This window comes from Panthera tigris, chromosome B3, assembly GCF_018350195.1.
Source record: "Panthera tigris isolate Pti1 chromosome B3, P.tigris_Pti1_mat1.1, whole genome shotgun sequence".
Classification (NCBI taxonomy): domain Eukaryota; kingdom Metazoa; phylum Chordata; class Mammalia; order Carnivora; family Felidae; genus Panthera; species Panthera tigris.
The window spans coordinates 62,446,450-62,587,611 of NC_056665.1; the positions used below are offsets into that span (position 1 = coordinate 62,446,450).

At 47.4% G+C, this 141,162-nt stretch overlaps 4 protein-coding genes and 1 long non-coding RNA gene across 16 annotated transcripts in view; 2 read left to right on the plus strand and 3 right to left on the minus strand.

Moving 5' to 3' along the window:
• Positions 1–10,744: 10,744 nt before the first annotated feature.
• Positions 10,745–35,576, plus strand: PLCB2 (phospholipase C beta 2). Of its 10 annotated transcripts, XM_042989159.1 has the most exons (33): positions 11,291–12,483; positions 15,558–15,635; positions 16,292–16,360; positions 16,996–17,136; positions 17,274–17,353; positions 17,439–17,492; positions 17,599–17,674; positions 20,167–20,267; positions 20,412–20,578; positions 20,668–20,814; positions 20,994–21,151; positions 21,415–21,497; positions 21,762–21,846; positions 22,428–22,590; positions 22,713–22,819; positions 22,949–23,045; positions 24,109–24,193; positions 24,322–24,446; positions 24,992–25,146; positions 25,674–25,838; positions 26,389–26,488; positions 27,014–27,118; positions 27,286–27,380; positions 27,504–27,579; positions 27,803–27,868; positions 27,983–28,205; positions 28,278–28,452; positions 28,588–28,664; positions 28,755–28,850; positions 29,391–29,448; positions 30,114–30,200; positions 30,546–30,774; positions 34,703–35,576. In XM_042989159.1, the coding sequence occupies exons 1-32, from the start codon at positions 12,400–12,402 to the stop codon at positions 30,747–30,749; spliced, it is 3,582 nt and encodes a 1,193-aa protein (XP_042845093.1). In that variant the 5' UTR covers positions 11,291–12,399; the 3' UTR covers positions 30,750–30,774; positions 34,703–35,576. The 10 variants fall into 10 exon arrangements, with proteins under 10 accessions (XP_042845098.1, XP_042845097.1, XP_042845099.1 ...); XM_042989158.1 differs by lacking the exon at positions 34,703–35,576 and having other exon boundaries at positions 11,293–12,483; positions 30,546–32,257; XM_042989160.1 differs by lacking the exon at positions 34,703–35,576 and having other exon boundaries at positions 11,295–12,483; positions 27,824–27,868; positions 30,546–32,257.
• Positions 17,681–22,781, minus strand: LOC122239484. The gene is made up of 4 exons (XR_006218673.1): positions 22,696–22,781; positions 22,066–22,376; positions 20,808–20,902; positions 17,681–19,819 (listed from the first exon to the last, which is right to left on the minus strand). It is a non-coding gene; the product is annotated as an uncharacterized LOC122239484 (long non-coding RNA).
• Positions 35,577–36,416: 840 nt separating the features above from the next.
• ANKRD63 (ankyrin repeat domain 63) lies at positions 36,417–38,358 on the plus strand. The gene has a single exon (XM_042987720.1). The coding sequence runs from the start codon at positions 36,738–36,740 to the stop codon at positions 37,884–37,886; it is 1,149 nt and encodes a 382-aa protein (XP_042843654.1). The 5' UTR covers positions 36,417–36,737; the 3' UTR covers positions 37,887–38,358.
• Positions 38,359–42,031: 3,673 nt separating this feature from the next.
• PAK6 (p21 (RAC1) activated kinase 6) lies at positions 42,032–77,618 on the minus strand. Of its 3 annotated transcripts, none has more exons than XM_042989169.1 (10): positions 77,534–77,618; positions 66,331–66,448; positions 54,047–54,255; positions 52,503–53,156; positions 46,494–46,991; positions 46,252–46,385; positions 45,767–45,893; positions 45,529–45,654; positions 44,926–45,060; positions 42,032–43,551 (listed from the first exon to the last, which is right to left on the minus strand). In XM_042989169.1, the coding sequence occupies exons 3-10, from the start codon at positions 54,248–54,250 to the stop codon at positions 43,384–43,386; spliced, it is 2,046 nt and encodes a 681-aa protein (XP_042845103.1). In that variant the 5' UTR covers positions 54,251–54,255; positions 66,331–66,448; positions 77,534–77,618; the 3' UTR covers positions 42,032–43,383. The 3 variants fall into 3 exon arrangements, with proteins under 3 accessions (XP_042845103.1, XP_042845102.1, XP_007081716.1); XM_042989168.1 differs by lacking the exon at positions 77,534–77,618 and adding an exon at positions 67,019–67,054; XM_007081654.2 differs by lacking the exons at positions 66,331–66,448; positions 77,534–77,618 and having other exon boundaries at positions 54,047–54,271.
• Positions 77,619–93,269: 15,651 nt separating this feature from the next.
• Positions 93,270–141,162, minus strand: part of BUB1B (BUB1 mitotic checkpoint serine/threonine kinase B) — a 50,422-nt gene continuing 2,529 nt past the window's right edge. The window contains exons 2-23 of the mRNA XM_007081652.3: positions 140,740–140,886; positions 133,465–133,524; positions 132,894–133,038; positions 127,831–128,027; positions 119,571–119,740; positions 118,248–118,462; positions 117,984–118,075; positions 114,290–114,519; positions 112,627–112,739; positions 111,985–112,100; positions 111,385–111,434; positions 109,476–109,536; positions 109,243–109,348; positions 104,340–104,614; positions 103,011–103,144; positions 102,560–102,700; positions 101,974–102,074; positions 99,712–99,861; positions 98,010–98,152; positions 96,113–96,284; positions 95,215–95,321; positions 93,270–93,826 (exon numbers count right to left, since the gene is read on the minus strand). Of these exons, the coding sequence (XP_007081714.2) occupies positions 93,595–93,826; positions 95,215–95,321; positions 96,113–96,284; positions 98,010–98,152; positions 99,712–99,861; positions 101,974–102,074; positions 102,560–102,700; positions 103,011–103,144; positions 104,340–104,614; positions 109,243–109,348; positions 109,476–109,536; positions 111,385–111,434; positions 111,985–112,100; positions 112,627–112,739; positions 114,290–114,519; positions 117,984–118,075; positions 118,248–118,462; positions 119,571–119,740; positions 127,831–128,027; positions 132,894–133,038; positions 133,465–133,524; positions 140,740–140,886 (3,157 nt within the window). The 3' untranslated portion in view covers positions 93,270–93,594. The remainder of the gene's footprint in view (positions 93,827–95,214; positions 95,322–96,112; positions 96,285–98,009; positions 98,153–99,711; positions 99,862–101,973; positions 102,075–102,559; positions 102,701–103,010; positions 103,145–104,339; positions 104,615–109,242; positions 109,349–109,475; positions 109,537–111,384; positions 111,435–111,984; positions 112,101–112,626; positions 112,740–114,289; positions 114,520–117,983; positions 118,076–118,247; positions 118,463–119,570; positions 119,741–127,830; positions 128,028–132,893; positions 133,039–133,464; positions 133,525–140,739; positions 140,887–141,162) is intronic.

Genomic DNA, 141,162 nt, shown 5'->3' on the forward strand with positions numbered 1-141,162 from the left:
GCTTCGACTCTCAGTAGCCCCTTTCCCCTGTGCCTTCCCCGTCCTTCTGTCTTCCTCTCTTGCCTTCTGTTTCCCCCACTCTGGGTAAGGATTTCCAGAATTTCTGTTTCCCTCCTCCTTGAATTCTACTTCCTGTGTTCCCAGAGCTGGGTGAGCGGACTGCTTGGGTGTCTTAATGGGTATGTGAGACTGTGCCTGTGTGCTGGTGAGTGGGCAGAGGACTGTGGTGGTGGCGGAGGTCCTGTGGGTGACCTCCCCCTCCCCAGCATGTGTAAACCTGACTCCTGGCTTCTGACTCTGTGGGGCAGGACCCCCTTTGCCCTACCCATTTTCCCTCCTCCCCAACAGGACCTACCTTTGCCTTCCCAACACCTGCCTCTTTATAAGGAAGCTCCTCCCTAGCACCGGTGCCCTGCTACCTCAGCTGTACAGAAGTCAAGTGGCTACCAGAACTAAGTGTGTTGATCAGCTGCTTAAACCACAGGCCTATAACCCAGCCTCTCTCTCTCTTATTCCTGAGATCCAGGTGTGAGTCTGTCACTAGCAGTGGTCAACTGGATGCTATCTCCAGGAATAGCCTGCCTTTGTACTTTCTGAGAAATTTTAAGGATGTCAACTATTTGGAATGTTTATTGCCTTTTGTGGGCTGATGGGGAAAAGACAACTGCTCCTTCCCTATACTGCTTCCAGGTTGGCCAGAGGCACCCCCCCCCACCCCTGCAGGGTAACCTGTTAAGTTAAAAATCTCTGAATTGTCTCTGGATGTTGTCCTCTCTTCTCTTCCCTGCTTTCTGGTCTTTGTGGCAGAACTGATCAGATGAACTGTACTAAGGTGAATTATTTGGAAAGATTCAGGTAAGGCCAACCCAAAGCCTCCTTCCATCCTCTTTCTTGGATGCACTCTGCATTTCTTGTGTTGCAGAGTAAACTTTCTTCTTGCTTCTTTCCCAGTGGGCTAGGAAAATAACCTGTCACTCTTTTCTATGCTAAGGAATACATATACTCAAAGCCCTCATTCAGTTCCTCTCACCCTATTCTTCTCCAAACGAAACAGTGCCAGATTCTTTAACCTGTCATCAATAAGTCCTATTTATTATCTGGATTTACATAGTGTCTTTTACCCTAGGAACTCAAAATGCTTTCAGATATAATTGAGCCTGATCTCCCTGGTGCCTGAGTCATTAAGAAACCATTAGTGTATTCCTGTTGCAGGCAACCAAATGGCCCCCTAGTGGCCTGAAAGTGAATATGCTTCTCTAAGTGCCTCTCCCCGACCAAGGGTAAGCAGTCAGAGAAATCAGAGAATCAAGGCAGCTTGGAGACAGAATGGGCCCCAAGGTCATCTTTTGTGAATACTCCCATGGACCCTAGAGAATCCTCCACACCATCTCTATGGAGTCCTCTCCAGCGACAGCTAAAAGACTCTCCATGATGGTGTACCTATTGTCTGTTCCATAAGGCAGCCTTTTCAGCTTTGGAAAGGTCTGATCGGTTATAACAGTAGCAACATCCATGGCTTTAGTATGTGCTGGCACCATATTAAGCACTTAGGTTCCTCATCTCATTTGTCTCATACCAACCTATCAGGTAGTTACTATTTATCTCTGCGTTGGAGATGAAGAAACAGCCTCAAAAAAGTTAAGTAACTTGCCCAAGGTCACATAGCTAGATGGAATTCAAACCTGAGCCTTTCTGACTCTAAGGTCTTAGGTTCTCATCCCTGCACTACTCTGCCTCATAGGCAGAGCTTAAATTTGTCTCTGTAGTGAGGGTAACCTCAGATGGGGGCCGAGGCACTCATTCTTCCAGCTGCCAGGAGTGTTGGCTACCGATGGCTCACAGCTTCCACTGTCTCTGGGAATTGCTCTCAGGTGTCAAAGGAAACTGCCTCTCTCTCTTGGCCTCCAAGACCAACACATAAGGGCAAAGCTGCAACAAAACCCAGCCAGGGATGTTCAGGAGCCTGATAGGAAAGGAAGAGGGCTACACCTGCAAAGGAGCTACAAAAGTAGCCAACTTGTACTGGCATGAACCAGGAGAGGATGTACAGGCTGGATCCGTGGGGAGCCAAGTCTGAATGCTAAGTTTAAAAAAAAAAAAGGGGGCGCCTGGGTGGCTCAGTCGGTTAAGCGTCTGACTTCGGCTCAGGTCATGATCTTGTGGTTCGTGAGTTCGAGCCCCATGTCGGGCTCTGTGCTGACAGCTCAGAGCCTGGAGCCTGTTTCAGATTCTGTGTCTCCCTCTCTCTCTCTGACCCTCCCCCGTTCATGTTCTGTCTCTCTCTGTCTCAAAAATAAATGTTAAAAAAAATTAAAAAAAAAAACAAAACAATATTAAAAAAAAAAAAGAGTTTATTGATATGGGAGGACTCTCAGATAAAATAGGATTTAAGACCCTGACGTGGATCCTGGGAGATAGGAAAAAGACAATGGCTGGCTAAGGGAAAAGAAAATGCCAGAACTGCCATAGCAGAAGATGGAGGAGGCGTTCAAAAAGCTCAAAGAAGTGAGCCCGATGTAGTCGGTATTCTACGGAAGGCCAGAAACCTGCTTCAGTTCCACAGGAAGGCCCAGGGGATACTCTGGCTATCAAAGCAAAGAGGAATGCACTGGGAGAAGCTGTGTGGCTGTCCTCTGTAGGCCAGGGCTGACAGCAAGAGGCCATTACAGAATTGGCTCTTTGATAGCAATGGGAATGATAGGACCACGCAATAGAAGCCAGAGGTTGGCACAACTACTGTGGTGAGCAGCAAGGAGGAGTGGCAGTGGAGGGTCCCAACAGTAGAGCTAGGCAGCTGATGAATAGAACATAGCACCCCTGGGCCAAGCTAGGTGGGCAGCCTGTAATGGTACCTGTACCAGTGGTTCTCAAATGTTTTGGACAAAATATCACTTTACAGTCTTGAAAACTGGCATCTCCAAAGAGCTTTTGTTTATGTGGGCTGCTTCTATTGACATTTGCCATATTAGAAATAAGACTGAGAAATTCGTCAAGTATTTATCAACTCATTAAAAAAAGAATTAGCCCAGGGGTGCCTGGGTGGCTCAGTGGGTTAAGCTAAGCATCCGACTTCAGCTCAGGTCATGATCTCACAGGTGAGTTCCAGCCCTGAATCGGGCTCTCTGCTGTCAGCACAGAGCCCGCTTTAGATCCTCTGTCGCTCTTTCTCTTTGCCCCTCCCTACTCTCTGTTTCTCAAAAATAAACATTAAAAAAATAATTAGCCCATTATATGTTAACATCAACAGTATATTTATATGAAAAATAACTACATTGTATGAGAGAAAAAGTTAGTGAAAGAGTGGCTTTTTAAATATATTTTTGTAAATCTCTTAAGTGTGGCTTTATAGAGGACAGCTGGATTCTCATATCTGCTTCTACTGGCAATATGTTGTTTTGGTTAAAATATATGAAGAAAATCTGGCCTGACCCAGATATGTAGTTAGGAAAGAGAGAAGCATTTTAATAGCCTTTTCACATAATTTGAGACTACACCAAAACTCAACAAGTAGTATTTTCTTAAATGGTAGTTGTAATTTAGAATATGAAACTATATCAATGAATTTTTTGTACTCGATCATATTAAAGTCTATTAATCTACCCTGCAGTATGAATGGCTCTGTTTCCCATGCATGGTTTTATAACATCCCGCTTCAGTCATTTGGAAAATATTGCTTCATTGGATTGTATAGACCTTTCAAACATTGATACAATTCATTATACAATAGTAAAAATTATATTTGTTAATATCAGAAAAAGTTTAAGCGTTGGACTCTATCAACTCATGATAGTGTGTACAAATTTTCTAAAATTCTAATTTTTGCTGAAAACCTCAAATTTTATCATTAGTAAGTACTGTTGGTTGTTTTCCTCAAAGTGACAGGCTTACTTGGTTTGGGTTTGAGAAAACATCTGCCAAATAACAAAGTCTAAATAATCAGAGTTTATCTGTCAGTCATTCTTTCAAGTGAAAATGGTGTTCCATGAAGAAAATGGGTTAGTTCAGCTGGTGACTCAGTTGCACTGTGGTTCATAAGAGAGACACATTACTTCTTTTCTTTTTTCTCTTTTTTTAATGTTTATTTATTTTGAAAGAGGGAGAGAGTGCAAGAGGGGAAGGAGCAGACAGAGAAGGGGAGGAGCAGAGAGAGAAGGAGAGAAAGAATCCCAAGCAGGCTGTGTGCTGTCAGCTCAGAGTCTGACACAGGGGCTTGATCTCACAAAGCAGATCACAACCTGAGTCGGACTTTAACAGACTGAACCACTCAGGTGCCCAAGAGACCCGTTACTTCTGTGTGCAGTACAGTACTTTACATTTAATCACAGACAATATTTATTTTTATTTTTAAATTATTAAAAAAATTTTTTTAATGTTTACTTTTGAGAGAGAGAGAAAGAGAAAGACAGAGTGTGAGCTGGGGAGGGGCAGAGAGAGAGGGAGACACAGAATCTGAAGCAGGCTCCAGGCTCTGAGCTGTCAGCACAGAGCCCAATGCAAGGCTCAAACTCACAAACTGTGAGACTATGACCTGAGCTGAAGTTAGATCCTTAACTACTGAGCCACTCAGGCATCCCTATTTTTAAAGTGATCTCTATACCCAATGCAGGGCTTGAACCCACAACCTAAAGATCTAGAGTTGCACGCTCCACTGACTGAGCCAGACGGTGCCCCAATGACAGAGAATATTTAAAAGACATGTATTTAAGGGTCATGATTTAATAAATTTCAGCAATTTTTATTGCTTCATTAAGGACATTCTTTTCTCTCTCTCTCTCTTCTATAGGATAGTATTTTTTTTTTCATTAAGGACATTCTTAAGTGAAACTGATTCTTTTTTCCTTCCTTTTTCCCCTCCTTCCATCCTCTTTGTCTCCTTTGTTTCTTCTTTCTCTCTTTCTGTCTTTCATAATAAAAAAGAACAAACTGTCTCAAGAATAGTTTGCTTCCATTGCCTTGGTTTATTAAGGTGCCAGAAGATTTATTTACCATTGCTTTTACACCATCAGTGCAAGTGTCTAGACAGTTAAAAAGGCAAATAACATCTTAGTATTATAATGCAAATATTTTGACCTTGTGAAGTCTCTGAAATGGTTTCAAGGACCTCCAAGGATCTGTAGACCACATACAAAATTGCTGAGCTGTACAATGAAAAGAAATCAAGAGTTAAAGGCCAGGAGATTGATGGCAGTTGCTCTAATAAAAAGTCACAATACCTCGTCCAGTTTCCAGACCTGATTCAATTTTCAGATCTAGAACCTGTTGACTGAAGGAGAGGTTAAGTCTCTAGGGGGAAGGCCTTTGTAATACTATGGCAGTAGAGAAATGATTTCACTAGTCCTTCCCCAAAGGGACCCATGGACATTTACTAGGGTAACTGTACAATGGGGAAAGTGAAATGGCCAAACATTTTAAGGTCATGCGGTGTCCGAATTATATTGATATCTGGGGACCTGGATCCTCACGGCTCCCCAGAAGAGTGGCCCTACGTAAAATTTTGCATAGGATCATGGGCTGTAGCAAATGGGCTCAGTTAGTTGGTTAGAGGCCTAGAAAGAGCAACACTGGGAGATTGGAAACAATGTCTTGGGGAGAGGCATGTTGGTGTATCTATGAAAGTGAGCACAAAGTGTGAAGATCTATATATTGCATGTTAATGCCCATCTGAGAGCATCTGCCACAGAGGAGACGCTGAATAACCAAATGGATAGAATGACTTGGCTAGTTAACGTTTGCTAGCCTCTGTCATCAACCACTCAGGTTGGCGCAATGAGCACATGGATAAAGTGGCCATGTTGGCATAGATGGCATATTGTCTATGGTTGTAGTGGTGGACCCAACAAAATTGGCTCCCACTCACCAAGGCTGATCTAGTAATTGTTGCTGCCAAATGTTCAACCTGCCAGCAACTGATGGCCAACCAACAGCTCGGTAACAAGTTGACTATCCTTCTCTGGAAAGGTTGGTGATTAACCTTTACTTGAATCAGCATATTCTGAACATGGATTTCTCTTTCCTGTTAGAGGCCTCAACCAGCACCACTCCCTGAGGACTTAAGGAGTATTTGATTTACTGACGTGGAATCTCACATAACATTGTATCAGACCAAGAGTCCCACTTTGTGGCAAAAGAGTGGACATAGGATCATGGAATCTTCTGAACCTACCACATACTTTGCCACCCAGTGGCGAGTAGAGCTGATAGAGTAAAAGAGCAGCCTTTCGAAGGTGTAGCTGAAGGCCCATTTTAAAGATGGTGGGACACCATCCTCCAGAAGGAAGCATGCACCCTATTCAGTAACTATAATATGGTGCTATTTCCCAATGGCTATGATACAGAGGTCTAGAAAACAAGGGGTGAAAGTAGGAATAACCCACTTATCATCACTCCCAGTGACCCTTTTGGGGGAAATTTGTGGTTCCTATTCCTACAGTTCCAGGCTCTCCAGGTTTAGAGAATCTGGTTCCCAGAGGTAGAACACTTCTACCAAGGGACAAATCAAGAATCCCATAAGCTTTAAGTGTGACTGCTTTCTGTCCTTCAAACAACTTGTGCCAAGAGACCAGTAGGTAAAAAAAGGAGCCACATCCTCACAGAGGGACCTGACCCTGGTCCTTTGGAGGAGATAGATTTGCTGCTACAGCGGGTCAGGGAAGAATATGTTTGGCACCGAGGTCATCCACTACAGTATCTCTTGGTACACACTTGTCCAATTTTGATAATAAGTGGACAAATTTAGCAGCATGGTTTGAGAAGGACATGGTGACTAGGGGCTCATATTGCTTAGGAATGAGGATCTGAGTCATTTCACCAGGTAAGCCAACTGGACACATACAGGTACAAGCTGAAGGTAAAGAGAATCTAGAACGGGTAATGGGTAATGGTTGGGGAGTGGGGGACACTGAATATCACTTATGTCACCTAGACAAGCTGCAGTAGTAGGGGCTATAGGTCATTCCACTTACCTTCTTGTAAGTTTCCCAGGGAAAGCAATCACCAGAATCCCGGAGGAGTTATTCCAGGTAGAGTGAGCTTAGCATGTGGAGCAAATAGGTCTGAGCTGTGCAAAGTAGGTATTGCCATGGTTGCTATGATGCACTACCCAGATCCCACCTTTGGGACAGAGAAGCTTATCCCCAAGTTGCCAGAAGGGTTGGCTGGTAATGGCTGACAAATGAGTCTCTTCCTGGGCATTTCCTTAAGCCACCAAAAGAAGCCGCCTTGCCTGACTTCATGAGCCCTTCCTAGGGAAAATGTAGATGGCCAATGTAGGGGTTCAAAGGACGAGCTCTCTTGCCTCAGTTGGGGCCATCTCAACTTGCCTCTGAAGGGTTATCTCAACCCTAAAGCTCCCTGTTGGAGTGTCCCTTGTTGTGATTGCATCATTGATCAATTTCTCTCTCCCCGCCCCCATCAATCCCTAGTCCTTCATTTCTGCAGGTGTGCGGTGTTGCTTCTCGGAGCACCTCCCAATAAACTTCCTACAAGCAAATCTCTGTCTCATGATGTTTCATAAGAAACCTGACCTAAGACTATCACCTAAGATCTAACCTTTAGGACCTCAGAGAACAAGTCTAACCATTTGAAGGTGGACCTCATGGACCGCCTGTGTCTTCTGTGCTGTGTTTTTCTCTAACAGTCCTCACTGTGTGTTGTGTGCTTCCTACATCCTGGTTGCCCCTCACCAGTGTTCTCCAGCTTGTGTGTTTCCCCCATGATAAAGCAGCCAAAACTGGGTCCCTGAGTACATCAGCTGTGGTCTGACATGCATGCCAAGAATGAGAATGGACTGAGTCTCTTTTGGTCCTCAAGCCCTGGCTGGACACTGGAACCAAGGGCAAAACTCTTCAGAAATCCAAACTCCTCACCTTCCTTCCCTCCCTCATCTACCCACACCAGGTCCTGAATCAGAGGGTCTGGATGCAGCAAGTTTCACAGTGTTCCTAGAGCTTCCCAGGCAATTCTGATTAATATCAAGATGGAGAATCACTGCGCTCAATACTTGACTTCAATTTAGCAGCCCAAGCGTCTGTCCGCTTAGTTAGCAGCTTTTCATTTGACTCCTATGGACTTGGCTGTGAGCGAAAACCCTCAGTTTTATTCACACATGCTTCCGCTAAGCCGCCACTTCCCCACCCTGTCCTTGTACAGTTGGTGCTTTGGAGCCAAGCCCGGATCTCTCAGTTAAGCCCTGTTCTTTTTACCTTGTGAGGCTGAGGCTGTTGCTTGAGCAGGCTAGGATGTTTTGGGATCCTGAGTGTAGCTCCCAACAGATTCCCTGTTTTCACTGGCTTTCTGCTATTCACAAAGGCCACGGTCTTGTTCACTGTGGCTTTACCCAGGCCCAGATAAAAAGGTGGACCAGCACAGGGACAAGGATGAGCCACCCATCAGCTCTGAGGGCATTCCTTGTGTGCAGCGAACCATATGCCCACCCAGAGAAGGACATCATCTAGCTTACTTCCATCACACTTATAAAAACTGGTCCACTTCACAGATAGATAAACAGAGGCAGAGAATATAAATACTGTGTCCAAGAACATCCTGCTGGGGTAGGAGCCAATCTTTTCCTGCCGTCTACAGTGCTAGCCTCTAGGTTTGTCACCTCTCAGAGGAAAGGCAGGAGATAAAAGTGACGAGGTTGCCCTTTCTGGTTGTAAAGAGAAGATTTTTCAGAGTTGGAAGGAATCTTAGAAATAATCAAAAGTTTAACGGATCAGGGAGCTCCGGTAACTTGCCAAGATCTCACAGCAAACCTTTGCTCTGGTTGAGACTAAAATCTGGGTTTTTGAGGCTGGGCCCAGTGTTCACTCAGCTATACCTTCAGGTAACTTTGATCCAAAATGGTACTTCAAAGGGAAACGCCCATGAGACTTATTATAAGTCCCAGATGGTTCTTTCTATGCTTCCAGAAGGGCTTGGCCTGGGAAGACAGGCAATGTCTTCCTCTTGGGCTTCTGCGGAGAACTCTTAACAAACTCTCCTCTCCTCCCCAAGGGATCAGAACCTCAGCACCTGCCTCCCAGCCTTATCTGGGCCTCCATCCACATCTAGCTCTCAGCGTGCAGAGGGTGGCTGGATCTGGAGCCACAGCCGGACATTCAGCTGGACTGACAGACAGCTCCTCACTCTCACACCTGCCTCATCGGCTGTGGAGGCTGTGGTGGTTAAAGGTGGCAGGAGGTTGGCATTTGCCCACGATTTGAGTCCTCATGCCAATGACTTCATGAGTTCAGGCTGCCTGCTTGAATAGCAGACAGCCCGCTTCAAGTCTATAACCAGGCGCACCCTTAACTCTGCCTGCCCTTTGAAGATGGGTCAGCCCCTGACCCACACAAACTGCTGAGAAAAAGAAAAAAGAGCAATCCAAAAAGCAAGTCAGTGAAGATACTTGTTTTGGAAAGAACAGCATATATACTGTAGAGGAAGTGATGAGAAATTGTATTTCCCCTGCCAGTGTCTGCCAATAAATAATAATGATAAATAATGATAACAATACTATCGAGCTCATGTGCAGGCACTATATTAAGTATTGGATATACATATTATTGAATCCTTACAACCACCTTTGGAGGCATTATGATCCTTGTTTTATAGGTGAGGAAATGGAGGCACAGGAAGGTTAAGTATCACAAGATAAACCAGCTGGTAAGTGGCTGGATTCATGGAGACTGAGTGTGGCTCCCTATAACAGACTGGGAAATAGCCCCAGAGAATGCAACGACCAAGGCATCTTCATTCCCAAAGTAGCTAACCACTGGCCTAAAATGCACCATAGATCTCCAGGCTCTTGAACTTTGTTGCTTTATCCGGTAAGTCATGGCATCAGGTAAGAAACCAATCTCATCTGACTCTCTTGTTTGGCTATAACCTGAAGATCGGAGTTTAACTTCCACTACTAATCTTTGCTGATGAACAGGTTGGAGAACCACAGCACAAGGTCCCCACCCAAAAGTGCCAAGTGAGCGAGAGAATTCGACACCTGCCTGCCTCCTGGGTTCTAGGTACCAGCATCTCCTTGGGAGGCATTCTGTTGAGTGTAGTTTCTCACCACCAAAGCTCACACATGCCAAACTCCCCAGCGAACGTGTCTCTGTGAGTCACCATGACACAGACCCTCCAGTGACTTCCCTGAGTCGGCTTTCCCGGGATCCCCAGCCTTTCCCTAGGAGGCACATGCTTTCCAGTGCGCCCAGCAGGGGGCATCCTTGCCCTTCTACCTTCTGCCCTGGGGGTGAGATTGGCAGGCAGCGTGGGGTGCCTACTACTCAGCTCAGCCCAGGAGCCACATTTCCCAAACTGGTTATTCGTGTGACCTCCCTGATTTTCTCCATATCCCCTCTACCGTTACTTACACGGTATTTTTCTTTGTCAATTCACATTGCAGGAAACCTAAATGTATTTTTAAAGGAAAAAAAAGTCCTCTTTGATGAAGGTTTTCCTGGCTCTCCTTGCTGCCTGGTCTTCTTGCATTCTGAGGGCCGCTAGGTAGGATGAGGGCAGGAGAGTACAGGCCCCGCTGAAGCTACAATTGGGGGTCTCAAGAACTGGGTCCAGGCACTGCCATCACCGGGAGAAGATGGGTGAGGCTTTCTTCTGTGGATTAGAGCCTCTGTGGATTCAGAGCCCAAGATTGAAAGTATCAGAGTAAGGAGTACTGAAATCCCCGCCTTCCTGTGGCACCTCCAATCTCATGAAATGAGAGGAGCCTGTCTCTTGTCTCTCCCCAGGCTGAGGGAGAAGGTGGGGATTGTCTTTCCAGGCAGACAAGAGGGAGGGACTTGGGTGCAGGATGAGAGGTGGCTGCAGGTGACAGGTGTAGGGTCTTTGGGAAAGGGCAAGGATTTCCCTTGCAAAATGCATTCAAACAGACCAAGAGAGAACCTGATCCCAGGGAGGGAATGGGAACTGCAGGGGCCCTACAGGGGGCCCACTGCTGGCTGGAGGGAGGGGTGATGACAGACAGAAGGCTTGGAGGGAGGGGACAGAGGATGAATCCTGAAGGCAGTGGGGCATGGAAGCACAGGGCAGTTCCAGAACGGCTTCCACAGGCTGTCGGGCCTTGTTACAGGATCCACTCCAGTAGCCTTAGAATCACTTTTCCGGGGATTATTTTTGTGCTGGGAATCCCCTTAGCTCCAGCCCTCAGTGGCCCCCATCCTCCTGCCCTGGCCTAGACTGGCCAGCAGAGGCAGTTCTAGGGCCTGGGTGAGGGCCCCACAGTTGTTAAGGGGCGGAACAAAGGCTCACATGGGACCTGGGGCAGAAAGCCAGGCCCTCAGAGGGGAAGGAAGTCCTGGGCAGAGCTCCCTGCTCCCCCAGCTAAGCTAAGAAGGGTGATAAGGAGGAGTAGGTTAGGCAAGAGGAAGTGGGCTGGCTGAGGGAGGTTGGGACTGAGCTCCCTGGGCCCAGTCAGTGTTAGGTCCATGCACCCTCAGCAGGCAGCCAGAACTGAGGCTTCACCAAGCGGCCTCCTGCCCCCTGGTGTTCTCACCCCAGGCCCTGGGCACAGAGCAGAGGAGAGAGCTGGGCAAGAGAGCGCAGTGGAGGCGGTGACAAGGGTTGCTGTGTGTGTGTAGGGTAGTGTTTGGTTTGTGGGGGTTCTAGACCTCTGCCAGGCCCAGAGGGCCAAGAGGAGGTATGTGCGGCGGGCGAGGGGCCTGATTGCCTCACTTGTACCTCATTTTCATGGGAGGAAGCATTGAGAAAGAAGAGCTGGGTGTGCAGCAAACTTTGCTTATTCAAACCACCAAATCCCAGCTGTGCCCAGCCCCACCCTCAACACCCACCTCCAGGGTGGTCCCAGCCTCCTCAGCTGTGGGAAGAGCCTCCTATGCTTTAGAGCCCACCTCTGTGGAGGTCCCTTCCCCTGGGGAGCTACTTACACCCTCCCCTCAGGCCCAGCTTGGGCAACAGCATCCCCGGGGGGTCCCCATATTGTTCCTTCTCCAGCTCCTCACCTGCATCTGACCAGAGATTACTCCTGGGACTGAGGCCCCCAGCTCCAAAATGACAAGTTCTCAAGACCCGCCCCTCCGTCCTGAACAGCACATAGAAGGAAGCCCTGAGCAGGAAGTGCTGAGGCACAGGGTGAGGGCGGGGGTTTTGTGGAGGGGAGCCTAACCTCCCTGGGCAGGAGCAGTGACCACAGCCCCCCATTGAAAGCAGCGGGGAGGAGACTGATTTAAAAGACAGATGGGCCTCTGGCCAAAGCATTCAGCTCTGCCCCCAGCCACTGCCACCCGTGGGCTAAAAGAGTATCCAGACTTCCGGACCCGCTCGATCAGGGCGGGTGCCATGTGAGCCCAGCCCGGCTGACTCTCCTCCTTCGGGCCTTTCTTCCTTCCCTCCTCCTACCCACGGGTGCCTGTCCAGCCTCTCCAAAGAGGGACGCTTAGCAGCATGTCTCTGCTCAACCCTGTCCTGCTGCCCCCCAAGGTGAAGGCTTATCTGAGCCAAGGGGAGCGCTTCATCAAATGGGACGATGTGAGTGGGGCAGGGGCCGTGGGCTGCTGGGGCACTGGGGGTGGTGGGAGCCCTGTTGTCAGGGGCCTTGTTGGGGTGGGTGGGTTGGTTTATGTCTTCTGGGACCAGGCGCCTGTGTGGCTTGGCCAGGCAGCTGACACAATGGCCTGGATAAACAAACCTGGGGGTGAGGGTGTGTGGCCCTGAGTGTGTGTCCCTGGACTGCAGGGGCTAGGGCTCTGTGTCTGGATGTAAGAAGAGGATGGGCTGCCTGGGTGGTCACAGGAGGGAGTTTCTTTGGGTTTGCGTCTGTCCTTCCCCAAAGCCCCCAAGACAAGCAGGATTTGTTGTTCCTGGTCTCAGTACTAGTGGGAAGAAAGTGCCCAAAAGCTGAGGCAGGGGCAGAAGCAGAGGTGAGCCAGGCCCCTATTCTTGGCACAGAGGGTGCACTCTTGCTCCTCCCCATCTGGCCCTGCCCTGGCCCAGGGGAGCCCCACTCTTCCCATAGCTGCCGTGGGGCAGCTACACAAGGCCGGGGGACCCTAAAGGAGAACTGGAGGCTTCTGCTGGGAAGGAACTGATTGACTTCTGCTTCTGCTGGCTGTTTTCAGCCAGGCTCCCTGCCACCCGCCTGTCTGCAAGGAAAGGGGGAAACCACTGCTTTGCCTTGTATCTTTGTTTCCGCTGTCTGTTCCTTCCCAGACTGGGACCTGCTTCCCAGACTCTGGTCCTCCTGGCCCCTGAAAATGTGTGGTGACAGGCCAGGGACTCTCTTGGGCAGTGAGACTAATTTGGGGTCCTTTGTGAGGCTGCTGGGTGGGTCCAGTATTGGAGCCACTGTGGGCTGATCCCAGGAAGGGAACTGGAAGGCTCAGGGGTGTGTGTGGGCGGGGGGCCTTAGGGCTGGTTCATTCTTACAGGTGGGATGAAGGGGTTCTGGGTCTGTGAGTTAAGGCAGCCTGGGGCTCTACATTAGGCTGAATAATCTGGTTGCCATGACTATGGGTAGGAGGCCCTGGCTAGATGCTTTCTGCTTCTCTAGAAGTGGTGTGGGGGATGTGGCATGGTGGTGACATGTCCCAGGAGACTGTGGAATGGGGGAAGTGGCTCAGAATGAAAAGTGAAGTGGCCTCTCTCGGTTCCTCTGGGAAGTGTGTGTAACTTGACTGGGCAGAGGGCCATGGGGGGGGGACATGCTAGCTGGCCTTCTCCGCAAGCCAGTACCTATGTAGCAGGTTGCCCCCCTCCCTTCCCTGGGGCAGGGCACAGCATGACCCCAGGAGCCTGACCTCCATGAGCAGGAATCTCCCAAGCCTAGTCACGGGGCACATGCACCTGTGGGACAGGGCTCTGCTCAGACTGCCTTTGGCCCAGCTGGCCTATGACTTGAGTATGTCGTGTCATGTTGAATAAGCACAATGCAAAAGATGTAATCAACTCCCAACTTAATTTTGTCTCCCACGGTCCCTTTACAGTGTATTTGGTGGGAAAGGCTCTTCTCCTCCCCATGGAAGGAAACTCAGCCAGTCACAAGAGATTCCATTTACTCTTGGGGAACAGACAATCCTATGGTCACTTCTCATAACACCCAATCTTATTTCAGAAACTAGTTATAACTCAAAACTCAAATCTTACTTTGGATGACATCTTCTGCCCTCCTCCTTCTAGGAATGGTTTTAGGTGGACTGCATGTGCTCTGCGAAGGCAGGATTCCCTGATCTTCCACCAAGCCCTCTGGACCATGGGTGCAGGGAGAGATGAGGGAGAGGGGACCAAAGTCCTTCATGAACAGATGCCATCATCAGTTGGCTCATGCTTTCTGAGCCTGGCAGAATGTTAGGCTTATTCTTTCTCTAGTAGACACTTTTGAAGATTCTCCTCAAAGTGAGGAGACCCTCCTTCCCTGAGCTGGTGGTCCCTTATGTAAGGGTCCCTCTGCCATCTCTATTTCAGAAGGTCGCTCAAAATTACTTCTTCAGCCCCTTGGAATCCAGTTACCACTTTCAGTTTCCTATGGTTTTGGACTCTGTCCCTCTTTCCCACAGGCCTCCTCTAAACCTCAGCACATACTCTTGTGTTCACTGCCCCAACAGACTCTGAAGTTTGGGTTTATCTAGCACAACCAGCGTCCCAATGCCTCTGACACTCGGTTTCCTGGGCAGGAGTCAGACCCCAGTCTGCTTTGCCCCACAACTGCAGGGGTGACCAAAGCTTTCTAAGTAGAGTTAAAACCCCTCACTAGGTTTAAAGCGAGGGGTCAGCCCCCCCACCCCAACCCTCCCTTTGGGAGGGAAGGGAATGGAGTTCACAACACAGCTTTCTCTAAAATTATCCCCCTCCCAAATTGTTTTTTTTCCCCATACTCTAACCACCCCTGACCTGAGAACTTTGTTTTGACCATTGCCTTTGAAAATTCTGCATTTGGTGTGATTTGGTGTGCAGCAACTACCATGCCTTATTGGAAACTTCAATTTTATCATCTTGTTTTATATGCATACGAAGACCATTAAAATGAAAGATAGCCTGTGTGCTCTGTGAGTGGAACAAGAATTTAGAGCCATTCACTGGCTCTTCAGCAAACACGATGCACTAAGCTCATGGTCTAGCGCATAAACTTATGGTCTAGCTTATGCTACAGCACAGGCTTGTTTCCCTGGAATCCATAAGCCCTTGGGGATTTTCTGGATGGGCTTCTAGGTGTGTGAACACACACACTATTATAGCATGTTTCTGGGAAGGCTTTTCAGAACAGGAGAGACTTGGGGTGCTCTTTGAAGGTATTTCAGGCAGGGTTGGGTTCTTAGGCTTGAAGGTGGGAATGCACTTGGTGTCTATGGGACAGTTGGATGGATTGGTGGGGAGTGGTTTGTGGAGGGGAGATGGTGAGCTCTGAAACCCCTGGCCTGGGCCAGGGAAGCTTGGCCTGAGGTCTCAGAGCAGACAGCTAACCCCTTTTGTCTTTTGTTTTTCTTTCCTTCCTTCCTTCCTTCCTTCCTTCCTTCCTTCCTTCCTTCCTTCCTTCCTTCCTCCCTCCCTCCCTCCCTCCCTCCCTCCCTCCCTCCCTCCCTTCCTTCCCTCCCCACTTCTGTCTATAGGAAACCACAATAGCCTCCCCGGTTATCCTCCGCGTGGATCCCAAGGGCTACTACTTATATTGGACATATCAGAGTAAGGTGAAGCAGCCCCTACCTACCATGGCCCTGAGCTCCTGCTGATCTGTTGAGTCAAAGCAACCTTTTGATAATGTAGGGGTGGAGGTGTGAATGCTCAGGGAATACAAAAAGATCTGGAAGGGTGGCTCTGGGGGATCTCCTGTGGGCAGAGGCTATTTGCTTTGGGAGGGAGGATGCAGTCACTCCAACCACGGCTGCCTTGGGCCAAGATGTTCCAGACTTAGCATCCCTTGGAGAGAAAGAGAGAGAAAGGAAAAAGAACTGCCACTGAAGGCGGGTTCTCTACCTGTTATTCTGGGTAAACTGGGGGCTCAGAAAGATTAAATAGGGTCTCAGTACCTGGATGGAGGGAAGGGAGTGGAACCTGGGGAGAATCCAGGATAGCATGGGCAAGACCACAGGCTATATGTCCTGAGTAACTTGAATGGCCAGGGAAGGAATGAACAGAGGAAGGGAGGAGGCTCCTATGAGTGGGAGAACCTGATTGGTGAGAAGGGAAGGGTAGGGTCCAGGCCACCCCAGATAGTCTTGGCTTCTACAGAAGGCAATTGGTCAAGATGTGAAGGGGTGTTGGAAGTTCCCTCCTCTCTGTTCTTCATTCTTGACTGACCTTTTTGTTCTCATCCCTTCTTTGCTCCTACCGGGACACCCTCCAGGAGATAGAGTTTCTGGATATCACCAGCATCAGGGATACTCGCTTTGGGAAGTTTGCCAAGATACCCAAGGTAGGTGGGCCCAGTGGCATCCCAGTCTCAACATGGCCACAAGCTCTGTGGGGTCAACGCAGGAGTCCCTGTGGGTGTGGGAAGCCTAATCTCTGGAGCAAGGGGAAGAGTTCCCAGACTGGGTAGCAGGGCCTCATCCCAGAGTGGAGGAAGGGACATGGCTGCTCCTGAGCTTTCCAGAGCTTTGGTACCATAAACAGACATGTCGTGTGGTCAGTTCCTGCCCCTAGAGCACCCTGGACTGTTTGGGTGGTACTGCTTGTGCCCACCCCCTCCCCATCTGGTTTGCCTATATATGCCTAACGCCAGTAGGAAAAATGGAGGAAGGGATTGGTGGGAAGCTGGGTTCCATGAGACTGGGACCTGAGAATTCATCTTCGAATGAAAAGTGGCAAACAAAATACACAGGACTCCCAGGCCCTGTGGCTAGGTTAATCTCCTCCTGTGGGCTCTCCATCTCCACTCCGGCCCCTGGAGTCGGGGATGGGAAGGTGCGGAGGCCCATGACTCCTCAGATGGGGATGGGACTCCGCCCTGGGTGGTCATAGTTCAAACGCTGAGGGGGAGGGACAAGGAGAGCCACAGTGGGCAGGGATGGGGGCATACTTCTGATCCCGTGTCGCTGCTTGCTGCAGAGCCAGAAGCTCCGGGATGTCTTCAACATGGACTTTCCTGACAACAACTTCCTGCTAAAGACGCTCACTGTGGTGTCTGGCCCTGACATGGTGGACCTCACCTTCCACAACTTTGTCTCCTACAAGGAGAACGTGGGCCAGGTGCATGGTGGGGGCACACCTGGCCTGGGGTGGGCACCTGGGGTAGCCTGGGCTTCCCGCGAGACAGGCCAGGGTTGCAGGGGGTGAGGGCACCTGTGTGGTCAGGGGTCTGACTGCGGTGCCCTGGGGTCCTGCAGAACTGGGCTGAAGATGTACTGGCTCTGGTCAAGCATCCGCTGACAGCCAATGCCTCTCGCAGCACCTTCCTGGACAAAATGTAAGTGCCTGTCTGCCCGGCCTTGGTGTGTGGGGTTAAGTGTGCCAGCCCCAGGGCCTAAGTGAGATGCTTTCTGCCCCACCAGCCTGGTAAAGCTCAAGATGCAGCTCAATCCCGAAGGGAAGATTCCTGTGAAGAAGTGAGTTTCCCCAAATCTCTTCCCACACTTCGGCTCAGCTCCTCAAAGCCTTTCCTCTCCAGGTCTGACCCCTGTCTTTGCCTGGTGCCTTTCTCTGCTCCTTCAGTTTTTTCCAGATGTTTCCTGCTGACCGCAAGCGGGTGGAAGCTGCCCTCAGCTCCTGCCACCTCCCCAAAGGCAAGGTGAGTGGTTCTTCTGCCCCAGCCCACCCCCTCTCACCTGAGCTGGCTGTGACAAGAGGCCCAGTGTGGCCAGGTCTGGTCGGAGGTGGTGAAGGCAGGGATGATGGCACAGCCCGGCCAACAGCCCCAAAAGCCAGTTAACCCTAGAGCACCGGCTTCTGATACTAGGCACAGAGACAGAACCAGGGCAGTGGGGGTGAGGTGCCTGGATCCAGAACAGGTTGGTCTACACTGCCTACTCCTGGGTGGCTGTGCGGGCAGTAGGTGGTGGACTGTGTTCAGGGCAAACAGGTGGGTGCATCCCCATTCTAGCCTTGGAATGAAAGGTGAGAGTGAAAGTTCTCACCTAGAGGAGGGAGATAAGGTCAGCAAGGATGGGGACAATCTGCAGGGGTCTGAAATATGGAGAAGGGGTTAGTTGTGCAGTGTGGGGAGAGGAACAGACCAAGCATTGAAGCTGCCAGGACACAGCCTTTAGCTTAACACAGGAAAACATTTTTCCCCTTCTGGCTAAATAATTTAAAATTACAAGCTGTATGCAGGGTCACCCCATGAGGGGCCTTACATGGATTACAAAAAAAGGAGCCCTCTGGGCAGATGCAGCCAGAGCCCTCTGGGCAGATGCAGCCCAAGCCCAGTGTTCCTGCCTGGGTAGGGGAGTGGATCTCAGTCCCCTGTGCCCATGGGGGGCACTGCTTGCACCCCATGGAGTTTTGTCTCCTGATAAGAAATTGTTATGTTATAAATAAATAAAACAAAGACCTCATCGATCACCTGTCCACATGGGTCCTTGGAAGACTACTCCGCCTCCAGGCACAGCTAGTGACTCCTTGATGTAGTCAGTCACAGGAACGCAAGCATAGGGTTAAAGACAGGGTGGAAATGGGCTCCTGCAGAGGGCCCTGCAGCCTGTACTGCTTGCTGCACATCCCCTCTCCTGTTCTCCTGCCTCCTGAGCTCCCACCTTGGCTAAGTCCCCCTTATTTGTCAGCTCTCCTTGTGTCCTGCTAGGACCCACTGACCTACCTTTGCTTGGAGCTGATGGGTCCAAGACCCAGGCTTAGGGAGATACGGGCTGGCTCTCTTGTTCAGACCCTCTGCTCCAAACTATGACTGATGTTGGCCTTCCTGTATGATCCTGGAAGACATGGGTTGGGTTTTTCTGGGATGAAATGCAAAGGCACAGTATCCCTGGAGACCACTAGTCTACTTTCAGTTTCTGCTTCTATAAAGATCCCTAAGCTGGACATTCACGTAAATGGAAGATACAATATGTCAGGCTTCAATCATTTAGCGTGAGGATTTCGAGGTTCTTCCATGTTGTAGCACGCATGAGTACTTCATTCCTTTTTACTGCTGAGTAATATCCCGTAGTTTGGACAGACCACATGTGGCTTATGTATGTTCGTTAGTTGATGACATTTGGGCTGTTTCTACTTTTCGGCTATTTTGAATAATGCTGTTGTGAACATTTGTGTGCGTGATTTTGCCTGGACGTATGTCTTCAATTCTCTATACCTAGAGGTAGAATAGTTGGGTCGTGTGGCAACTGTCTATTTAACATTTTGAGGAACTGCCAGATTGTTTTCCAAAGCAACTGACCATTTTACGATCCTACCGGCAATGTACGAGGGTTATAGTTTCCTCACCAACACTTGTTGTTGTCTGTCTTTTTAAAATTGTTGTCATCCTGTGGGAGTGAAGTGGAATCCCATTGTGGTTTTGATTTGCGTTTCCCAAATGACTAATGAGACTGAGCATCTTTTCATGTGTTTACTGGTCATTTGCATATCTCCTTTGAAGAAATGTCTATTCAAATCTGCCTGTCTTTCCACTGGGTTGTTTGTCTCTTTGCTGGTTGAGTTGTCCCTTTACCAGACATTCGGTGTGCAAGTATTTTCTCCCATTCTGTGGACTTTCTCACTTTCTCGATGGTATGCTTTGAAGCACAAAAGTTTTTAATTAGGGTGAAGTCCAGTTTGTCTTTTTTGTTATTGTTCCTTGGGCTCTTTGGTGTCTCTACTATCGTTGAACTGTCTATTTCTCACTTCAGTTTGGTTGGTTTTTGCTTCGTGCATCTGGGGGCCCTGCTGTTCCGCGCACTGTTTATATTCAAGTTGCGTCTTTTGGAAAAGTTGTCCTCCACTTAAAAAAGAAAAAAAAAAAAAAACGAAGACAGCTCACTGCTCTGGCAGCAGCATCACTTGCTGCTAACCTTGTTTCCTCCCTGCTCTGGTCATCCCTAGTTCTGATCCTGCCCCAGCCAAGGGTCTAGCCTGTGTCCAAGTTCAGAGGCAAGGCAAACCAGCTAAGCATGCTTTCTGCTCAGCAACCAGCACCTTGAGAAGCCAGTGCTTGGGGGTGTACCTGATGCTGCTCGGCCCACCCTGAGCCCTCCCTCTGACAGGCCCCCTTGCGCAGGGCTGGGCCTCATTTGTGGGTCTTAGCACTGAGAAGGTGGGACAGGAATGATCAGGTAACTATCCCCCCAGAATGATGCCATCAATCCTGAGGACTTCCCAGAATCCGTCTACAAGAGTTTCCTCATGAGCCTCTGTCCTCGGCCAGAAATAGATGAGATCTTCACTTCCTAGTGAGCTTCCTTAGCTGGGCTGGGCATGGGGAAGGGGTGGTGGCTAAAATCCCACTTGCCATGCTGGGAATTAGGTGGCTTCTCTGGAGGAGGCGGTGGTCCGTGCTCCCCGGCCCAGGGGCTATAGACCTCTCTGGCCTGCAGCCATGCCAAGGCCAAGCCCTACATGACCAAGGAGCACCTGACCAAATTCATCAACCAGAAACAGAGGGACTCCCGCCTCAACTCTTTGCTGTTTCCGCCCGCCCGGCCTGACCAAGTGCAGGGCCTCATCGACAAGTACGAGCCCAGTGCAATCAACGTGCAGAGGGGTGAGGACTAAGGGAGCCCCTCATCCCTGTGGGCCTGACCTGCTCTGGCTGCTGGGCTGTAGCCCTGATAGCTTTCCCTTGCCCCCCAGGCCAGCTGTCACCTGAGGGCATGGTGTGGTTTCTCTGTGGGCCGGAGAACAGTGTGCTGGCCCAGGACAAGCTGATACTCTACCAAGACATGACACAGCCACTCAACCATTACTTCATCAACTCCTCACACAACACCTACCTGACAGGTGACCAGGGTGACCTCACTGTGACTTCTCCTTTTACGGGGGCTGCTCCTGTTCCCTGAATCCATCCCTCGCAGGGATCGCCCACAGGCTGCAAAAGGACAGACTGTGTTGGAGAGGGCTCGGACGAGCTGGACCGGCCTCTGGTGAAGCCCCTGCCTCTCCCTTTTGCTCTGGTGCAGCTGGCCAGTTCTCTGGCCTTTCCTCGGCAGAGATGTACCGCCAGGTGCTGCTGGCTGGCTGTCGCTGCGTGGAGCTGGACTGCTGGAAGGGCAGGCCCCCTGACGAGGAGCCCATCATCACCCACGGCTTTACCATGACCACAGACATCTATTTCAAGGTCAGACTCAGTGTGTGGAAGCTGGAGGCAGTGGCACTAGGGAAGGGCCCTGGGCCATAAGTTCTCTGGGGGTGCAGTTGAAAGGAGGGGGGGGTGGGAGGCCTTGACCAGTGAAGGGACTAGAGGGGACCAGAGGAGACAGGGCCAGCAGTGGCCCTCCAGTTCTGTGTGTGTCCTGAAACTGGGGAGTAGGGATGGGTTCCACTGGGGGTGGGAGGCCTGGAGCACCGACCTCCTCTCGGCTAGGCCCCCTTCTCCTCCAGGAAGCAATTGAAGCCATTGCAGAAAGTGCTTTTAAGACCTCCCCCTATCCTGTCATCCTGTCATTTGAAAACCATGTGGACTCGTACGTATCAGACCTGTTCGGCCTCATTCTCTCTCTTGTCCCCATCTCCTGCCTGTAGCTGCCCTCTCCCAACTGTCCCCCACCTCTAGCCATGCCCTCCAGCTCTCTCCCGGGTTTTATAAGTTCCTTGGGACCCCAGGCTCTCCTGCCTGTGTCCCTGCCTCCCTGACCTCCTGTGCCCCTGATGACCCAGGTCAGGGGCCCAAAAAGATGGACAAGAAGGGGGTAGAGCTGCTGAAACCTACCCACTTCTGCTCCTTGCAGACCCCGCCAACAGGCCAAGATGGCTGAGTATTGCCGGACGATGTTTGGGGACATGCTACTCACAGAGCCCCTGGAAAAGTTCCCAGTGAGTGGAATTTGCTGTGGGGCATCTGGGCCTGGGGGCTGGGGGCCCAGGGCAAGGTCAAGGCCAGGTTAAGGAGGCAGATGTTCCCAGAAGATGTTGGGGTTTATTTGGGAAGATTGTGGGACCAGAATCTTATCATCTACCATGTGTCAGGCACCGTGTTGGGCTTTGGGGCTATGTTAGTGACAAAGACACAGTTCCAGCCCTCAGGTTGCTTACCTTTTGGTGGGGAGACAGACAAGTAGCCAGGTCGTCACAACCAGGGGCTGCTATGGAAGTACTTGGGGATCAGGGAAGTCTTCCTGGAGGAAGGGATGGCTAAGCTGAAATCTGAGGGGGAAACTGGATTATTTTGGTGAGGGTGGGGAAAGAGTATTCTAGCAGCTGGGCAAGAAGAGTGTTGTCTGAGGAACTGCGTACGTTGGGTCAGGCAGGAGCACAGCACACAACAGGATACGATGGGATGAGAGGCTGGAGAAGCAGGCGGGCCAGATGGAGCACAGGTCGGGTAGAGTTGCTGAGACTGCACCCTGAAGGGGAGGAGTTGGTACTGACCCTCTCCCCTCTCCCTTCTCCCTCAGCTGAAACCAGGCATCCCCCTGCCCAGCCCCGAGGATCTCCGAGGCAAGATCCTCATCAAGAACAAAAAGAACCAGTTTTCTGGCCCAGCATCCCCCAGCAAGGAGCCGGGTGGGGAGGCTGAGGGCGACTGCCCACCCAGTGCCTCTGTGGGTGAGGGCACAGGTGAGGCGGCCTGGGAGAGGGGGTGTGGGAGGGGGAGCATCTGGAGGGGGAGAGAGGGGCTGGGCCTGGAGGGGATGTATGGGGTCCCCAAGCCCCAGTGCTCACGGAGCTGCGTGTGGCAGCGTGGGCTGGTGAAGAAGGAACAGAGCCGGAGGAGGAAGAGGTGGAAGAGGAGGAGGAGTCGGGAAGCCTGAATGAGGAAGAGATCAAGAAGATGCAGTCGGACGAGGTGTGTAGAGGGCAGCCCAGAGCCCCTTCTGCTGTGTCCTCTGCGGAGCCCTCCAGGTGTGGGCAGGGGGCCACCTCCCTGGGTTCTGTACCTGCCCTCCCCTTCTCCACCCTCCCCTCTCTTCCTTAGGGCACAGCGGGCCTGGAGGTGACAGCTTATGAGGAGATGTCCAGCCTAGTGAATTACATTCAACCCACCAAGTTCATCTCCTTTGAGTTCTCTGCCCGTAAGTAAGCATGAAGCGGGAAGAAGGTGGTAAGCTGGAGACGAGGCCAGGTTCAGGAGAAGGCCCTTAAGAAGTGCATCCTGACAGCAGAGCAGCTTGATGGGTAGGGAGAAGAGGAAGAAGGACCCCCCCCCCACTTCCTTGGACTTGGGGACCCTGTCTATAAATAGCCAGCAGAGGAGTCAGGCAAAGGGCTTGTTTACGTGGCAGCGGCTCCCAGTTTGCCGGCACTGTAGTGAGAAACTTGGCACCTACCAGAATGCTCTGGAGTGTGTCCGTGACAGGCAGGCCACTTATGACAGGCCATCTTAGCCCTGTTGGCCTGAGGCTCCTGCAGCCTTCTGCAGGTGCTGTGGCTCTCAGGGATGAACGGAGCCTCGGGCTGGCCCAAGCCCAGGAGCCCTGTCCCCTCCCCCACCTCCTATCTCCCCACCCCAGGCAGGAGAACTCCCAGGAAGGGCCAAAGGCAGAGGCAAGGGACAGTGCACATCTGCCCCTTGCACCCTTCCCTTCCTGTGCACACCTATGCTGTTCAACTTCTCCTGACACAGGCATAATGCATTCCCCTCATCCTCTGGGCGTGCCCCCCATGTAAACACCTCTTTCTGCACACACTTGTGCAGTGTGTACCTCTGCAACATTGACTCCTCATTCCTGGACCCGCACCCTGCAAACTCACCTGTGCTCAGCCATGGCGTGTCCGATCCTTGATGTATATCCTCCCTCCCCTGCCCCCAGCCCTCATGTTCAGATATAACTTGCATGCTCACTGTCTGCATATCACAGCATGTTCCTGTACCATCCAGGGCACACACCCCTCACTCTGCAGGACTGTGGCACACACCCCATCCCTGTGCACGTCTCCCACATATACCCTTTGCCCCCAGCACACCGTTACCCACATGGATCTGCACATCAGCTTGGCCCCCTAAGCCCTTGGGCCTCAGTAGAAATGCTGCGTTGAAGGGATCTCTGTGCTGGAGGGAGCTAGCCTAAAGGGAGGGGAGGAAGGAGGGAGGAGGACAGCCTGACATGGGCCCCCTGCCCTTTCTCTCCGACACAGAGAAGAACCGAAGTTATGTCATCTCCTCCTTCACAGAGCTCAAGGCTTATGACCTGCTCTCCAAGGCCTCGGTGCAGTTTGTGGAGTATCCTTGAGGCCTCAATAGCCAGGGTCCCTGGTGGGGGTGCAGGGTTGGGGACAGGGCTTCAGAAGGAGCTGTTGGGTCCTCCTGGTGTGGGCAGCCTTCGGCCGGGCTCCTAAACTCTGAGGCAGCTACAACAAGCGCCAGATGAGCCGCATTTACCCTAAGGGCACCCGCATGGACTCCTCCAACTACATGCCCCAGATGTTCTGGAATGCTGGTTGCCAGATGGTTGCCCTCAACTTCCAGACGATGGGTGAGGGTACTCCTAGGCCCCTGAGAACCTTCCCCTGCCCCCTGCCTCTCCCACCTTCACCCCATCCCTGTGGGGAGGGGGCGGTCTTTAGAACAGCTCGGTGTCTTTAGAACATCAGTGTCCTGATGTTTGTTCAGGCTGTGGGAGCACGTGCAGGTGTGTGAGCGGTCAGGGATCTAAATGCATTAGCTCATGCCTATATGATTGCACGTGTACGGGTATGTATGTGAAGGTGCCAGGGTGCTGGCGTGGGTTCTGGCTGCTCTGCCTGAATGGGCCCATCGAAACACCTGCTTCGCTGGCCTCAACTTCCACAGCGAGCTGTGGTCTGGTCGTGGCTTTGTTCCTGCTGACTCCAGGTTGTGGAGCTTTCCTGAGAGATGAGACACCCCAAGGGAACAGGCTAGGTCATGAGAGACCCTCATTCTCACAGTCAGCCCAAGTGCCCCATTCACAAGATAGGAGAGGCTGAGAAATGTAGGACACAGAGACTGGGTGCAGACCGAGGGCCGGGCCTTCCTCACTGAGTGCCCCTGTCCCCCCAGACCTGCCCATGCAGCAGAACATGGCGCTGTTTGAGTTCAATGGGCAGAGTGGCTACCTCCTCAAGCATGAGTTCATGCGCCGGCCAGACAAGCAGTTCAACCCCTTCTCAGTGGACCGCATCGATGTGGTGGTAGCCACCACCCTCTCCATTACGGCAAGGCCCTGAGGTGGACAAGTGGCCGGGAGGGCTGGGGACTTGAGGAGAAAGACACAGAGAGCTCTACTCCTCCCCTCCCAACCCCCCTCCCCTGATATCCTGAAAACTTCAGCCCAAGCCAGTTCGTGCAGTAGCAAGTTGCCTTGGAAACTGCCTCCTCCTCAGCACTGGAAGCTGCCTCTTGGTCCCCATGGAAACCAAGGGGAAGGGCTGAGGCTGGGATGGGGGAGGGGAGAAGAGTAGGCAGAGTGGGTCCACAGGAGCCCCAGGCCCTGGGGGAGGGCGCTGTTCCTTCCTTGCCCAGGAGGGAGGTGGGGAGGCCCACACTTCTTCCCTGAATGCTGGAAGCACCTGGTCGCCAAGAGCTTAGCTGTAACCCTTGAGCCACACAGCCCCAGCTGAATGGGGCTCTTCACAGTATGCAAGAATGGATGCTTTAGCCACAGGAGCTGGAGGCCCCAGGTGCTAGGGAAGGGCCTGGGTGGGGGAGCTGACGCCGGCCTCCCATGGGCCCCCACCCCTAGGTGATCTCTGGCCAGTTCCTGTCAGAACGCAGTGTGCGCACCTATGTCGAAGTGGAGCTGTTTGGCCTTCCTGGGGACCCCAAGAGGCGCTATCGCACCAAGCTGTCACCCAGTGCCAACTCTATCAATCCTGTCTGGAAGGAGGAGCCCTTTGTCTTTGAGAAGGTGTGGACCTAGGGCAGGGGCTGGGGTCTGTCCCTACTTCTTGGCCTCTACTTATAGAAAAGAGGAACTAAATAAAGGGACTTCCTTCATCCTCTCCCCTCCCCTCCCCCCATGGCTTCCTGATTTTTAAGAGTCCCCAATCCGCGTTTACAGAAATTTGTGAGCAGGTGCGTGCGTGCATGTGTGTGTGTGTGTGTATGTGTGTATGTTCATGTTAGGATGAGAGGCAGAAATGTGAACTCCCAGTCGAGGGTACAGAATGCCACGGAATGGTGAGGGTCTTTTGCTCTGCTCCCATTGGATGCTCATTGGCAAGGCTGTCAAGGGTTGCCTGCACCAGGACCCCCGAGCCCTGGGCTGCATACCCAGCCCTTCTCCCCTGCGTGGACCAGCCATGGCATGAGCTGAGAGGATGCCTACGTGTGTGGCCTAGAGTGTGCCAAATCTGGTAACACCTGCCATGTTCTCACACTGACACTAAGACTTCTGAAGCTAGGGAGGTGGGTAGGTTGGCCACCTCCTAGCTTGTCCTGTCCCGAACTCTCCTTAGATCTTGATGCCTGAGCTGGCCTCCCTCAGGGTGGCTGTAATGGAGGAAGGCAACAGATTTCTTGGACACCGCATCATCCCCATTAATGCCCTGAATTCTGGTAAGGATGGAGTCCTTCTTTGCTGTTGTCAGCCAGTCTGAGACGAAGGCCAGTATTAGGAGCCTGTCCAGAGGGTGGGGCTGCTTCAGGGAGGTGGCCCTGAGACCTTACCTAACCCTCTCAAGTTATCAGCCCTAAGGAATGAGGCAAGAATAGGAAACTGACAGATGTGGGGCCTCTGCCCACCTATCAGAATGTCTGTAATATTCTGGAACTACTGGGGCAATTTCCCAAGTAGCTGATACTTACTGGGCACTTAAAATGAGTTAGGGCTTATAACACGTTCTCACTTAATGCTAACAATAACCACATGGGTAGACCCTAGTCACCCCATTTCACAGCTGAGGAAAATCTCAGAGATTTAAACTAATCTGCCCAAGGTCACACAACCAGGAAGGTACAGAATCAGACTCAGGCTCTGGCCTCTCTGACTCTAAAGCCAGGAGTCTTGAGTACCTAGCTGCTCCTGTGCAGTGCTGGGCAGCAATGAGCATGGCTTACTGCCCACCCTGCCATGCCCAACAGGCTACCACCATCTATGCCTGCACAGCGAGAGCAACATGGCCCTTACCATGCCTGCGCTTTTTGTCTTCCTGGAGATGAAGGACTATGTACCTGACACCTGGGCAGGTAGGAGGCCCTTAGTATGTTGGGAGCCGGGATCCACTCACTCCCCCTCCCCCTCCTCAAGCCAGCCTCCAGAGTGGGGCAGGACAGGGCATCCTGGGGTAGGTGAGGATGGGGGAGGCTTCCAGGTACATCTCCATACCAGGCCAGTGATGCCCCTCTGCACCCAGATCTCACCGTGGCTCTTGCCAATCCCATCAAGTTCTTCAGTGCCCACGATAAGAAGTCTGTGAAGCTCAAGGAAGCCATAGGAGTTCTGCCTGAGGTCTGTGCTGCCTGGTTCAGGAGCTTTGCCCTCTGGGAGGGAAGATGAGGGAGGAGGCAGAGTCCTAGGTTGAAAGACCAAGAGATGTTGGTGCTATGTTCCGAATCTGCTCTCCCTACACAGAAACCCTTCCCACCCGGGAGTCCAGTCGCCGGCCACGTCAATGGGGCACTGGCCCCACTGAGCAACGGGTCTGCAGGTAAGCACTGCAGGGTCCTCCCACAGACTCGAAGGGCCTCGACCTCTCCAGCGGTACCCACAGCATCCCCCCAAAATAGACTTTCACCTGGGATGGGAACAACTGTGTGAGAAGTCGCAGCGCCAGGAAAGTGCGCTACAGGGGGCCCATAATGCCACCCCCCCCACCCCCCAGGGAGGGGAGAGTAGGCTACAGAACTAATCCCTGTCCCCGCACCTCTCAGCCCACGCTGTGGCTCTTGCAGCAGCCGGGGCCAGGGCCAGGGAGGAGGCCGTGAAAGAAGCTGCGGGTAAGGCCTGCTGAGTCCGAGTGATCTTGGGAACGAGTCTGGGAAGGGTCCTAGACTCCTGGGGGGTGGGTGGGGGGATCTGGGAGGCGGCGCACCTCACCCCGGCCCCCGCAGAGCCACGGACGGCCAGCCCGGAGGAGCTGCGGGAGCTGAAGGGCGTCGTGAAGCTGCAGCGGCGGCACGAGAAGGAGCTGCGGGACCTGGAGCGGCGCGGCGCGCGGCGCTGGGAGGAGCTGCTGCAGAGGGGCGCGGCGCAGCTGGCCGAGCTGGGGCCACCGGGCCCGGGGGGCTGCGGGGGCCGCAGGCTCGGCGCGAGCAAGGGCTCCCGCAAGAAGAGGTAAGGGCGGCGGCGGCGGGCCCTGTCCTCCGAGGCGGGCTCAGGGCCTGTCCCCACACGTGGCCTCCACAGGACCCCGCTCTGCGAGGAGGCCGCCGGGGCCGCGCCGAGCGAGGGCCGCGAGGGCCCCGAGGGCGCGGACGCGCGCGCGCAGGAGCTGAAGGACCGCCTGGAGCTGGAGCTGCTGCAGCAGGGCGAGGAGCGGTACGAGTGCATCCTGAAGCGCAAGGAGCAGCACGTGGCCGAGGTGCCCGGGCGGGGGAGGGGAGGGAGCCACAACCCAACCAACACCACCCCGTCCCCACCGCCTCACAGCAAAGGGCTCCTCTAGCCAAGCTCATCCTTGCACAACCGCCCCCCCCCCCCCCCGCACCTCCCGCAGCAAATCGCCAAGATGATGGAGCTGGCCAGAGAGAAGCAGGCTGCGGAATTGAAGACCCTCAAGGAGACCTTGGAGACGTATGATTGCCTCCCGCCCATGCCTGACTCTTATCTCCCAGGAGGGCTCAGGCCCCTCAGAACATCTTCCTGATGCTTGTCTTTCTGCAGTGATACCAAAGAGATGAAGAAAAAGCTGGAGGCCAAGAGGATAGAGCGGATCCAGGCCATGGTCAAAGTCACCTCGGACAAGATGGCTCAAGAAAGGTGAGCCCCGGAGGGAGGCCCAGGCCTCAGACTCCAGGGCCGGTCTGAGAAGGGACCACTCCAGGTGGGAGGGGGCCTGTCTACAAGTGGATCCTGACTTACTTTCCAGAGATGTGCCTGTCCCCTGGGTTTCGAAAGTTAATCCCATTTCTGTCACCTCTGATCAGAGTGTCCTCCTTAGGCAAAACACAGAAGCCATCAGAAAGGAGAATCAAAATTCTCAGAAAGGAGAATTTAAGGGAAAACCAATCATACAAAGAGGGAGGTGCAACCTTGGGACAGTAGCTCCCCCCCCCCCCCCCCCCACACACACACACCTTGTAGGACAGTGCACTTCAGTGAGGAAGCCCTTTCCTCAGACAGTCCCTGGAGCTCCCAGTGGCCCCTCAAGTCCTCCTTAGGTCCCCATGATTACCCCCTCTGGCTGGTTCTGCTCTTAGGGTGGAGTTCTCATTTTGTCTACACCCTGAGGAGACTCGGTCTCATTCAACTCTTCCTAGGGGCCCCCTGCCCTCTCTGAAACTCTGATCACCCCAACAGGCTGAAGAGAGAGATTAACAACTCTCACATTCAGGAGGTGGTGCAAACCATCAAGCAGGTGTGTAAGAGCTGTGTCCTTCATACACACACACATGCGCACGCGCACACACACACACACACACACACACACACACACTACATAGGAGGGAAGGGGTGGTCCCAGGCCTTTACTTTGCCTTTAAGAGATGCACAGTCCAGAGCAGGCCCTGCAGCTAGGGATGGGAGGAGGCAATGAAGAGGAAGAGGAGTCCCCAGGCTATGTGGTTCTGGCCTTTGTGGGAGGGTGGGGTACCAGCCTAAGGGGATCTGTCTGTGGCCAATCACCCTGGAGGGAAATGTTAAGGGGCTAGATGGCCAGGGGAGGATGGGATGTGAGGGGGGCTTCCTGAGGCTCCGAGAAGTCAGAAAAGGAAGGAAAACCCTGCTGAGAATGGACCTAACCGCCCCCCCCCCCCAGGACCATTAACAACACTAACACAGCTCGCTTTTACTGAGACCTGACCTCATACCAGGCTCTCAACCAGGTACTTGACTTGAACCGTCTCATACACTCCTGCACAATCCAGCAAGACACACTATTCATTTTACAAATTTGAAAGAACTCTTTGAAGGGTAACAAATTTGTCCCCAGTCTTACAGCTGGTTAACTGGGACTGTAGCTGGATTCCAAGCCAGGTTGCCTGTCTGTGCTATCCTGATTCCCTGCCTCTCACTCCCACCCAGATGACAGAGAACCTGGAGAAGCACCAGGAGAAGCTGGAAGAGAAGCAGGCAGCTTGCCTGGAGCAGATCCGGGAGATGGAAAAGCAGGTGACAGGGACCACTACACTGGCCACCAGCAGAGTTGGCCTGCCCCGGGGAGCTGCCAGTCAGGGGATGGGGTGAGGGGAAGGGGACTCAGCCTTCACTGGTGGACCACAGGCCCCGATTCCCACGGGGTCCTGGGGCCCTTTAAGAGGAGGTAGTTCTATACATCTCTTTGCCTGGTTGGTACCCCCTTCCCTGAGAGGTTCCCTGATGGTCTCCACTACCCTCCACCTCCCACCCCAGTCTCCTGGGAGCTCTGAACAGACTGGGCATCTCCTTGTCTGACTGTCCAGAGAGTGGGCGGTTGGCCCCTTCTGAGACAGGTGGTGGTCTTTGCTGTCCCCACAGTTCCAGCAGGAGGCACTGGCAGAGTACGAGGCCAGGATGAAAGGCTTGGAGGCCGAGGTGAAGGAGTCAGTGAGGACCTGCCTCAGGGACTGCTTCCCCTCTGAGGCCAAGGACAAGCCTGAGAGATCCTTTGGGGCCTTCAAGGAGCTGTGTGAGCAGGACCCACTCACAGCAAAGGCAGATGCCCAGGAGAGTTGCCTCTGATGCCCCCATCCCACTGGGACATTCTGTAAGGACATTCGTTCTTTTCTGGGATGTGGCTCCATCCCCCTGGGAGGAAAGGCCCCCGCATTCTAAGGCTGTTGGAAGCTGGGGCTCCCTTGGACTCTGGAGCCCCCTCCTCCAGCTAAGCTGGAGGAGGAGGAGGAGGCAGGAACCTGGTACCATCAGGGCAGGGGCCTGTCTGGGTTTAGAGGCCCTCTCCAGTCGGACTTCCTGCTCTTCATCCCTCACTTCTTCCTCTGAATGAGTGTCACAGATTCGTTGAGGACACAAGAATATGGACTGGGAGGCAGGAAATGGGGTCCTGGCCGCACTCCACCTTTCCTAGTGAGCAACCATTGGTGCCCCACTCCGGACTCACTGTTCTCACCTGGAGGGTTAGGTCTGGCCACCTGGAACCTCCACTCTAGCACCTCTAGTTCAAGCAGGACCAAACTCCAAACCCTGCTGTTGTGAGGCCCCATCTCAGACCTGTCCTGAGTTGGCCTCCTTGTCAGCTCCCTGATGTGGAGCCTGGCACTACCTCCAAGCTCCCTGGGGACAGCTGCTTCCGGGATCCCAGGCTGAGGTCCCTTCCCTGGCCTCCTGCCTGTGGGGGACGGGAGGCTGACATGGAAAAGCTGCCTCAGATGTCTGGTCTCTGAGACACTGGGCCTCTGGCTTGCAGGGAGGGGCCAAGGAAGGCCTTTGGAACACTCTTCTAGGCCTGGGGGCGGGGGGTGGTTACTTCCTAGTATGCACCCCCACGCAGGCTGCCTGACAAGGTCAGTATCATTTTCTCTCCTGCCTTTATGAAATTTATTTATTTTTTCCCCTTCTTACTGCTACTGAAAAGAACCCTGTCCCAATATTTCCTGCCTAAGCCTGGTCTCTGCTCTACAGCTAAGAAATGGGAGGCAGGGGTAGTATGCTCCTGAAATGAAACAGCCTGGGGAATAAAATAAAAAAACCCTTTGGGAGCTGAACCCCAGGATGAAGTCCCTTCCAGAGCCCAGTGGAAAGGAATGGCCCTGCCTCTGGGCATGAAGGGGATCCACTTCCCCTTCTGGCAGGTCTGATGCCACAACCACTGGAAAATGAGGTCACTCCTTTTCTCCACCCGCCCCCAGATGTGGGCTTTCCTTGTCTCCACCCTCAGGGCTTGCAGCAGAAGAGCCTACTGCAAAGGTGTCCCCCACCCTCTTGGGGAGCTGTGAACCTCCAGGCCACCTGGGCCCCTTTAGGCAGACTTAGAGTGATCACATTCTTAGGCCCCCGTGGTAGTTATGGTTGAACCCAACACTTGCTCGACAGGGGCTTGTGGGCAGCTGTTCGCCGCATCTGTGGCATGGTCCCAAATCCCAAATGGGAATAGGCACTGGCCTGGGAGAAGCCAGGTGGGGATTGATTCTGGGAAGAGGTTGTTTTCTTATCAGAGAGTTATAACAAATGCCATTAGCTCTGAGCACCTGTGCCTTCGAAAAATAAACAGAACCACCGCCACCACCCTACATACCTCTGGGTGCTGGACCTCTGGGATCTCAGCCTTCCCGGGTTGCAGGTTGAGACTAGGGGTCCTGCTCATTCACAGCAGTAAGGCCTGTCATTGACACGTCCAGCCTGCATACACACTGGATACAGCCAAGGGTGGGACACTTGTACCCTAGAGCAGTGTGCTTCTTTAGTTCTCCTGCTGGGCACTCCACTGCCCCATCTCCCTGCTAGCCCAGGGGTAGAACCGTGTAGGGATGAGGATCCAGGCTAGACGAGCTCACTGACCCAGGCACGTGGGCATAAGCCAGAGCCAGTGCCAAATAGAGTCAACTGGACAGTCCCCTGTTTTTGCCTGAGACTGCTGAAGGGAAGGAGAAGCTGCCTTCCCCGAGCCTCTCAGCCAGACCAGGCAGTTTCCCGGCCCCAGTGTGGAGCTGGGAAGCCCAGGAATAGGGAAGGAAATGCAATCCTGCCTCTTGGAGAGGCCTCTGCATAGCAGGTTGGGGGCCAGCCCCAGATACCCACCTCCCTGCTTTCTGTCCTCTGGAAAAAGGGCAAGGTGCCCCCCTGGGAAAATGTCATAGTCTTTGGGCCCTGGAGATGAGTTAATCTCTGGCTGTAGGGGATGTGCAGAGGAGAGGTTGATGCCTTCCCTCAGGGCCCTGAGCTGGTGAATTCCTGCTGTGTATCTGTGGGGCTGGGGCAAGGTTCCCCGTCCATTCATCATGCCTCAGTTTCACCTTTTACATGAAGAGAAGGGTCCCCGCCCCTTCCCAGTCCCATTGCTGACTCAGATACTAGAGTCCCCTGCTGACTCACCCCACCCCCTACACCCCCCACCCCCTCCCCGGCTCTCTGGATCTCCCAGGCGTGTGCCACCTGGCCCAACCCTGCTGAGCTGGTGCAACATGACAGGGTGAGGGGGCTGGTGACACTTGAGGGGGAAAGAAAGGGGTCTGGGAGGGGCGCTGGCTGCAGACAGAATGACAGACTACAGACCTGAGCCTAGCGCCTCTGGGAGGAAGCTCTTTTGCCAGCCTGGGGCCTGCCTGGGGGAAGAGGCTCAGCAGGTGGAGGGGAGGAGAGTGTGGAGTGCCTGCCTGCTCCCTGCCTCAGCTCCATCTCTTGTCAGCCTTCAGCTCCCTAAGCGACAGCTTCTAATTCTGGCTGTTGGGGCCTCTGCTCTGCAGCACCGTCTCAGCTCTTTTTCCCCCCCGCCAGTTTTGCTATTTCTTTTCTGCTCAGAACCTACTGAGCCTACGGAAAAGTCAGAGCTAGGGCTCCAGGGCCTGAGACCCGCCACAGGCCTGGCTGGCTTGGTGATGACAGATGGGGCAAATGCACTGGCTGCTCCTTCTAAAGAGTGGCCAGCATGGCGCTGTCTGCCAAGCCAGGGTGGAGGCCCTGACAGGAACCTCTGACTCCTGTGCTTCCCTGGAACTGTCTCCATCCATCCCAGGAACAGAGGCGGAAGCCCCAATGAGGAGGGAGTCCATGGTTCTTTAGGACAGAGCAATGACCCATTCCATGTTCCCACTGCTTCTCTCCTCTACCTGGGGTGTGTCGCTGCCTGGCTTGTCAGGCGGGCCTGCCACATGCAGATTCCAGGGTTACCTCCTTCCCCGACTCTGGAAACAGGAGGGAAGAAAGCAATTTCCCTCATGCTGCAAAAAGGGGAATTGAGTCATGAAGGGAAGGAAAGCCTTTCTTCTGCTGAGGAGGGGGAGAGCTTTCCTGCACCCCCACTGGGGTTGGAGAGTCTATACTCACCCTGAGGCGACACCCCAGGAGGGGCCCCCATGTCTGGGGTGGGCGAGTTTGGATTTTCTACACTCTGAATAACCATGTAGCTCTTTCCCTGACACTCTCTAGTTTGATCTTGCCAGAAGTAGGCAGGGCTAGTATTGTCGGCTTCATTTTGCAGATGAGACAATGCAGGCCTGGAGCCACACTGCTAATAAATGCCTTCAAGCTGTGACTTAACTCCAATGTCAAATGCTGTGCCCTTTTTGTGACACAAGGAGAGAAAATGGGCAGAGCAGAGGGATTAAAAAATGAGAGAAGATAAAGGGAGTGGGAGCTTGACAGTGTGTACAGGTATATATCACATGCACACACACCACCACCGCCACCGCCCAGAACAGAGGGGTGTGGGAGTCCCAGCCCCATAGCTGGGCTCAGGATGCCAGTGGGCATCCCTGAAGCCTGGGAGCTGGAGAAAGGCAAGAAGCCTGGAGTGCAGGGCCCAATGTGCACTTTGCCACTCACCCATCTGAGCCCACTGTCTTCTTTCTGGAAGGGCAAATCCTCTTCTTGCCCAGAACCTTTCCACAGGCGGCTCCTGCTGCAAAGCATACTATCAATGCTCTGCCCAGGCTCAGGACACCTTTATGATTCCCTTAATTTCCTGTCTTCTATAGGAAGGTTCTCAGTAAAGCAGCCCTCAATACTGTCCCCTACAGGTGTTTTTCTTGCTTCCTGGCCTGGCCTCAGTAACCCTGTCTGGAATGTCTTCCTCATTTCCTAGCAGCCAGATCCCCCACAGGCTTGAAGACCACCTCAGAAGTCCTGTCTTCAGACTTCCTCCAGAGCCTTCTCCTCCCCACAATTCCACCTTTTCCTCTGAGCACTGTCTCAGTTTTGTATTTAACCTATGTATTGAGCCCTTGGTGATAACCTCTACTTTTTTGTCCGGGTCTTGTCTTCCCTGCTTGGGAGGGAAGGTCTCTTCTACCCAGAACTGAACTTCTGTGTTTCCCCGCAACTGCGAACACAATACTTGGCTCATGAAAAGTCTCAGTAAATTCTGAAGCTGGTACCTGATTCTCTTCCCCCTATTCATCCCCCCTACACACACAACTACCCTCTCAGCCAAACCCCCCACTTCCACCCCACAGCGTCTCTGAGGAGCCCAGACTCCCCTCAACCAAGGCCTCAGCACCTCGGCCCTTCATCTCAGGAGCGAGTGGGGTTGCCGTGGTTTTTCCACACCTCCCTGACTCGAGCTCTCTTCTTCCCTTTCAAACGGGTCAGCTAGTAGTCAAAACCAGAGCCCTGTGGTCTGGGGGTGGTTTTGTGCTCAGGAGGGAGGCGAGGACCGTAGGGGAGCCTTGCGTGTTTGTCCCTCGCATTTTCCGGGGTGGCGGCGCCAGGGAACTCTTCACGAGGCTGCAGCACTCCAGGCTCCGGCTCGGGCCGCGCGTCTCGGCTCCTCCCTCCTGTGCCTGTCAGCCGCCGGGAGCTGGCAATCGGGCGCGTGGTCGGGGTTGGAGACGTCGGAGATTGGAGAGCACACTCTCCCCTCCACCCCCGCTCAGAGTGAGCGTGTGCGGGAAGAACAATTGTGTGTGAGTGCGTGATTCGCTACACTTCGAGTGGCAGTTCTCAGCCAGAATGAGCGCCCCCCCACCCCGTGCGCAGCGCAGATACCCCCTCCCCCGCCCCGCAATTACTTCCAGTTCGCCTTTCGCCGCCAACTCCCAGCTCGCTTATGGTCCAGTTCTGCCCTCTTGGGGTCCCATTTCCTTCCACCCGGACCGCTGGGGGCAGCGAGAAGCCCTCCGTCTTCCCCGACGGGTCCGAGGTCCCAAGTTTCTAAGGAGCCAGGAGCACCGACTCTGGGGGGGGGGGGGGCGGAGGGCGGGGAGACGAGGAAAGACGACTGTGACTTTGGGATTGGCCTGGCCTGCTGCATGTGGCCCCCAGCAGCAGCCGCCACCCCCGCCCCACAACTGCCGCCGCAGCCCCAGGGGAGCGCGGAGGAGGAGCCGCTCCCCGACTTCGTGGCCCACAAAGGGGTGGGGGTCAGGGGCGGTCTCCCCCGCCGCATGCGTTCCTGCCCTGAAGGCTCAGCCCGCTTCCAGGGCAGCCATTGCCATGGAGACCCCCGAGGCTATAAAGCCAGGTGTGCAGGCATGCGGCGGCTCCCGCGCCGCTGAGCCCCTCAAGTAAGGAGCAAGCGCCCCGGCGCGGCCCGGCCCCCGCGAGCAGGGAGGAGGCGGAGGAGCGGCGCCAGCAGCTTGAGGAGCGGCGCGCCCCGCCAGGGCTGGAGGCAGGCGCGCTCGGCGGGCGCCACCGTCTCAGCAGGGGAGCGGGGGCTGCCTCGGGTGCGGGTGAGTGGCGCGGCTCCAAGCCACGAGGGACGGAGGGGCACCGGACACGCGGAAAACAGCGGGAGAGACAGAAAGGGGCCGAGCTTTCGCTCTCGTAGTCTTGTAGCGGGCCAGGAGCGGAGCTCAGAGTAGCGAGCAACCTACACTTCCAGGCGGGAAGCTCAGGGAAGGAGCAGCGAGACGCCAGGCGTGCGGCTCAGGAGCGGCGGGGCAGCGGAAGCCGCGGGAGCAAAAGACTGGGAACATCAGGACCCTCGGCTGCAGCCGCCCACGCGCGGAGAGAGCCGAACCAGAGCACCAGCGGGGCCCAGAGCCCGGCGGGGCGCGGGAACAGGGGCGCCCCCGTGCGGAGCTGCTGGGCCGCCTGGGAGCGGCGGCCGGGGTCATGCTCAAGCCCAAGGACCTGTGCCCCCGAGCGGGTACGCGCACCTTCCTGGAGGCCATGCAGGCGGGCAAAGTGCACCTGGCCCGCTTTGTGCTGGATGCGCTGGACCGCAGCATCATCGACTGCCGCGCAGAGCAGGGCCGCACGCCGCTCATGGTGGCGGTGGGCCTGCCGGACCCCGCGCTGCGCGCGCGCTTCGTGCGGCTACTGCTGGAGCAGGGTGCAGCAGTGAACCTGCGGGACGAGCGCGGCCGCACGGCACTCAGCCTGGCTTGCGAGCGCGGCCACCTGGACGCCGTGCAGCTGTTGGTGCAGTTCAGCGGCGACCCGGAGGCGGCCGACTCGGCGGGCAATAGCCCAGTGATGTGGGCGGCGGCGTGCGGCCATGGGGCGGTGCTCGAGTTCTTGGTGCGCTCTTTCCGCCGCCTCGGCCTGCGCCTCGACCGCACCAACCGAGCGGGTCTCACCGCTCTGCAACTGGCCGCCGCCCGCGGCCACGGGACCTGCGTGCAAGCCCTCACCGGGCCCTGGGGCCGCGCAGCCGCCGCCGCCGCGGCCCGGGGCTCCAACTCCGACAGCCCCCCTGGCCGTCCGGCTCCCGCGCCCAGCCCCGAGCGTCGACGACCCAGTCCTCGCCGCTTACCTCGGCCTCTCCTGGCGCGCTTTGCGCGAGCGGCCGGCGGCCACGGTCACGGTGGCGAGGCAGGATCAGGGGGCAAGGGCTCTGGCCGGCACCGAGCACAGGGCAGCGACAGGCCCGAGCTGGGCCGGAGCATGAGCCTGGCGCTGGGTGCTGTAACCGAGGAGGAGGCGGCTCGTCTGCGGGCAGGAGCCCTGATGGCCCGACCACAGTCGCCCCAGTCTTCGGGGACCGGGAGGTGGCGTTCGCAGGAGGTGCTGGAGGGAGTGCCTCCGACCTTAGTGCAAGCCCCCATTGGCCTTAGCCCCCACCCGGAGGGCGGCCCCGGCTCTGGCCGTTTGGGTTTGCGCCGACGCTCCACAGCTCCAGACATCCCCAGCCTGGTCGGGGAGGCACCAGGGCCCGAGAGCGGCGCAGAGTTAGAGGCCAACGCGCTGCCCCATTCGGGGCCTGGGCCTCAGCCTTGGCAGGCAGGCACAGAGGCCATGGTGCTGCACTCTCAGCGGTAAACAGCGTCGAGGTTGAGCCCTGCACCCCCTGCTCTTAATGTCTCGCCTCCACTGGGATTTCTCTCTTCCAGGTCCTTCATTTAACTGGCAGTTTCCCGGCCTGTGATCCAGAACCTGTCCCCCACTGCCAAGGCAAGACCTTTACCAACCCTCTCTCTGAAAAGAGCCCCTATTTTATTTCTTTTTTGTGCTTGTTGGTATTCCCTGCCTAGGTCTCTCGCCTTCCCTACAGTCTACCTTTCCTGTCCTGGAAGAGGAAGAGTAGAAGACTGGTTCCACATGCTACAGCCTTCCAGCCAGGAAGATGGACCCCCTACTCTGAGCCCTAAGGCTCAGTTCTGAGTCTTGTGGGACTCCAGCCCGGACACTTCCTCCTGGCCAGTCTCCCACACCCTAGTAGCCAGGCAGCAGAAGAGTTGACTTGTAGAACAAAGGCCTAGCCTCCCCCCTCTGGGTAGTGATAAGACAGTAATTCGCGTGACCTAAGTCTCCCTTCCTCTTAAGTGTTGGAGAAGGAGAGCAAGGAGACTGGCCTCTGAGCCCTTCTGGACAGGAGGGCTGATTGTGAAGGAGTCTGAAGGTTACGTTTTTCTGGGGAGAAACTTCTGCCTCCAGACAATGAGAGCATATTTGGGGGTGGCAGAGGCCTTGGTATTGAATGCTGGTTGTCTTCTGAAACAGCTCCTGGGTGATTCCAGCTCCCTGTGCCTCTGGCCGACCCAGGATTCAACTTCATTGATGATGGGGGGTCATTGCCCCACACTAACCCCTACCCAGCCCAGCTCCCAGCACCTGAGCCAGCCTGTACTTCAGCTCGGGGGCATTTGAGTTTTATCTTTGAGGTCGTGTCTCTCGTGACCCAGCCTTACTTCTGCTAACTGTTAGAGGCCTGAAATGAAAGGACTTGGCACTTCCCCGCCCCCACCACCTCCCAGCTCCCCCCGTCCCGCATGTGGGTGCCATGTGGGTGCTCCCGCAGGGTGGAACGGTTGCGAAGGCTTGGCTTAATTGTATTTCTTCCAATCCTCAAAGAACTCGTGTTTTGAGTCTTTGTATATGAAGCAGAAAGCAGCGGGTCTGATCCGAGGCTTAAGAACCTGACAATGTCTCTTTAAATAGAAGCTCTGCGAGGGGGATAATTGACTGAAGTGTTTGCCACGTTGAACGGCGGCGCGAGGGAGTCGGGAAGCCCACACGAGCCGCAGGTCCGGGTTTAAATTACATCAAACTCTGGCGAGAGCTGGAAGGGGGCTGTTAAAGGGCTCCTACTTCTCGCTGGGCTGTTAATGGAGGGCAGGGCGGATGGTAGATGCTGGAGGTCGAGACCAAGGACCCCTGCCTCTGCCCCAGCGCGTGGGACGCAGGCCGGGCAAAGCTTCATTACTGGGCAGATTAGTGAGTCAGAGGCAACCGTGGAGAGGTGGTTAAAAACCCTTTTCCGGCGTGGTCCTTCCTCTCCTCCCCTCCCCTGCCTCCTCTTTGTGCTGGCCTAAGAGGGGGATTCTAGGAGGTCGGGTGAACGCGTGCCCTAGGACCCTGCGGAAACCCTAGCACGGGTACCTGTGCGCCCAGCCCGCGGGATGGCTGCGCTTGGGGGCTTTTTTTGTGAACCCCGAAGGTTGAGCGTGCAGCGCCTAACCCGTCTGAGGTGGGGGCTTTTCAAGGCGTCGATCTAAAACGCCTTTGCAGAACGAAAGGTTTCTCACCATAACTCTAAGGGGACTGCCCAGAGAGAATGATCTCTGCTGAGAAGTTGGGTCGGGGAGGGGGGGGGGAGGTGAGTGGGCGTTGTATAGATGTCAGACACCTTCCCAATCCTTCTGCTCCTCAAAAGTCAGCCACCCCACCCCACCCCACCCCACCCCACCCCACCCCGCACTGGACGTGATCTCTGGTGCCCCCTGGTGGCAGCGCTGCGCCTACCTCGCGGCGCCCTGGCTCGGGGTTCAGACTTTTTCTGGTTTCACTTGGGATCACGGCAATGTACTTCTCCCTCCGTGTGCATTTACCCATGGACTCCCCTTACTCTTGTAGTATATTAAATCCGGATACTTGAAGCCATTTCCCAGCAGTGGAGTGAGGGACAGTAAACAAAAAACCCGGATTTGGAGTAGCAGAAGCCCAGACCCTTCTTCACTAAGGACCCCAAGATCTTCCAAATTAAGGCTCCCAAGTCCAGAGAGTTCCTGCTCTCTTCTGAAAAACAGGGGCTTCCAACCCCTTCTTTATAATTTCTGAACCTTGGGACCTGCATTGTTTTCTTCTGATGAGATTTGCTTTCGTTTTGGGGGTGTATTGCCCTCCTCTCATTCCTTTCTCCTCAGACATCTGCCTCTCCTTAGTCCCACTGTCTGGGTGGTGGGTGAAGGATACAGAAGCACCTGAAAAGCCAGGTGGAGAGGATCTGGGGTGGGATGGGGGATAACTGGACATCCCAAGCACAAACTCTTGCCCCCCCGCCCCCCACTCCGGCCGATCCCTGCTTGTTCACTTATTCCCTTTCTGACTGTGTTTAATTTCCACGGTGTTTTTAATGGTGTAAGAATACAAGTATTTTGACTTCTTCAAAACACTGTAAAGTCTGGGGTGAACATTAGGTTGATGGTGCTGTCATCTTTCAAATGTTGCTGACCTGTGGCTTTCTGGTTGAATGTCACCCTGGGCCTTCCTTATTGAGTAAACAATCATGAGGGCTCCTCTCCACGGAGGTGCCAAGGGCTTGGTGGTTGAAAGCATTGTTTCTAAAAGACCACAGCAGATCTTTCCTGTCTGCAATGAACTGTGTGTGACTGACTTTCTGTTCTTGCAGATTACTTACTAGTCCCAGCTCTGTGCAAAACTTCTACATCTCAGCACATTTTGCTCTCCTGAACTTCCTTCTCATTGTCAGCCCCCAGGCATTGAGGCTGGGGTCCTCTCTAGCTCGCTCACTTTAGAAGAGACCTTTCTAAACAGTTTTCTTTTCCAATCCTTGTTGCTTTCATCGTTGTGAAGAGTCACACAGGCCACTGGAGCTCAGTACCCTAACATCAAACTCAGAACTAGGCTGCATGGGAGGCCAAATGACGTCCGCACACGCTTTTGGAATGACACTGGGCAGTGGAAGGACTATTACAACTCAGAAGAATAGTTAATAAATCCAGTATTATTCAGTTGCAAGAACTGGCCTCTCTTTGCCTCGCCAACTGCTCCTGATTCTGGGCTCCCTATGGAGTGACAAGAGGGTGTGCTTGCTTCCTGTGAAGGTTCTGCCTTCTGTCAGCCTCCATCCCTGCCTGTTCCACCGTGCACTGTGGCGGCCTCCTGAAGGAAGGACTCAGGTACTGCTTCCAACTGAGCTGGTGGGACCAGGACCCTGAGACCAGGGCAGTTCTCCAGGTGGGGCTGGTGTGGGGAGCAGGAGAGGGGAGCAGGAGCAGGAGTCTGTGTGACTCCTGGATGCTGGGTAAGAGGTTTCAGTGAACCCTGGGGGTGGGGGTAGGATGAACTCTCAGGAAGGAAGTGCTGGAATCAGTGTCAAAGCTAGAAGCTTAAAGATCATGCCATCTACCTCCCCTACCTGCAGGACTAGGACCAAGGTGTATTGATTTCCAGTCACTGCACTGCTGCTCCACAACCCCTCAGTTCTGAGAACAGAAACACAGACTGCTTTCTCCCTGGAAGCAGTTCCAGGCCACTTTCTATGGACAGCTGGAGGAAAGCAGCCTCTGACTTTCCTTGGAGTGGGAAGCAAAAGGGAGCAGGGAGACGCCAGTGCAGAAAGTGGCCATCAGCTCCAGTGGCTGCCCGCAGAGCCCCTGTGGTACCAGCAAGCAGAGCACATGGCCCTGGTTTTCCTGGCTGGGTTCTTCTCCCGTGGGAAGGACAGCTCTGTCCCTTTCTCAGTTCTTTCAGTCCCAAGGGCCTTTCGCTTCCCGTTTCCCTTCTTATCCGCCCTCATGGGCCCACATGCCACCAGGGAGTTGGGTTTTCTGTGGACTGAGTGACCGCTGGGGAGCTCATATGGGAGGGGGGCACACCAGACAGCTGCTTGAAGTGTCCAGCTTGAAGATAGCCTGGCTCCATTGTCAGAGACAACAGCCCAGAGGTTTTGAACACTCAGTTTAATTTAAAACAGGCACAAGTGCAAACAATTCACAAAAGTTTCTAGGGAAGATGCTTTTGTTTTTAAAACTCTGACCCTTAAAAAATTCCTTGCAAGTTTTTTTTTGGGGGCGGGGGGCCCAAAGCAGGCCACTAGGGAGCAGAGGAATCTAAAAATATTATCTAGATAGGGTCCTGACACCTGGAGTTCTTCCCTGGATTCCCTGACTCACAACATCCCTGAAGGTGGGGAGGGAAGGGGGACAAAGAGACAGGTGTCTGAAGAGGCAGCTAGGGCAGATGGTTTGCACAAAGGGGGTGTCCATTTTCTTGACAGGATGGAGCCCCAGGGGGTGGTTCATCTCCCTCAGACCAAGATTTTTGAAAATAATGGGTCCTTGATGACCTGGTTATTGAGACAAAGCTCACAGGCAAAACAAAGTTTGTTCCTTTACCATTCCCATCTCTGGCTCTCAGACTCCACAGTACAGGAGACACCTGGAAATCTGCGAAGCCCCTGGGATGCATCAGCTCTCTTCACTGTTCAGGTAGAAACATGGGACTTAGGAGGCGAGAAGCCAGGCCAAGAAAGCAGGTCCCTTCCTGGTAGAATTTAGTGGCAGAAAGGATGGGAAGCCTTACTGAAGTTGGTGACCTGTGAGTGACCTGAAGGGAGCCAGGCTGTCAGGGTGACTGTCCTCCACTTCACACACACACACACACACACACACACACACACACACACACAATGTTCTCTCCATCCTGTAAAGTGAGATTATGTTTACCACCAACCGCATTCTTTCTCTTTTACCCAGACAAATGCCCTTCCTCCACCCCTGGCCAGAGAGCAGGCTGTTCACAGTTTGGAGCAGGCTGTGCAGGGAGAGTGGTGTCAGTGCAGGTGGGTCGGGAAACAGGTGCAGGTTGGACCGTACCTTCAGGAAGTCAGACGTAAAGGAGGAAGACGGCTTCAGGCAATAGAAACCTTCCCTGTGGCCCTCTTGAGACCCCAGGGTTTAGAGCTGGAGCTGAGAACAGCAAGTATCCTGGCGAAGACAGGCAGTCTGCCCTCTCGGTGGCCTGGGATGCTAATGTACAACTACCTTTAAAAAACCGCAGCAGCTTTTTCTGCTGTGTTGGCCACGTGGCCAGGAGTGCGGGTCTCCACGTTTCTTAGAAATATCCCTGTGCAAATAACAGAGGGTCATTCTGTAGAAGGGGGTCTCCACCATCCCAAAGGCAACTGGGGACTCTCTTGGGAGGGAGAGAGACCGAGGGGCAGGTCCGGCCTGGCCCAGTGGGCTGAGGGGCAGAAGGGTGTGGGTGGGGTTTCACATTCGATCTTTGGAGAGAATACTGAGAGAATGAGGCAGGCAGGCCCCGCCGGCAGGCTGGCTGCCCAGTGTCCCCGGGCTCAGCAGGTGGAGGTCTGCTTGCGGTAGAGCTGGATCAGGGGCACCAGGCACTCGGGCAGCCCTGTCTGCAGCAGGAAAGGGTGGTCCAGGAGCTCCTGAGCCGTGGCTCTCTCCTGGGGGTCCCGCACCAGCATCCGTTCCAGGAAGTCTCGAAGCACTGGGGAGACCTGTGGAGACAGGGCATCGGTGAGAGGAAGCCACAGCATGGGGTGGCTTCGGGGTTACTTGTCTGCCTGGCCTCACCATCATTTGAAAGTCTTGAATTCTCTCGTTTCTTACTTCCTGGTAGTAGCTCCCAGGCTCAGTACTTTCTGGATTATGGGATAGGTAAAGAAAATTGGCATTGGTCCAGGAAAAGTAGCTAGATCACCTCTAGGGGGTGCTACTGAGCAGTGGAATTAAGAAGCCTGGTGTCCTGGGAAGCTGGGCTCCAAATATAGCCCATTCCTCACCCTGCTTCTCAGGGCTCTCAGCCTTCAGGTTCTGTGGCTCTGCGGGAGAAGCATGGGATTCATATTAGTGATCCAGTCCTGGGTCTATCCCTGATCTTGGGCAAGTTGCAATTTTCTCTAGACCTCAGTTTTCTCATCTGCCCAATGGGCTAATGATAAAATGTGCTTGCCATGTCTTTAGCGAAGATAAGAAAGAGGTCAGGGATGAAGTGTTTGGAAGAAAAGAAAAAAACAAAGTGGGACCTGAAAAGGAAGATTTCTTTATTGCTCTAAGCCTTAGAGTCTAAGTCAGGGGCTTATCTTAGTTCATTCTGCGCCAATATCTTGGGATTAAGCTAAATCTTGGGCTGTTACAGAAGGCTACCTCCTCTGGGGAATTAGTCAATTGGAAATCTCCCCTATATGTTAATCTTGGGGCTGGTGGTGCAGGCTCCAAGGACCAGTTGTCTCGGAAGGTGTCTTCCTGTCTGTTCTCCCATCCAGCTGTGGTGGGGCCACAGAACTATTATTCAGGGACTGGGCTTCACCCCTCTGGGACATTTCTCGCTCTGGCCACGAGATGGCAGTGCCGTTTTGCCGCCCTGTACTGACCTGCCCACCAGCAAGGAGTGTCCACTGGTAAAGGCCTGTGAGTTTGGGTGGATTTGACAGAAAAGGGTTAAACACACACGCACCACCTTTAAGGGAAAACCTGTGGTTCAGATGTGGTCAGGATGTGCACCAATGAAGGACAAGGCAATTTGCTATGACAGACTCGGAACACTGTGCCTTGGTATGGCTCCCCTGCCAGGTGGGGTAGAGGGGTTCCTGCTCAACTAGCTTCTCTAGATTCCTGGAAGGCTTGCTTTCCATTTTCTCATGCTCTTGTCATTTGCCTGCAGGCAGAAACTTGTCTGAGTGACCACAGAGGCTTGTGTACAGATGTGGCTCCACACCCAGGTGCAGGTTTTGTGCGGAGAAAGAAGAGCCTTTTCTGGGAGCCTCTGGCTTCTGTGGAAGGGAGAAGCTGGGCCTGGGAGCCCAGGCTCTGGTCCTCCAAGCCTCAGGAAGAATGGGGTCAGCAAGGGCACACCCTGTGCACTGACTGACCTTGTGAGAGTTTTTCAGCCTGGGTGGGGGGCTGTCCCGGAGCCTCTTCATGGCTTGCACTGGGGAGTCGCTGAAGTAGGGTGGCTCCCCGTCCACCATCTCAATCACCATGATGCCCAGAGACCAGATATCCACCTGCAGGAAGAGAATGTCCCTGATTCCACTGACCAGAGCTGACCCTTCAGTAGCAGTGTACTGCGGGGGGATGGGAGCAGCTGGCCCCAGCTTTCTTCGGTGAGCTGGCCTCCTTCCTGGCCACCTGCCTCGTGGTCGGTTCTTTTCTGCATGAGTGCCCACTGACTGCAGGGACATAGCTGTCAGCCATTCTCTGAGAATGGCCATCACACATGAGGAAGCCCGGCCATACCCCACCTTGCCCTTGAGCTGCCGTAGGAGCATTTTCGAGAAGCAAAGTCACAAGTGAGAGCAGACCCATCTAAGAGCGGGCAGGGTGTGATGGGCAGTGGGGTAGGGTACTGACTAAGTAGGAATCTGAAAACTAGGGCTATTTTGGGGAGTGGGGGCGGGTCTTTGCAAGGGCCACAAGAGCTATTTGTTCCCAAGCTGCTTCTGGGAGGACTGGGGGATGGAAGGACCAGTTACCTCAGTCGCGTACAGAGACCTGGAGATCACTTCAGGAGCCATCCAGTAAGGGGTGCCTACCAGGGACTTCCTCTTAGGGACGTCTTTGCTGATCTGAGCACAGAATCCGAAGTCAGAGAGTTTCACCTGCGGTTGAGGTGAGAGGGAAAAACGGGAGTGAGTGGTGGAGCAGGAGCCTAGCTGGGAATATGGAAGCAGGGGGTGGGACGCGGGTGTACCAGGGAGGGGAGGGGCCTACCCTGCCATCCAGGGTCAGGAGGATGGAGTCACTCTTGATGTCCCGGTGGATGACACCTTGGGCATGCAGGTAAGCCAGGGCCTGCAGCACGGCCTCACACACAGTGGCGATCTGCTCCTCGTTCAGCCTGGACAGGGAAGGCCACAAGCAGAAGAGAATGTTAGCTTTGGCGGGGCTGCAGGGCAGCTGGCTGCCAGATTAGGTGCCCCTGGTAGCAGGCCCCACAGCTCCTAGGCAATATGTGTGGGGGTCCAGTCAGGCCAGGGCCCTGGTGGAAATGGGCCTGGACTTAGGCTGGAGACATTCTGGTGTTCCCCAACCCACTCTCCTGAACGCCATGAGTCTGTTAACCCCAACAGACGGGAGGTGCTCACAATGACGTGACAGGCACCCCAGTGTCCTTGGCCTGAGGCTGCACAATACTCCTTCCAAGACAGTGGGGGGGCAGCCGGCCATCCCACTGCCCAGCCCTCGCAGCTGCCCACCTGACTTGGGAGACGATGTCCGTGAGGGCGCCGCCCTGCAGGAACTCCATAAGCACCCACAGCTCCTCGCCCACCAGGTAGCTCTTGTACATCTCCACCACGTTGAGGTGCTGGTAGTCTCGCATGATCACCACCTGGGGGGGGACAGGTGGGGGTGCCTGAGTGCCAGGCACAGTCCCCACTGCCCCCGCTCCCAGATGTCCATCCCGAGCGCCCCGCCACGTTCTGCCCTCTCCTCCCACCTCATTAAAGAGCAGCTCCCTGCGCTGCTGCTTCCTGAGGTCCATCATCTTGACGGCCACCTGGCGGCCTGAATGCTTCTCCCGGGCCAGGCAGACGATGCCCGTGGAGCCCTCGCCGATCTTCACGTAGCTGTCCAGCAGCATCCGGGGGTCACCCTGGTCCACCACCATCCTGAGCGCAGCCTTGAACTGCTCGTGTGTCACAACACCCGTGTCCTCGCCAGCCAGGGCACCCTTGGCCACCGTGGGGTCCTGGGGCAGGTACAAGTTGCTGGTGCTGATCTGGGCTTGCCTGGTGCGTGGGGAGCCCGCGGGGGAAGACCGGCCTGGGGGTGGGCCGGCAGCTTGGGCTATGCGGAGGGACTTCTGGGGGCTGCTGGTATCCGAGGTGGTCAGAGGGCTGAAGGTCCCCATTGGCTGGTCTGAGGGCAAGGACTGGGCCTTGGCCACCAGGCTTTGGGTGGGTTCTTTCTGCAGCGGTCGAAAAGAGGAGGTGGGCTGCAGGGAGGGAAAAAGAAACAGAAAGGGGTTTGACTGTGGGAGCGTTTGCTGTGACCTTTCCAGAAGCAGGGGTTGACCTCTGGACAGGGGCAGGTCTAGAGGGTGTCAGACCAAATAGGGTAGGTGCTACAGGCAAGGATTTTCAAACGGAGCAGAAGCCAAAGCTTGGTCCTGCCTGGCAACCCAGCCCCCAGCATTCCCAGGTGAGCAGTCCAACAGCAGCTCTTTACATCCGTTCTGCCACTCCTGGGAAGCTGAAGAAAGCAGAGTCCCTGGGGTGTCCTCTGCCGGGTATTTCTTCCTGGGTAATTGACAGCCAGACCCCTGGGAGGCCATCCAGAGGCTGACTTCCTTCTGTGCTGCTGGGCTGTTGCGGGGAATCTGGGTCAGAGGCATTCTTCATTCCCAGGGCGCTCCCACCCAAGGGGTCATGTGGGTGGAAGAGGCCCTGGGTGGTGGGGTGGGGGTGTGGACAGCAGGGCAGCTGTGACTGGCTCCCAGCACAGGGCAGGGAAGCCACAGCACGGGCTCTGATAACCCCACTTGTGCCAGACAGCAGGGGGTCTGCGTGTCTATGCTGTGAGAGTGTGTCCCTAACAGAGGACCATAGAGCCGTGTTACCATCTGAGTGTTCTCAGGTATGCTTCCTGGGCTAGAGATCTGGAATCAGGAGGGCAGGTCTAGCCAAACCCAAGCCCTGGGGCCAGGGGTGGGAAGGTTTCCTAGGGGCTCCACAGAGCAGCCTCTCTACCTGCTCCCAAGCATGAAACTCCTGGCTGATAACCCCCACAAGGAAGGGAAGGCAGGGGCCTATCTCTATGGCCTCTGGTGGGACAGGAGGGGAAGTGGAATTGAGTGGCAGACTGAGCCTCAGTGAGCCCAAGCCCCAGCCCTGGAAGCCTCTGAGGTTCCTTGCCTTTCAGGTCCTAAGCCCTCCTGGCAGCCCAGCAGGAAAGGGTCCCATTCTTGGGTTCTCTCCAAGGAGCTGGTGATGTGCAATATGACTCTTCCCAGGCATTACATGATTTTAAAAGGGGCACCCCAGAAAGGGCCAAAGTTACCTAACGAGGGACACTTCAGGAGCTGCAGAGAACTTCTTGGAACGTCTCAGAACCCATCATGTAGCAGCTGCCTAGGTGCCCAGTGGGTCCTGGTCCAGGTCCCCAGAGCTCCATTGACCTCCAGGAAATCTCCTCAGGCCCTCAGCTTGGGCTGAGGGACCCTGAGTCTGGGCCTTCGGTCCTACCACGTTCAGCAGAGCCTTGTCAACCTCTTCAGCACCCTCTCCCCAGGCTTCGGAGCGCTCACACCACCCCACTCAGCCCCTGGTCTTGCCTAGGGGTGAGCATGTGTGCGAGGGCCCCTGCTGGCAGAGAGCCAAGTTGTGGCAGAGTGTGCTTGGGTTCAGCCTACACGGTGAAGGAGCCAGGAGAACCTCCCAGCACCCATTGTGACTACTCCATCCTGCCCACTGAGCACATCTGGGTAGTAAATAGATCTTCCCACGTCTTTGCCAGCACCTGGCCCGCACCCACCTTTCCCCACTCTGTGTGGTTGGAGCAGTGAGACCTCTGGACTGGGGGGGTCACGACCTAGGTTTCATTACTACACTGCTCTGACCAGCGATGAGTCTTAGGCACCTCACCCTCTCTGAGCCCCGGTCTCCTCTATAAATGCACAGTGATCTGGGGAGCTGGATAAAATGCAGATTTCTGCCTCGGTAGGTTCCCTAGAGCAGTGACCCTGCGTTTTAATGAGGCCCCTGGGCTCTGATGTAGGAGGACTGTGGGACACACTTGGGGCAGCTTTGGACAAATGGGGTCTGTGATTCCATGGCCTCAGGGAGACTGTGGGAGGACTGGGATGGGAGTGGAGGGGGCAGGGCCACTGCTGAGGCTGTGAGGCCATGTCCCAGGAGCAGATGGTTCACAAGACTTCAGCCTGCAGGGCTCACTACATCACAGGATCACCAATCACGAGGTAGCCCCTGAGGCCCTGCAGAAAGGCTGTCTGCTGGCCTGTGAGGTATGGTTCACAGAAAACATGCTCTCTGAGCATCTGGGTGGGGCTGGACAGAGTTTGGAGGGCCTACAAACACCTACAGCTGCTCTCTCTACCTGGATTTCTAAGGAAGGCTGTAAAATGATTCCCTTCACCTTCTGGCCTCTTGGCCTCCCACACAGGCTATCTCTGCTCTGTGGTTGAGTGGGTGCTGTCAGTCGGCCGGGGCGGGGTGGGAGGGTGGGGTGAGGGGGTGGGAGGGGAGTGGGCGTGGTAAGGACAAGCCCTGTGGAGGGGCCTAGGAGGGGATTTGCTCCCCCGCCGCTCTCAAGGCCCCTGTGGAGACACTGCTGCAGGTGCTGGCTGAACTCAGGCACCAACGGTGCAGGGGTAGGTGGGTGGATGATACAGTAGGGATCCAGCTGAGAGCCCAGCTCCAGTGTGGCCTGGAACATGGGATAGGGGGTGGTGGGGACCCACCACCTGGACTCAGTCTTCACCTCAGCAGCATCTGGACCCTTTGTTCGCCTCACTGTCTGTCTCCACAAGAAGGGAGTTTCTACTTAATGTCACCACAAGAAAAAATCAGAGGAAACCTATTAAGCCACACCAAGAAAGAGAAAGGGGGACAAAAGATGGAATTCACTGTTGTGGGCTCTAGAGTTTCTGGTGTGATAGAGATGTCTCCTTGGGCGGGAAGCCACCAGAAGAGTCGTGCGTAGAGTTACCATGATGCCTCATTTTCCCTTCCCCGGCTATGATGACAGGGCCAGGCTCTCCAGCCGTGGGCTTAGGGGCTGTACTGTAAGTGCCTCAGAGGCAAAGGCCATGTCATAATATTTTAAAAATAATAAAGCCATTTATTGGGGGTATACCACTCTGACAAGGCCCTTAAATGCATTTCTAATTTAATTCTCACAACCTTGGGGCTTGTTTTATTATCCTATGGGTACTATTATTATCTGTATTTGTAGATAAGAAAAAGGCTCAGAAAGGTTAAGTAACTTGCCCGGCGTCACTAGGTAGTAAGGAGCAAGCCCAATGTCAGCCCTGGTCAGCATAACTCCCTACCCCATGCTGTGGTCCTACGGGAGGTACCTGGAATTTAACAGAGTACAGGGTACACAGTAGGTGTTTAACCAAGGCTTGCTGATTCTCGAGGTCTTCTGATTTGGCCTTTCTGCTTCTAAGTGGAACCACTCCTAAATCCCCCAAGTTCCTGTCTTAACTCTTTGGCCTCCAGCCCCCACTCAGGGTTGAGGTCTTTTGCTGTTTAGCCAAAGTGAGTGACTGCAGGCCAAGCTCCCTGGGGCTGGGTACAAAAGCCCTAGAGCCACAGACCCTCCTGGAGCCTCTTCCGGCTGGAGGTGACAATTGGTGGCTTGACCTCCTAGGGCACCAGTGCATGGACAGCTGCTGTGAGCTTCCTGAGCCAGCCCCTGGGATGTGCTGAGGTGCGGAAGGCTGGCTGCTGGTTTGGTCTGGTGGTTCCTGGGGCTGTAGGGGTGGAGTAGGAAGCCGGATGCAGTGGTTCTCAACTGGGGCTGATTTTATCCCCCAAGGGACATTTGGCAATGTCTGGGGGGATTTTTGGTTATCCCGTCTGAGAGGTGCTACCAGCATCTAGTGGGTAGAAGCCAGAGATGCTGTTAAATATCCTACGATGCACAGGAAAGCCCCTACAGCAAAGGATCATCTGCTCCAAATGTCAATAGTGAAGGGGTTGAGAAGCTATGGCCCAGAGCAGCTCAGAGGAAGTCTCAGCCCTGCCTTTTAGAGGCCTGGCTTGAAAATATTTATTTAGAAATACATGCCCAAGGTGCCTGGAAGGAAACTACTCCCCTGGATCTGGAACTGTGGCATCTCCAAGCCGCAGATGACTACCACCTGCCTCTGGTGCAGGGGACAGCCCCACACATGCAGCAGTGGTGGCCTATGGGAGATCCTTGGTAAAGTATGTAGGATGGACGGGCCGACAGAGGCTGGGTGGACAGCCTGATCCCTGCTGTGGGGTGCTGGCAGGAGCTCAGAAACATGCATGTCAGTGCCCAACCCAGGGCTGACACCCCCTTTTCCCAAACCCCCGAAGCCCTGCCACAGGACTCCCGAGAGGCCAGAGAGCGATCAAGTACCAGTTCTCACCTCTTGGGCAGCGTGAACTGTCCTGCTCCCACCTTGGTTTTCAAGGAAGTGTCTCCCCAGGGGATGGCCTTCCAGAGACCTCTCAGCTCACAGACATGTTCCTCATATGGATACATCAAGCCACATCTCATTTGTTCTACCCCTAAACCCGCACCCCACGTGGAAGCCCAGCCCATGTCCTTCATTCCAGTGAGCACACAAAGCCCAGAACCTTCCCTGGATGCCTTGGGCTGGCAGTGACTTGCAAAGGTTAAGGGTCCAGGCCACTCCCCAAGCTGGAACCACACTCATGTACCACCAACATGGGAGGAGCCAGGCTTGCTCTGAAAGCCCTCCAGGGAGGGGAGGTCTGACTTTTTTAGGTCTGACTCCCCACCCTCGGAGCTGCAATGTGAGCTCATTTCCACTGGCCCCTCAAGAAGGAGCTAGGGGTGCCAGAAACCTTTAGGAGCAAGAGGTCTGAACCCCGAGGGCCCTCTCACCGTTTCCTTCCCTGACTCATTCGAGACACCTGGGACTCATCCTACCCTCTCTGAGTACATCTTGTCATTCTGCCTAATGAGAAAGGCTGGTGCTGTCACTACGGACAGGACATCTAAGGGCAAGAACAGTCTCCTCTGCCTGTCAAGAAATGTCACCGTTAGGGTTCCCTTCACTGTTTCCTATTTCACAGGAAAAACATGTGCATTTAAGGCTGTCACACATGCCAAAAGTCAGCTCTCCTGCTGCTCCCCGGCCCAGGCACGCTCATTGCTCTAGCTTCTCACAGGGCACATGGACTCCAAATAAATCATTAGAGAACATTCAAACGGCCACTAAAGGAAAAGGGGAGGAAGGAAAGCATTCTCACCAGAGAAGGGGTTAAACCTGAACATTCCTGATGCCTTAGGGAGAAGCAGTCTGGACAGGGAACCTCAGCAGGACCTGAGGAGAGCACTGGGGCAAGCAGGGGGCGGAGGCGGAAAGAAGCTGTCAAGAGGGAGGCAGAGACCCTGCCCCTGTCCAGCACCAGAGCACCTGGCTCTGGGTGCTGGGGGCGGGGAAAAGTCTGGGTTTATGGTTAGAGATGTTTGCCTGCCAGTGTGGCCCATCTAGACACACCGCAGAGGGCAAGAATGTAAACTGGGATGTACCAAAGGCCCTTCTGAGGCCCCCACCCCACCCCAGAAAATGAGCCAGCCTGAACCGGACTCACCTGTGCTAAGGTTTGGACGACCAGGGCTTACTTGGTTCAGGGTAGAATCCTCAGCTGAGGCTGAGCTGGCTTCTTGACCACTGTGTTCCCTTGTGCCCTCCCTAGCCTGACCCCATAAGTGGGGAAGGCCAGGCTCCTGGGCTCTGCTGACGGGGCCCATCCCAACCTACCTTGCTCTGAGAGGGAGGGCCTGGCTTGCTGCTGCTCGCAGGGGCTGTGGCAGGAGTAGACAGGAACATGCTTCGGAACAGCCTGCGCTTAAGGCTGCTCTCCTGGGTCTTAGGGCTGGGGCTGCCCTCCCCGCCTGGCCTGCCAGTCGCCGAGCCCACCAGGCAGGACTGTGGCCGGGCCTCCTCAGAACCATGTCTGGCAACCTTGGTCCCACGCCTACCAGTGGCTGCGGGGGGTGAGGCGCCGGGTGGGGAGCTCTGTAGGCAGGCACCCAACTGCAGGCAGCGCTGTGTGGCACCCTGGAACTCGGTGGGGCCTAGCGACTGTGCCTTGGTGGCCAGCCCGTTGGGTAGGACTCTTGGGCTCTGTGGCTCTGGCCATGGCATCTGCCTGCGGCCTGCTGGTGTGCCCCCGTTGCAGCTGAGGTAGAGGCCATGGGGGTCAGTGCGCTCAGACTGGGGGCTCTGCAGGTACATGTCCGGGTCAGCGGCCCAGTGTTCATCCCCCAGCAGCCCTAGGGACTGTGCCCGCCGCCGGCTGGTGGGGCTGCGGCCACGCAGGGTGTTGGAGCTGATGACCGACAACTTCTGGATGTCGTTGAGCAGCCCTGATATGTAGCCGTCCATGGGCACCGAGCTGCCCCGCACCACTGTCTGTAGGGGAGGGAAAAGAGTGTGGGTGAGCAGCCAGTTCATGGCAGGGAGGGGTGGTTCTGGACCAGATCAGACAGCCTTCCCAGGGGCCTTCAGGAGAAACACCTGAGGATCTCTCTTGCTGTGTCATCTAGCTGTTTCTTAATTTTTCAGTCACTCACCAGGGTCCACAGCAGGTTGGGCCTGTGTGGGGGCAGAAATACAGGGAGAAGGCCTATTGTCATGGGGCTCACAGTCCAGCAGGGCAGACAGGGAGTCAGCACGCCAAGTGGTGTGGGCATCTGAGCTTCAGGAGCCGAGGGGGCACAGAGGTAGGGTCCAGACCCTGCCTGGGGTCTGCTGTCATTCTCTAGCTCTATCTGTGGCCTTGTGGGAGACACACAGAGCTTCTTGAGGAAGCAGTGGCCAGTCTAGGGCTCTCCTCCACATTAACTGGCTTTGTGGCCTCCAAACCCTGGCAGGGCCCCTGACCCCAGCCCCTACCAAGCTCTTGCCCTTCTTGACCCACACAACTAAATCCCCCTGGTCTGGGAGCCCCAGCCCCAGAGGGGCTGCGGGTCCAAATATTGCCTGGGATACACTTAATACTGAAAGATTATTCATTGTTATCTGAAATTCAAATTTTGCTGGGCATCCTGTATTTTTCTTTGCTAAATCGGGCAACCCTACCAACCTGCATGCAGAGAGGGATGCCCCAGGCTCCCCCTTCCTGGAAATTCAATCCTCACCCAGGGTGAGGCTGATTAGCAGGGAACGCAAACAGCTAGCTAATCGATAGCTGGTAATTAGGTGGTTCCTCCAGGTGCCTTTGTGGTTTTGCCAGGCACCGGCTTCTGTGGACTGGGAGAGGCCAGACTCTGCAGGACCATCCCTGCCGCCGCCTCCCTTACCTTCATGGGCTGGAGCTGCACACGAGTAATTCGAGAAGGGTCCACCACGGGCTTGGGTCGCCGAAGTGTGTCCAGGATGTTCTGCCATTGTGGTGGGAGGCCCACAAACTTGCCTTCTTTGGGATCAAAGGAGGTGTGGACACGGTGCTGGAAGTTCTGTGGGGCTGAGATCTCAGGGCGTTTCTTCTTTTTCTTTCGGAACATGGTGCCTGTGTGGGTAGGGTCAGGCTGAGCTCCAGCGAGGGGCTTCATGGGACCCTGGTCCAGGGAAGCATAGGTGGGTGCTACCCCCACCCCCACCCCTCTCTCAGTGCTCCCTCCCCCAGCCCAGGGCTTCCCTCACCTCTCAGCCCTACTTCCTCAGGGAAATGGCCAGCTCCCAGCAAAGCAGTCCCAGAAACAACAAAAGTGCCAGAAATAAGCCAACACAGACTACAAACAAGGGAAAGAGGTGTCTGTCTCTCTGCCTGTCTGTGCCAAGTCTCCTGCCGAGCAGGCAGACTCTGGGGGTGTGTTTTTCTAAGATCCAAAGCCCATTACAAATATCATTCCACTGTCAAATAATTTAAAGAGGGGAAAGAGGGAAGAAAGCAGGTAAATGCATTTTATGAAACATGTACGTACAACCTTGACTCTTAAACCAGGTAAGAATAGTACAAGAAAAAGAAAAGCTGAACCAATCTCACCTGTGAATAAAAAGGAAAATCCTAAACAAAACTAGTAAGTTGAATCTGACAGCACGTTAAAGTTTTTTGTTTTTTCTTTCAGATCTCACATTCAACTCCTGTTTGTCCCAGGATGGTTCAACCACAGAATCCCTGTTTATGTGATAAATAACATTCATAAAAAAGCCAACGTGTTATCCAGTCTGGGACCACGTATCATAGGATCAGGGACCCCAAAAGGGCCCTCTTGGTCACCAAGTGCTTGGCCCTCATTCCAGAAAGGTCCTGAGTCAAGGGCACAGCTGGTGTGGGTGAGGACAACTGTACTAGGGGTAGGTCTCCCCAGGGAAGAAAGCACTCCCCCCCCCCCCCCCCGGCTTGGACCTTTCCCCTTGAGTCTCAGGACTCTGTGCAAAACATCACTTGTAGCCAAACCTCCATTCTTCTCCTTGCTAATCTGGGCTTTGCCTAAGGCCCTGTGAGCAATGTCAACAGCTACCAGGGACATGGGCACTCAGACTTGAGATGGGGAGCCTGGAAACCCAGGGTATAGTGATGACCCCAGCCTGCCTTCAGGGAGACTGGGCAGGATGGCTCATTTGAATACTTTCGTACCTGAAGTGGCTCAAAACAGCTCAATGTGGGGTTTTGGGGTTGTTTTTGTTTTAATTTTTTCTTTGTTGGGGCCAAGTACACTGAATGGGCTCTAATGTCACCTGGAAAGTCCACTTCTAAGTTTCAAGAAACAGACATGTTTGTTTCTTGAAATGAATGCTTGGATCACTCATCTATCCAGAGATTTGGTGTTGTGCTTCTGACCATTTTCTCTCTTCCCCTAGCTCTCTTTTTTGGTATTGTTTGGTTTTGTTTTTGTTAGCAGTAAACATAAGTTCTTGTATATAAAACAAACAACCCCTCCCCCCAAAGATTTGGGATACAGAGCCATGGCATTCTCTTTTGGCTCCTGTTCCGGAAATAGCACTTTCCTAGTCACTTTAGCAGGCTCTGGAGGAGGTCACGGATCTGGGAGGCAGCTGGCACCCACTCAGAAAGGCAAGGAGGCTTGAATAGCCACAGCTTTCCCACGAGGAACTCACCACATGTGAGTTAATCTATGTCACACCTCTTGGAGTGTCAGCAACTTATGGGACCTTAATGTTGGGAGCTTACCTAATACTCCCTCTAGACAAAGCCACATGTGCGGGACCCCCAAGGACCAAGGCCTTTGGAATGAAATAGACCTGTTGAGTTGCAGGTGAATTGTAGGGAGTCTCCCACTAATTTGAGGAGGCTTTGAGCAAGCTATCCAAATGATTTGTGTCCCAGGGCTCTTCGTTTACAAAACAGGGTTAATAAAGGCTGCCTCATGGGGGGGGGGGGGGGGGGGCTTCGGGAGGCTTAAGTGACCAGACATCCCAGTGAACAGGGGCTACTTCTTTTGCCATGTTACCTCTCTGTGAATCTCTGTCTCTGAACTCAGGGCCCTGCAGATACTGGGATATGAGCAGATACAAATCCAGAAAAGATGTCCAATATCTTTCTTCACAGATTCATTGGTCAAAGGACCACACCTAATTTTGAGGGTCTGGGCACCTCATCACCTCTCCATTATATAGACACTTGAGGTTTGGTAAAACATCCTCTTGCCCCTCAGCCTTTGGCCCCCAGAGTCTTTATTCAACAGTTCTGTCCTTACAGCCTCACAGACAGACCCTTTGTCCCTAGATTAGCTTCACTGATGGTTCCACCTTCCTGTCTCACTATGTGAACTTAAATGCAGATGTAGGGATGCACCCTAGAACTGAAGAAGAGCCAGCTAATACTTTTATCCCCAGAACATCCCTCTCCCCAGTTCCGCAGCCCCACCTGAGTGCATTCTGTAGGAATGCACAAGGACAGCATCTTTAGCAAATAGTAAATGGCTCTAGTATCCCCCTCCTGGGTCCCCTCCTGGGAACAAATTTTTCCCAGGGGCAGCAGGAAAGGCTGGAGGAAAAAGGACACCACAGAGTCCCAGGACCCATAGTTGTGGTGGTGGGTGTGGGGAGCAGCTGGAAGCAATGAACTGAACTCAGGATTTAGAGGAGGAGGGAAGAGAGTCAGAAATCAGAGCCAGGGGCACCTGGGTGGCTCAGTCGGTTACGCATCCAACTTCAGCTCAGGTCATGATCTCACAGTTCATGAGTTTGAGCCCTACATCAGGCTCACTGCTGTCAGCACAGAGCCCTCTTCAGATCCTCTGTCCCCCCACCCCACCTCTGTTTGCCCCTCCCCTCTCTTTGTCTCAAAAATAAAATAAACAGTTAAAAAAAGAAAGAAAGAAAATGGCTGTTGTAATCAGGCCATCATGTCCAAATAAAATAAAATAATCAAAGCCAATCACTGAGCTAGTGGGAAACCCCCACCTAAAGAGAGGCTGTTAAGACTCATCCCAAGTGTGGTGAGACTAACACTATCTGGGACAACATGATTTGTTTACATAGAAAATCGAGAAAGGACTACATACAAACTGTTGGAATTAGGTGAATTTAAGGTCAATATAAAAAAATCAGTTGTATTTCTTCATACCAACAACAAACAAATAGAAAATAAAATTTTAAATGTGTACATGGGGTCAGCTCCATGTACATATAAAAAAAATTTTTTTTAATGTTTATTTTTGAGAGATAGTACAAGCAGGGGAGGGGCACAGAGAGAGGGGGACAGAGCATCTGAAGCGGGCTCGGCACTGACAGCAGAGCCAACAGTGAGCCCAAGTCAGATGCTTAACTGACTGAGCTATCCAGGTGCCCTGGAAATAAAATTTTAAAGATTCTGGGGTACAATGGGAAATAGATATTTGATTTTAGTTTCCTGTTCCTGGCACACAACTCCCCAAACCCTTGGGATCCCAAATGGAAAGAATCTTTCAGCCCTGCCTCACCTCTGGGGAAGGAGAGGGGCTGGAGATTGAGTTACTCATCAATGGCCAATGATTTGATCAAGCATACCTGTGCAGTGAGGCCTCCATAAGAACCCTTAAATGACAGGAAGCAGGGAGCTTCCGTGTTGGCGCACCCGTCAAGGTTCTGGGAGGGTGAAGCACCCAGAGGGCGTGGAAGAAGCTCGGTCCTGCCCCATACCTGGCCCTATGTATCTCTTTCCTTCAGCTGTGCCTGGGTTGTATCTTTTTTAAGTTAAAAAAAATTTTTTTTAATGTTTATTTGTTTTTAAGAGAGAGAGAGAGAGAGAGAGAGAGAGAGAGTGCAAGCAGGGGAGGGGCAGAGGGGAAACACAGAATCCAAAGCAGGCTCCAGGCTCTGAGCTGTCAGCAGAGAGCCCGACATGGGGCTCGAACACGTGACAGGGAGATCATGATCTGAGGTGAAGTCAGATACCTAACTGACTGAGCCACCCAGGCGCCCAAAGGTTTTATCTTTTATAAGAATGAGTAATAGTAAGTAAAGTGCCTCCCTGAGTTCCATGAGCCATTTTAGTAAATTATAGAACCTGAGAAGGGGCTCATGGGAACACTCAACTATAGCCAGTTGGTCAAGCCTGACCTGTGGCCCAAGACTCACAACTGGCATCTGCAGTGTGTGTGGGGGGAGGGGCGGGGGGGTTTGTGGGACTGAGCCTGTGGGGTCTATGCGGACTCCAGGTAGTGTCAGAATTGAATTGAATTGTTGAATACCCAGTTGGTGTCCAAAAGTTGGAGAAATGGCCTCAGGAGGGAAAAAAAAAGCCTTGTCATTTGCTATCAGAAGCGTTACCATGGAAACAATCCCTCAGATACCATTTACCATTTTACATTAAAAATGTCAAATACCTAGGAATAAGTCTAATCAAATATGTGCAAGGTCCCTACATTGAGAAGTATAAAACATTATTAAAGATATTAAAGAATGTTCACAGATTGGAAGACTCATTGATACAAAGATACCAATTATTTCTGAATTAACTTACAAATTTGTTTCAATCACAGTCAACATCCCAACATATTTCTTTTGGTCGAAATTGACAAACTGATTACAAAATGTACAAGGAAACATAAGGGGGCACCTGGGTGGCTTAGTCAGTTGAGCGTCCAACTCTTGATTTTGACTCAGGTCATGACCCCAGCGTCCTGGGATTGAGCCCTGTGTCCAGCTCTGTACTGAGCATGGAGCCTGCTTAAGATTCTCTCCTTCTCTCTCTCTCTCTCACAGTCTCTCTCTCTCTCTCCCCCCACCACTTTCCCCCTCCCCAACTCACACAGTCTCTCTCTCTCTCTAAAAACAAACAAACAAACAAACAAACAAACAAACAAAAGGAGAAAAACAGGCTTTGGGGCACCTGGGTGGCTCAGTCGTTTGGGAGTCCGACTCTTGATTTCAGCTCAGGTCATGATCTCACGGTTTGTGAGTTCGAGCCGTCAGGCTCTGTGCTGACAGTGTGGAGCCTGCTTGGGATTCTCTCTCCTTTCTCTGCCCCTCTCCTTCTCATGCTCTCTCTCTCTCAAAAGAAATAAACTCTAAAAAAAAGCCAATTAAAAAAAAAAAAACAACAATGTACAGAGAAACAAAGAATCAGGAATACTAAAGATAATCTTGAAGAACAAGGTTGAAGGATTACCCTACTATATATCAAGGATTTATTATAATAGTACAAAAATTGATATAGTGTGGAACTGGCACAAGGATTGACAAATAGCCCAATGGAACAGAAGAGAGAATCCAGAAATAGATCCAGTCATATAAGGTCACTTAATTTATGACAAAGGTGACATTGCAATATGGTAGAGAACAGATGATCTTTTCAATAAACGTAGCTGTAGCAATTAGATATCCATATGGAAAAAAAAAATTAATTCATGTCATATCCTGAAATGAATCAGATCTAGATGTGAAAGGTAAAATAATAAGCTGGAGGCGGTGATGGGGGGATGGGAGAAGGGGAAACCCACAGACAGGCCATTGCCTGCCCCAGGTCCAGTGTGGGTGACTGCATGGGTCCCAAGTTTGGTGGGCTCTCCTGGAGCCGCTGGTCTGCTGGGGCCAAAACCTTCACACCCATGGGTCCCAGAGACAAACGGAACTACCAAGGTTTCCTTTGTCCAAAGCCTAATTCTTGATGGCAAAGGTTAGGAGTAGGGGATCCTTTCCGAGATCTCCTTCTAAAGAAAACAAAACATGTTTAAAGAGTGATCATGAGAACTGAGTTTCTAAGAGACGTACTCATCCACTCAAGTGTCCAATGTTGCCAGGTCACTGGGTGTGGAAACACCTGAGACAAAGACATCCTGCATCTCTCCGCAGGGCCTGTGTCGTTGGAGCACATCACCTGCCCAGACAGGGGCCTCGACTGGCCATTTCTAGATCTCCATTTACTACCCCAGTTTCCTACCTTCTGACCCAAGACCAAGGGCCCAGGGGCTGAAGGAAGGTGGTTGCTGCCTCAACCATGAGGCCGCAGTGGTAAATCAGCCCATGCCAGCCTTTAAAGTTGCCATCCCAGTATCTCCACCTCTGTGCATCCACACTCCATTCACCCAGCAGAGGGGCTTTCCTCAAAGAAGATACTCCTGAGGAGGGAGGGGGAACAAGGGAGGAGGAGGATTCTTCCTCTGAGAGCCAGCCCCTGCCTTTCCTCCTGCCTAACCCAATGGAAACCCCCTGGACCTGACACTCTGAAGGGCAACTGGGCAGAAGCAGAGCACCAGTTCAGGCTCAGGGTGGCCTTCGCTGACCCAGCGCCTCCTGTCTGACACCTCATCCCCATACAGGGGAGGGAGAGGCTGAGGGTTCTTTTCTAGGCTGGGATCCATCCTTGTGATTGAGGAATGCTTTGAACTTTCCTCTTCTTCTTCTTTTTTAAACGTTTATTTATTTATTTTTAAGAGAGAGAGAGAGAGAGAGAGAGAGAGCACGCAAGCGAGTGCATGCGTGCATGAGCTGGGGAGGGGCAGAGAGAAAAGGAGACAGAGAATCCCAAGCAGGTTCCCCACTGTCAGCGCAGAGTCTGATGAGGGGCTCAAACCCATGAACGGTGAGATCATGACCTGAGCCAAAATTAAGAGTTGGATGCTTAACTAACTGAGCTACCCAGGCACCCCTGGAACTCTCCTTTTCTGAATGTCTGCAGACATCACCTGCTGGCTGGCTGGCCCCTGACTGGACCAGAGGGGGATGCCCAGCACCAGGAGCAAAGAACCCTGCCCAAACCAGTTTGAGAAGGAAGCTCTCCAGGCACAGCTCCTGCTGAGGCTGTTTCCTCCAGCCAGACTCTGGCAGATGGGAAGCCTGTCAGTTCCTGGCAGAGGCTTTCTGGAGGAAATGCTGCCACACCCAGTAAACCCGAGGGTGGAGCTGGTGGGAGAGTTCAGGGAGCCACAGGCCCAGCGTCACTGACGGGTATGGTATGACTGTTCTGTCAGAGGAGCAGGAGCCAGAAAGGAAATGTGCTAGGCTCTTTCCAAGGATCAATTCACTTAATTCTCACTACAACCGGAGGGAGGTAGGAATTATCATTATTACCCACAACTCTAGATGAGGCTACATAACTCTAGAGAGGCTACATAACTTGCCCAACGGGATAAAATCAGGAAATAACTGAGTTGGGGTCTGAACCTACATTTGGTTCCAAAGCCCCTGCTCTGTCCACCATGCCTGACCTAAGGGAGTTGGGCTGTTTTAGTCTCTTTCCTGAGGGTGTCTATGAATAGGCATGGGGTCGAGCAGCCCGAGTAAACTCATGGGAGTATGGAGAAGGGGGGCAGCCAGGGCCAGCTCCCTCCATCAAGATTGCTAGGTTTTTTATCCTGGGCTGATCTGTGAGTCAGAAGCCAGAGGGGATTAGGGCCGTCCTGACTTGCAGGCTGACCCTTACTTCATTTGGAACCAGGTTTTGGTTTTGCCCTACAAGGGGTGGGTAAAACGCTCCAAAGAGCTCATGGTGATGGCTGGTATATCAGGGCCTGGCATACATGAGAAGAGCTACAGAAGCAGCCGGAGTGTATTCTTTCCAGCATAGGGTCTCAGCCTAAAGCTAGGCAACCTGCAGGCTCGGCTCAAGGAGTGCTGGGCAGAGCTTTGTGGCTGATGCTACTGTTCCATGACTAGAAGGGGTTTGGGTGGTGGACCCCCCAGAGCCAGGCACTGTGGCTAGGCTGGTCTAGAGTCCACAGTGGGGACAAGCAGGACAGCTGCAGTGGGTGGGTGACACTCACAAACTGCTTCTCTAAGACATCCATCTGCCAGCGGGGAGGGCCAGGCCCACCGAGCTGTTTCGCTAGTGGTGAGGGTGTGTCCAACACAGTCACCTTCCGCAGCCAGCTTTGAGTGGGTTTTGGCTGTTTCCACACATCAAATCCCTCTCAAGGGAAGGACTTGTAGCCTACTGAAGGAATCCACAAAAATGAGAGCAGACTTGGAAGGTGGCTTCCAGAAAGTGAGTCCAAAGGAGTTTGCAGTGACTCTGAAGGGGGCAGGATTTGGCTGGGTGTTGTCAGTCCTGAGATATTGGTAAATTCTTAGGAATAAGGCGGGTGGAGGGGCGCCTGGATGGCTTAGTCGGTTAAGTGTCCGACTTCAGCTCAGATCATGATCTCACGGCTTGTGGGTTCGAGCCCTGCATTGGGCTGACAGCTCAGAGCCTGGAGCCTGCCTCGGATTCTGTGCCTCCTCTCTTTCTCCCCCTCCCCCGCTCACGCTCTGTCTCTCTCTCTCTCTCTGTCTCCCTCAAAAATAATAAACATTAAAAATTTTTTTTAAAAGGAATGAGGCTGGTGGGATTCCCCTTCATGGGCAACGGGGAAATGAGAAGGCAGCTGCACTCTGGGCCCCACTCCAAGTGCTAGTGAGCCAGAGTGGAGAGACACGTGGGCTTCCGCTGAGGGAGGCTCAGTGTCTGCTTATCAGAGCTGAGTGCCGGCTCGGCGTGGCCCCAGAGCGTGGGGTTCCTAAGTTCCTTCATGTGACCTTGGCCTGCTCTCCTCCTTCTTAGGCTGTAGCATTTCTGGTGGTGACCAGGGAGTGGACTCATTCACCTCTGCCAGCTCACTACTCCAGGTACGGTGAGGAGAGAAACAGTACCTGCTGCAACTCAAGGAGCAATTTTAGGTATTTTTAGTAAATACCCACTCAGTCAGTCATCACTCAGGGAGTGCGGACTGTAAGCACCAGGCTCGGGGCTGATCATGTCACAGACAGGATCTCCTTACCACAAGCCTTTATATAAGGCAGGACTATTACTGTACCCATTATGCAGATGAGGAAACCCATGTTACGGAGATTAAGTCATTTGCCCAAGGAGAGCAGCAAAGAAGGGGAGACTTGTGTCTATCCGACCTGATGTGAACACTGCTGCAGGCAGGAGCACAACACCCTGTGTCATTCTCAGGCCCATTCATGAGGCCTTGGGAAAGGAACTATTGTAGAATCATGGCGCCGACATAGAGGTAAGCCCCCTGCGTTCTACAGCACTTAGAAAGGTACCCCCACTACTGCCACCATCCAGTCACAGACTGCCCTTCAAAGGACCGTGTCACCCCCAGGGCTGGGCCCTTCCACCCAGAGATTTGTCAATGGGTTGTCCGCCCTCTTTATAACACTCTTTGGGAACTGTCATCCCACACATCTTTCTGTGAAGAATGACAGGCCTCACTGGCCCCCTGATTGAGAAGACCATGGACAGAAGCCAGCCTTTCACTGAAGGATTCTTACTGGCCAGGAATATTTTTCTCAAAACTTACCTTCTGGAGTTCATTTAGATATAAAATTATGTTATTCATTCATTGATTCAATAAATTCATTTACTGTGCATTGACTCTGCTCCGGGTTCTAGGGACCATGGTGAATAAAACAAGATGCTCAGTCTCATGCAGTGTGGCTTGCTTTTCCGAAGAGATGTGGCTACACATCAGGCTACCCCACCCTGATCTTCACTGCGCAACAGAAGAGATGGTGATGCACGTGCTGTGGGACTTTCTCGAGGAGTCTGGCCTCCCCTCCATCCCTGGCCAACTTTCAGTCACTCGGCATTCCTGACAGGGAGGTGTCTGTACCTGCTCTTGTGCCCTGTTTGAATACATTCGGTGATGAGGGCTCTTCCTCCTTCCCGAGGCCCCTGCCCTCTGTCCTTCTGTCCCCTTGCTGCTCATTCTTTCTATGAAGCTGATCTCTATCCTCCCTCAGCCTCTAGAAGGGGTCTGGGCCTGCCATCTGCCCCTCGTCACATAATGTGAGTCAGGAGAGGTGGCATCCCAGCACCATTTCCTGGCCCCCCGAAGTTTCACTAGGGGGAAGGGGCTGGAAAGAATTCCATTTGTACTTCTGCCCAGCTGTCACCTGCAGGATGGGTGGGCCCTAGACCCAGGCTGTGCCCCTAACCACCACTGCTCGAAGCACAGTGTCCCCAGGATGCTGAGCAGTCCCCTGAGGTTTTGCTGTCCCACTGGACAGATCCAGAGAGAAGCTGAGAATGCAGGGCAGAGGGCACTATGCACACAAGCCAAAATGTCTGGACTCCCTGCTCTTGTCACCATTCCCACACTACAGGTCCCAGTGAATCCCCAGGGGAGAGATACAGGAGCTGTTCTTGAAAAGAATATGATAATAAATCTCATTCAACCTCTTGTGTCAATACTCCAACTGAATGAGAGGCCGAAGAGCCAGGCTGGCCAGCCAGGAAGGTCAATATTGACTCAGGCCCGCCTCGGGGGCCAGCATCTCTGTTGCAGTCCAGCAGCGGCTCAAGCCAGAGCAGCCCTCTGACCTATGTTCAGTGTACTTAGAATCCACAGCACTGGGCTTTCCTGGGCATGGGGTTATCTCCAAGGGAAGAGTGAAGAATGGCCTTCCGGGGAGGGCTGCAGGCCAGGCATCTCTATCAGTATTCCAGCTTCTCAGCAGCCTCCACATGCAGGGGCCTGAGCCCTCATCACAGAGTCCTTGGGGCCTAGCCAGAAGAACCTCTAGAGTCCCCTAGTCACAGGATTAAGGCCCCTAATCACACAAAAAGACTTATGTTTTACAGCCCTTAACTTTCTATGTCTCTGTCTTGTTCTCTTCATTTTACACTCACATTACTGTGAGATGGCTCACACCTGCTTTACTGGGTGCATCTTAAAGATGGAAGGTGGCTGGGAGAGGAAGGCAGAAAGCTTTCTGGAATATACTACACACGTGCAGGTGTAAAGTGCCTAGCACGTGTCAGACCCTGTTCTAGGTGCTTTTTATTAGTGCATTTAATGGTCATGACCTACAGGGTAGATATTATGAGCTTTGTTTTACAGGTGAAGAAACTGAGGCTCAGAGAGTAAGACTGTCCGAGATGGTAAGTGGCAGAGCTGGTATTCAAACCCCATGTCTCTGACTCCAAGCTCTTCTAACATGCTTGGTGCCCAGAAAAGTCAAATGACCTGCCCCAGATCACACAGCCGCTGAGGGCAGAGGCCCCCTCTGTCCTAGGCAGCCCTGTGTCAACAGTGTGTCCAGGGGCACCCATGGACATGTGAGTACCTGTGACATGTACAGAACATACTGCTATCTCTGTCTCCAAAGCTGGACCCTCTTCCAGAAATGGCCCCTTCCCTAGGCCACCTCACTACCTGCCCTGTATGGACCATCTACTTTTACTTTACTCTCATGGCTTGCTCTAAGCCCTTCACAAGCTCCTGACACAGAACCAGACCGTTCTCCAAGTTCTCCAAGAGGGGAGGGTTCAGGTAGTTTAACATTTCCAAAGTAATACTGGAGGCTGGGAGGTGGCTCACTGCTGGGGGTGGTCTACATTTATTCTTTATCACTGTGGCTTCTCACAACTGTCTTATGAGGAAGGCACGACTGCTCTGTTTCATATAAAGTTTAGAGAGAAGTAAAACAACTTGCTTAGGGAATAAAAGGCCAAGCCAGAATTCGAACCCAGCTCTTTCTGGTTCCAAATGTGTTCTCAGCTACTGTCCTATGTATGGCCTGAGGAGAACTTGCAGTATGATAGTATATGCTGCTCAGTTCCAAAAGACCCGAGGGCAGACATAGACCTGACCTCCCTCTCTTCCCCTACCTAGAAAAACAAGTCAGGGGAGCCAAAAAACACACCAGAATAGGGCAAGACACAGAAAACACAGCCCACACCCCGGAAGCTCTTTATGTCTTAGCCCTTGGTGTTCCTAGCAGCGTCTACATCCCAGATAGGGTGCCACTCACCCATTGTGAGAGAAGCTGGATGGATTTTAGCAGAGATCTGGGGAATGAGCTAGCGGCTGGGATTGGCCAAACAGGACCTCTGCCTGGAGCTGCCTCCTGGCGTGCTCAGCACAGACACGGGGCCTGCTACTGCCCTTCCTGTTTGGGAGCCTCTTTCCCAAGCTCACAGTGGTGACACTGACTTGCCCCAGACAGGCATCACACCGGGTGACAGCAGAGGCTGGGTCAGGGGCAGGTGGGGCATGTGGGCTGGGCTGGTGTAAGTAGCAATGCACATTCATTAAGGACTGAGAAATGGCACCTAGAAAGGGCCACTGCCCCTGCCTGACAGTACCAAGAATGGGCCATCCCAGGGGGGACACCTGCCTGCCCACTGACCCTTCCAGCCTGTCTCTCAAGGAGGTCTTGAGAAGGCTGCCGGACACCCTACCAGGGCTGAAGGTTCCTCACTCACCTCCTGGCTGCCTTCCTCCCCTGCTCTTCCTCCTGACTCCTCACCCTTCAGTGGGCAGAGCTCTCAGGCACCGAGGAGAGGGAAGACTGAGGACCCTCCCTGGCCCGCAGTCCGAGGCCTGGGTGGAAACAGATCAGAAATTCATCGTGAAATATGTAGTACATGTCTCCACGGATGTTGCGACTGGCCAGAATTCGGAACCGCCCCAGGCCTGCCTCCCGACCGAGCCACCATCTCAGGTACAAGGGGAGGTGGCGGGCTCCCCACGCAGAGCACGGGGAGGAGGGGCAGTGGGCGCAGCACCGCGTCAGGCCCCTGTTCCCACCGCGCTCCGAGCCGGCGCGGTCACCGGCCCCACCTCCTGGGCGGGAGTGGGGTGCCCTCCGGGACGCGAATCCCCCAGCCCCGCGCCTCAGCAGCCGCGGCAGCCAGGCCGGAAGCGCCGGCGCACACGCGGAGGTCGGTCGCGCTCCCAGCTGCGCCAGCTCTCGGTCCTGGCGCTCAGGGCCCCTCCGCGCAGCGCCCTCCCCACGGCCGCTCCTGCGCGCACAGGGCGCCGGCCAGCCCTGAACTTTGGGGAATGAAAGCGCGGGGAAAGGGGGCCGTGCGGGCGGGGAGACCTGTCCGCGCGTCCCGGCCCCAGCCCGGGGAGGGGTCGCCAGCCTCTCGGGGTGGCCGGGGCACCCACCTGCCGAGCGGGAAGTCCCTGGAGAGCTCGAAGCGGCCGCGGGAGCCGGGCCCGCCCTCCGCGGGAGGGACCTCGGCGCCTAGAACGATGAAGACAGGCCGCACTTACTTGTTTGTGCAGCGCCGGCTTCACCTGGCCGCGAGTTTGATTTCAGGGTGTGGCCTCAGGTAGGACAAGGCGAACACAAAGCCCGGGAAAAGTCGGCGAAGGGTGCCGGGGCCGCGGCCAGGAGCCCCTGTCTGCCCGAGGGGCGTCCCCCTTCTCTAGCCTTTTCCTCTAAGCGCTCTGCCCCGGCTCCGGCCGGTACTTCGCCTCGGGGTCCTGATCTCGGTCGGGCCCGCTGCGACCTGCCGGTGGCCCCATGGCCCCCTGGACGGCCGCGCAGAGGCCTGACCTGGATTATCCGCTGAGCGTCTCGCTGTGCAATTAGCTCATTATTTTGCATTGCAGATGCACATCTGGAGGCCGCCTTGCCGACTCCTCCCGGATATTCAGAGGTGCAGGGGGCTGAGTGCACCCACCTACACACCCTGGGGAGCCTCAGCTGGAGGCCTAAAATCTGGCATTTTGGCCTGTCAGTCCCATCTGGACAAGGCCCTGAGACTATTTTGGGGTAGTTCTCTTGAGCAGGCAGGAAAGCCAGGATTTAAATAGATTCCAATTCCCTTGTCAGAACCTGCTCAGTTCTGAGAACCTGTGGCCTCAGGATTCCCCAGTAGGGGACCTCTGGGAAAAAGAGAGCTTCCAGGAGCCCTGCCCTCCCAGAGAATGGGCCTGGTTACAGAGCCGGCCTCCCCTGGCTGTCAGCAGCAGTCCCCAGCAGTTCCCTGGCCTAGGAGCATGATGGCCATTGGGAATGGCTCACTCCTGCTTGCCCTTTACCCTGCTTCTTTTGAATTAGAGGGTATGTTTGTTGTGGGTGAGGGGCAGGGGTCGTGTGCCTGTCACTTCCCTACACAAGGGACTTGCTGTTCTAGACTTGGGCCCCCAGAGAGGGCTGTATCTGACTGAATGCTGAGGGCATTCTGGCTTGGAAATTCGGTATATCTAGACCCTAAATGGCTGCCCCCAAGCAGTGGCTGGGTGACTACCAGTGTCACAGAGTGGGACTGAGGACAGTGCTGGGATTATTGTCATTGTTGGGTGCCTCAAACTTTTGTTATTAATCGAGGTCCTATTGCCATGAATCATTTTTGTTCACTGATTTCTTTAGATATATCAGTGCAATTTATAGATAAAGCATTTACACGTAGGCTCTATTGTTTATGCATGGTTTACTATAGCCTCCTGCCAAATCAAGCTAAGGTGGCTAGTGGGAATTTGCCAGCCCCAAACACCTGCACTCTGTCTGGCTACACTACAGCCCCCCCTCCCGGGGGGTGGGGGGGAGGAAGCATAATGGTGGTGCCTGCGGAGATGCTGTCCCTGTGAGCCCTGGGTTAGTGGTGCAGAAGCTGGGCAGCTAATGGCTGGTACCCCCGCTGCCCTCCTCCATGCACTCTGCTCCTCTCCTTACCTTCTGTCTTCCCTCCTCCTCTCTGTGTCTTTCCCAAGTGGATTCTTTCTCTTTCCTCTGACAGGGTAACACTGAGGCCTGACCTCATGAGCCAACCCCTGATCTCCTGTGGCCCTCCCCCTCCAGGAAGCTGCCTGCTGAGCCTAGGCTGATGGGGCCATGTGGCAGGGCAGGGGCAGCTGACACACACGTATGGCTTTCCCCACAGATTAAGTACCTAGCGATGTAGGAGCACTGGCTGACTGCTGGCTACTGGAAGCAGGGTGTGCTGGGTGGGAGGGTTCGGGGAAGTGGTTGTAGGGGATTTGAAATGAACGGTGAACCAAGCTAGAATGAACTGCGCTGCGTTGTTGAACCTAGAATCAACACCCTAAGAGATTTTTTCCTGACTCACAAATGCGCACGTGAATTTTCTTTTAATACAAATAACTTCTATACCCAAACCAGAGCCCCAAGCAGTTTGAACTGTTGAGCTACAATAAAGTGTGGGCATTAGAATATTATCAGAATTGAACTGGTATTTGATTTGGTTTGAATCCAAGCGTGGGTGTCGCAGAAAGGCTACTAGTCAAGTCCCATCCTCACCCTTTAGGAGTGAGTCTAGGGAACCCTGGCGCCCTTTGGGAGCAGAGATGGGGTTTGGAGCTGGAGGAGGGTGGAGACTCCCAAATATAACTGACATAGGAGGCAATGCATGCCCCATCACTGTAGGTATGCAAGAACCGAGATAACTATCCATCAGATATGCTAGAGAAAAGGTTCCTATCCTGGATACTAGACAAGACCTCTTGGACCCATCCCAACCCCAAGTTTCTGCACTTCGAGTCACATCTACAGGTGGGTCTGCTGCACTGGGTTCAATGACCATTTGCAAATTGGGACAACTGGTATGTGCAGAATGGATCCTGAGTGGTCAATTCTGGTATGTGAGTACCCCCATCCCCACCCCATCCTCTTCTGATCCACGCCTGACTCAGCCTCGCCCAGGCAGTGGCAGGAACACTCTGGGGGACAGTGTCTCCTCCAGCGTCCATGTGCCTCCCTCTGGCCCTGTTCCCAGGTTGCAGTGCTGAGCACAGAGAAAGGGACCAGGCACACCCTTATTTGAAGAGCCCTGGTGGCTGACATAGGCCTTCTGCTTGTCCATGTGCTGCCATTCTACAAATGGGGCAGGAGCTCTGGCCAGGGACACTGAAAGCTGACATTTCACCCTGGGCGATGCTGCTGGAGCCTCACCAGCTCTGGGGCTTTGGCCAAGCAGTACTGTCTGAGAGGGCATCGGGGTGGGCACACTGGGCTGGGTGAGTGTTTCCCAGCTAGCTAGCTCTCAGCCTGTGGGGCCTGTTGTAACATCTGAGCACCTACTGCCAGGGCTGAGAGCCCAGGTTAGGGCCAGAAAGGAAAGATACGGATCTATTTGTGGTTTAGAAACAAAAACACATTATCCTTCCCCTGCACCTTTCTCTCTGTGACTCGAGAAGCTTCCTGGGGATCAAGAATTGCTGACAAGCTCACTTATTCCTTCCAGGGCTCGTTTCTCTAGGTGAATCTGCCCTCCTCTAATAATAGAAATAAAATGCCTGCCAATTAGTGAATGCTTCCATTGGGCTAGCCCCATGCTAAGCCATTCCCACATACTATCTCACTCAAGTCTTTACAACCGCCCAGCACAGAAGTACTATACTATTATATTCTCACTTTACACACAAGGAAACAGGCTCAGAGTGGTGAAGGAACTTGCTCAAGGTCTTGTAGTGACTGAGCGTAGAACCAAAATTTCAACCCAAGTGCATCTGCCCCTAGCCCATTCTCTTATCTGCGTTGCCCAGAGGTCCCTAGTTCCAAGGACTGTCTGATGTGACTTGACTATGTGGGGTCAAGTGTCAGTGAACAGTTGGTGGGGGAACGTTTGCCTCCTTGTGCCAGCCCTGACCACCACCCAGCAAGGGCCAGTCATGTGACACAGAGCGTATGTGGGGAATATCCCTGCACCATTTCTGATCAGAGCATGAGGACCCCCACATGGCACTGGGCGTGTGGGGCGGAGGGGGCTTCAGTTTCCCTCACTCACCTCACTCACCCTATCACTGAGTCCCCTGCTAGGAGCAAGGTGCTAGGTTTCTCCAGTCATGAACCAGCACACTGCCTGAAGTCCTAACATCAAGCCATCTGTCCTTCGCAGACCTGGACGAGGCCTGGTGCTATTAGGCCCACGTGCAGCACCGCTGGGGCAGCAGGTGCCGGCGTGCCTGCTTGCTACTTGGCTGGAGGAGCTCCTGGAGCCTGGGCTCCAGGAGGGGTGGCTGCGCACTCGCCCTGCAGTCAGCCCTAGGAGAGAGGCACACTTGGGAAAAGACCCCTTCCTCTCCGTCTCTTCCAGGGTGCTCAACCCCTGTCCCTTCCTGCTTGTGGGATGGCCTGGGCCAGTGCCCCTCACCTGATGGGACTGCCCACGTGTTTCTGCTGATGGGGCCAGGAGGCAGGTGCAAATGCCCTAGGGGGGGTCTGGGAGCGTGAATGGAGGGAGCTGACATTGCCGAGCCCTTGGGGCTGCTAGGCTGGAGAGGGAGACGGCCCCTCCGAAGGGACCATGGATTCTTGCAGGATTGGCGTCCTCTGCCTCTCTAGGCTTCCAGCATGCCTCAGTCTCGGTTTCTTGATGTGTAGAACAGGGGAGACAGTGTCCGTCTGTCTTGGGAAGGTGATGGAATGATGAGGTCCAGAGCATTGGGGAACCAGAGTCCCGAGGACCTGCATCCCCCGGTCAGGGCGAGAGGTTGTTGACCCACAGCCCTCGTAGCTGCTAAAGGGAGCAAGGTGGACACTTCCCTCCCCCGTTCCATGTATGTACCCAGCTGCCACAGGGAGCACGAGAGCCCAGTTTTGGTGCCAAAGGGGCTGAATCCCAGGGATCCTCCAGGAGAACTTGCTACTACATCAACCTAATAGGTCTATCTACTATATATCCAAGAGAGAAAACCCTAGCCCTAGGTGGCAGCACTGTCTGGGCCCAATTAGGTGTTTGCCCAGCTGCTGGGCAGATGTGTCCTTGTGCCATCCTGAACCTTAGCAGAGGGAAACCACCACAGCCAGAGGCCTCCAGCCTCTCTCTGCCTGCCTTTCTCTCAGATTCTGCATCTGTACTAGGTTTCCTATGCCAATGGGAGTACATAGGCCTGTCCACCCCAAACGCAAACTGACACTGGAGGCTGAACTTGCCTGGCAGTGCCCAAGGGGCCTGGTCATGTGAGCAAGCCACCAGATGCAGAGGCCACTGTCCACCCACCTCAAGGGGCTCAAGCAGGGACACAGCAGGCTGTGGCTGCCTTGCCAGTTACATGGGGGCATGAGCTACTCTGGGCAGGGCTGGAAACAGAAAGAGCCACCTAGATGCCAAGGACTCACTTTAGAGACATGATGAATTCATTTAATATCTTCTCACTATGATCACTTTGCAGCCCTTGCTCCTAATGGGCTCCAAAGTTCCATCCAAATGTCTGTTGCTGGCAGTTCAGCTCTCCGGCTGGCATTTTTGCTGCCAGAACTAACAGCTGGAAGCTGCTTGAATGGAAACCCTTCATTGTCTTTCCTCTCTCCGCTCAGCCTGTAGCAGTCATCCCTGGTCTGAGGCTGGGGCATGGCCATGACCGGCACCCATGTCCTAGATCCCAGGGCCTGACTTTCAGGAAAGTCAGGGGCGGGGGGGTGGGGGGGGGAGGGAGGAGAAGGCTTGTGCCTGACTGGGTAAGAGCACAGGCCAGAGCCCCAGGAAGGGAAGAGTCTGAGGAAACATGATGTTGGTTGCTCAAGCCCCATCCACAACCCTCTGGGTGCAACACCTTCACTCTAAGTGCACAAAGGCCGCACATTCTGGGCTGTGTGACCTCTTGGCAGCACTGGCCATCCAGCTGCAGTGCTCTTAGAACGCTGCCTTCTGCATCCGCCCTGGGTCAGGGTTAGAAGGCGTGGCCTATCTAACTGCCGCTTGACTGGGCTGGACTGTGTTTAGAGGGGCCTGGAGGGGCCCAGGCGGCTACTGCCATCCCTTCTCAGGGTCTTTCCTTCCTTAATCTCTGGCCCACACCTTGATTACCACAGGGATGGTGGCCCATGGGAACTTTATGTGAACACTTACATGGCGGGGTCCTGGTGTGCACTGGCATGTCCTCACTAGTGGCTGCCATAACCGCCTTTACCGGGATGATGGACTATGTGGGGGCAGCTCCTCCTGTCTGCCCATCCTTTCCTCCACAGGAGCTCTGCATGCATGCCCGCTCCTGGCCTTGCATTCTTGCCCCCAGTCCTGGCTTTGTCCCTCTCCAGGGTATGAGACCCCAACTTTCTCCACCTTTCTGGATCCCAGACACACCACCTTCCAGCAAGACCCACTATAGTGGAAAAGAGAAGTCCAGCTGTGGCCTGGTAACAGGGTGACAGATGACAGGCAACAGGCCTCTTGCTTCTGGGATCTGACCTGTGATGGTGGCCATTGGACATTTAATTTCCTGCCTGTGGTCATAGGATATGCTGGTGAAAAGTAAGTACTGGAAGTAAAGGGTCTCCTGTGTTTTCCTGACTTCTGCCCCAGAATCTCTCATTCCTAGACACATTCATCATTCCTTTCTTCCTTGGCTTAAGACACTGCCAGCCTTATGGTTCAAATGTAAAATGCTTCCTGGGACAAGGAGAACTTGAGTCAATCCATTTATGAATTAGCTGGATCTGTTTATCGTAGAGTGTCCAGGAGGGGAGGCTGCGGGGGAGGGGCAAAGCCTCTCCTTGGGGGGTGCTGATGAGTGAGCATGGGCTGAGCTGGGGCTGCCTGTTGAATAAGCTGCAGGAGCAGGGCAGCCCAGGTGGTGTGTGTGTGTGTGTGTGTGTGTGTGTGTGTGTGTGGCAGGGCCAGTCCCCTGTTAGGGCAGGAGGCACACAGGAGCATCAGGCCCCTTCTGGCCTCCTAGTGTTTCGGGCCAGGCTGTCTCCTCAAGCCTCTGCAGCTTTTGTCTGCCCTTGCCTGCAGGGTCACCTTTGATGTTACTGCAGATAGAAAGGCAGTCTGGGCAGTGAAGAGAGTCCTGAGCTGGGAAGTGGGGACCCTCAAAGCCTGAAACCAAGGCTCTGCCATCAGTTAGCTATGTAATCTCGGGACCCACTTTCCTTCTCTGGGTCTCTGCCTTCCTCTATAATATTATGGGGCTTGATCAGACATTCTTAGGGACTCCTTTTGGCTTGAATGTGCTCTAGCAATCTAAGATGGCCATCTCCTTTTGGGAGCAGTCCTTTCCTCCTCTGCATCCCACCCCCCTGACCCCAGACTGCACTCTGGAAGCACATGAGGCTGTGGAATAAATGGCCCCCTGGCTCCCTCCACCCTCTGTGCCTTCTTGTGCAATTCCTCATTTGAAGCTAAAAGAAAGAAAATGGAGGCCGAAGGCTCCAGGCCAGGAAGCTGAACCAGAGAACCAGTCCTCCCAGTTCTAACTCTGCTGCTGCTGCTGCTGCTGCTGCTGCTGCAGCCTTCAGGAGCTAGGACATGCAGGCAGACAGCAGGAGGCCTTGAGTAAAGGTGACCGGCTGGTAGCTATTTGCCCTGAGGTGAAGCGGGCTAGGCCCCTGCTGCACTGGTACCAGAGATCAGAACAACTCACTAGCTGACCAGACCTTTCTGGACCTGCTTCTCTGAGCACCCAGAGGCCCCCCTCTCCACATCCTGAGCAGCCTGAGTGTGCAAGAGAACACACATCAGCCGCCATCCTGTTAGCCAGAGGCGCAGGGGCCTGAGTGCTTTGACACGGGCAAACCAGAGCCAAGCAGAAAGATGCTAGTGTTTGCTGACTGAGGGAGCACTTCTGAGGGGGGATGGTCGCCACAGAAAACCCACAGATGTACAAAAAAGGTCATCGTCCTCCCTCTGTAAAGACATGGGTCTCTGGACTGACTGATGTGTTACAATGAGGTTTTATAGAAAATGCTGGCCAGCATGAGTGTCCCTTTGCTGGGGCTAATGTGGCTCCATGCAGTTATGGGGGAACCCTTTTTTGCATGCTGATTTCCCCCCAGCATATGAAAGTATGCTGTGCTTTGGTTTTACCTTGTTCTTTCAGGTGAAAGAACCCGGATTAACTTTCCTAAATCCATAGAACTTTGGCAGAAAAAGCAAAAAGTCTCTGAGTCTGAACCTTATGGTGCCTGGGCATTTCTAAGTCATTTGCCAGAGTGATCAAGAAGTCCCCTGGGGTATCTGGTCTGGCCCCCTGCATGAAGCCCCTCTGAGTTTGTGCTTTCAGATGGGGCTCATGAGTATACAGTCCTTCAAGGAATCGGGGCCAACACGTGACAAAATTTCAGGCGCAGAGAGAAGTGGGACCAGGCCTCTTGGTTCCTTCACTGTCTAGAGCCTGTTTTAAGTCCTCGAGGCCTGAAACTAGATCTCAGATGGAGAAGGAAACTCAGGTTTCCTTGAACGACAGACTCCAGTCATTCCTTAGAGAAACTCAGTGGCAGACAATTTGCTATTTGGGAAAAACTGGAGTGGCACCGCATTTCTTTCCAGCCTTCTCCCTCTTCTTGCACTTGTGTTTCTCCTTGAGCGTGCGTCCTCTGCCCGTTACTGTTCAAGCGGCTTCTTCTTTTGCTCCACTTTCTCAGCTAATCTGTCTTTGTCCATCTTTGTTAAGCTCTATGTTGAGAACCATCTCCCAGCATCGGTCTAAGTTTATAAATGTTCTGGACTGGATGGGTCCGGCCGACAGCTTCAGCAATGAGTCTGGGGCCCAGGGTGGGCAAGAGGATGCTGCCACCTGTTGCTGATCATGGCTGATCTGTAGCTCAGCTGCTTTCTGGTGGGGTGGCCCCCAGACTCAGCTGCCCTTTCCACTCACGGGGAAGAGCTATAAGCTCCCCAAGGCAAAGGCCTGGTCCTTCATTTGTCAGCACTTTCCCCTGCACCCTGTCCCCACCACCCGTGGCGTTTTGTAGTCAGGCAGTCCTGTTCCCTGCCTGCAAGCCAGTGAGCCAGAACCAGGTGCCAAGCGCCATCACCAAGTGTTGCCTGGAGCCCGCATCTGGCCAAGAAAAGACAAATTCCCCTTTATCTCACATCCCCCACATCTCACCTTAGCCCCGAGAGGGCCCTGAGGCAGAGCTCAGAAGGGGACAGACAGCTTCCAGTCAGTCTGCTCACCTCGGGCAGCAGGGCCAGCTGGGCTTCAGGAAGTTGAGAGCTCTTTCTGCTTCTAAAGCTTCCATTTTCCATGCTCCCTTCCAACCTGTTGGCTAGCCTACCTCTTTGAGGGGCAGGCGGCAGAATGCCTGTTTATGAGGTTTGCAGTACTGCCCACGTCGGGAACTGCTCCCGAATCCTGGGCCTTCCCACTTACTGTGTGGAGAAAATCCTATGGGGAGGGCTCTGCTTCGGGCCACAAGACAGTTTCCCACAAGTCCCCTCTACCTTCTGCACCCAGGAAACAGTGCGTTACAGGCATCTCTGGGACTGTTTGCATACAGAACACAGTCCCTCAGAGTCTCCACCTTCTCCCTGCCCCGCCCTCCCATACAGGTGGGCAGGTTTAAGAAAGCCAGCCCCCCAGAGCCCTTCCTGAGCCTAAAACCCAGGCTGCCTCTCCTGCTTCCTACGCCCTCACCTTTATCCTCTGCTCCCTCCTAGCCCAGCCAGCTGCCACTCTGCCAGCCTGCTGTTTGGCACTCCACAGCCTCTGGGTACTGGCTGCTGCTCAGCTCTGCATACATTCGAGACCCCTAGGCTTGGAGTCACCTTTTGTAAGGAGGCAATACCCCCTCAGCTGGGCCGTTTTCTTCCTACTGGAGCCAGGTATGGGGATTAATGGAATGGGAGACTCTTCTGGGTTCATCCCAACTCTAGTCCCATGTGCTCCTCTAGGACAGAGGGCATTCTTGGTCATCCTTGGGAATTGTGCTGAGTGGGCTTTGCTGTGGCTAGAGACCTCAGACCTGCCTGCACCTTCCCTGTACCTGGCACATCCCAGAGAGGTCAGCTCACCAAGAATCAGTCCGTCTTTGGGGGACTGGAAGGTCTATGGAGCCCCCACACTCCCACCTTGCGGCCATTATCAGGGTGCATGGAGTTTTCCACCCCAATCAGGTGCTTCCAGAAGCTTTGCCCCTAAGTTCCAATGCCTTGCTGACTAGACACCCTTGCCAGCACGGTTCCCAGGCTTGCCACTCCTAGGCTGCAGAGGGGACCCCTTGCTTGGCCCAAAGGCCTTATTCTGAGCCAGATGCACTTCTGTGGGGGCCGAGTCCGGCGGCCCTAATCAGTTCCCACCAGAACCGGCTTAGGGGAAGACCGCAAGCAGGTCCCTCCAACCTCGGTGCGTGACACCAGGGAAAGAAGAAGCTGCATATGCGGTATTAGCCTTGCTTCTTGGTGGGGCCCTAGCACTTTAAACCCCAAGCGCACTGGGCCTGACCCCCGGGAGCCAACCAGGTCATTAACCCGGCAGCAGAGGCAGGGAGCCTGAGGCCTGTGAGAAGCCATGGTGCTCAGCCAGGCAGCCCCCTGAACCTGACCTGACTCCAAAGTTTCAGAGTCAGCATCTCTGCCAGGTCAAGCTCTGCAGAAGGGCGTGACTGGGAGCTGGGTCCCAGCGATACTCCATAAATACTTGTGGGCCGAACAGGTGAGCAGAGTGTCCCAGGTGTGGTGGGGTGAGAGGGGCCTTCCCGAGGGCCATCCTGGTGGCACCACACTAGCTCGGCCCAGCAAGAGGGGGAGGTAAAGGCAGAAACAGCAGAAACAAGCGTCTCTTCCTATGGCCAGGAAGCCATAGGAAATCAGCTTGCGCCGGGCTGTTTCAAAATCAGTCTGGAAAGGGAGCGGCAGGTCCGCTGGGGCGCGGGGCTACCGATCCTAGCAGCCGGCAGCTGCCGCCCCTGTCCCAGGTGGTGGGCAGCCCGACACTTGGGCTCCCCAGCCCCGCCCGGGAAGCCCGAACCCACAGCGGCAGCAGGGACCTTACCGTGGCCGCTCTTCGGGGCCGCTGGGCCTCAAGCTCCTCACTGCAGGCTGGTGCTTGTCTGGAGCCCGGGAAGCGGCACTCCCTTCAGGCAAAAAAAGAGAAAAAGGAAAAGAAGAAGAAAACCTCAGCGCTTTTCTTGCCTAGCCGCTTCTCCTGAAGGCTCCTGGATGGTGTCGTCCTGCCTCTGTGGGCACACAGCCTCCTCCCTCTGGCAGCTTACTCACCGGTGTGCCCGTGAGGCTGCCAGCTGTATGGGGGAGGGGGGGGGAGGTGGCCCACACCCCTCTGCCTGACACACCGGAGCATGCTCTGTGGGGGTCTGGCCTGGGCCGCGGGTGGCCCCCAGCTGGGTCCTGAGTGCAGGGAAGCCATGTCCTGGCCGGTCCCTATGGGCTCAGCAGAGCACACCCATCGGTGCTAACTGGCGCCGTGTGGTCGAGTGACAGAATTTCTTGATAGGAGGCTGTCTCCTTAGGACCCGGGGCTGTCCCAAGAGGGGGCAGCCAGTGTGCTGTCTGACCCCCTGGCAGGTTGGCTTCCATCCTTGGGCTACCCCTCTGGACCATTCCCTACCTTGAAGTCCTCCCGTGTCTCTGTCCTGCGGACTCAGATAGGGCCTGGGTGTGTCTGAGCTGGAGGTGCTCCTCATCCTGGGTACAGCCAGGCGCTTGGTGTCCCTTTTCCGCAGCACCTGTCTCGGGGCCTGGGTGGGCCCAGCATCAGGATGAACTGCTGCCAAGTCCTGCTCTCTGTCCCCAGCAGGGGGACGACACACATGCTCTCACACACACGTGGGGCCACACCCAGCACAGAGCCACCTACCTGCCCCGGCCAGCCTAAGCCAATCCAGCCTTGCTCTCCAAATGCCACTCTGACCCTAGAAGCCACTCATGAACAGCAATATCCTGTGAGAGGTGAGTTCAAAGCCGGCCCAGGAGGACTCCAGTTAGCACGGACCAGTTTCCCCTTCTCTCCCGACACCTCCAGAGGACACAGCAGCCTGATCACCATATCTGTTATTGCACTTTGCCGGCCAGCATCTCTCTCTCGGAACCTCGGGCCCCCACAGCATCTTCCATATCCTTGGGGGGTGGCAGCAGATTCCTGATAGGTCCCATCTTCCTCACAGCCCAAGGTAGAGAGGGGAGAACTAGAAGGGGCGGGACTCAGGTGCAGCTCCAAGTTTCCAGCTCCCAAAATAATCAGATGCAAAAGGGAAGGAAGAAATCTCCGGGCCAGCAGGTGACTCAGTGCCAGTGGGCCGGCTTAGTCACCTGGATGGCTGCTCCCAGCTCCTGGCACATCAGCCAGGGAGCAGTGCCCTCCCCCATCTGCTGTCGACAACAGGGCTGTCAAAGGGAGCGTGGCCTTGGCCGAGGAGCGCCAGCTGGCCTGAGGCTGCCTGGCAGGCTGCACGAGCGGCGAGCTCCAGCCTCCTTCCCAGCCGCAGCACGCCCCTCCTCCACCACGCACCCAGGCTCACTTTGGGATTTCTCCATTAAATCCTCAGGCAGCGACCTGCTCGTTTGGGGCGCTGAGCTGCTCCAACGTTGCTTGGCAATTTTGATATCGTCGGGGGTTGCTATGGGGAGGAGGGTGATGTCATTGACACAAAAAACCCACTGAATTTACAAATCAGCTGGGGCTGGAGCTATTTATAAAAACACGTTTTTTCCTGCCTTCCTTTACTGAGGGGGAGGGAAGGGAAGGGCTGCCTGCCAGCCTCAGTGGAAGCCTCCCCCAGCCCCGCAGAAGCCAGACCCTCCCACCCAGGCTCCCCACGCCACAGAACTGGCCGACCTGGCCACAACTGGGCCGAACTCCCCTTTCGGGGTCTCAGCTGGTTTTGCTGTGAAGGGCGGGGAGAGCAGCATACAATGGGTGGGTGATGGGCAGGGTGGGCGCCAGCTCCTGGGTTGGCAGGGCCGAAGCTAGCCACTCAGCTGGACCCTTGAGGAACAGGGTCGTGTGCATGTAGGCAGCCTGAGCTCCTCTGGGTGCCTGCAGGCCAGCACCTCTGAGTACACCAGGTGGAGCCCAGCCCTCCTGGCTTGGCCGCCTGCTCCTCTCTTACCACACTCTCTGAAACACCATCCTCTCCGTGGCTTTGACAGTCAACCTGGACACGCTTCCCCAGACCCCACGTCTGGCTGCCCTGCTGCAGGTGCCACCCCCCCCCCTCCCATAGCCACCTCCTGCTCTGAGCACCCAGTTGCTGACAGTCAGAAGGAGATGCTCTCCTTGGCTCTTCTCACTGCTGGCCCCTTACAGCCAAGGTGACACTAAGCTGCCTACATTATTTTTGAGAACTCTTTCATAAATCTTCCATAGTGAAGCAATGTGGTGTCTGGTTAAAAGCCCAGGTTCTGGGTTTTCACAGTCCTGAGGTCACCTCCCAGCTGTGCTGTTTATCAGCCGAGTGACCTTTGGCATGTTATTTAATCAGCTGAACTCAATTTTCTCATCCATAGAATGGGGATGATTTCACCTGCTTCACAGGGTGTGGGAATTAAATGAACAGAGCTCCTGGCATAGGGACTGCTCATAAACATTAAATCTTTTCCTCCACCTTCGTGACTGTGTTTTTGCTGTTCACCCTTATCCACCCACCAAATGGTGGCGGGTTAAGCTTCCAAAACCATGACCCCCAGTCACCTCCTGGGCTAAGGTCTGAAGCTGAACACATAGACATGTTGATTGAACTACACTGTATTGGACCTCATGGCATGAAGCATAAAAATTTCGATTAGTCAGGTCCTCGAACTACCAGCTACGGAACCCACCCCAGCTCCATCCTGAGCGGGAAAGGAACTCTTTGATGGCTGTCAGGTAATTAACACCCAGCACTGATGAGAAGCCTGGAGAATCAAGTCCAGGGCAGAAGCCAGCGCTTGAGGCATCAGGATTGACTCTGTAGTCTCCATACTCCCCTGAACCTGGGTACAGGGTGCCCCGACTGCACGCTCCACCTAGTGCACCTCTGTACCTAGTTGGCAGGCTAGGTCACGGGCAGAGGGGAGGGAGGCTGGGCTTGGACGGTGCTTCTGTTACCACACGTGATGTGGGGAAGAAAACTAGGATGCTATTACTGAAGGAAAGGGGAATGGGTGCCAGAGGCCAAAAACCAGCTGATGTTCGAGGCAGCATCTTTGCTGTTTTTTTCTATTCATCTCCAATTCCTGAGCGTGATAATCAGGGAGCGTTGACTCTTTTACTCTTCCTGTCCATAGGCTTCTGAAAACTGATGGTCTGCGCCAACTGAGACCTGTTCCTCTACTCTGTCATGTTGCATGACTCCTTGATTTGGCGAGACTATCTGCAAACTTAGATCTGTTCCTTTCGTAGGTTGTAGAAGGGGAAGGAGGGACGTGCCAGCCATTGGAAGAAACCCCGCAAAGCTGGACTGCCTGTTGCAGGGCACAAGTGGGCGGATGCCCAGTTGTTCCTGGGCCAGTGGGTCCGCCCTGTGCCCTTCTTTATCCCAGCAGGGCCACCTCTCTGTTAGTCCCAGTGGGCCGTGAGCTGCTCCGGGGCAGGAAACCCAGCGTGGTGCTTGGCACATGGTAAATGCTTCTGTTAACTTTGTTGAATGAACGAACATCTGAAGAGGCTCTGTGCTCCAGCCATCCTTACTTAGAACGCGGTGAATGGTGGAGCTGAAAGGGACTCTAGAATCACCAGCCCTGCCCCCACTTCTACAGGTGCGAAGACTTGCAGCCCAGAGAGGCTGAGTGACTCAGCACAGCCGCAGGGGAGACGAGAGGCAGTCAGGACTGGAACTCCGCTTTCCCTCCTCACAGGCCTGGATTGTTCCCTTTGCCGCCCACACAGGCCTGTTCTAGCTCAAGCCCTGAGTGTGTGACGTATCTGTGGTTCAAAGGCAGTGGTTCAAAGGCAGTGGCGGTGCTGTCACCATGGGCGTTCCTGCCGTTGAATCTCCGCTCCCTGAGAGCTGTGGCCGATATGGATCTGCCAAGACGATAGCCTTATAATTTCTCAAGAAAAGTTTTTCACTTTATTCTTTTGTTCTCGAAGGTGGAGATATGCTCACAGCCTCAAAAGTAACTTGCCTCAACTGCGCTATTCTGGTTCCGTCAGCTTCAGCTGGGATGACTGCTTACATCGACAGTGTCCCACTGACCGCATGGTTTCAGCAAATCACCGCGGCTCGGAAAGGCCACGTGACAGTGAAGTCCTAACGTTTTTATGAACCAATGCGTCCTGGGTTTTCCCGAAGGATAAAACATTTCAGAAACCAAGCCTAGGGCTCTAGTGTGTGGTAAATATTCCTTTTGACAGGCAAATTTTTCTAGAAACTTAGGTTCTCCCTCACACTTCCTGCCTCCCCTTCGTGCTGCGTGTACACAGGGTGCTTTACCAAGACCTTCCTAATGGCTGTGCAGGCCTGTCTCCACCTGCCTATACTTGTCAACACCTCTACTGTAGGGCCAGGAAGGGAGGGACAAATTCTTCCCACTTCCAGCCCCTACCCGGAAAGGAAGGGCTTGCGTTAATGAGCAAGTGTTGTCACTGGAGGCCTGTGTATGTATCCTGCACTCCAGGACTGGCACTACCTTAGAGGGGCCCCTAAGCCTTGGGCCTCCAAGAGAACCAGACCAGAGGCAGAGGCCCACCTGCAAGAGATTTTCCCAAATGGTCCTGCATGGCAGGTGGGGTGCCTGGGAAGCAGAGGTTTCCAAGATACCTGCCCGTCCTCCAGGGTGTTGGTAGCAAAGGGGAGGATGACCAGGTCAAATCCTGGGGGTCCTCGGTGGGAAGGAAGCCTCAGGGCTTTGTCAGATAGGAATGCTCTGGGTCCCTTTTGTGCCCACTTCTCTGGCCCTGCTCCTCTGTCATCCTGTGTGGGTGGGAGCGGGGGCGTAGGGGAAACCCAGGATAAGGAGGTGCCCTGGGGGCTGGGCAAGGTATGTAACGGATCGCTGGCAGGGGAATTTTCTCCATGCTCCTGGGAGTGGGAATGCCTGCTGGCCTGCAGATTAGGGAATTTCTCTAGGAACTCTTCCTCAACAAAAGCAAAGGGGAGAAGCCCAGGTGGAGTTACTGTTGCTGCTGGCTAACAGCCTTGCCTGACCCTGACCCTTGGCCCAATGCTGCCTAAAAGAGAAGAGGGAATGATGAGGCCTTCCAATAGCCCGGTCTGGACTGCAGAACCTACCCGGATACCAATGGGCAGGGGAGTAGGGAGGAGGCCAAGGGACCATAATGCAGTCTGAAGGAAGACTAGGAGGATTCCCTGAGAAACTGGGTTAGCATTCCCCACACCTCCGTCCCTACAGGGCCCCTGTCTCTGGGTCAACCGGGGGAGTCAAGAAGAGAGGGAGACAGACCCAGAGAAGAGGCCTGGGTCAGCAGATGGCCTGAGAGGGCAGAAGGCAGATACCGTTTTGTATGGTCTTCCCTTCTTGCCATTATGCCCTGTCACAACGCACTAGGAGACACGAGAGAGGGAAGGACAGATCAGGATCTCAAAAGGATTAGGAGTGACCCTGGCTAGGGACTCTGCTGTTGTCCTGCAGGAGTTTCCCTCAGGAGAAACAGGATGAGCCTTTCCTGGGAGCAGCCTCTATGAGAGGGGCTGGCCCACCTCTGTCAGAAACCAGCTGGGACCTCTCTTGAGACACAGGCCAAAAGAAAAGCTTTGTCGGAGTGAAATAGGCCCCCCTCCCCTCTGGCCACAGGGCCTTAGAAGTGAGTTGAGCTGGTTCCAGTGGCCAGGGCGGGGTCAGGGGATTGACCCGGAGGAGTTAACCACAATGTGAAGGCCAGCTCAGAAACCGGTCAGAGCTACGAACTGCAGAGCCCCAAGTATGGGACTCGTGTTATCCTGTCTCCAGCAGAAGATGTGACTGGCCTTTGTCATCCTAGCCCCTTCCGCTAGGAGCAGAGCCTTTGTGATGCACCACAGCTTCTGCATGAGAAAGGGCTTAGTGATAAATCTGGCACCCAGGTGACACAAAGCAGCAAAAGGACATGTGTGGAGGAGGGTTCCCATTGTCTCTATAACGTGGCCAAAAGCTCATTTTCTTGGGCACAATCTGTTGTCTGTGCCCCGTGCTAAACCCTTCCTAGCCATGTATCAGCTCATTCCACCCTCACAACATTCTAATTCATGAACCCTTCCAACCAAGATCTATTGAGTACCTGCTAGGTGCAAAGCTCTGTGCTAGGTACTGAGGGTAACGCAGGGAACAAGACAAGTAGCCGTCCTCACAACGTTTACACTCTAGGTAGGAACTATCATCCCATTTCAGAGATGAGAAAACTCAGGCCTCCTGAATTTAACTTACTTGCTCAGGTCACTAAGTGACAGGGCAGGGCTTTGAACTCAGGCAATCTGATCCAGAGTCTAGGATGCTATTTTGCTACCAAATGCTTCCTTTTTTCTTCCCAACACCACCCACGTGGCAGACACTATCGTTTGCCTCTCCGAATCCATCCCCCTTTTTACTTGCTGGAAGAAACTGAATTTATACGGATGCACACTTTTACACTTGTGGGCTCAGGGAAGGGCCCCTTCCCAGGCCCTGCCCCAGGAGTGAATCTTGATTAGTTTGAACCAATCTTTCTAATTCCCTCCTTTTGCTAGGGATTAGTTTAGGCCCCAGGTACGCCCCGTATAGATGACAATCTTATTAAGAAACAAGAAGGGAGGTTTGCTGGGAGGGTTCTTGGGCAAAGTTTCCCTGTGCTGCTCCAAGTTGTTGATCCTGGAACTGTGGTAGCTAACTGGTTCCATAAGGTGACCAGCCTGAGGACAAAAACCGACATGTTGAAGATGGCGGAAAAGCAACTTGGGTCCTCTATGAATTGCTGAGCTCCAGCGCTTGTTGTTATGGGAGATAACAGATACTCTCACCCCTTACGAAATTTTGGATTGTTTCTTTCTGACTTGTAGCCGAAAACTACCAGATATAAACTGGCTCCAATCCCTGCCATGCCAGGACCCCCCGGCCTAGGCTGGCCCTCACTTCCTCTGAATGTCTTAAAACACATATTGTCCACTCCTTTGACTCTTGGTTGTTTACTTGGAGATGTCCTTTGACTTATCCGTGTATCTCTTGGCTTTTAACCTGTAATAGCCCGTTTCTGTAACTAACTTATAAACTCCCTGAAGGGAGTAGTAAGCGTCCTTCCGTCCCTTTATGCCCTTCGTGTACCTGTCATTAATACAGAACACTGGCAGAGCTTAATAAATATTTCTTGGCTAATCTTCTTTGACACATTCCAAGAGATTATTTGCTGCCCTAGAGGAGTAAATGAACACGTTTCAACAAAGAGTAAAACAGGCGTCAGCAGGTTGCAGCTGGAGGCCTGAGTGAATAAGAATGTCAGGAGTCTCCAGTCTCCAACGTGGCTTAGACTCCACAATGGATCACAGCAGCTCCAGCTGCTTCCTGTGCACGCAGCTCTGGGCTCCTGCTGGGGAGATGCAGAGGAATCTGCTGCTTGCTATGAGCCAAGCAACTTTCATCTTTAGCAACCACATCTTGGGTTTTAATTCTCACAATGGCTCTTTGGGTAGGAGCCGTCAGCACCTGTTTCTGGATGGCACGTTGACCTGGCCGGATCAAGTAGCTGGCAAGCAGACCTAGGGTTTGAGCCCAGGTTTTCTAGTTTCTGCACTGAGTTTATAGGGCTCCCTATGTTCCCCCTTTTCTTTTTCGTATTAAGCAAGTGGTCATCTGGTGCTCATCGGCACAGAAGCTGGTAGCAGAGTGTAAAATAGAAATCGTTCTAAAAGCCTAAACTGTAGCAGGAGGAGCATCAGAAAGAGACTGAATGTCTTGGCCTTAAGTGGGATGAGTAGGCCCTGCTCCCTAAGCCGGGTGTTCTTTCCCCTGGTCAGAGAGAAGAGTGAGTGGCATCTGTCAGCAGCTTAAGGGAAAGAAATCTGCATCCTGCTTCCCACCACCGAGGGCACCAACACTGCCTGATGCCTCAGAGCAAACTGACCAGAGGTAGCCTTTTAAGGATTCTGTGCTTTGAACACAGCACGGAAGCAGCAGAGAGCTATAAGCTGGGGGAGACCCTGCAGACTGAAGTGACCTTGTGGACTGAAGACCGGGGACCAGGCGGACCTTCCTGATAGCTTGGTACTTGGCTGATCTTGAGACTGTCTTAAGGACAAAGATTTGGTTCCCGGAAGGTCACCTCCAACAGGAACAACTCCTTTCCCCTTATCTTTAGATTACAGACACCATGCTTCTTTCACCTACCTTTATCTTACTACAGATTTGGCTATATGCTATACTATAAATTGACTTTTAAGACAGTAAAGCTCCAACCAACTGGCTGGGATCCCAATCTACTTGAGAGGATGCCAGAGAACTTTAGATTGCTCAAGCAACATAAGAACTAAATCAATACAAGTATCTACAAGTTACGGGTACTAGAAACTTTAATTTGCAATACTCGGTAGACACTCAGGCTGTCCTCATTTTACAGAGAATACTAACTCAGAAACGGTAAGTAACTTGTTCAATGCCACACAGCCAGGATTCAAGCACAGGCATTCCGGCCCTAGAGGCAGCATTTCTAACCACCATGCTAGTGTTGTTTTGTTTTTTTAATCTTTATTCACTTTTGGGAGAGAGACACAGAGCACGAGCGGGGGAGGGGCAGAGAGAGAGGGGAACACAGAATCCTAAGTAGGCTCTAGGCTTTGAGCTGTCAGCACAGAGCCCGATGCGGGGCTTGAACCCATGAACCATGAGACCATGACCTGAGCCGAAGTTGGACGCTCAACCAACTGAGCCACCCAAGCATCCCCGTGCTAATGTTTGATTTGGCACCATAGGCAGGGAGCCACCTCGATCCTGAGAAAGTACTAGCAGACCCCGGGCCTGTGCGATTGACCCCTTATAACGTGAGCACTGCATGGGGGTTCTAAGTGTAAAAAAAAAAAAAAAAGACACATACCTTGTCCCAAAGACCTTATCTGAGTGAGGAAGGCAAGGCATGCACATGTGCCTGTTCAAGGCGGCTAATAATATAATGCGGTAGGGGAACGTTCGGGTAGGAGCTACCGGGCGGCCCCTAGTGGCCTATACCTAGTGGTGGAACCTCAACCATTGGTCCACATGCTAAGATACTGGATGTGACTTTCTGGGGGAGTCCTGAGCACGTGGAGTGGCTTCCTTAACTGTTCAGTGATGGGGTACAGTTGATGTGTGGAAGGTCTCTCCCAGCACCGCTAGTCAACTTTCATCTACTCTGCCCAGCTCTTATTTCTGCCCGCCTGACCCCCTTGATTTGCTGGGACTCTTCGGCTCACTGAGCACACGCGCTCATCCTTAGCTCATTTCCTTGAATGAGCCAATCTCATTGAAACTTCATGTGTCACTTTTTCAATGTTTTATTATTTTATTCTAGCATTACCAGCTTTTTCAATTTTATTTGAAAAATGCAAAAGCAAACAAATAAATGTATGTTCCTCTTTTTGTTCACAGATTTTAATGGGTATTTGGTTTTTATGAAATGTCATCCTCGCTTTGCTAATTGCAGGACTGAAGCAATTAAATAAAAATGCATCACATGACCAGGCCAGTAAGATTAAACTACTTTGAAACTGCAGCATACGCTAATTCACATAACTGTTTCAAATGAACGTGAGGCTGCATTAAACACACGTGGGAAATAAAGTACACATTCCAATGGAATGAATACACCTGTGAAAATAACATTTAATTGTGAAAGGAGTAAACAGGACAATGAAGCGTATCACAATGTAAGGTCAGCTGTCAATTACAACAGAAGGTTATAGAAACATACATAAGGTGCCACACTAGAAAGTGAGATTATGATTTCATGCATATCTAGAGCCTATGATAGATTTTATTCCCTTTCACCAACGCTCCGGTTTAACTAGTTTTTGAATTCATAGCCGCTCTTTTCCAACATTTTAATTCACGGCTTACTGTTGGCAACCATGTGCTAATATCTGGGAGTATATAAAATTAATAGACACATAGTTGTTTGTTCACAAGGAGTTTGAAAACTAGCAATCTGGGCAACCACTCCTTTCCCGTGAAGAGGCCAATTTGAACTTCTGTGACAATATCTTGGGCAGCTGAAAGTCTGCCACAGGAGCATCTAAAGAACAAGATTATTGGTAGTGGTATTCTTTGATTAAAAAAAAGAGGTATATGTTTATAGAAGTTTAGCCTAAGTTCATCATGGTCTGTCTGTTCCTTTCTTAATCATATAATGTCAAGTTTGTGGAAACTCAAGTGTTTATATGAAAATCATAAAATAAATTTTGTTTTGAAAAAAGTCAAGTTTTATGTAATTCAATTCCTTGTTCACAGACATAGGAAATTATAAGGAAGATGGTAATCATGGAAATCATATATCTAATGAAAAATTACAAAACATTTGAATATATATTAATTTTTAGCACACTAAAAATAGAAGTTTAGATAGATTCTCTTCAATGATTTAAAATTATTTTCACTCTAGGGGTGCCTGGGTGGCTCTTTTGGTTGAGCACCTGACTCTAGATTTCAGCTCAGGTCGTGATCCCAGGGTCATGAGATCAAGCTCTGCGTCAGGCTCTGTGCTGAGCGTGGAGTGTGCTTAAGATTCTCTCTTCCTCTGCCTCTCTCCTCTGCTTGTGTGTGTACGCTCTCTCAAATAATAATAATATACATATATATATATAATTATTTTTACTCTTGCATTTTAATTTCAAATTAATCCCACTTTGATATTTGGATGATAAACTTCCCAAATTTCCCATTAAAAAAAAAAAAAACTAACACTTATTAGGTTTTTTATTTTTATTTTTTATTAAAAAAATTTTTTTTTAACGTTTATTTATTTTTGAGACAGAGAGAGACAGAGCATGAACAGGAGAGGAGCAGAGAGAGAGGGAGACACAGAATCTGAAACAGGCTCCAGGCTCTGAGCTGTCAGCACAGAGCCCGACGCGGGGCTCGAACTCACGGTCTGTGAGATCATGACCTGAGCCGAAGTCAGATGCTTAACCGACCAAGCCACCCAGGCGCCCCAGGTTTTTTATTTTTTAATAGAAGAAGGAAAAGACAAAACCATGGCCCATAATTTCTTAGACAACAGACAAAAATAAAAAAGTAATTAATACATGTACATGGTCAGAAAATTCAAAATGTTTAGAAACACACAAATTGAAAAGTAAAAGCCTTCATTCTGTCTTCTCTCCACTCCTGTACACTCTCCCCAAAGGTAATCACTTTTTCCCTTCATTTTTTTTTTTTTTTTTTTTTTTTTTTAACCTAAGCTGAAAATGTCTGGAATTAATCTCTCAAAGCCTAATGCAGGTTTCTGCCATCTCTGTGGACTCATGCCAAATTGGAAGACTGGCTTTCAGCACCAAAGCCAAGGCACCCCTACAGTCTACAAAAATGGTCTGACGTCACCTCTGCATTGGTTCCAGGATTCACATTTTCCTGGGGTCTGTCATATTGATCATCCTTTCGGGACTAATGAGCCTTGGAAGCAAGGAAGACAACAATATAAACAGTGCTTTATCTTTGAGCACCTGTGCCAATGTTTCTTTAAGATAAATTCTTAGAAAATTTTCTCAGCTGGAGGGAGTATTTAAATTTAATAAATATTGCCAAATCACCTTCTAATAACATACAATTTGTACCAACTAACAATATAAATGAGTATCTGCTTCCCCTCACACTAACAAACACAATTTTCAACTATTTTCTATGTGAATGATAAAAATTTCAGGTTTATTTTGCATTTTACTTAATTCAGAATGAAGGGTGAACATGTCAGGTAAGTTGGCCATTAAAATGTTTCTTAGTGGACTGTTCATGTCCTTTGTCTATTTCTACTGGTTTTCAAAAATTTTTAAAGAGTTTCTTTGTACATTAGGGTTAAGTAGTGCTTTGTCATATTTTATTCATTCAGGCATTGGGGTTAAAACAGGAAACAAGTAAATCCTTGCCCTTAAGAAAGTTAAATTCTAGTAGCGGGATATAGAAAAAAAATTTACACACACACACACACACACACACACACACACACACACACGTGCAGAGTTGTGATACATGCTTTGGAGAAAACAAAGCAGGGCAAAGAGGGACAGAAAGTAGCAGCAGTGTGTGTGGAAGGATGTGTGTGTATAGAATGGCCAGGGAAGACCTTTGTGGTAAGGTGGAGATTTGAGAGGACACCTAAAGGGAAGTAAGGGAATAATCCATGTGAAGATACAGGCAGAAGAAATGGTAAGCAAAAAGGCCATAAAGAGATAAACTAGCTGGAGTGTTTAGGGAGAAGCAAGGAGGTGGACAGGCTAGAGAGGAGTGAGTGAGGAAAAGCAGAGTCAGGGAAGAGGTCAGGGAATAGTGGGCTCAAACTGGTAGGGTCTCATAGGCTGTGATACGTGTTCTGTTATAAATGGAGGTGGGTGGGGAAGCATAGAGATCAGTTATGAGACCTTGAGGTAATGCAAGTGAAAGATGATGCAAATACATGTTGCAAGTAATTTTTCCTAGTTTCAGTTTATGGGTTTTTTTTTTTTTTTTTTTGAGGCGAGAGATAGGTAGTCATATTAGATTTAGGTTTTTATCTACTATAGTAATAAATAGGAATCTTCTTGCTTTTATCTTAGCTTTATGCCACAAAGACAAAGGTTACAAAGCCATCTAGTATTTCATATTTTCATTTTCTTACATTAACATTTTGATCTATCTAAAATTGTTTTGCAGCTAAGCAGTGAAACAGGCAGGACCACTGCACATGGCTGTGCAACTTTTTCACTGCACAAGGGCACACGGCTGACAGGGTAAGTGCAGACTGAAATCTGGGAAAGCTACAGTGCACTGGGAGGTACAGAATCCACTAGAGGATTAGAGTTCAAACTCTAATCCATTGTTTCAACACTAGTTATTGAATACCCCACCTTTTCCCATACTGATTTGAAATGTCACCTTTATCCTATTAAATTTGGTGGAATGAAGGACCTCATTAAGGTCAAAGTTGACCATATTAAGAGAAAAAATTTTAGGGGCACCTGGGTGGCTCAGTCAGTTAAGTGTCTGACTCTTGATTTCGGCTCAGGTTATGATCTCATGAGTTTGTGGGATCGAGCCCCACCTTGGTCTCTGTGCTGATGGCACAGAACCTGCTTGGGATTCTCTCTCTTCCTCTCTCTCTGCCCTTTCCCTGCTCTCTCTCAAAATAAATAAACTTAAAAACAATTTTTTAAAATACATCCTCCTCACTAGGGAAGTCTATTTTAGGAGCCAGACTGGAAGCAAATTTTGGCATGTTAGAACGGGCTGGTACAGGGGTGCCTGGGAGGCTCAGTCAGTTGAGCCTCTGACTCTTGATTTTGGTTCAGGTCATGATTTCACGGTTCCTTAGATCAAGCCCTGTGTCCAGCTCAGTGCTGGCAGCAGGGAGCTTGCTGGAGATTTTCCCCGCCTCTCTCTGCCCCTTTCCCACATGTGCATGTTTGCGCACTCTCTCTCTCTTCTCTCTCTCAAAATGAGTATATAAACTAAAAAAAAAATTGTAATCTCCTTAATGGGATCATCGCTACTTAAGTTAATAAAGTCATCTAAAAAAAAAAAAGAGCTGGTGCAGTTGGGAGGAAGAACTCCACCTTTCCAATGCAATGGAAAAGAAGCCTTTCTTTGGTGTCTGCTTAAAAACTTTAAACACATCAACAATAGTCATTTCAAAGAGGCTTGCGCGAACCATCTGGAAGGCTTTCTTATCTACCTTGAGGTAACAGCTCAACCAACAGTCTAAAGTCCTACTGCTATAGGAAACCTTTTTATTTCCAGATTCAGGTTTGGCATCAGTTAGAGCACTTTGACTTGGGTGGAAAGTTTCTTACTCAACTGGCACTGGAAGATGAGGGCTCTAACAGTGGTAGAAGATGAGTGGATGCACCCTTTGTGAATGGTGAGGCACTATACATTCCATGGTCTCTTTCAAAAGTAAAAACCCTATCTTTTCAGCTATTTCCCCTACCAGGTCCATTGTTAGGCTACTTCTGCCTTAGTAAGACAAGAAATAAGAACCATTTGAAGCTTCTGCCAAAACACAGGCTTCCTTCTCCAAAGACGAAAACAAGCATAAAACACAAGGGAAATGGAAATATGCCCACTTGGTGGTTGTATGCTCAGGCAAAGAAAAAACTAAGACATCACAGGTCCTAGGGCGCCTGGGTGGCTCTGTCAGTTAACCGTCCGACTTCAGCTCAGGTCATGATCTCACAGTCCGTGAGTTCAAGCCCCAAGTCAGGCTCTGCGCTGATAGCTCAGAGCCTGGAGCCTGCTTCAGATTCTGTGTCTCCCTCTCTCCCTGCCCCTGCTCCATTCATGCTCTGTCTCTCTCTTTCTCAAAAATAAATAAACATTTAAAAAAAAAAAAAAAAGGGACATCACAGGTCCTAACTGTCTTCTTCCTTCTACAACGAAGGGTTGGGGTTGGAGGGGCTGGGGAAAGGAGGGAGAGCTGGCAAAACAGTTGCAGGTTCTCTAACAATGGAACTTCCTCAGATTCTCCTCTTTCTTCTCAGAGTGGAATTTGAAAGACAAAGCTTTATCTATAGACCAGTGGTTTTTCAGGCTTTCTGTTAAAGTTCTTAAAGAATTCACTAGATGGTAGCTATGCCTATGTTAAGAAAGAATCTAAATTTACTGTCCAGCCTCAGACTAATGATTTTAATGTGTCAAAGGGGTGGATTGAGAAATGAGGAGAGCAGAGGTGTAGAAGGGTCCAATTACACAAAAGATAAAGATACATAATTTTACATCATCAGTTGTACAAAAAGCGACCATAAAAATGAAAAGTTGTATTTTGGTTAAAAGCAAAAATTTCTAAGTTGACTATCTTTCAGATTCAAGTCATATTTCAGCGCTTTAACTATATACGCTTAAATATTTTTAGTTGAGATATACTTAGAATTTTCTGCTTTCCAGCAATCTTAGAGCAGTAACAGTGACAACTAGAGTCAAAACACACACACACACACACACACACAGAAATAATCAGGCACCATCATGGAGGGAGGCACATATGAGAATTTTGATATTCAGAAATGAAGCAGATCATTTTCATTGCCCCATTCTTCCAATTTTCCTCCCTATGCCTAAGGCCAGGTATAATTCGTGCTTCTGTTTGGGGGTCCAATACTTCATCTAGAGCTACTCTCTCCCCAATTCGTGCATGCTTCAAAGTTATCTTTTCATTCTGCCCTTCTATCTCTTCAAATCTTCCAAACGACAAAACTTGCTTCCATTCTTTCATTGAGCCCCAAGTCATTCTGCATGTCACAGAATGATTATTCCATTTCTAAAAGGCTGCTACACCCTGTTCAAAACCTTCTCTCTTCCTTTCTAACAGCCGTAATCCTAATCAAGAGACCCAAGAGCTGCAGCACCACTGGATTATATAAAACACACAAAAGGGTCTTGTGGATAAAAAATGAAAACATTAAAATAGGATCAAAACGAACAATTTTGCTGCTTGAAATTTAAGAAATTTGGCCTTACAGAAATAATTTTATCTACTTTTAAATCTAGGCCACTTAGTGGAAGGTGAGGAGCACCCGAAGGAATGGTTGGCTATTCTGTTTTATTATGATTCTATCAGCAGTTCCATGTCTAGGATATATATAAATTCCCATGGTAAAACAGCTCCTGTCTGCAAAATCAAGACATTTGTTATCTTAGTTGGCAAAAAGTAGATGAGATGTTAGAAGCACAAATTCAACAGATACTATTTTATTACTTAAAAATACATAGCGACCATTAGGGTACATGTCACAAATTACACAAGAAAAATGTACAGGGAAAAGTAGAGACAGATGTGTTAAATGACAATAAGGTACCCATTCCTATGGAGCCCATTAAGAATAAAACAGTTCTTTGTTAGTTAGACAAGGCCAAGAATAGTGGCCTTGTAAAAAATGCGAGTTACCTAGAAATATACCTCTATTAAAAAGTAGAAATGTGTTGGTAGTGTACCTAAATGTGTTCTAAATTAAATTATAGCATACCCAGGCCCAGTGTTCCATAATACAACCATTGGTTTTAGGCAGGAATCTGTGAGAGACTTGACTGCCTATCTTGCTGAAAGAGCAAAGCCCCAGGACTGATTAACTTCCCTACCTTCCATAAAGCTTTGTTCAGGTGATTTTGGAATGCGGTGTCAAACACCCCATTCATTGCTGCTGCAAGTTCCCTCAGAACAGACACTGTGGACTCATCACTGGCATTCAGAATCCGCACAAAGAATTTATTCCACAATTCACCATCTTTTAGCCTAAAAATATATAAAACCATTTCCATCAAGATTAGGCACATAAAAGAACTCTGGATTTAAATCAGTGGTACATTTATGCACTAAATAATTTAAGGTAATAGCTACAACTCTAGGATTAGAGCGCATTCAAGTAGTCCTGTCAAAGCACAAGGTGGAAAAAAAAAAAGACTACTCTGGTGGGGAAAGCCAATAATACAATGCATGTAAAGAGAAAGTCTCTGATCTGAATCTATAAATTTCCTCTGTGCACTAAGATGCAGCACTGTTCTACAATAGAAGAAATATGAGTTTTGCTTCTCTTCTCTAACTTTCCTAAAGTCTAGGTAGGTCTTACAGAGACAGCAGTTCTCCCTCTCCTCCAGCCCAGTGTTTTATTATCTTCACAATCTTCTGAGAATACTAAGCTTGACTGAAGTAACTATTGCTTAAGTCTGTGATGTTTGTAACTTTTTTAAATCAGAGAAGCTTCTATTATTGTGTAAGGCAGGGTTATTAGGAAACCCCAGCTGATGCCACCTGTTTGTATTAGACCCACCTAGGACCATAACCAACTAGAGATACCTGAATTTATCCTACAGGTCTTACATTATATTTAAAGCCTATTTTTAAAGCATGTTTAAGAGACAAGTAAGACTGGCCAAATTCTGAATTAAATAAGAAAAAAATACATAATTCAATTTGTTGGGAGCAGGGAGAATGGAGAAGGGGTGTTAAATTCTCAACATTGTCTTTTTTTTTTTTTTTTAAGCCAAAGAACATACCAATAAGTGATAGATTGGGAAGCTTATTCTGGGAAGTTATTAGCTATGATAAGCTAAAGTGGAACATGGGATATTTAATAAGTTTTATGAGTAGGCTTAAGGGAATACTAAGGTTCTAAGACCAAGCAGCTCTTATTAAGGGAGCATTTACTTCTCTAAGGAGATTCAGTTCTCTGCTTTGGTTCTGACCATTCATTAAATAAATAGCCTAAAATTAGTATATAATTTAGAAATTTAATTCTCTTCAAGAAATGCTTATTAACTTTGATAACAATAGCTACTGAAAAGGAGTATAAGACTAACATCAATTGGTTAGAAAATTATTCTCATGAAATGTTTCTATTAACACTTTTAGATTGAGAGGCTTCCTTATCATAGTCACAGTCTCTATGATACATCTAGGTACAGAATGATGTCCTGAAGTCTGAATAGTTTGATTCTTATTTTTAATTAGCAATTCCTTTGTCCTGCACTAGATCCTCCGCTGATATTCTAATGGAAACCGGTTGAAATTAATGGAATTATGGCATTTGGAATAAGAAAACTAAGGCTGCCCAAGCAGAGGGCATCCAAGAGCAAGAGAAAATTATGTGGACAGGCAAAGACCCTGAAATCACCAATACTTACTCAGAAATATTTTGGCTAAGTTTCCAGAGGGACCCATCCCAGAAGACCTGTAGGTGTTCCTTGAACAATAGTAAATGTGCTAAATCTGCTATACCAAACAGATCTACCTGAAATCACAAAAAGCACCATCAGCTAAAATAATTCTCTGCTACGATCATGGCAACTTATTTATGTAGAAAGTTGAAAGTTATTATAATGCTTATCTTATGACATACATTTTAGTAGACTGTTCCCTACCCTTACCATAAAGGGAGAAGCTCCCCCAAAGAAGTGATCAACAGAGCTAACTCTAGGATTTAGCCTTAAGAATAAAAGATGAGAACAAAATTGTCCTGAAGAACAAAAATATCTGACTGTCCAATTCAAATTTGTAGACCTACTGAATTTGCATGGCCTCTGTGATCTAAACGTGGTTCGCATGATAGTTCAAGTTCATGCTACATATTCAATCAGCGAATGCCAAATGTTCAGAGACAAGTCAGAGGAATTTTTGTATACAATGCTAGCATATAAAACACTTTACACTTTAATACTCTTTTTATACACACTATTCCATTTAATCCTCACAACAATTTTGACATACACAGAGCAGACTGTTCTCCTTATTTCACAAAGATTACAGAAAATGTCTAATAAAAGACCACACAACAGATAAGCTATAGAAATGGCCCTGCCATTTAGGTTACTGAGTTAGTCATGTGTCTGCACGTGTATGTGTACAGTCTTCAATGTTGTGATAGAAAAATGGTACATTTTGCTTGACTTGGTGCTATTTGAAAACTAGGTCATCTATTCCAGGCGAGACAATATCAGTAAACACTAGCTTTCATGGCTTATGTAGATAAGAAAGAGATTAAGAAACCCTTTCCATATTTGCTCAGGCTTCTTTTACACTTACCTGGTAGGGAGAAGAGCAGTTAGCCAGGATCTTTTGTCCTTCCAGGATTTGTACAGTCCGAAAGCCGCTGAGGACAAAAACATCTAGCTGCGCCCTAAGGTCGACACTGTAGGAAAAGTCCACTATCTTCAAAGCTTGATTGTTCTTATTACAATCATAAGGATCGTGGATTCTAAGCCCAGATTTAAGAGAAAGAGATAATAAAAATAGGCCATGAAAGAAGCTGCAGAGCCGGTCTTAAAAAAAAAAAAAAAAAAAAAAAAAAGGAAAAGAAAAAAAATAGGTACTGCAGGTGACTCTTAGCTATGCCAACAGCTCCCTCCAGTGGTTAGCTATGAAAATGCACCTGTAAGAGCAGCAGATGTGTCCACCTTAAGTGGGGAATGTTGAGATTAGTCCAGTGACAAAAGTACATCTAAACCATAATGTATACCCACCACAGAACATTTATCATACTATGTTTATTACATAACATAAATACTGAAAGTAGAGTGCAATCCTCTGTCTTACTAGACACAGTAATACATACAAGAGCAATGTTTTACACACTGATAAGAATTATGATGGAAGAAATAAGCTTTTATAGATGTCATAGGCCTTCTTGTTCATTATATAGATTAGGTTTTCCAAGTGTTATTCAGATTCCTCTTTCTCAGAATTTAACTGAAACAACAATATAAGGCAGGTTTTTTTTGTAAAATGCCACCTCTACTGTAAACTATCCTGTTTTTATTAAACGAACACCATATTCTCTCTTACTCTTATCTGTAATTCCAACTGTTATTTACTTTTTAAAAAAAACAAAAAAGAAATAAAAAAAGACAATTTTAAACACTAAGTTCACTATTAATTATGTTTTCTTTGTTAGCCACTCCATGCAATAAAGCCACTCTCCGAATAAACAGAAGAACTATACATGTGACAGAGAAGAATGAATTATTTTCATGTGTTCCTTTTGTCTCTGCTTTTCTCAGTTCCTTCAAATCCCTGATTACTATCAGTGATAGGTGCTATATTCTTAAATATAGGCTTTGACTAATCCCATCACAGAATGATAGATTTTACTTTAAAATTTACATTCGCTCCCAATTTTCCTTGGTTCAAGATACAACATTTTTTGGCCATCATAAAACTATATATTTCTTGCTCTGTGCTCACTCCTTGAACGTGATGTCTAAACTTGGTTTTAATTTGAACACCAAGCCCTTTTTCTTGGCATAGTTTGCATTTGCACTCTGGTTTTACCCACTTCTCTTGACAATTACCTCAGTCTGGTTTGACTTAATTAAGCTTTGGTTTTGAAACCAAGAAGTGCCTCAGTTTTGCTAAAATCTTCACTAGATCTGCACTGGCCCCACTCAAAGAAAGACTATACAATCTACTTCACGTTCCTCCAAATATTCATATTTTATATCTCTTCTAGACAGTAATCATCACAATACTGAGAGGTTAATTCTTTTTTATGAATTAATATGTTTCCTCAATGTATTTTTTCTTTGAATTCTTTTAAAGTATTCCAAATGATTATTGACTTTTAGATAGCAAATAACTCTCTTAACATACTGTGTTCCTCCGTATGGCATTTATCAAAAGGCAAAAGGAATTGGAAACTAGTCATATTTTTTTTTAAACATTTATTTATGAGAGAGAGACAGAGAAAATGCGCGGATGTACGTGGGGATGGGGCTAGGGAGGGGCAGACGGGGGGGGACGGAGGATTTGAAGTGGGCTCTGCACTGACAGCAGAGAGCCTGATGCTGGGCTGGAACTCACAAATCATGAGATCATGACTCTAGCCAAAGCTGGCCGCTTAATCAACTGAGCCACCCAGGCGCCCCAGAAACTATCATATTTAAGAGAAAGTTGACAGAATTATAAGGGAATGAAAAGGACCAACCTGTTTCTAAGAATCAGACTCCTTGGACTCAAGTCACCATGGACTATTTCTGCTCTGTGTAGTTTCTCCACTATTGTCAAAAGGTTATAAATAACCAACACTATTATTTCATGGGTAATAAGTTCACTGTGTTGAAGAAGATCCTGGAAACAAAAGGACAGAAAATTCACATACTTCTTAAGTTGGGATGACTGTACTTAAACTTAATACCTTGCTACCTGCTGCTTTGTACTCTTCCTTGTCGTTCTCTACTAGAATTTGGACTCCTTTGTAGTTGGGTCTTTGTCCCAGTGTTAACAACATTGCTCTCCTGTGAGGCTGTAAGGGTTTGATGAAATAATGGATGAAGAACATCAAGGATTAGCCGGGCCCATAATAGGTGCTCTATAAATGGTAGTTTCATTCCAACCATTTTAGAAAATTCATATTACCATCAAAATATGCAACAAAACCTTCTTAAGAACATTCCAAAGAATAGAATGATATATTGTATTTGGGTTCTAAATATAATCTAGTGGGGGGTAGCATAGACAAAACAAGAGTAGCAAAAATAGACCATTCCTTATGTAAGGAGTTTGGAAGTTGCCACTCTGTCCTAACAAGTAAAAAGCTTAACAGACTGAAAAACCAACTCTTCTAGGATCTATAAGCATGGGAGGGGGTGGGGAAGGTCCCTCACACTTCTGTGAGTTTTATGTCTAGGAACTAGATCCGGTTCTCACACTAAACATTGGAGAAAAATTCTCTGTGCTTCTAGAGGGGGAGTGGAAAAGGAACCATTTTGAAACAGGCCAGAGCACTCTGTTCTTAAAAAGCTCTGTCTCAGGAGAAACTAGTTGACCAGAGCCTAACCTGCTAGAGTATTCTCAGAGCCTACTTGACCTGTGGAAGGGAAATACCCAACTGCAGCCCACTCTAGCCATCCTGTCCCACCTAAGGGAGGAGAAATACTTGTGAAGTACACAGTCCAGAGGCAAAGGCTCACTATAAAAGAACATAAATCATAGAACTATACAATGCTTTCCTTCCCCTCACACCTTATCACCACATTATTAAAGGCCTATTTATAGCAGTTCTTTTTACCCAGTACATCATGTCTGGCTATCAAGAAAAATTATAAGACATACTAAAAGGCAAAAAACACAATTTAAAGAGACAAAGCAAGCATCAAAACCAGACATGGAAAGAATATTGGAATTATCACACCAGGAATTTAAAATAAGAGTGGTCATGAGCTGATGATGATCATAGTTAGATGACTAGGTCGTTGCACAATGCTATTTTTGTCTATGTTTGAAAATTGACATAATAAAAAGTTAAAAAAATACCAAAGAAGTTCTTGGTCAAGAGAACTTGGGAAAGGAAAATGATCAATGCTTTTAATTTATAATTTTGTTGTTGTTGTTGTTGTTCTGAGAGAGAGACAGAGCACACACAAGCAGGGGTGGGGCAGAGAGAGAGGGGGGCAGAGAGAATCCTAAGCAGGCTTCACAGCCAGCATGAGCCTGACACAGGGCTCAATCTCAGGACTGTGGGCCCTTGACCTGAGCTGAAATTAAAGAGTCCAAAGCTTAACCAACCGAGGCACCCAGGCACTCTTTAATTTATAATTTAACTGATCTATTTCTAGAAGATTAACAGGAATCTTGCACTAAATTCATTTGCTAAATGGAACACAAATATGTTTATATATTACTCAAACCTGAAGAGTGAAGCAGTTTATATACTGGTGCCAAACAATACAACCATCTTGGTATTGGTAACAGCTGCACAAATGATCATACTCCTCATTCAAACGTTCCTTTAACTTGAGGTTGATATAAAAGTCCCATGGGACAGGTTGAGAGGACACCTGTAAGAAATTTTAAAAATAAGAGCTATCAGAATCTATGGTTATGGTTGGCAGATTGAAAACATTCCCTCCAGCCCTTATGATACTACAACAGAAATAACAATAAAAGAATGTTTTAAAAGTCATAAATCTATAATAAAAAAACACAGCAGCAACAAATTCTGGAAGCTGGAAGGAGAACAGTATGAGGCAATCCACTTAGCAGACCCAAGAAGAGGTGATTCTAGCAGTGGAGAAAGCTGAGAGCAACCAAATTTATGCTACAAGACCATCTCCCCACAGTGTAAAACTGATGGCACAAATCACCTACAGAAGTAAGGGTGGAGGTGGAGCCAATACAGGAGTGGATGAACTCCATTAACGTGGAAGTTAGGAGTAACTTCACGTGGAGGTTAGAAGTACAGGAGTAACTCCTGTAGCCCAGACTAACTGCCTCTCCTCCATTCTAGAAGACCAAAAGTTAACCCCTAAAGAGTATAAAACAGAAGGGCTCTGGACTAGAGGACACCAGGCATTGTTAAGAGTTGGGGGGAAGAGGAAAAAGTTTATATATCAAATGTTAAGATGCACCTTTCCACCCCTCCACTCTCCAGACTAATTTTCCCACTTAGTTTTCAGGAAGCCAGCAGCCAGGATTATATGATCAAGGCAGGATATTAGAAGTTTCCTCTGAAGGGTCTGATCAGCTTAAAAGAAAAGACTTCAAGGACTGAGGCATTTATTGAATGGCCATGTGAACTCTTCTTACAGTGAGGCCCAACAGTGTCAAGGTTCTATATCAAAGAGCTTTAAAAGAGCTTTTAGAGTCCCATGCTTATATATGAATAGAAAGTCAAAGACTTGAAGAAAGCCTCTAATATGAAAGACTGAATTCAAAACAGACAAAAGGAAACAGATGATGCAGGGAGAAAAAAAATTTAAAGCATCATAAATATACTCAGAGAGAAAAGGAATGTTCCACCTTTGAAATGAAGAATGTTACAAAGAAGAAAAACTCGAGAATAAAAAAGAGCTCTTACAAATCAAATGCATGACAAAAGAAAAATCCAATAAAAGTTCTGAAAATAAAGTTGACAAAACATTCCAGAAAGAAAAAAAAAAAGAGAAAAAGAGAAAAAAGATAAGATTTTTAAAGGATCTCTAAGAGACTCCATGTCCTAATAAAAAGAATTCTAGAATGAGAGAACAGAGAAGACTTAAAAGAAGAAATAATTTATTCTTTGAAGAAAAATTTCTCAAAACTGAAGGAGTTTCGGGATTAAAATGGCCATCCAGTGTCTAGTGTACGGGAGATAATAGGTTTTTAACAAAACATAATATACTTGTGGAATTTCAGGACACTGGGGACAAACATAAGATCCTACAAGGATTCCCAGAGAGGGAAAAACAGTCTCACACAAAGAATGGCAAAAGACTTTAGAAAGCAAGGCCCCAAGCCAAAAGATAATAAAGCTTATCTTCAAAATTCTAAGGAAAAAAAGTTTTGAACCTAGAATTGTAATATCCAGTCAAACTACCAATCAAGTAAAGATGTGGATTAAAGAATTTTCTGACATGAAAGATTTCAAAAAAATGTACATCACATGCATCCTTTCTCAGGAAGCTACTAAAATATGAGGCCTTAAACCAAGAAAGAAAGAAAAATGGGAGCCAGTATTACTGGGCATCCAATGTAAGAAAGAGGTAACATGAATCCCTAGGATAATGGTGAATGGAAATGTCAAGGTAATACTGTGTGAGTGTGAGCGAGTGAGTGAGTGAGTGAGTGAGTGTGTGTGTGTGTGTGTGTGTGTCAAACACAGAATGTAACTTATCCAGATTGGAGCAGGCCAGAAAATTTCAGGATATTTCCTAAAAAAGATAACATTGATAGAATACTTAGTATGTTTAGACATATTAAGAGATTTACACAATAGCCTCTCATTTTTGATATCTCATCCTGACATATAATGGTGAGTGATTTCTTGGTGTCTCACTGACTTTTCTATCAGGAAGCTGATAGACTATTCAAAGGATTTGATGGTACCATGGGGCCACAATCACTGCCTCAACCCACAGTTGTTTTGTTTTTTTTTTTACAAGATAATTGAAATGACAAAGAACCAGTCCCACCTTTATTATGGTTAACTCTGCAGAGTTTCTTGGTGTCACCCAGAATAATTTATAATCTTCACATATTAGGTATTCTTGTTTAATGCAATAATCCTCATGACCTGTTGAGAAGGTATGATTCCATTTAAAAATCATTGTGAATGTATATAGCTCCTTAACTTTTACTTCCTGGTTTAAGGGCTAAAGGCACTTTGTATTTGCCAGTTAGCAGCATCGAGAATACTTTTCAAAATCATTTGTTAAAAGTTGAAAGAGGGAAAGACAGAATCTCTATTGTTACTGGGACATGAACTTATCAGTGTGTCAACTCTATAATGCTGTTTCATTTTGCTACAATGCTGTTTGTTTTTTTAAAGGATGAGTAATTTTTTTTAATTAAGTAAACTCTACCCCCAGTGTGGGGCTTGAACTCATTACCTGAGATCAAGAGTCACACGCTCTACTGACTGAGCAGGCCAGGAGCCCCTATAATGCTGTTTCTTATAATCCAAAAATATTTATTGTGCTCAAACATCAAGCTCAAGTACAAATAATCACTTACTTGTATACTGTCATACCAAAAAACCCACTTACCAATGATACTTACCTAATTCAATTTCCTTTCCTATTTCCAACCTGGGCATTGGTCTATCTTCTACAAAAAATTCTGCTGAGGCCCCCAGCTCTGATAGAGATTTTAGTAGTTGTCTGCGATACCGTGGACACCAGGGTGACTGAGTAGGGTTGTCTGGGAGAAAAAAAAGTTGACAAAGGGATCACCCCAAAACCTCAATGTGTATTATAAACAGAGGCGGGAGGGGGGGTGGGGGGGGAGGACCCAAAACCAAGATTGCACAGTCAACACTGCTAACCTAACAGCACTCATATTTCAGGTCTTTATGCTGTTCAGGTGGTACTGATTCATTCTAGAAGTTTCATAATTTATGGTAACTTTTCTAGAGAACAAAACATAAAGATCAGTTTGCTGAGATAAATAAGTATTCACTAGACATGAATGTAGATGTATGTTTGTTTACAAGTGGTACATATGAAGCTACCTGCAGTCTCATTAGTAAGCTCCAGTTTCTCAGGAATTTGAAGACATTTGATGGAGGAGGAACTTGTAACTGAGGCAGAAGACCCAGAGTACCCAGAGGAGTGTGTTGCTTCTCGGCTGTCTTCGATAATTGGGCTGAAAGAACCACAAATGAGTCAGTCCTCACAGGGATAATATATATTAACTCATCTTTGTTATTTTATTTAATATTCATTTTAATTCAATTTAATTTTCAAAGTCCATTTTTCCTGAAACAGATATAGATTCATAATCAGAATCTAGGTGACTTTATCTACCTTGGCTGACAAGCAACACTCAGCATTAGATTTTCTAAATTTATGCTTTATTCACCTAATCCATACTAAATGCCTACTCTACATCTATTCTAAACTACTGGGAAACATTGACTAAGATACCAACTTTCTTCTTGGTTATCCTATCTGTGGACTTTTTACTCTTCAATAAGAAAAGGTCAAGAAAGAGAAAGTGAAACCCAAATCACTCAAGATAATGCTAGCAAATGTGATAAAAAGTTTGTTAGGAAAAAAAATCTGAAAATGCAGTTTTAAAAGCATAAATTGGCAAATTAAAGAATATTCCTAAAACTAAAATTTGTTTACATTTGCCAACTTTTAAATATAGTTAGCCCACGGCTCTTTATGCCATTCCCTCAATACCATTCTTTATTCATTGCCACCTCTCCATTAAAAGATACTTTAAAAAAGTACATTTCTACTTGCTTATCTGAAGTCAGTGTATCCAGCTATTCCACTACTATTTTTTTTTAATTTTTAAATGTTTATTAATTTTTTTGAGAGAGAGACAGAGCATGAGTGGGGGAGGGGCAGAGAGAGAGGGAGACACAGAATCTGAAGCAGGCTCCAGGCTCTGAGCTGTCAGCACAGAGCCTGGCATGGGGCTTGAACTCGTGAAACAGGAGAGATCATGACCTGAGCCAAAGACGGCTGCTTAACCGACTGAGCCACCCAGGTGTACCATATTCTACCATTATTTAAAACTCGATTTTAAAGGCAAAACAAAATCTCTCCCCAACAGGTACACTTTGCCAAGTTCCCCCAAAGACACCATAATCCTCCTGGGCCTCTCAGTCGCATAACCATCACAATTTACTTCTTCTGACCCTCATATTCAAATCAGTTATTAAATCCCATGGACACTTTCTCATGGGGAGTCCTACTGTTGTGTAAAGCAAGCACTCAGCACAGTACCTGGCAGGTAGTAAGAGCTTGATAAATGATCACTATCACTGACAAACACACACAGAATAAAAGATCACTCAAACAATCTGGTTTGTGCAACCTACAATCACCTGAGCTTCTTGATGCTGAGACTTGGATTATAGGTGATGCCACAAGTGGTCTGCTGGTCCTCAGAGATCTTCACATCTAGATCCTCCTCCTGCAGCAGTCTCTCAGGATCAGAAGGGAGATCTTTCAAGGACATTATCTCATGAAAAGGAGTAGACACAAATCGAGCTGCTCTGGCAAAGTCGCAAGTGTCTTCTGGGTTAGGGCATATAGTTACATTCCTGAAACCCGTGATAATAGCATCCTCACTCAAGGGCTCAATTCCTGTAAATTCATCCTGAAATAAAAACCACATAAAGTTTAGCTGAAATATTTCAATCAGCATATGGAGCACTCATCGTTTTTACTTAGCGAGACACACGTTAGATAAGTGATTTTCAACATAGGGTACAGAAGTAGCATATCACAATCTCTAGGAAAGACGATTTTAAAAACCACATCATAACATCCGAGGAAAAAGGTTTTGTATCATGAAAACAGCAAACTATGTATTACCAAAAAAATACACTGAGGATTCTCCACACAAAGCAAAAATACTGGACAATGTTTTTTCCCCAACCAATTTCACCTAAGAACTAGAGGAATAATACTTTTCTCCTGACTTTGGCCTAAAAAATGTTCTGATAATCCACTATCCTCCTACGTTTTAAGTCTTCTATGCCAAATGTTGAATTTTAATTTATTTCCTCAGGATAGTTCACGGTCATAGTAGAAAATATGGAAAACAAAGCATAAGGTATAAAAAATGGAAAATATTTAAAATATTCCTTTGCCTTTAAAAGTAATACATGTAGGGGCGCCTGGGTGGCTCAGTTGGTTAAGCGGCCGACTTCGGCTCAGGTCATGATCTCGCGGTCCGTGAGTTTGAGCCCCGCGTCGGGCTCTGTGCTGACAGCTCAGAGCCTGGAGCCTGTTTCGGATTCTGTGTCTCCCTCTCTCTGACCCTCCCCCGTTCATGCTTTGTCTCTCTGTGTCTCAAAAATAAAAACGTTAAAAAAAAAAAAAAAGTAATACATGTAGTGGCACCTGGATGACTCAGTCAGTTAAGCCTCCGACTCTTGGTTTGGGTTCAGGTCATGATCTCACAGTTCGTGGGGTCAAGCCCCGAGTCAGGCTTTGCGCTGTTAGTGCAGAGCCTACTTGGGATTCTCTCTCTCTCTCCCTCTGCCCCTCCCGCACTTGCTAGCTCTCAAAATAAATAAACTTTATGAATAAAAGTAATACATGTATATGGTTTAAAAAATCAACTAGTTTAAAAGGATGTATAGTGAAAAGGTCACCCTCCCTCACTTGACCCCCACACCTCCACTCCAACTACTACTCCCCAGATGCAACTGTTGTTACCATATACATCTGGTAGGTTACGTGCATAAGCATATTCTATACATTTAAAAAAGGAGTTTTACATAAGAGACTCTCAAATACAGAGAACAAACTGAGGGCTGATCGGGACAGGGGTGTGGGGGGGGCAGGGAAAATGGGTGATGGGGATCGAGGAGGGCACTTGTTGGGATGAGCACCGGGTGTTGTATGTAAGTGATGTTTAACGGGACTCTATTCCCAAAGCCAAAAGCACACTGTATACACTGTATGTTAGCTAACTTGACAATAAATTATATAAAACAAACAAACAAACAAACAAACAAACATAAATAAATAAATAAGGGGTTTTAGGGGCACCTGGCTGGCTCAGTTCATGGAGCATGAAACTCCTGGTCTCAGGGTCATGAGTTTGAACCCCACATTGGGCATGGAGCCTACTTAAATAAATTAAAAAGGGGTTCCATAGCAAGTGAAATTACAGCATCTATGCTAGTATATCCTATTATTTCTCATTATACTTTTAGCCTATTTTCTTGCTATTAAAAAGTCTTTAAGGGGTGCCTGGGTGGCTCAGTCGGTTGAGCGTCCGACTTCGGCTCAGGTCATGATCTCGCGGTCCGTGAGTTCCAGCCCCGCGTAGGGCTCTGTGCTGACAGCTCAGAGCCTGGAGCCTGCTTCGGATTCTGTGTCTCCCTCTCTCTCTGACCCTCCCCCGTTCATGCTCTGTCTCTGTCTCAAAAATAAATAAACATTAAAAAAAAAAGTCTTTAAAAACATGAGAGTCACACTGTGGGTCTATCAGAAGTTAACTAACTTTTTTAGATTATTCCCATTTTTTACTATTATAAAAAAACTACTTTAAATATCCCTATACATTTAAATCTTTAGGAACATCTTAGTTTTCTGAGGAGTAATTCCTAAAAGTAGAATTATCAGGTCAAAAAGGCTGTAAGTAGTAAGATTCTTCACACATATTGCCAAGCTGCCTTCAGGGACACTGTATCACTTTATATAACATTTACCTGCAGTATATAAGAGTGCCTATTTCATTTAACTATGAATACTAGATATTAATTTTCTAGATCGTTATGAATTTGACATATACTTTGAATTTCTGATTCAATGTTAGTAAACAGAGGTGAGAGGTACATCTAGACGAAACAATAAATGTAGCTAAAAAATCTTAATTAAGATCAAAGCAAGATAGAGGTCTATGGTCTAGGAATATATTTTATGCAAATACTACTTATATGCCCTATTAGTTTAGATATTTTAAATAGAAGTGTTTTCTTAGGGGAGAAATTCTGGTAGGCATCTATTTTTTTTTTCTTTAATTTAAATTTAAGTTAGTGAACATACAGTGTAGTCTAGTCTTGTTTTCAGCAGTAGAACCCAATGATTCATCTCTTACATACGACACCCAGTGCTCATCCCCAAAAGCGCCCTCCTTAACTTAACGCCCATTTCCCCTTTAGCCCATCCCCCCCCCACCTCCCGTTGGTAGGCACCTATTAACAAAATTCAAGGAAAAGGCTTAAGACAAAAAAATATTAAAATTGACTCCTTTAATAATTCAGTCCATCCCTGAGCACCTGAACCTAGAACCACCGTCTCCAAATCCAGCCGACCTATTCACTGTGTTGTCTGGTGTGTTTCCAGGACACAGTACGTGATGCATCGATCTCCTACATCATTTTCTTTTCATAGCAGTCAGCGGACTAACAGAACTGTTCGGGAAAGTATTTAAAATAAACAAAAATCCCTGCTTGGGCTTTATCCCCGGAAACTCCAATTCAGTACAGATGGAAAGGGGTCTCACCACCTTTAGCCATAAGCAACTGCCTAGGCTTTTCTGGGTTGCTGGACATGTTCTGTATCTTAATCCGGGTAGAGACTGCATGGATATTCACACATGTAAAAATTCATCTAGCTGTATAATTAATATTTGTGCAGTTTATTGGATATAAAATGTACCTTAATAAGTAAGTAAATAAAAAGAAAAACATGTTTAAAAAAGAAAAACATGTTTACCCTGAGGGATTCATTCTTTAGGATATAGAGAACAATTGCTTTAAATCAGAGCTACTGAACACATCTCCCCTTAAAAGTCTTCAGAGAAAACAATCAGTTCTCTTCAACCTCAAGACAAGTTTCCAGATGCTGATTTGAAGAGAGGGATGATTTGCTTCCCTAGAACTTTAATGAAAATGTCAATGACAAAGGTTCTTTGACTTGAATTCTAAGCAGGGTCTTTGTACCCTAAGGATTATCATGTCACTAGTCCATAGTACTTAAAATAAAACATTACTAAAGAAAAATGGTCCACATAACTTCAAATGTCACAAAAAGCATCTTATATAAAAAGAACAAAGATCCTTTGCTATGTTGGTTTAAAAAAATGCTAAAGGCTTTTCAAAGACAGTGATTTTTCTCCCCACTTGAAAAAACTGAGATATAATTTACATACCCAAAAATTCATACCCTTTCAAGTATGTATTCCATGGTATTTAATGTGTTCGCAAGGTTGTGCAACCATCACCACTATCTAACTCCAGAACATTTTCAGCACCCCAAAGAGAAGCCCCGTACCCACTGGCAGTCACACTCCAGCCCCCTCTTTCTAACTCTCTGGAGATTCCTAACCTATTTTCTGTCTTTATGGATTTGCCCATTCTGGATATTTCATACAAATGGAATCATACAATATGTGGTCTTTGTGTTTGACTTCATTCACTGAGCAAAGTGTTCTTTCCTTTTTTTTTTTTTTTTTTTTAAGTTTATTTATTTTGAGAGAGAGTGTATGTGTGCAGGCACAGATGTGAGCAGGGAAGGGGCAGAGAGGGAAGGAGAGACAGAGAATCCCAAGCAGATTGCACACTGTCAGCCCAACTTGGGGCTTATTCCTATGAACTGTGAGATCATGACCCACAAACCATGAAGTCAAGAGTCAGACGCTTAACCAACTGAGCCATCCAGGTGACCCAGCAAAGTGTTTTCAAGGTTCATCTATATCATAAGATTTATCCGTATGGCATTTCTTTTTATGGTTGAATAGTACTCCATTGTATGGATGTACATTTTGTTTATGCATTAGTTGATGGACACTGCACTGTTTGTACTTTTTGGCTACTATAAATAATGTTGCTATGAACATTCATGTACAAGTTTTTTTAATGTAAATATGTTTTTAATTCTCTTAGATATATACCTAGGAGAGAATTGCTGGGTCATACATACGTTAACTGTTTAACATTTTGAGGAACTGCCAAGCTGTTTTCCAAAGTGGCTGTACCATTTTATATTCCTACCAGCATTGTAAGAGGGTTCTCATTCCTCCACATCCTCACCAACACTTATTATTTTCTGTCTTTGATTATAGCCTGCATTGCTACAGATCACAGCATGTGATATAGTATCTCACTGTGGTTTTGATTTGCATTCTCCAATGACTAATGATGTTAAGTGTCTGTTCATATGCTTACATTTTAAGCCAGTGATTTTAATTTTAACCCTAGCTTTGTGAGAATTGAATGAAACAATTCACTAGTTGGTTTATATTAACTTAGGAATATTGCTCCTTACACAAACATCTGGAGGCACATCTTCATTCGAGTTGATGCTTTCTGAAGTTTTGAGAATTGCAAGGGGCCTTCGTTGGGCTAAAACCCGTGGGGGATCTGCAGGAGGACTAGAAAAAGACATTTAACAATTTAATTTACCCCATTTAACAATTAATTTTTCTGTTAAAATAGGTAAGAATAACCCTCATTTGTAATAACAGAAGACTTTTAAGTGTCAAACAAAAAGCTTCAAACCTGTTATTTTTTTTTTCTGAAAGAAGAAACTCATCAAAAATGGAGAAAGGTAGACTGGGACCTAAAGAGAAAGAGAATAGATTTATACTCTTAAGAGTAAACACCTATTCTTCAAGACAACTAGGTCAATTAATATTTCGTGCTATTTGGAAGTAGAAAGGTAATCTTTTATAATGAACAATTTCAAACATATAAAAGTTGAGATCATTTAAAAACAATTATCTAAACATGGCTGATTGTGTTTCATCTTTATTCACTACCACTACCTCCTACTACTACCTCCTAAACCCAACCTCACTCTGGATTATTTTATTTTATTTAAAAAAAAAAATTTTTTTTTTAATTTTTGTTCATTTTTGAGAGAGAGAGAGAGAGAACAAGCATAAGCAGGGGAGGGGCAGAGAGAGAGAGGGAGACAAAGAGAATCTGAAGCAGCTCCAGGCTCCAAGATGTCAGCACAGAGCCCAACGTGGAGCTTGAACCCATGGACCGTGAGATCATGACCTGAGTCGAAGCCGGCCGCTCAACCGACTGAGTCACCCAGGTGCCCCTGCTCTGGATTATTTTATTTTATTATTTATTATTATTTTTTTAAACACTAGGGCTACTTAATTTATTTTTTAAAATTTTCTTAATGTTTATTTTTGAGAGAGAGTATGAGTGTCGGGGTGGGGGGGCAGAGAGCAAGGGAGACAGAGGATCCGAAGTGGGATTTGCGCTGACAGCAGAAAGCCCGATGTGGGGCTTGAACCCACGAACTGTGAGATCATGACCTGAGCTGAAGTCGGACACTTAACCGACTGAGCCACCAAGGCGCCCCTGCTCTGTATTATTTTAAAGCAAATCCAAGATATCACATCATTTCATCTGCAAATATTTCAATATATATTTCTAAAAGAGAGAGGATCTTTCAAAAGGGAATAATCTCAAAACATACCTATAGGATTAAATATTTCTGAGTGTCATATATCCAGTCAGAAGATTCACATTTTACCAAAATTGTTTAGAAAGTTGGGACTGGGAATGCAAAGTGAGATTTATATACTATGGTTGAAATGCCTGTTTTAAAATTTTTTATTTTATTTTAGAGAGAGAGGGAGAGTACTCATGAGTGGGGAGAGGGGCAAAGGGGGAGAGAGAGAATCCCAAGCAAGCAGGCTCTGCACTGTCAGTGTGGAACCCAAGGCGGGGCTCGAACTCATCAACTTTGAGATCACGACCTGAGCTGAAATCGAGTTGGATGCTCAATGAACCGAGCCACCCAGGTGCCCCTTAAATGCCTCTTAAAACACTTTGATTCTATAGGGTTTGTTGGTTGTTTTAGTAATTTTTTGTTCAACTACAATGTTTGCTCTATAATGCTCTATATATTTCGTCAATTACATCCCCTTAAGTTGTTTAACATGTTCCTCCAGGTTTTGTATTTCCTACAAACTGGTGGTTAAAATTAGGGGTTCAATCTGATTCTTTTTTTTTTTAAACTACTTATAGGTGGATATTTATCTTTTACAACTTTTAAACTATTTTTAAGTGAAAAGAGAACAAATGTGAATATAAAATAGCTTTAGTTTTAAACTTTTTTTTCCTTTCTTCCAAAAAACTACTTTCTTGGCTGCTGGATCCTACTGATAGCTCAGTATACACTAGCTAAGGTGGAATATTATTTGGTAGTTAATACAAATTTAAATTTACATTTAAGCATTTCAAAGCATTGAGGAATCTTACCAAAACAAAAAACACTCTCTTAAATGTCTATCCTATCCTAAATCATATGCTTATAACTGAATTCCATGGTTCCCTCTGTTTTATTACAATTCCCTTTACCATAATTAAGAAAAATATATACTACATATTACATAATGTGTTTGTTATCACCAAGTTTTTCATGAGATTATCAAATACAACTCACCTTTAGAATGAGGTTGCTCTTGCCAAATGTTTTCTGCAAGTGAAGTCTCCCTGGAAAGAAACTTGTTTTAAAACATGTGCTAAGTACCCACAGAAAGAATTATCTTAAAAGTCCAAAAGGGGTTTTCATCAAATATAATCCTCACTCTACGATAGAGAAAATATTCTGATACTGTCTATCCAAATTCTTTAAGAAGATAAAACCTTCAGTCATTAAAAATGTTATACAAGTATATTTGATAATGGATATCATAACATTAACAGTGTAAATCGATTACAAAATAGTAAACTCTCATTTTCATCAAACAAAACAAAAACAGAACACAGAAGGATATACTTATGTTAATAGTAATCTCTTGGTGGTAGAAATGGGTGGTTTTATCTTTTAAAAATTATATTTGATTGTTTAAGAAACATACTATTTTTTTAATGGAAAAAAGTCTGTACCCTGTCTTCCTTCATCAGCATCAGAGCTTATGTTGTGACAAAGACTTGCAAAAGTTACGTCTTGATAGTATGAAAGACTTCAAGTCACTAGAGTCAAAGATTGGTTCTAAATGGCCTCCTATAAGCATTATCCCATCCGCCAATGCGGTCCTACCTGGCACAAGAGTTTACTGGACAAACAGAATTGGATAGAGTCATTCCTGGTATTTCCTGAGACTCTGATGCAATTTGCAGTTCAGCTGTTTCCTTCGTAGGCATCTTCTCTTCTTGCTATTTGCATTAAACACACAAAATCAATGTGTCTCTCCTACCTACAAAATTCTACCTATTTTCAAGCGTTAGCTCCGAAATTAGGTTTACCATACTCTTCCCCTAGATATCCACTAACCATATACAATATCTATACTATAAAACTTCTTTCCAATAATTTACGTTCCTAGTATAAACTGGTTCTGTTTTACTCAACTGGGCAGCGCCAAGATTTACTAAATTTCTTTGGGTAACCCCATTCAGGGGAACATGACTAGAACAAAAAGCTAAAGGTCAGAAACTACAAAATAATAGTTTAGAGTGTAACTAAGAAGTCAATAAATTGTCACTTCTAGTGACACAATTTCCATTTGCAGTCTTCATCTGTTATATTACTTTCCTGATGGACTTAATTGCTACTAATAGCTATGAAACTACCAGAAACTGAATGGATTTGGGAGGACTTTTACCTTCTGTGCTTTTATATTGTTTAAATTTGTTTCAATAAGCATAGTTTTCTATATTAAAAAAAAAAGAGAGAAATGACCTGATCACCCGTTCTTTCTTGCTGAGTAGTTTGAATTTCTTTTAGCTTCTTTTCCATCTCTTCAATCTGTTTCTGCATTTCTGCTCTCTTCTCTGCACTGGTCAGTAGCTCAGCTAGAAAGGGTAAGGTTGGCTGATGCATTATTCCTCATAGCAATTTATTGTCAAAAACTGTCTTTGGAGCTCATGGCCTCAACAAACATACTAATATTACAGATAATAATATAGATGGAACAAAGTCCTCTAATTGAGGTCTAGGTCTCTGTTCATTCATTTACTTAGTCAATAAAAACCAGAATATTTGTGATGTGCCAAGCACAACTCTGAGCATTTATATTTCAGTGGTGCATAATACAAAGTCCTTGGTCATGTGACACTAACATCCAACCTAAGGGGACACACACACACACACACACACACACAAATTAACAAGAAAATCAGTGTTAAAAATAAAATGAAATAGGTGATGTGAGAATGTGTGACTGAGTAGGGGGATGGAGGTCAGGAGCTACTTAAGACCGGTAAGCAGGGAAGGGACACCTGGGTGGCTCAGTCGGTTAAGCATCAGACTTTGGCTCAGGTCCTGATCTTGCAGTTCACGAGTTCAAGCTCCATGTAGGGCTCTGTGCGGACAGCTCAGAGCCTAGAGCCTGCTTCGGATTTTGTGTCTCCCCCTCTCTCTGCTCCTCCCCGGCTTGTGCTCTCTCTTTCTCTCTCTCAAAAATAAATAAACATTAGAAAAAAAAAAAAAAACAGTAAGCAGGGAAGATCATTTTAATATTATAAAATGCTCATCTGCTGTGAGCAAAATGGACTATGGTAAGGCCAGAATGAGCGCAGAAAGTCTAGTTGCAGTAGTCTACCCAAAAGATGGTGGTTTGGATTAATAATGAGAATGGTAAAAAAAATTTTAAAAAAAATAATGAGAATGGTGATAAAGATGTGGGAATATTTTGGTGGTAAAGTTGATAGGCTTACCCATTAGATGTCGGGGAATGGTACGGAAAGAGGGATCAGAGATGACTTCTGGTTTTTTTTGGCTTCAACCATCTGGGTGCATGGTGTTGCCTTTTACTGAAATGGGGATGCCTATGGTATGTGTACACACATACTGTGTGTACACATGCTGGGGTGTAGTTTGTGGCAGAAATCAATAATTCTGTTCTGGCTATGTTGAGATTAAAATGTCTATTAGAATAGCCAATAGATACAAGCAACTAAATAGGAGTCTGGAGTTCAGGTGAAATGTCAGGGATGGAGATATAAATTTGAGAGTCCACGGCTTGTAAATAGTATTTAATACATTACTTACTGATACCTGTAGAAAGAAAGGATAACTGGAATATTCCAAGACTCTATCCTGGGCCTCAAGAAGAGGTCTCTGATGAGAAGAATAGCAGTAAAGGAAACTGAGAGGGAATACACACCAAGGAAAAAGCCAAGAGAAGCATTTCATAAAGAAGTAGTTCATCAACTGTGTCAAATGAAGGCAAAAGGTCAATAAATAAAGATCAAGACTGAGAAATGGCCACTGGACTTAGCAAAAAAAAAAAAGGTTTCTGGTTACCATGATCAGAGCTGCTTCACTCGAATAGAGGGAATGCTTGAGAAAATAATGGGCAGTTAAGAAGAAATTCTTCTGTGAACTAGATTAATACACATACCTTCCCTTCGCTCTTTTAATTTCTTCCGGAAAACTTCAGCCCGGATCTCTTCAAAGGAGAACTCCCCTACTCCTGCATAGATCTTCTCCTTACAATACATCATCTTCTCTTTCTTCTCCTGAGACTCTTGCTGATGGCTTTGAACTCTTTGCAGAAGATCTCCTTCTTCCTTTCCAGGTTTTCTTGTGCTTAGAATGTGGTTTATACTGGGTTCAATTTTACATGGTGTCCTAAGGAAGCAAAATAATTATTATTCACCATACAGATCAAATGAATTATTTCTTTTATGTCTTGACAGAACATAGAAACGATGTCAGTGGCACGACTATGTATAATTGATTTCAAAAAATAAAAACAAAGAAGATTGAGGAAAAAGGCTAAAAAATAATTCACACAGGTCATCAACAATTATGTTCTGAGTACTACAATGTTATGATGAGGCAGGAAATTAACCATAAGGGTAATCAAATAGGTTATATACCTTATAGGTGAAAATAAATGTGAATATCATATCTTAATCAAACCCAATGAATGAGGGATATCTGGGTAACTCAGTCAGTTGAGCGTCTAACTCTTGATTTCAGTTCAGGTCATGATCTCATGGTTCATGGGGCTGAGCCCCGCATCTGGCTCTGTGCACTGTGAGTGCAGAGTCTGCTTGGGATTCTCTCTCCCCCTCTCTCTCTGCCCCTTTGCTGCTAGCAGGCATGCACTCTCTCTCTCACAAAATAACTTAAAAAAAAAAAAAAAAAAAAACTTAAAATAAAATAAACTTAAAAAAAAACCCAAATGAAAGAAAGTTAACCTCTACATTACAGCCCATTTTCTACTGTTTCACACCAAAAACAGTTAGTTAGGAATACAGCATTTAGGGAATTAATAATGTGAAGTTCAAGGTTCTCAGCTGAGGGGGAGAAAATGAGAGCACTAATATAGGTTTGAAAAGAATGAAGCATAAAGTACTTCACACAAAATGGGGCAGACGTTCTCAATTCTGGCTATGGATCAGAATCACTTATATACCTTTTATTTCCTTATATGCCTTTTTACAACTAAAGATATCTGATCCCTACACCAGATCCACTAAATCAGAACCTTTAATGCTAGGGTCCAAGCATCTACATACTTAAAAGGCTTCCTCAACTTGTTCAATCTGATAAAGGACATCTACAAAAACCCCACACAAACATCATACTTAATAATGAAAGACTGAATGCTTCTCCCCTAAGATCAGGAACAAGATAAGAAGGTCCATTCTTGCCACTTCTATTCAAAACTGTACTGGAAGTTCTAGCCAGGGCAATTAGGTTAAAAAAAAAAAAAAAAAAAAAAAAAGAAAGCAGAGAGAAAGAAAGAGAGAAAGAAAGAAAAAAGAAAGAAAGAAGGCATCCAAATGGGATAAGAAGTAAAATGGTCTCTACTTGCAGATAACATGATCTTACATATAGAAAATCCTAAGAATCTATCATAAAAATTATTAGAGCTAATAATGAGTTCACCAAAGAAGCAGAATATAAAATTAATATATAAAAATCAATTGTATTTTATACAATGAACAATCTGAAAATGAAATTAAGAGAACATTTGTATTTACAATAGCACCAAAAGAATGAAGTATTTCAGAATAATTTTTAAAAAAGAAATGTGACTAGACACCAAAAAAATATACAGATGGCAAGCAAGCACATAAAAGATGCTCAATCATATATTATCAGGGAATTACAAATTAAAACAATAACGAGATACCACAACATATCTATTAGAATGGTTAAAATCTAAAATACTGACAACACCAAATGCTGACAAGGATGTGGAGGATTAGGAACTATCATACCACTGCTGGTATGAATGAATGCAAAATGGTACAGCCACTTTGGAAGATAGTTTGGCACTTTCTTACAAAGATAAACTTAGTCTTAAAATCGAATCCAGCTATATGAGTTGAAAATTTATGTCTATATAAAACTCTGCACTCAAGTATTTATAGTAACTTTATTCATAATTGCCAAAATTGGAAGCAAGCAAGATGTCTTCCCACAAATGGATAAATATCCATACAATGGAATATCATTCAGCACTAAAAATAAATGAGCTATTATGCCACAAAAAGACATGAAGAAACCTTAAATTCTTATTACTGAGAAAAGCCAGTCTGGAAAGCTTACATACTGTTTTTTTTTTCCAACTATAGGACTTCTGGGAAAAGGCGGAACTATAAAGACAATTTATTTTTTTAATTTTTTTTTTTAATTTTATTTTTTTAACGTTTATTTATTTTTGAGACAGAGAGAGACAGAGCATGAACGGGGGAGGGGCAGAGAGAGAGGGAGACACAGAATCTGAAGCAGGCTCCAGGCTCTGAGCCATCAGCCCAGAGCCTGACTCGGAGCTCGAACTCAACGGACCGTGAGATCGTGACCTGAGTTGAAGTTGGACGCTTAACCTACTGAGCCACCCAGGCGCCCCTATAAAGACAATTTAAAGATCAGTGGTTGCCAGGGAGTTGAGGGAGGGATAAATGAACTACTGGAATGCAGGGAAGTTTTAGGGCAGTGAAACTACTCATGTGACACTGTAATGATGGACACATGAAAAACCCATAGAACTGTAGAACACACTGGAGTGAGTACTAATAAACTATAAACTTTAGTTAATAATGTATCAATATTGGTGCGTCAATTACAACAAATGAATCACACTGATGCAAGATGTTAATAGGTAGAATTGTGTGCAGGGTTGAGGAGGAAGTACATGGGAATGCTGTACAATTTTTCTATAAATCTAAGACAGCTCAAAAAATAACACCTACTTATTTTTTTAAAAAGTGTAAAACTTTGGGGCACGTGGGTGGCTCAGTCAGTTTAGAGTCCAATTTCAGCTCAGGTCATGATCTCGCAGTTTGTGAGTTCAAGCCCCACAATTGGGCTTGCTGCTGTCAGCACAGAGCCTACTTTGGATCCTCTGTCCCCTCTCTCTGCCCCTCTCCCACGTGTGCTGTCTCAAAAATAAATAAACATTTAAAAAATAAAAAAAATAATAAATAAAAAGTGTAAAATTTTATTCTGAAAACTATGAAACACTGTTGAAAGAAATGAAAGAAGATATAAATAAGAGATATACCATGTCCATGGGTCTGAAGATTTAATATTATTAAGATGGCAATATTCATTAAATTGATCTACAGATTCAGAGCACAATCTGTATCACAATCCCAGCTGGCTATTTTGCAGAAATTACCAAGATGATCCTAAAATTCAAATGGAATTGCAAGGGGACCAGAATGGTCAAAACAATCTTTAAAAAAAAAAAAAGAATAAGGGGGAGCCTGGGTGGCTCACTCAGTCGGTTAAGTGCTGGACTTCGGCTCAGGTCATGATCTCACAGTTCGTGGGTTTTGAGCCCCACGTCGGGCTCTGGGATGCCAGCTCAGAGCCTGGAGCCTGTTTTGGATTCTGTATCTCCCTCTCTCTCTGTCCCTCCCCCACTTGCTCTCTTATCTCTCTCTCTCTCTCTCTCTCTCTCTCTCTCAAAAATAAATAAATAAACATTAAAAAAAAAAAAAAGAAGAAAGAAAACAAAATGTGTCTGGTTACTTTCATCTCCACAAAGAAGGAAATGCTCTTGGGAACCAAGATAGGTGTCCCTGCTCACTGTTAATAATTTCCACCTCAAAATGTCTGGAAATCAAACTCACATAACTGGCTGTTGTGCAGTTTCTTCAACATATGGAGTAAAACTGGGAAGCAGAGAAGGTACTGCTGTCACAGAAGCCGTACTGCCACGAGTCTGGCGATGCAGAAGAAAATGAAAATTACCATAGTGTTCCATTCTAACACAATATATACAGACCATGCCTAATTATTCAAGAGGAATTAAAAGAGATGCTGAAACTACTTCTCTACTCAAAATGTGAAGTCTGTGTTATGTGTGCAAATACACTGGATCCAAAAGTCCTTACCCTGTATTCCAAAGGCCTGCCTGTGTTCCATGGGCCTGCTTGCAGCTCGTTCTCCTTGGCCCTGGACACAGGGCGTGCTATCCACGGCTGAGCTGTAGGCTTAGACAACTCTGCTCTAGAGGCTTCATCAGCATTTTCATCAAAAATAGTAACTCTGGAATTACTTTGCATCTGTTGAGGAACTGGATTTTGGAGTCCTCTGTTCTGGTTTGCAGCTAGGAGAAAAACATTAAAACTTTAAGTAAAATCTTTAATTATCAATCTAGATGCCAGATAAAGTATACCCAATCATTCCTCAAATCAAGGCGATTACTTCTACTACCATAGAAACAAAGAGATTTTTTAAAATAATATTTTAAAACCTTAAATGAATCGAATTACTGACTTTTGAATCCATTCTGTTTGTTACTTATACTGTCCCTCCTTTCCCTCACTTCCAATCTTTTATTCATAGATATTTTAAAAAGTTCTACCTCTTCCTTCAGTCACCATTCTAACATTGTCTAGTTTTCTCAGAGATTAACCTAACCTAAATTGTCATTTTTCAATTTAAAATTTTTCTCTCAATGCAAATAAGCTGCAATGTGCTGAATCTAGAGAAGATAAATTAGCCCATTTATTAGTGGTGCTGTCTGTTATGGGGTTCTTTATTACAACCAAGCTTCAGTATGATCTGGACGAAATATTCTTTAGGTCTATATACTCCCTATACACTAATTCTAGGATACATTTTGAATAATGGTAAGTTAATACCAGGAAAGGAGTTAGAGATTTTTCAAAATTCTGGTCTATAGGTCTAACTGCTATAAATGTAGTAAAAGCTTATTGCTCTCTATACTTTCTGCCCAATTTTGCTGTAAATCTAAAACTTCCCTAAACGTAGTGAATTTAAAAAAAAAAAAAAAAAAAAAAAAAGCCCATGGTTAATCATCTTTACGTGCACAAAGGAGAGTCTAATTTCTGGCCCCCCAAAAGCTCGAAGACCATATTAACACATTCTCTGAGGCTTTGGTTTTATGTAAGTTTAATTTGACAATACTAGCTATATTATTGAATATCTTCTTTCAACTAACAACTCAAGTTCAGAAACTCTTGATGCTTCCTATATATTAGGTTTTTCTTAATTAAGACACAAAATTGCTGACATGTTTTGGTTTTACTGCATACTGTAATCTCAGCTCTCTGAAGACTTCCTTCTTTTTGCTACCTAGTATTCAGAAAACTAGGACAGTATCCACATATATATTTATACGTTATCTCTTTACATAATTTGCCCACCACCCGAGACTAAGAGCTTCCCATAATAACACTTAACAAACTTACCCTTGAGAGCACCTCCTACACGGCTGATTGGAGCTCTAGCTGTCTTTTTCCCTTTGCTTTTTAGTTCAGCCAGTGTGCTTCGTTGTGGTACAGAAGATCCAAATACTTCCTCTTCCTCTTCTTTCTCAAGTGCCAACACAGTTTGCCGAGACACTCGAGCTTGAAATTGTCTAAAGTAAGAGAATGGACAATTAACCCTTGGGGAGATGAACACTACTCACAGAATCAAATATCTAACTTGTTAAAACAAGGGAGAAGAAATATAGAGGAATAGCCCACAGAAAATGTTTATTATGTCAGAAATAAAGAAAGCTACCTTGAAATCAGAGAGAAGGTTTGGAATAGAACGGTTTAGCCTCCCCTTTAAATGTCCAAGTTTGACCAATTAGCATACTCTGAAGCGCACCATTAGGTTGATCTGAGGATCAGAGCAGGGTGACTAAGATTAAAGAATTTATTAAAATCAGAGTTCCCCATCAACATTTTATTACAAAGCTTACACTTACAAATTATTGCAAGTGTAAATGAACACCCATATACTCCTCACCTAGATTCACCAACTGTTAACATCTTGCCACATCTATTTTGTCACTGTCTATGTCTCTTTCTCTCTCTATGCACACTCTCCCCTCTATACCATTTTTTCCTAAACCATATCAAATGAATATGTATCCCACATGACATTTTACTTTAGCAAAGCTGGCAGAAGTTTGAAGATTAAACTTCCTGTCCTGCTGCCAAAGCCTTAAGTATTATCAAAAGAGTTTTTAAAAAGAAAAAATAAAAAAACAAAAAATATAGAATAAACTGAGAGTACTGGCCAAAATGGAGTAAGGCCATGGTAGCCTCTCTCTCACTGGGTAGAATTTAAAACTCTAAACAAACTACAAAAAAAGCAACTGAGGCTTCTGCAAAGTAAACAAAAGCAAGTGGACTGTAGAGAGGAGTCAAACTTGAAGAAACAACCCACACAGGGTTGTTTCCTGTTTTTTTTTTTTTCTTCTTCTTTTTTCTCTTGTGGTTTAAAATTGTTGCCATGATGGTGTGGGAAGCAAAAACCTCATCTTTCTGGCCAGAATACTTGGAAAAGGGGACTCTGCGGGCCAATGAATGTGGGAGAGATATTAGAGAGGATGAACTTAAGAAGGGGATCTCCTAATTCTCTACATGAATTGGCACAAGCCCTGGACTCAGTTCTGAGCTATGTATGCACAGGGCAGGCCCCAAGCAGCACAGAAAAGGCTTTGAGGACTGAACTCTGATATAAACCATGACCCAAGACCTAGACTAACTCCTGAGCAGCCTACATATGGGATAGACCCAAAGGTCTTGAAAACTGAACTAACAATGGAACCACTATCTACATAAGAAAGAACTTAGGATATCTGAAGGTTGGTTGCCTTCTAAGACAAAAGTATCAACGTTCTCCAGAGAATATCAATCAACAGAACTCAGAGTCTAATAACATAGTATCGGGATCAATGTCCAGGATATAATCCAAAATTACCTGACAGACCAAGAACCAGTAAAATGTGATCAATTCTCAAAGGAAAAGGCAAGCAACACATATCAATATCAAGATAACCTAGGTGCTGGGAATTTTCACATAGAGATTTAAAAGCAGTTATTATAACAATGCTCCATGAGATAAAGGTAAAAATATTTGAAAGGAATAAAAAAACAGAAGTTCTCAGCAGAGACACAGAAACTATAAAAAAGAATCAAAAGGAGAATTTAGACCTGAAAAACACATTATGTGAAATAAAAAAATTACTGGATGGACTCAATATCAGACTGGAGATGGCTGAGGAAGGAGTAAATGAACCTGAAGACAAATCAATAAAAACTAGCCACTCTGAAGAACAGAAAGAAAAAAGGTTAAAAAATTAAAAACTAAAACAACAAAAAAGACAGTTTCAGGGACCTATGGAACAATATCAAAAGGTCTAATATATGTGTAATTGAAGTCCCAGAAAAAGAGATATAGTAAGTACAGAAAAAACATTTTTAAAGAAGGGCTAAAAATTTTTTAAATTTTGTAAAAGGCATACATTTATAAATTCAAAAAGCTCAGTAAACCCCAAATGGATTAAATGCAAGGGTAATCACACCTAGACACACCATAATCAAATTTCTGAATAATAATGTTAAAACCAAAAATCTTAAATGCACCCAGAGAAAATCAACACAATACATATAGAGAAGGAACCAATCAAATGACCACAGATTTCTCATCAGAAATCATGCAGTCCAGAAGACAGTGCAACAACATCTTTAAAATACCAAAAGAAAAGAACTGTTGACCCAGAATTCTACATCCATTGAAAATATCCTTTAAGGGGCGCCTGGGTGGCTTGGTCGGTTAAGCGTCCGACTTCGGTTCAGGTCATGATCTCACAGCCTGTGAGTTTGAGCCCCGCGTCGGGCTCTGTGCTGACTGCTCAGAGCCTGCAGCCTGTTTCAGATTCCGTGTCTCCCTCTCTCTCCGCCCCTCTCCTGTTCATGCTCTGTCTCCTCTGTCTCAAAAATAAATAAACGTTGAAAAAAAATTAAAAAAAAAAAAAAAAAAGGAAAATATCCTTTAGGAATTAAAATGAAATGAAGACATTCTTAGATGAAGAAAAACTAAGGGAATTTATTGGCCATAGGCTCACTCTAAATGAATGGCCAAACATCTTTAGGCTAAAGAGAAATTATACTAGAGGAGAACTTGGGACTTCAGGAATGAAGAAAGAGAAATGATACATACAAAAGACCATTTTCCTCCAAAGTTCTTTAAAATATGTAAGGCTGTTGAAAGCAAAAATTATAACATTGTCTAGTGGGGTTTTCAGTGTATTTAGATGTAATAATACACATGACGAGTGTATCAAAAAAGTAGGGAAGATAAAGGGACCTATATGGTTATAAAGCTTCTATATTTTACTTGAAGTGGTAATATATTACCTCTGAGTAGACTATTAGAGGTTACGCATGTTTATAATATACCCTGGAGCAACCACTAAAAAAATAGTAACGGACAAAAAAGCCAATAAAATAAATTAAAATGAAATATTAAAAAATATTCAGACAGGGGCGCCTGGGTGGCTCAGTCGGTTGAGCGTCCAACTTCGGCTCAGGTCACGATCTAGCGGTCCATGAGTTCGAGCCCCGCGTCAGGCTCTGGGCTGATGGCTCGGAGCCTGGAGCCTGCTTCCGATTCTGTGTCTCCCTCTCTCTCTGCCCCTCCCCCGTTCATGCTCTGTCTCTCTCTGTCCCAAAAATAAATAAACGTTAAAAAAAAAAAATTTAAAAAAAAAATATTCAGACAATCCAAAAGAAGGCAGGAAATGGGCAATAGAGGAAGGAATAAAAGAGAACAAATTGGAAACAAATAATAAAATAATAAATCTAAATCCAAAAAAATTAATAATTAAAGTAAATGTTCTAAACACACCATTTAAAAACAGACACTGTGAGAGCTGAGAAGCAAGACTCAACTATTTGCTGTGTGTAAGAAACCCACTTTAAATAAAAAGACATAGATAAGATAAAAATTAAAGAAAATCCATACAAAAGCCTGTATCATGAATGTTTGCAGCAGTATTTCACAAAAGCCAAAAAATGGAAACTATCTAAATTCTCATTAATGAATGAATGGATAAACAAAATCTGGTCTATCCACAGAATGACATATTACTGAGCAATAAAAAGGAATAAAATATTAATATACAATACAACTATGTTCATCAATGATGAATATACTGGGATGAACCTTCAAAAGATTAGGCTAAGTGAAAGAAGCCAGTCACAAAAGACTACATAATGCAGGATTCCATTTATGTGCAATGCCTACAATAGGCAAACCTAGAGACAGAAAGCAGGTAAGTGGTTGCCTGGAAGTGGGTGAGAGGGAATAGGGAGTGACTACAAATGAGTATGGGGTTCATGCTGGGGTGTTAAAAATGTTCTAAAATTAGATTGTGGTGATGGTCACACAACTCTAAAACTGTTAAAAAAAAAAAAAAAGAAAAGAAAGAGAAATGATATATCATATAAACAAAAGAAAGCCAGAGTAGCTATATTAATATCAGACCAAGAAGACTTCAAAGTGTATATAACCAAGGATAAAGATACTGTAGTTATTATATCATGATAAAGGGATCAATTCTAAATATGTATCCTTCAGAACTTCGAAATATATAAAGCAAAAAAATGGGACTTAAAGAAGAGACAAATTCACAATAAAAGGGAATTCAAAATTCTTCTCTGAGTAACAGATAGAATAAGTAGAAAATCAGCAAGGAAACAGAAGACCACAACAGACCTAAATAACATTTAAAAAACATTACATTGCCAAACAGCACAAAACACATATTTTTCAAGTGTCCATGGAATATTCACCAATGACAGACCATATTCTGGGCCATACGACAAAACTTAATAAATTTTAAAAAACTGAAAACATACAAATTATGTTCTCTAACCATAATGGAATTAAACTAGAAATCAATAACAGAGAGACATCTGAAAAATCTCTGAATATTTCTTAATTAAATTTATATACTTTTAAATAACCCACAGGTCAAAGGGACAACATAAGGGAAATCAGAAATTTTTGAGCTGAGTGAAAATAAAAATATAGTATTGTATCAAAATTTGTGGGGGATAGCTAAAGCAGTGCTTGAAAAGAAATTTTTTATATTAGAAAAGAAAGATCTATATCAGTTGATCTAACTTGTCACCTTATACTAGAAAAAGAGCAAGTTAAACTCAAAGAAAGCACAAAGAAGGAAATAATAAAGAGGAGAAATTAATAAAAATAAGAAGAGAAAGCTAATTGAGAAAAAGCAATAAAACCAAAGCTGGTTCTCTAAAAAGATCAATAAAATCGATAAACTTCTAGCCAGACTAGGAGAAAAAGGAGAAGACACAATTACCAATATCAGGAATGAAAGAGGGGAGGTCACTACATAACCTACAGGCATTAAAAGGAAAATAAAGGAATACTATAAACAACTCTATGCTCATAAACTCATAGATGAAACGAATCAATTCCTCAAACACAAATACTACCATGGGGTGCCTGGGTGGCTCAGTCAGTTAAGCATGCCACTTCGGCTCAGGTCACAATCTCACCATTTGAGAGTTTGAGCCCCCCACATCAGGCTCTGCACTGCTCTCTGCCCCTCCCCCCCCAAAACACTTTCAAAGCTTACCCAAAGAAATCAAAGATCTAAATAAAAGGAGAACTATACCAAATTCATGCTCAATACTAATCAAAATCCCAGAAAGCGGATTCTAAAATTTGTACAGAAAGTCAAAGGAACTCTAGTTATTTATTTATTTAAAAAAAAATTTTTTTAATGTTTGTTTATTTTTGAGAGAGAGAGAGACAGAGCATAAGCAGGGGAGGGGCAGAGAGAGAGGGAGACACAGAATCCAAAGCAGGCTCCAGGCCCTGAGCTGTCAGCACAGAGCCCGACACGGGGCTCGAATTCACAAACCATGAGATCATGACCTGAGCCAAAGTCCTATGCTCAACCGACTGAGCCACCCAGGCGCCCCTAGGAACTCTAGCTAAAAAGAAGCTAAAAGAAGAACAAAGTTGGAGGTCTCCTGTTATTTGATTTCTAGACTTACAAATAAAGCTACAGTAATCTAGATGCTGTGATATACACTAATGAATACATAGATCAAAAGAACAAAATAGAGAAACGGAAATAACTGCACAAACATAATTTTTTAATGTCAAATATAAGTTTTTTAAATGTTTACTTATTTGAGAGAGAGCGTGCACATGCATGCACACTGGAGCACAAGCAGGGAAGGGGCAGAGGGAAAGAGAGAATCGCAAGCAGGCTCTGCACTGCCAGCACAGAGTGCTATGTAGGGCTCCATCCCACAAACAGTGAAATCATGACCCTAGCCAAAGTGGAACATTTAACCGGCTGAGCCACCCTGGCACCCCTCAAATATGATTACGACACAGGTGCAAAGTCAATTCAATGGAGAAAGTCTTTTCAACAAGGGGCACAAGAACAAATGGAGGTTCATATGCAAAAAAAGAATCTTGATCAATACCTTATACAAAAATTAACTCAAAATGGATCAGAGATCTGTATGTAAAAACTATAAGAATTTCAAGATGAAAATAAACTATGGGACTACATCAAAATAAAAAGCTTTTGCACAGCAAAGGAAACCATCAAAAAACAAAAAGGCAACCTATTGAATGGGAGAAGACATTTGCAAATGACATCTCCAATAAAGGGTTAATATCCAAAATATATACAAAAATTTATAGAACTCAATACCAAAAAAACAAACATTCTGATTTTAAAATGGGCATAGGACCTGAATAGACATTTTTCCAAAGATATATAGATGGCCAACAGACACATGGAAAGACGGTCAACATCACTCAGCATCAGAAAAAATGCAAATCAGGGGCGCCTGGGTGGTTCAGTTGGTTAAGCGTCTGACTTCGGCTGAGGGCATGATCTCACGGTTCGTGAGTTCGAGCCACGAGCCTGCTCTGTGCTGACAGCTCAGAGCCTGAAGCCTGCTTCAGACTCTGTCTATGTCTCTGTCTCTCTCTCTGCCCTTCCTCCGCTCATGCTGTCTCTCAAAAATAAATAGACAAAAAAAAAAAAAAAAGAAAAATGCAAATCAAAACCACAATGAGATATCACCTGACACTTGTCAGAATGGCTAAATTCAAAAAGACAAGAAATAAAAGTGTTGATGACAATGTGGAGAAAAAGGAACCCTCCCACACTGTTGGTGGGAATGTAAATAAGTATAGCCACTGTGGAAAACATTATGGAAGTTCCTCAAAAAATTAACCGCAAAAATGCCATACAGTCCAATAATTTCACTTCTGGGTGTTTATTTACCCAAAGGAAATGAAAATATTAATTCGAAAGGATATATGCACACCTATGTTTATTGCAGCATTATTTACAATAGCCAAGATATAGAAGGCAACCTAAATGTCTATTGATAGACAAATAGATAAGGAAGATAAGGTATATATATATATATATATATATATATATATATATATATATATATGCATAATGGATTGCACAGCCATAAAAAAGCATGATGGTGCCACTGATACAACATGGATGGACCTACAGCCTATTATGCTAAGTGATCTAAGTCAGACTGAGAAAGAGAAATACTGTATGATTCCACTCATGTGGAATCTAAAAGAAAAAAAAAAGAACAATTAAACAAATAGAATCAGGCCTATAAATACAGAGAACAAACTGATGACTGCCAGAGGAGGGAGTTGGGGGAAAGGGGGAAATGGGCAAATGGGTGAGAGGGAGACACAGGCTTCCAGTTATGTAATGAATAAGTCATGGGAATAAAAGGTACAGCATAAGAAATACAGTCAATACTATTATAATGGCTTTGTATGGAGAGCTACGGTAACTACTTGCAGTGAGCACAGCATAAGGTATAAATCTGTCCTATGTTATACACCTGAAACTAATGTAACATTGTGCATCAACTATATTCAAATAAAAAAAAATTTTTTTTAAACTTCAAGATGAAAACTTAGGAGAAAATCTTTGCAACTTTTTGCTAAACAGAGCTCTCAGACATACCAAGAGCATGATCCATACAAAAAAAAATTTTATTTTATTTTATTTTATTTTAAATAATTGATTTTAGAATTCTCCGAAATTAAAAACTTTTGTTCTATAAAACACCGTTAAGAAAAAACATAGTCAACAGTTAATCTGGGAGAAAAGATTTACAAGTCACATATCTAACAAAAGACTGGTATTCAGACTATACATATAAAATCCATCTTTAAAGTAGAACCAATTTAATAACTGAAATGCATTATATGCTAAATGAAAGCAGACACACTCAAAAGGCCACACATACTATATGATGCAATGTATATGATATCATGGAAAAGGCAAAACTACTGGGCTGGAAAACACATCAGTGGTTACCAGGGATTGGGAGTGAGCCTAAGTGTTGAACTACAAAGGGAGAGCATAAAGAAATTCTATGGAGCAATGGAACTATCGGATATTTTGGTCACAGTAATGGTTACATGTCCCTATTCGATTGTGAAAACTATACACCAAACAAATTTTACTATATGTTAAATAAAAAATATTTAAATAGATCTTTTAAAAAATTAAATAGTAACTAAGTAAACTTGCCATGGGGAGCATTTTATTCAGATGCAAAAACAACTATTTATATTTATTAGTTTTAAAGAGTAAAGACAAGTTCCAGAGAAGTTTACCGGTGCTGTGACTGCAGTCGTTCCAGTGGCTCAGCCTTCTGTTGAATCCCTTCCTGAAATATCTTATCTGCTTTCTTAAAGTTTTCTCTAGCTTCATATTCTTCAGCCCATGAGATATAGAACTGAGCAAGTGAAACACCAATCCCTTGGTTGTGTAAGTAACTGTACATATCCAGAGGCTCATTGCATAAATGCCCCTGTAACAAATTAAAAGCATTAAGAGTTAACCAATTTCTATTCATTTACTGTCTATTATGTGCTAAAAAAATCACTGGCATTACTATATGTAGTTTCTGCATTGAAAAAATATGTATTTATTATAATATAACGTTATAAGGGCCATACTGGTAAGACCTAAAAAGTAGACAGAAGAGATTAAGTTGTAAGAAAAAGGGATGAGAAGACTTCAAGAAGGTATGACATTTGAGTGTGGCCCTCAAGGAGGAATAGACTTATATCTGGTAGAAAATGGCAATGGAAAGGCATTCCAGACAGAGAAAATAGTATAAGCAAAGACATAGAAGACTAAAAGTTTGTGGGGATCAGACAAGACAGGAGTTTGGGAAAAAAAGGTGTGACAGGTCTTAAATGTCAAGCTAATCGATTTTAAATTTACCTGATACCCAATGCATGTGTGTTCCCGTGGGAGAACTCTAAGCAAAGGAATGATATGGTCAAATCTGCATTTTACAAGCGATCTTTTAAGACCAACTATAATGCAGACAATTCTAGTAGTAAGAAGGTGGGGGAACATGTCAATAAAAATCCTGTACCATTAACAGTTTGACATATTTTCTTCAGTCTTTTTTTCCCTTAAGGAAAAAAAAGGAACATATATCATTTTAAATAGCATAAAAGGATTTTTATCATTTATAAAATTTTAATCATAAGGAAATTTTAATTCCACTTAGCAGTTCAGGGTTCATTTTTCCATGCTTCTGCTTACTCTTTATCACTTTCAGATGGATGAATAATGTTCTATCTAGTAATCTTCCATCATTTAACCATTCCCCTATTTTTTGGATATACAGCTTCTACTTTACCCAGATAGAAAATAATTCTATGACAAATATCTTTTTTTAAAATATTTTCTTTTAAGTCTATTTGAGAGACAGAGAGAGTGAGAGAGAGAGTGAGTGAGTGAGAGAGAGAGAGAGAGAGAGAGCATATGCAATTGGGAGAGGGGCAGAGAGAGAGAGGGAGAGAGAGAATCCCAAGCAGGCTCTGCACTGCCAGCACAGAGCCTGATGTGGGGCCTGAACCAACAAACCATGAGACCATGACCTGAGCTGAAATTAAGAGTCAGAGGCTTAACTGACTGAGCCCCCATACCCACTGGGTACCCCTGTAACAAATATCTTCATGCACACCACCTTTCATGTTTTATATTATTCCCTTAAGATAAATATCTAGAAGTAGAACTATGTTAAAAAGTAACAAATTGCTTTCTAAAAGGGTTATACAAATTCAAAATGCTAGTAATTATTCCCAAATACTAATTTCACAGAAAATACCTATTTTAAGTTTCTAATTTCATATAAAAATGGCATTTCAGTGTTCTAATTAGGAGTTCTTACACTACTAAGGAGGCTAACATTTTCTCCTGTTTATTTACTAAATATAGTTTCTCTCATCTCTCCTGATTGTCTGGCCTAGGTTAAGTCCTCCTCATTCTATGTATTCCCTTCTACACAACTCGATACTTCTCTCTTTCTCTTTTGTGACAATTAAATGCTTAACATCTGTCTTTCCCAATAAAGTAGGCTCCACAAAGGCACAAAACATTGCTATCCACTATATCTCCAGTTCCTAACCAGGGTCTGGTAGAAAAAGGTTGAATAAATGAAATGCTCCACTTATATCTTTGACAAAAACAATTAATATTTCATAGTTTAATTTTGTAGTAAGTCAGTAAATGGAGTTCTCTGCTTATCCCAATTAGTGATGTTTTCCCATATGTGATGGTGATTCAAAGTTATAATTCTGAATATGTTATCAGTATCAGATCTGGTCTTTGATATCTGTTACTACATAAATAAAGGTTAACATTGACTGCACTTGTTAATGGCTTTCTGAATAGCTCTGGTTCAGCATAAAACAGCCAATAAAGATCAGGTTATTCCAGAGTGCTGAATGAGATCACTTAAGAAATAACATAAATAAAAGGACCACATGGTTAGATTAATATATCCAAAAGTTAAATAAATCTTTTTGGTAACCCCTAACAAGCCAACTAAAACAATTTTATACTTTTAACTCAAAATCCTGGATAATTTCTAAGAACAAATTTTTCCTTAGCTAGATTGTAGTCATTCCTTATAAAAATAACTCTTGGAGTGGAGAAAGTTTTCTGCAAAGCAAAAGAAAGGAGTAGAGTGAAGAACCCAACTGTTACTCCTCTTGACCATAAGGGAAAAAATAAAAACAGCAAAATAGATTAATATGCTTGCTAACTATCTACTATGTTCCAATTATTGCTGATCATTTGAATATGAGGGGTGTCTAGACCAGTACTTCTCAAACTAGACTGCCTGTGGTAAAGGGGCCAGTTTCGGTGTGTGTGTGTTTAAAGTTTCCATTCCATTGTTGACTGGTATTTTTAAAAATTACAATAGAAATAGAAGTCACTAGAAAAATGATGATGTGTTTGGATGTTGTGGTAATGTCAAATTTGTTAACCAAACCTCTAAATGCTTATTCGGAACTTTTATCTTGAACACTCCACGGACCATTCTTTCAGTAGCACTAGTCTAGACTATGCTGTTTATGTTATGACAATGTCATTACTCTTTAGTGCCAGCACCAGGTTAGCATTTATGAACATAAAAATTATTCCAATTGTTACTTTTAATAGTTCCAAGTAAATATAATCATAGAATCCTAGGATTAAGAGTTACTTTAGAGGTTTACCTAGTCCAAACCTTTAATAAATCACACATAAGAACATTATATAAGTTAAGAGTATTATATAGGATAGAATGAAAAACAAAATCCATCAGCATGCTACCAGGGACCATAGTCCCCATGCTAACAAATCTGTTTAGCATTCTTTGGATATCATCCTTTGTCATAAATTCCTATCACTGATATTTCTAAGATAATTTCTCCAACTTGTCAATAATGATGCCAAAATATGTCAAATGTCCTACGGAAACCAAGATAGGTATGCCTTCAGGATTTACCTAATTTCCTTTATTAGTAATATTTGAAGGTTTTTTTAAAATTTCTTTTTAGTGTTTATTTTTGAGAGGAAGAGAGAGCGCGCAAGTGGGGAGTGGCAGAGAGGGAGAGAGGAAGACACAGAATCTGAAACAGGCTTCAGGCTCTGAGCTGTCAGCACAGAGCCCAATGCAGGGCTTGAACTTGGGAAGAGCAGGTCATGACCTGAGCTGAAGTCGGATGCTTAACCAACTGAGACACCCAGGTGCCCCTGAACGTTTTTTTTTTTTTTTTTTAATGTTTATTTATTTTTGAGAGAGAGAGAGAGATAGAGCACAAGTGGAGGATGCTTAACCTACTGAGCCACCTAGGAGTCCCTATTTGAAGTTTAAGATAAGCTCTCAAGAGATATGTTTTAGCCAGAAATTTTATCAATTTTAAATGTCAGTATTTTATATTATAACGCTTGTTGTAAATATTCTATTATTTTGAATTATTTAGTGTTATAGAATTATCTATTTTTATAGATTTTTATTATTATTATTTTTTGTAGAGAGAATGCACAAGTGGGAGAGGGGAACAGTGAGAGAGAAAGAGAGAGAGAGGGGGAGAGGGAGAGAGAGAGAGAGAGAGAGAGAGAGAGAGAGAGAGAGAATCTTAAGAAGACTTCATGCTCAGCATGAAGCCTGACGTGAGGCTCGTTCCCATGACCCTAGGATCATGACCTGAGCTGAAATCAAGAGTCAGATGCTCAACTGACTGAGCCACGCCTATTTTTTATTTTTATTTATTTAAGTTTATTTATTTATTTTGAGAGAGTCCATGCACAAGAAGAGGAGGGGCAGAGAGACAGGGAGAGAGAGAATCCCAAGCAGGCCCCATGCTATCAATGCAGAGCCCCATGTGGGGCTCGAACCCACAAACCACAAGATCATGACTGAGCCAAAATCAAGAGCCAGATGCTCAACTGACTGAGCCACCCAGGTGGCCCCCTATTTTTTTATTTTTATTTTTATTTATTTATTTATTTTAATTTTTCCCTATTTTTAATAATTTATTTTTATAAGTATCTAATTATCCATTATCTAGTTATCTATTATCTAACATTCTAGACTAAATATTTATCACTTATTCTAATCTCTTTTAGGATAAAATCAATGAAGTAAATACCTAGGAAACCCACATCATTATTTTATTTGAAGATGTTTTCATAAAAAAATTTTCTAGATAAAAGAACTACATGTCAAATGAGACAGTACAAAGTGGTCAGGCAGATATTTTTGGATGTAGCAATATACTACATAAAAAACATTTACCTTTTTATGGTAATGATTCTCAAAAAGGAGACAAAGGAATACCAGAATCACCTACCAAAACTTGTTCCCAAACAATCATGCTACTGCCATGTGTTGGCTCCTACACACCCTCCCCGCCAGCACAGTTGCATGGCCCTATGATCACTTTTAAAGGGGTAAAAAACCCTTACATTAAAATCTATCTTTAAATAGAGCCAATTTAACAAACATTGAGTATTTACTAAATGTTTAGTATCTATTAAATGGCTTGAGTGTTGCCATTTTCTGGTGTGTACCAGACAGCTCTAGAAAAAAATCTCTTCGTTTAATATTTTATTTTTTAAAATTTCTTTTAATATTTATTCATTTTTGAGAGACAGAGAGAGACAGAGTGTGAATGGGGGCGGGGCAGAGAGAGAGAGGGAGGCACAGAATCTGAAGCAGGCTCCAGGCTCCAAGCTGTCAGCACAGAGCCTGACGCGGGGCTCGAACCCACAAACTGCGGGATCATGACCTGAGCTGAAGTAGGCTGCTTAACCGACTAAGCCACCCAGGAGCCCCTCTTGGTTTAATATTTTAAACTCAGATGGCACTTGAGGAACGACTTACCAATTTGAGCCAGAGACTAAGAAATCGAGGATCATTATAGTATCGTTTTTCTCCTTGCAGCGCTTCAACAGCTCTTTCTAATAATGTTGACATATTACTCTCTTTCCCCCCCTGAGGATAGTTCTGCTCTGTCCAATTAATATACCTGAATGGAAAGGAAAAAAATAATTTTAAAGTTTAATGTGTACTTTTGTTCTTGCACCAAGACCCATTCTTGACTTTCTTAGGCAGAAATATCTAATATATTGGAAGTATGTTTATTTACAGGTCCTCAATGTCATGTCCTAAGTCTATATCCCTCGAGCTTTACCAAATATTGCTAACATATACCTCTGGGAAATAAAGAGGATGGGGATAAAAAGGGTGTAGCTCTCAGCTGCCTGCCACAAAGTTGAAATTTCTTCAGTCCTGAACACCTCAAGAAGAAACACTATGGTTATTCTGTCTCTCCATGTCCCCAAGACACCACTTTGTACTCTGACATACTTCTGGATACCCTAATTTGAGAAGTATGGTCATAAGGACTCATTTGTTAAGTTTCTATTGCCCTTGTTAAATAAAAAAGACCCACCTATCCCAAACATCCAGAGGATCATTTCCAGTGTAAAATCGAATTTCAGATTCAAATGCCCTGAAATTTAAACAGAAAATGTTACCATAAGCAATAGCGATGACAGCCAAATAAATATGTCACACCTCCATTTTTATTAATTTTTTTAAGTATTTAACATCAATTCAAATAACTGCACTGGAGTTTGAGGCTTTGTTAAATAGAAAGAAAAATAGAAATCATCAAGATTCTTCCAGATAACAAAACAGGAGGGACAAAACATGTAGAAATTAAATAAACAAATTCTAAGACAACATATCAAAAAACAGAATTACACAGCAGTTTAAAGCTCGGGAACAAGACTCCCCAGGTTCAAATGCAGCTCCACTCATCGCTAGCAGAGTGACATTAAACAAGCTGTTTAAATTCTATTTTCAGTCTCTTCATCTGTAAAATGGGGATAATAATACAGAAACCCCCCCTTTCTGTGTAGGGGGATACTTTCCAAGACACCCAATGGATGCCTGAAATCCAGGATACTTTCAAAACCTATATATATTTTGTTTCATTCCTGTACATACATACCTATGAACAAGTTCAATTTATAAATTAGGCATCGTAAGGGATTAACAACAACAATAACAAAATAGAACAATTACAACAATATACTATAATAAGAGTTATGTGAATGTGGTTTCTCTCTCAAAATACCTTATTGTTACTATGCTCATCTTTCATCTTCTTCTTGTGAGGATGTGAGATGATAAAATGCCAACATCATGAGATGAAGTGAGGGTAATGATGTAGGCACCGTAATGTAGCATTAGACTACTACTGACTTCTGACAATATGTCAGAAGGAGGGTCATCGGATTCTGGACTGCAGTTGATAGTGAGTAAGTGAAACTGAGGAAAGTGCAACCACAGAAAAGGCAGGACTACTGTAGCAACTATCTATCTTATTAAGTTGATTACTCTTAGTATAAAGTGCTTAAACAGAATGTACTCAATAAATGAGAGCTATTATTTTATATGTATATAGTAGTATTGAACTAAACATACACAAACACACAAACACAGAAGTAAGAATTTTAAAGTAAAATTCCATGGGTAACATCAGTCAGAGAAGAATAATACCAATATGTACTTTGGGGAGTGCTTCAAAGAAAGCGTAAAATTTTACTTTGTAAAGAGCTGGGAAAGGCAGGGCTACGATTAAGTTAAGACTGACCAGTTAGAACAGAGGGAAGTACTAGGTAATAAACCACACTTTAGATAAATGTTTCATCAATAATAGCTGTATAAAGGGTTATGTCAGAATTACAAAATAGTTCCTGACACAAAGGAATTTATACTCCAATAAGAAAGACAAAGTATAGGGGCGACTGGGTGGCTCGGTTGGTTGAGCATCCGACTCTGGCTCAGGTCATGATCTCAAGGTTCGTGGGTCCACGTTGGGCTTTGCACTAGCGGCGTGGAGCCTGCTTCGGATTCTCTGTCTCCCTCTCTCTCTCTGCCCTTCCCCTACTCGCTCTCTCTCTCTCTCAAAAATAAACAAACATTGGGGCGCCTGGGTGGCTCAGCTGGTTAAGCCTCTGACTTCAGCTCAGGTCATGATCTCACGGTTTGTGAGTTCGAGCCCCGTGTCGGGCTCTTTGCTGACAGCGTGGAGCCTGGAGCCTGCTTCGGATTCTGTGCCTACCTCTATCCCTGACCCTCCCCAGCTTGCGCTCTGTCTCTCAAAAATAAATAAACATTAAAAAAATAAATAAATAAAAATAAACAAACATCAAAAATAAAAGACAAAGTATACAAATGAAAAATTAACCCACAATACAAAGTGGTATAGTATATTACAGTTGCCAAGAATGGAAAGTAAAGCCTTTGAGAAGCAAAAGGAGGTATCACAGAAGCAGCATCAGAAGGTGGGACTCTGAAGGAACCAGAAAATTTCAAAGAAAAGTGGAGTTTTCCAAGAAATCAGCATTGAATAAAGTTGTAAAAGTGGGAGAGTTTATCAAGAGGAAATTGAGCTATAAGACAGTTAGTATTGGGAATAGGTGGAGATATCTGGAGAAGTAAGAAGGGCATGCTTTAAATGTAAATTTAAAGACTTTGGGTGCCTGGCTGGCTCAGTTGAAAGAGCATGCAACACTTTATCTCAAGGTTGTGAGTTCAAGCCCCTTGTTAGGCATACAGATTACCTTAAAAAAAAAAAAAAAAATTAAAAATAAAGACTTTGGGTTCCATCTGCTCAAGCTACTACTGACTCTTTAATTGGAGAATATCTTGGGGTGCCTGGGTGGCTCAGTCAGTTAAGTATCTAACCTCAGTTCAGGTCATGATCTTGTGGTTTGTGGGTTCAAGCTCCATGTCCAGCTCTGTGCTGACAGCTCGAAGCCTGGAACCTCCTTCGGATTCTGTGTCTCCCTCTCTCCCTGCCTCTCCCACACTCGCACTCTCTCTTTCTCAAAAATAAAAATAAACATAAAAAAAAAAATTGGAGAATATCTTAAATATGATAAGTAAAGACTTCAAAAAGATCAATTAAGTAACATTTTAGGAATAAAAGAATTTATATAAGGAACTACAATTATGAAACTAATATGGTGATTTAAGTATGACATGATGATGGGATTACCTGCCAAAATGGTGAAAAAATAAAATCTAAGACACTACTGATAAATATCACCAACCCTCCAAATTTCTCTGTAGATGCAATGCAATCCAACCAAAACCTCACAAGGCTCTGTTCTTAAAACTGACAAGATTTTAAAATTTGTTTGGAAAAGCAAAGGACCTAAAATAGCCAAAACAAATTTAAAAAAGAACAACAAAAGGTGGAGAACTCACTCTACCCTAAGTCAAGATTTACTATATAAAGCTAATCAAGACAATATGTAATATGTAATTGGTGAAAGGATAAGCAATTGGATCAATGGAAGAGAATACAGTCCAGAAATATCCACACACATAGTCAAATGATTTCTTTTTCACAAGGGCCCCAAACCAGTTCAGTGGGGAAAAAGAAAAAAACTCTCTTCAACAAATGGAGGCAGAACAACTAGAAATCCATACTGGGGGGTGGGGGGTGGGCAGAAAGAACTTTTCCAGTCTTACAGTGTACACAAGGATAAATTTAAGATGAATCATAGACTGAAACATAAAAAGTGAAACAATAAAGCTACTAGAAGAAAACACAGGAGAGTATCTTTGCAACTTTGGATCTTTGCAAAGATCTAAAGACACAAAAAAAGCACTAACCATAAAAGAAAAACAGTAATTCATTAAGCTTAATCAAAATGAAAAATGTCTGCTCATCAAAAAACACCACTGAGAAAACAGGCAACCATGAACTGGAAGAAAATGTTTGCAACACATTATTTGATAGAAGTCTTGTACACAGACTAGGTAAAGGTCTCCTGCAATCCAATTTTAAAACTGGGCAGAATGTCTAAACAAATACACCACAAAAGAGATTTAAAAGGCCAATAACTGGGTGCCTGGGTGGCTCAGTTGGTTGAGCATCAGACTCTTAATTTTGATTCAGGTCAGGATCCCAGTGTTGTGGGACAGAGCCCCTGTGTCAGGCTCCATGCTCAGTGTAGAGCTTAAGCATCTCTCTCTCTTTCCCTCTGCCCCTCTCCCCCAGTCATGCATGCATTCTCTAGAAAGAAAGAAAAAAAGAGTAAAATCTATGATCTATTAATAAAAAAAAAAAAAAAAGGCCAGTAACCATGAGAAAAAGTGCTCACCATCATTAATCACCAGGGAAATCACAAGTAAAACCATAATATTATTACATACCCACCAAAATGGCTAAAATGAAAGACTGGCACCACCAAAATACTGAAGTAGATTTGGAGAAGGCAAACTCTCATACATAGCTGACAGAAGTGTAAGATGTTATAATCTCTTTGGAAAACTGCCAGTTTCTTAAAAAGTTATACATTCATTTTATTTTTTTAAGCTTATTTTTGAGAGTGAGAGTGCAGGCATATGGGGGAGGGACAGAGAGAGAGAGACTCCCAAGCAGGCTCCATGCTGTCAGCGCAGAGCCTGATGTGGGGCTCAAACCTATGAACCTCCAGATCATGACCTGAGCCGAAGTCCAATGCTTAACCAGCTGAGGAACCCAGGTGCCCCAAAAAGTTAAACATATTTGTATGACCCATCAGTTTCAGTTCTATTCTTTTTTTTTTAGTGTCTATTTATTTATTATTTTTTTTAAATTTTTTTTACATTTTATTTATTTTTGAGAGAGAGAGAGAGAGAGAGAGAGAGAGAGAGACAGAGCACAAGTGGGGGAGGGGCAGAGAGAAAGGGAGACAGAATCTGAAGCAGGCTCCAGGCTCTGAGCTGTCAGCACAGAGCCCGATGTGGGGCTCGAACCCACGAACCGTGAGATCATGACCTGAGCTGAAGTCAGTTGCTTAACTGACTGAGCCACCCAGGCGCCCCTTTAATGTTTATTTTTGAGAGAGAGCTGCATGCAGAGAAGGGGCAGGGGGGCAGGGGGGAGAGGGACAGAGGATCCGAAGCAGGCTCTGTGCTGACAGTAGCAAGCCTGATGAGGGGCTCGAACTCACAAACTGCGAGATCATGACCTGAGCCAAAGTCAGACTCTTAAACAACTGAGCCACCCAAGCATCCCCCAACAGTTCTAAGAGAAATGAAAATCTATGTCCACAAAAATCCTTGTACAAGAATGTCCCCAATAGCTTTATTCATGAAGCACAAAACAGTAAAGAATCGAATGTCCATCAATTAATAAATGGATAAACAAATGAAATACTGCTCAGTAATAAAAAGGAACAATCTGATACATGCAACATGGAAAAGCCTAATAAAACATGCTGAGTGAAAGAAATGCATGACCTCATTTACATAAGCTTCTAGAATAAGCATCAAATGATGCTTATTCTATCATCTATGATGACAGAAATCTGATCATTGGTTTCTTCATGGGGGAGAGGAAGAACACTGATTGGGAATGGGCATGAGAGAACTTTCAGAGGTAATAATGTTCTGTGGGTTGAAGTGCATGTCAAAACTGATTAAATGGTACACTTAAAAATCTGAGCATTCACAGCATGTAAGTTATACTTTAAGAAAAAAAAATCCCATACCTGAGAAACTGACTAAATATAATTTGGATGAGAGGGCAATGAGTAAGATCATTCAAGTGAGTTTTGGTACCATTAACCAAAATGGAGTAGAAGAAGGAAGATCATTTATAAGAGAAGTGATTCAGTATTTAATACATTAGTGATTATATGTTACGAGTAGATAAAAAGACATTTAGAAGGCAAATAAGAGATGTAAATAGCTGTTAAACAATCCCGGAAAATGTGAATATGTAAGGACACACAGGGCAATGAACAAAAGACTTAGATAAAATGCAATAAGAAGCCAATAAGAAAAAAGGAAGGTTCGAGAAGTGGAAACACTAGTACAGTATCACAGAAACCAGGAAGAAGAGTTAACAATACAACACCACAATCTTTTGATACTTGTAAAGATCCAAAGAGATGAACGAGGACGTTCATTACATTATAACCCCAAATTTATGATAACTTGACTATGATGGCGAAATTTTTTTGTCAGAGATTCAAGGTAGGAAAGGATATTTTAGTTCACTTTTTTGAAAAAAGCTTATTTAGGAAAGTAAGTTCTATAGGTCCATTTGAATAATGCAGTACAGTTGACCCTTGAACCACATGGGTTTGAACTATGTGGGTTTATTTATATGGAGATGTTTTCCAATTAAATAGTATATAGTTCTATAAATATATTTTCTCTTCTTTCTGATTTTCTTAACAACATATTCTTTTCTGTAGTTTACTTTATTGTAGTATAGTATATAATACATATACAAAATAAGTGTTAACTGTTTATGTTATGTATCAGTAAAGCTTCCAGTCAACAGGAGGCTTTTATTTATTTATTTTTAAGTTTACTTATTTATTTTGGGGGTGGGGAGGGGGAAGGGCAGAGAGTGAGAGAGAGAGAGAATCCCAAGCAGGCTCTGCACTGATAGTGAAGAGCCTGATGTGGGGCTCAATTCCACCAACAGTGAGATCATGACCTGAGCCAAAATCAAGAGTCAGAGGCTTAACCGACTGAACCACCCAGATGCCCCAACAGTAGGCTTTTAATAAATTTTGGGGGAGTTGAAAGTTATAAATGGATTTTCTACCGCTTGGGGAGTCAGTGCCCCTAGCCCCTGTGCTGTCCAACTGTAGTATTTTTTGGCTTTTCTTTTTTCAGAGTTTATTAAATCATCAATAAGACACTTTCTAGTATAAATTTAATTTCTCTCAGGTTTATATTTTTCTTTGGAGGTCACTATTTCTTTTTTGGCACATTCTCAAAAATACTTTCCTAGAAAGTTAAAAATTGAGTATACATACAAGATAGCAGATCCCCTCTCTCTGAGTACTCAAAATCCAAGGAAGCGATTTCTCTAACTGGTTATTATTAAAGAGTTAATTCTATTTAGGGATCCAGAATGACATGATACTTTTGGTAAATACTGTAATATGATACTTGCTTTACTTTGCTTCTCATTGTCCCCTGTATAAGATGTATCATTTTATTTTATTTAAAAAAAAATCTTTTTTAATTTATTTTTTGAGAGAGACAGAGACAGCAAGCAGGGGAGAGGCAGAGAGAGAGAGAGGGAGATAGAGAATCCCAAGCAGGCTCCACACTATCAGCATGAAGCCCGATGCGGGACTCAAACTCACGAACTGTGAGATCATGACCTGAGCCGCAACCAAGAGTCGACACTTAACCGACTGAGCCACCCAGGTGCCTCAAGATGTATTTTTTTTTTTAAGTTAATTTGTTTATTTTGAGAGAGAGAGAGAACAGGGGAGAGACAGAGACAGGGAGGGAGAGAGAGAATCCCAAGCAGGCTCCACACTGTCAGCACAGAGCCCAAAGTGAGTGGGGCACAATCTCATGAACCTCGAGATCATGACCTTAGCTAAAACCAAGAGTCAGAAGCTTAACCAACTGAGCCACCCAGATGCCCCAAGATGTACTTCTATTGATACAAAAGTTTGGCTGCTCCATAACATAATGAAATGAAATCCTATACTCTTGTTTGTAATCGCACTCAGGGAGATCTTTAGATAGCTGTTGTGTGATGAAAAAGCAGGTGGAGAACAGATTCTCACACTATCAACTTTGAAAAGTACTCCTTATGCCAACCTGCATGGATCCACACCTACATTACTAACCACAGTTAGGGATGAATGATGACAGGTTCACCCCAAACCGTTCTACACACCGTTTCTGTTGCTGAAGAGTAGTGTTACAGGCAGATTCTTGCTGTGCCAATGCTCCCTGAAGCGTAGACATGATCCGCCCCTGCCTTAAGGGTTGGACATTTTCTTTACTCAGCTCCCACTCATCTCCCTCCAAAGACATGGCTTCACTGTGAAGACAGAAACAAAAGCAATACTAATAACGCATTATTTTATCACTAGATTATTATAAATGCTTTCAGATAAGTGATTATTCATGATCTTTGAGCTGAATACGGTGGGCTGGCACATTAGTAGTGTTCTTATACTCCTAAGCTTCTGAGCCTTTCTATGACCTGGTTTCCAAGTTTATGGCTGTAATATTGCCTAACGGAAAAGAGAATGTGACTAGGATACTGTGGACAGTTCTAAGAGTAAAGTTTAAGCCAGGAAGAAAAGAAGGGGAA

Excerpts from the sequence above, each read along its gene's own strand:
- PAK6 (XM_042989169.1), bottom strand. The coding sequence starts at position 54,250 with ATGTTCCGAAAGAAAAAGAAGAAACGCCCTGAGATCTCAGCCCCACAG. Across the intron at positions 45,894-46,251 it reads GACATCGTCTCCCAAGTCAG|GCTGAACGAGGAGCAGATCG; the intron begins GTGGGCAGCTGC and ends TTCCCTGTCCAG. Across the intron at positions 45,655-45,766 it reads TCCTGACCCTGGATGGCAGG|GTGAAACTCTCTGACTTCGG; the intron begins GTAGGCCCCTCC and ends CCTCAACCGCAG.
- ANKRD63 (XM_042987720.1), top strand. The coding sequence starts at position 36,738 with ATGCTCAAGCCCAAGGACCTGTGCCCCCGAGCGGGTACGCGCACCTTC.
- PLCB2 (XM_042989159.1), top strand. The coding sequence starts at position 12,400 with ATGTCTCTGCTCAACCCTGTCCTGCTGCCCCCCAAGGTGAAGGCTTAT. Across the intron at positions 25,839-26,388 it reads AGCCCTTTGTCTTTGAGAAG|ATCTTGATGCCTGAGCTGGC; the intron begins GTGTGGACCTAG and ends AACTCTCCTTAG. Across the intron at positions 27,580-27,802 it reads ACTGAGCAACGGGTCTGCAG|CCCACGCTGTGGCTCTTGCA; the intron begins GTAAGCACTGCA and ends CGCACCTCTCAG.